The 139,339-nt window shown below is 50.3% G+C and overlaps 4 protein-coding genes across 4 annotated transcripts; 3 read left to right on the top strand and 1 right to left on the bottom strand.

Annotated features, from left to right (window-relative positions):
* The first annotated feature begins 7,774 nt into the window (after positions 1-7,774).
* On the top strand, positions 7,775-24,506 carry RASGEF1B (RasGEF domain family member 1B). The gene is made up of 13 exons (XM_009896750.2): positions 7,775-7,954; positions 9,359-9,481; positions 10,324-10,461; positions 12,665-12,877; positions 12,978-13,052; positions 15,217-15,312; positions 15,886-15,988; positions 16,416-16,495; positions 17,841-17,936; positions 19,032-19,127; positions 21,379-21,502; positions 22,194-22,266; positions 24,137-24,506. The coding sequence occupies exons 1-13, from the start codon at positions 7,778-7,780 to the stop codon at positions 24,159-24,161; spliced, it is 1,419 nt and encodes a 472-aa protein (XP_009895052.1). The 5' UTR covers positions 7,775-7,777; the 3' UTR covers positions 24,162-24,506.
* Positions 24,507-30,831: 6,325 nt separating this feature from the next.
* Positions 30,832-67,340, top strand: PRKG2 (protein kinase cGMP-dependent 2). Its single transcript, XM_009896748.2, has 19 exons — positions 30,832-30,858; positions 35,472-35,996; positions 40,473-40,639; positions 41,357-41,470; positions 46,153-46,258; positions 48,584-48,647; positions 50,659-50,736; positions 51,228-51,322; positions 52,299-52,367; positions 53,255-53,353; positions 54,204-54,354; positions 57,108-57,244; positions 57,819-57,908; positions 59,123-59,264; positions 61,060-61,223; positions 61,842-61,964; positions 62,711-62,773; positions 65,834-65,900; positions 67,214-67,340. The coding sequence occupies exons 2-19, from the start codon at positions 35,485-35,487 to the stop codon at positions 67,307-67,309; spliced, it is 2,337 nt and encodes a 778-aa protein (XP_009895050.2). The 5' UTR covers positions 30,832-30,858; positions 35,472-35,484; the 3' UTR covers positions 67,310-67,340.
* An 8,080-nt stretch (positions 67,341-75,420) lies between these two features.
* PRMT9 (protein arginine methyltransferase 9) lies at positions 75,421-102,708 on the top strand. Its single transcript, XM_054172575.1, has 13 exons — positions 75,421-75,437; positions 76,083-76,283; positions 76,746-76,894; positions 79,867-80,103; positions 81,242-81,409; positions 82,177-82,279; positions 85,360-85,466; positions 86,510-86,702; positions 94,922-95,105; positions 97,756-98,467; positions 99,920-100,073; positions 100,775-100,897; positions 101,801-102,708. Exons 2-13 carry the CDS (start codon positions 76,098-76,100, stop codon positions 102,014-102,016), a joined length of 2,532 nt encoding a protein of 843 aa, XP_054028550.1. The 5' UTR covers positions 75,421-75,437; positions 76,083-76,097; the 3' UTR covers positions 102,017-102,708.
* A 495-nt stretch (positions 102,709-103,203) lies between these two features.
* On the bottom strand, positions 103,204-119,209 carry TMEM184C (transmembrane protein 184C). The gene is made up of 10 exons (XM_009896768.2): positions 118,876-119,209; positions 116,763-116,893; positions 116,629-116,665; positions 114,364-114,569; positions 112,626-112,700; positions 110,855-110,948; positions 108,289-108,401; positions 106,351-106,450; positions 105,699-105,870; positions 103,204-104,224 (listed from the first exon to the last, which is right to left on the bottom strand). The coding sequence occupies exons 1-10, from the start codon at positions 118,990-118,992 to the stop codon at positions 103,932-103,934; spliced, it is 1,338 nt and encodes a 445-aa protein (XP_009895070.2). The 5' UTR covers positions 118,993-119,209; the 3' UTR covers positions 103,204-103,931.
* Positions 119,210-139,339: the final 20,130 nt, after the last annotated feature.

Genomic DNA, 139,339 nt, shown 5'->3' with positions numbered 1-139,339 from the left:
GCTCATGGATGCTGGTAGGCAAGAGTAGCTCTGTGGGTTGGCTCTTGTTCAAGACGGGACAGGGCTTCAGTGCATGCTTTGGCAGGCCTCAGACCTCTCTACATCCTTTCCCATTCCACTCTGCACATGACTCCAGCTTTACAGGAGGTGCTGTGGAGCATGCAACTGAGATTTGTACCATGATAGAGGTTGTCTGTGTGTGCTTCTCTGGCCCTGCAGCAACGCTGTGGCAGCCCCACCCTCAGCATCTGTGCACTTGTGATGCTCTTCCTGCCCCACAGAAGAAGAGCATGGGGAAAGGGTAGAACTGGGGCTGGGGGCTTCAGCAGGGTTCTGAGAGTGGGGCTGGGGGCTTTCAGCAGGGTTCTGAGAGTGGGGCTGGGGGCTTCAGCAGGGTTCTGAGAGTGGGGCTGGGGGCTTCAGCAGGCTTCTGAGAGTGGGGCTGGGGGCTTCAGCAGGGTTCTGAGAGTGGGGCTGGGGGCTTCAGCAGGCTTCTGAGAGTGGGGCTGGGGGCTTGGGTCTTTATCAGGGGACATCAATTTGCAGCACATCAGCACCAAGAGGAACAAGTTTATTTTCTTCCCTTTTCTCACCCTTGCCTATTCTGAGATTTTTCCAAGTGATTCTCAGCCCTCTTCCCCTCCTCCTGATGCTCCCAAGCATGCACAAAGATTCATTCCTGTCCCAGCACATTTCTGCAGCTTGGTATCCAAGGACTTCAGTTTCAAGTAATTTCAGGATCCACCTAATTACTGTGCCCCAAGTCTCATAGGTGAGTGATCAGTCAGCAGTGCTGCATCTGACCTTCTCTCATCAGCAGCTGAGTCTATTTATAGATCCAAGGAAGTGCTCTTTGGCACATTCAGGAGGAAAATGCCTTCCATTGAGATCCAGTTCTTGGTCTGGTCACTGCATACTGGAGATACTCATTTTCCTTTGCAGCCTGTTGTTGCCTGGGTAATTTTGGGAGCCCTTTCCAAAATTGCTCATCCCCTACTGGTTCAGTGAAAATGCAGAAGTCCCCCGAGGCTCAGTCATGTTCATTCTGTCTGCCTCAGGTCTTTGCTTTGCTCTGCCAGAGGCTGCAATTCAGTGGACTCTGCTGTGTGCAAGATTTCCCCTGCTATGTCAGTGTCCAACAGTATCACCTGTAGTTGTGATAGCTGTGGTCCTCCTGTTACTCTGGTGGATTCCTTCTGGGCTACTCTTGATTCCAGCCAGGAAAAGCAAATCCCATGTCACCTTTCTCCTGTGTGACTCTGAAGTACCACTCTTGCCAAACACAGCCAGTAAGAAGTATTTCTTGGGAGGACAATGTATAAGGAAGGAGCTGTTAAGTTCAGGTTGGTGTTGGAGTCACACTGCCAGAATGGTGTGGCAAATTCTTCATGGAAGAAGGGAAGCAAGAGCACTTGAGCTCTGAGGATGGTTCTGTGATGCTGGAAGGTGTCCAGAGAAGGGCCACGAGGATGATCAGAGGGCTGGAGCTCCTCTCCTATGGAGACAGACTTGAGAGAGTTGGGGTTGTGCAGTCTGGAGAAGAGAAGGCTTCGAGGAGACCTTCTTGTGGCCTTCCAGTGTCTGAAGGAGGCTCCAAGAAAGCTGGGGAGGGACTTTTGAGGGTGTCAGGGAGGGATAGGACTGGGGGGAATGAGAAAAAAAAATAGAAGTGGGTAGATTCAGTTTGGAAGTTAGGAAGAAGTTGTTCCCCATGAGGGTGGTGAGACACTGAAAGAGGTTGCCCAGGGAGGTGGCAGAAGCTTCATCCCTGGAGGTTTTTGCAGCCAGGCTGGAGGTGGCTGTGAGCAACCTGCTGTGGTGTGAGGTGTCCCTGCCCATGGCAGGGGGCTTGGAACTGGCTGAGCCTTGGGGTCCCTTCCAACCCTGACAATTCTGTGGTTCTGTGAGCTCAGCCTCCACAGGTGAGGCACATGAAACACCAACCTGGGGAGGTTTTCATGTTCCTTCTTTTGTCAGTAGCTTGAGCTGTAGAGATTCACTTTACCTTTCAGTGCCAAATGCCCCAAACAACTGCATTGTAATCAGAGCAAAGCACCCAGCTGTGTGGAATGCAACCAGTCACCTCTGTGTCTGGTATGCTGTTGTTTTGGGTGGCCTAGGTCATTGTCTAAAACACCCCACCCTTTCCAGAAACTCTTGCCAGCAACACCCAGGTTCTCTTAAGCTCCTGTTAAAGCCCAGGCTCCTTCTGACTCACTGGAACTGTTGCAGAGGGTTAAGATGGGCAGCCCTTGCCCCACAAGGCTTTTGCTGTGCCATGCCTCAACAGACTCCTTAAAAGAACTCTAGGGATGGGGATTACCTGCTAAATGTGGCTTCTGGCTGGTGGTGCAGCAGCTCTGAGGGGATGTAACTGCACACCTGAGCTTGGCATCTTCTATGAGGAGGGACTTGGGACTCATACATTGCCTTGGGACTCATACACTCACCATTCCTCTGGTTGAGGGATGTAGTGTGGGAGGTATCTGCACATTAGCAGAGGAGCTGAAGTGTTGGGCCTGGTCTTTAAAGGCACATTTCATGGCTGCTACTGAAGCCCTCAGTGGGGGCTTCTGTGAAGGGTAGGGGCTGCCCATGCTGTTGGGTTTGGTTTGTACACCTGGCACGCAGGTTGAGACCTTTAATGTGAGTGAAAAGACACCAAACCAATGCAAGCTTCTGCTGTTGGTAGTAGAAAACAGATTTCTTTATTTCTTCTTGCTGAACACAGAGGTTTGGAGAAGCACTTTGGCAGCCTGATTCCTTTAGTTTAGCCCAGCTGTAACTCGGGTCCTACAGAAAATGGTGAGGTTTGCTTCTGCCTTTCTGTTTGCACTGCTCTTGCTGGGAAGCTTGAGACCTCTGTCTTGGCAGAGGCTATTTAAAGCCAGAGTTCTGCCCTTGGTGCCCAAAATCTCACGGTGAGCTCATAATGCTACTAAATGAAGGAACAAAAGTTTATTCCTCTTTCCACAATGCAGATGTATCAACATCTCTCTGTCACAGGAGAAGATTGCTGCCAGAGACAGGAAATTATTTCTTTGCCCTTTCCATCAAGTCAGATCCTTAAGCCAAAACCAAACCTACTCTTTTCCTTCTTAAAAAGGGGAAAAGGGAGGATAAAGTTTTCCATGTTAGTGATAACCAAATGTTTCCAAAGCCCAGTTAAAAAGTCCCAGTTTTAACTCTCAGATGGTTTTGACTAGAATATTCTTTCCTGTCTTATTCTTTTTCCTTCTTGTTTCTCTCAACTTCTGCTTCTCAGCCATTATATTCATAGCATGGTCTGGGTTGGAAGGGACCTCTAAAGGTCATCCAGGCCAACCCCACCCCTGCAGTGAACAGGGACATCCTCTACTAGATCAGGCTGCCCAGAGCCCTGTCAAGCCTCACCTTGAACCTCTCCAGGGATGGGGCCCCAACTACCTCTCTGGGCAACCTGTTCCAGTGTTCCAATACCCTCCAGCTTCTGCCAGTCATGGTGTAGGAGTCTAGTTTTACTTCTTCCTCTTTGAATTCAGTTATACTTCTATACTTTCTACTGTCTGTACAGTTTAGAATCATAGAATCAGAATAGTCTGGGTTGGAAGGGACCTCTGAAGCTCATCCAGTCCAACCCTGCCCTGCAGTGAACAGGGACATCCTCAACTAGATCAGGTTGCCCAGAGCCCTGTCCAGCCTCACCTTGAATATCTCCAGGATGAGATATTCAATCTTTAGGTCCTAAGATACCACTGCTCTATATGCTAAGGCCTGGTGGAGAGGATTCTGCTGTGTGACCAAATTTGAACTCTACTCAAGTTATTCTGAGGGCAGAGTTTGCTGCTTGGTGTTTAGCTCCCAAGCTCATTAGACCTAAGCATGCTGCTTTGTGTCCACCTCCATGTAAAACACAGCAGAAGAGTCAAGCTCAGGGTAATAAAGGAGCCCTGCTGGAGAAGCACATGTGTTGGATGAATCATCCTGTTGGCCATGCTATATTTAGCTCTGTCACACTTTGATATCATCTCTTTTCACTGCGTGGAGAATGTGTCCTGTGGCTTGTTTGCCTGCAAGGGAACTCCTCAGTGTCTGAGCACAGAGCCATAAGGAACATCTCTCAGTTAGCACAACTTGGTGCCTCACTGAACCAGCATGAAACCATCTCTGTCAAGCAGCTTCCAGAAATAGCCAGCAGACAAGTGAGCCAATATGGCCCCAGAGAAGGCCCATGAGGATGAGCAGAGGGCTGGAGCACCTCTTCTATGGAGAAAGACTGAGAGAGTTGGGGTTGTTTAGTCTGGAGATGAGCAGGCTCCGAGGAGACCTTCTTGTGGCCTTCCAGGATCTGAAGGGGGCTACAGGAAAGCTGGGGAGGGACTTTTGAGGGTGTCAGGGAGTGATGGGACCAGGGGGAATGGAAAGAAACTAGAAATGGGTAGATTCAGGTCGGATGTTAGGAAGAATTTGTTGCCCATGAGGATGGTGAGAGCCTGGCACAGGCTGCCCAGGGAGGTGGTGGAAGCCTCATCCCTGGAGGTTTTGAAGGCCAGACTGGATGTGGCTGTGAGCAACCTGCTGTAGTGTGAGGTGTCCCTGCCCATGGCAGGGGGCTTGGGACTGGCTGAGCCTTGGGGTCCCTTCCAAGCCTGACAATGCTGTGATTCTATGTTAGAATAGAAGTGGTCCCAACGCTGAGCCCTGAGGAGCACCACTTGTGACTGGCCACCAGCTGGATTTAACTCCATTGAGCACCATTTTGTTTCTTACACTTTCCTAGCCTTGCAAAGAACCTGGAAGGCTAAGAGCCCTTCTGCACCAGAACACTTTCTCTGTGGCAGAACGTGGCCATGGTTGAACTCTCCTGTGCAGGAACCTTGTTGTCTTCAGCCCCTGCTCTGTGGCACACAGGGGCACTCTCCTCTCTTTCCAATTCATTGGGCTGGACAGAATGGAATCCTTGTTTGAAGGGCTGTCAGAGTGACTAAAGTCACTTTGCAGATATGGAAGCTCCTCACTCTCTCCCATTTTGATGAAGATGCCTTTTGGCACCTCACAGGAAGGATTTGCACAGGTCCTGCAGGCCAGGAGTTTCTCTCTGGCTTTGCAACCATATTTTGCCTTCTCTTTCTGGTTACTTACTCAGTCTTGTGCTGGTTTGAATGCCCCCTTTGTCCAGACATGCTGCCAGCAGAAGCAGGTCTCTGCATGTCTCTGTGGGGCTTCAGGTCCCTAGGAATCTAGCCACTAACTTAACAGTTTCTCATATCCACTGGGCTCCCTCAGAGGAGTGCTTTGTTTGTGAGCTGGGGAGTGCACAGATGGCAGCAAGCTATTTATCTCCAGGCTGTCACATCACTGCTTGCTCTCAAAATAGGAGAGACTGTTTCACAGGCTGGGCTGTGTGGCTTTAAAAAGCCTTTTCCCAAATAGGATTTGCTATAATGGAGAGAAAAGCAGCAGCATCTGCACTTACCATGATGGCTCAGAAGCATTAATGCTTTTCTCAGCCACACACACACTCACTCCATTAATGTACAAGCACAGCAGCCTGTGGATAATATCTTCCCAGTTCTATGTCCCTTGCCTCCTGATTGTGGGTAGGATAGGGAGTACTGTGCAATAGCTTTCTGCAGTTGATCTGCCTGCTCTCCAAATCATAGAATTCTCAGGGTTGGAAGGGACCTCAAGCATCAGCTGGTTCCAACCCTCCTGCCATGGGCAGGGACACCTCACACTACAGCAGGTTGCTCACAGCCACATCCAGCCTGGCTGCAAAAACCTCCAGGGATGAAGCTTCCACCACCTGGGCAACCTCTTCCAGTGTCTCACCACCCTCATGAGGAAGAACTTGTTCCTAACATCCAATCTGAATCTACCCATTCCTGGTTTTGTTCCATTCCACCCAGTCCTATCCCTCCCTGACACCCTCAAAAGTCCCTCCCCAGCTTTTATTTTCCCCTTCAGATACTGGAAGGCCACAAGAAGGTCCCCTGGGAGCCTTCTCCTCTGCGGACTGTACAACCCCAACTCCCTCAGTCTGCCTCCATGGCAGAGGTGCTCCAGCCCTCTGCTCATCCTAGTGGCCCTTCTCTGGACACCTTCCAGCACCTCCAGATCCTTCCTGTACTAGGGGCTGCAGAGTTGGATGCAGTAGTCTAGGTGGGGGTCTCAGCAGAGTGAGCTGTCTCATGAGCACTCGCAGCCCAGCAACTGCTGTAGCAGAGTTAAAGCCAGCCCCTATTTGTGGTTAAAACCGGGCACAAACTGGGCTGACAAGTCAGGGATATAAACCCCAGGTTCCATCAGCTGACAAGGGCTGCTGCTCCCAAAAGGCAGGGGAGGAGGTGGAAGGAGGCTGTAACTCCAACTCTGAAGTGATCAGAGAGATTTTATCTTCTGTCCTTTTCACGTGCCCCCTCACCACCCACCCCCTTCTCTAGCCTGCAGCTCTGGCTCATCTTTTCCTTGGTAAGACCTTTATGTTCCACAGGCACTGAGATGCCAACTGATGAGTAATTGCTTTATTTTTCCTAAAGTATTCAGCAAACCTGAAGCTGGAAAACACAGGGCTGGATTTTTTTTTCCCCACATTGTCACAGAATTTGGAGAGAGAGTTTTGGAGAGACCTCTGATTCTGTCAACATCTTTGATGTCATTGGTGATTCAGAGAGTCATAGAATTGTCAGGGTTGGAAGGGACCTCAAGGATCATCCAGTTCCAACCCCTCTACCATGGGCAGGGACACCTCATACTACAGCAGGTAGCTCAGAGCCACATCCAGCCTGGCCTTCAAATCCTCCAGGGATGAGGCTTCCCCCACCTTTCTGAGCAACCTGTGCCAGGCTCTCACCACCCTCCTGGGGAACAACTTCTTCCTCACAGCCAATCTCCATCTCCCCACTTCTAGTTGTGCTCCATCCCCCCCAGTGCTATCTCTCCCTCACACCCTCAAAAGTCCCTCCCCAGCTTTCTTGGAGCCCCCTTCAGATCCTGGAAGGCCACCAGAAGGTCTCCATGGAGCCTTCCCTTCTCCAGACTGAACAGCCCCAACTCTCTCAGTCTGTATTCATAGCAGAGCAGCTCCAGCCCTCTGCTCATCCTCATGGCCCTCCTCTGGACTTGGACAGCATTGGTAAGCAGCAGTACCCAGGCATATTCTTCCCAGTTGCTGGAGCCACCCAGAGAGTGTGTGGAGGTAGATGTACTGCAGCATCAGCCTTCAGCCTGGCTCACAATGGTCACAGTAAGAGCTGGTAAAGCCCACTACTGATTTACCAAGGTGGAGCTGGGAGATTGAAGCTTCTGACTGCAGTTACACAGCTTTCACGCCATGCAGGGAGGCTGTCCCTCACACACAACCTCTCCAGGGCTTCCCTTCAGCTTCTGTCCCTCTGCACCCATGGGGGCTGTGCCAGCCCGCAGCAGGCTGAACACCAGCTTAGGGTTTCCCCTGAGCTGCCAGCCAGCATTATGCCACATCCTCAAAAGCTTTACAGAAACTTTGAGCTCCCCAAATCTGTCTGGATTCCTGCATGCTCCTCTTAACCCTTCACTGGGACTTGTCTGTTACTTGGTGAAGAACCAAAAGGATGCAGAAGGGCAGTGGGGAGAGCCTGTGTGGGCCCTTCTCTGAGACATCTGCCTGGGCTGGGAGGCAGCAGCACAACCTTCTCTGCTCTTTGCAAGCAGCCCAGGCTGTGCTGCTGCCTTTTCTCCTCTAGAGTGTAAAAAGCCTTTTGTGCTCCACCTTCTGCTAATTATCCACTATCTCTTGTGTGATTCTCAGCAGGAAAGGATGCCACAAACCCCTCCCTTTGCAGCTATGTTTGACAGCAGTGGCTACAACAGGAACCTCTATCAGTCAAAAGAGGACAGCTGTGGAGGGCTCTATTACCATGACAACAACCTTCTCTCAGGGTCCCTGGAAGCTCTGATCCAGCACTTGGTACCCAGTGTGGATTACTACCCTGATGTAAGTATCTACACCCAGCTCACTGTATGGCTGCATCCCCTAAAGGGGAACTCTCAGGTGTGCAGCAAAGGCAAAATGTGTCACAGCAATGGCTGTGGAAGGGGTTCAGGGGACTAATTAGCAATGGGGAGGGGGATAAACTCATGTGCTTGGTAAGTGCAGCTGCAATTGCTTACCTAACCTAACCAGTCTCATTCTTCACCCCTGTTATGAGGGGCACAACCCTGGTGATTAGTTGATGAAGCAAGTATCACAGAATCACAGAACATCAGGAGTTGGAGGGGACCTTGAAAGATCATCCAGTCCAACCCCCCTGCCAGGGCAGGATCACCTAGAGTAGGTCACACAGGAACATATCAAGGCAGGTTTTGAATGTCTTCAAAGAAGGAGACTCCACAACCTCTCTGGCCAGCCCAGTTCAGTGTTTAGTCACCTCTACAGTGGAAAAAGTTCTTCCTTATGTTCATGTGGAACCTCCTGTGCTGCAGCTTGCACCCACTGCCCCTTGTCCTCTCATTGGGCATCACTGAGCAGAGCCTGGCTCTGTCTTCCTGACACTCACACTTCTCTTCTTTATAAACATGAATGAGGCCACCCCTCAGCCTCCTCTTCTCCAAGCTAAAGAGCCTTCAGCTCCCTCAGCCTTTCCTCATACGTGCCTGTTGTGGCTTACTGTTTGATGGATTCTATGTACCACTGACCCATTAAAAACTTGTCAGGCAAGCTGAAGAGTAATTTAAAACCTTTATCAGTGGGGTCAAAGCCTCTCAGGTTTTAATGCATATTTGCCACTGCTCATCTAAGGCCCCACATGTATCTTGCCATGACCAGGTGGACTGTTTGGAGTCAGCAGAGAGGTTGGGCACGAGCACAGGAAGCTTGTCACCTGAGGATTTTTGACTTGTTTGGATGTGTTTGTGCACTGAGACGTGTTATAGAAATCTTAGTAAAGAAGAGGGATATCCAAAGGCTGAGGAGGCAGCTGGGGGTGATGAAAGTGCATCTCTGCCTGTAGAAACACCTTCAGCAGGAGCCTAACTCCGCTTCCATTCAGCTGCTCTTATTGTCATAGACCTCTTTGTGCGCTTCCAAGACAAGGATCCTCTGAAATTCGTGTTAGAAAGAACACAAGCAGCACAGGACTGTGCTTAAGCTGCTGCTTCCTTGGGCACACTGCATCTTGCATAGCATGGCTCAGCCACAAAGGTAAAATGCTACTTCTGGAGCAATGCCAAGTGTACATGAAATGCTTACTGCTGTACTAATAGCTCCTGGCACAGCCACAGCCAAGAGGTTTTTCTTCTGCAGACGGTGAAGTGTTAGGGACTGGTTTGTCAGGGACATGTTGTGAGCAAGCATACAACTGGCAGTAATTGATCCCTTTCTCTGTCTTCTTGTTTGCAGAGGACATACATCTTTACCTTCCTTCTCAGCTCACGCCTCTTCATGCACCCCTACGAGCTGATGGCCAAAGTCTGCCACCTGTGTACGGAGCAGCGGAGTCTGAGTGAGCCTGGCCTGGACAAGGTACACAATGCCTTGCTCAGGGCCTCCTGGTAGCTCCTAGGGACCTGGGGATGCTGGTTGACAGTAGGCTGAACATGAGCCAGCAGTGTGCCCAGCTGGCCAAGAAGTCCAGTGACCTCCTGGCCTGCATCAGGAGCAGTGTGGCCAGCAGGAGCAGGGAAGTTATTCTGCCCTGTGCTCAGCACTGGTTAGGCCACAGCTTGAGTCCTATGTCCAGTTCTGGGCCCCTCAGTTGAGGAAAGCTGTTGAGATGCTGGAAGGTGTCCAGAGAAGGGCAACAAAGCTGGGGAGGGGTCTGGGGCACAGCCCTGTGAGGAGAGGCTGAGGGAGCTGGGGTTGCTTAGCCTGGAGAGGAGGCGGCTCAGGGGAGACCTTCTTGCTCTCTACAGTTACCTGAAGGGAGGTTGTAGCCAGGTGGGGGTTGGTCTCTTCTCCCAGGCAAGCAGTGACAGAACAAGAGGACACAGTCTCAAGCTGTGCCACGGAAGGTTTAGGCTGGATGTTAGGAAGAAGTTCTTCATAGAAAGAGTGATTTGCCATTGGAGTGAGCTGCCCAGGGAGGTGGTGAAGTCACCATCACTGGAAGTGTTTAAGAAGAGCCTGGATGAGGCACTTGGTGCCATGGTTTAGTAGATGAGATGGTGTTGGGTGATAGGTTGGACTTGATCTCTGAGGTCTTCTCCAACCTGGTTAATTCTGTGTTGGGTTCACAGACTCAATCAACCAGGTTGTGGACCCTTAGGCTCCACAGCATCCCTCAGAAGGGAATTCCCTTCCCTTTGGGTTATTCATGTGCTGTATTGCTATTCCATGTTAACATTCCTCCTCCTGTTCTCAAGCAGAACTGGCTGAGAAAAACTGCACCCAAAATCCTGCAGCTGTTGACTGAGTGGACAGAGACCTTCCCTTATGATTTCCGAGATGAAAGAATGATGAGGAACCTGAAGGAGTTAGCACAAAGGATAGCCAGTGGGGATGAGGTAAGTTGTCTGTGCACAAAGTCCTTGGACTTAAAAGGTGTTCCTTTTAGTGCTCTGAGAGTGCAGGTTTGTTGTTAATAACAATTAATGAGGCTCTGAGTGAACTTAGTATGAAGGTGCTGGTGGGCTGGTAGCTGTCTAGTAGCTAGACCTAGAAAGAAACTTCACACAATAAGCAGATCCTTTTCAAAGGGTTCACTCCATCCCCAAACCTGTAATACAGTAGTGCAGAATGTCTTTTAAACAACTCCAGGGATGGTGTCTCCCACCAACAGCCTCCCAGAAACCACTTCATACTGCTCCACCACCTTGTTTCCCCCAGCTCTATAGCTGTGGCTGCCCCACATGAGCATGGGACGGGCAGGACAGAAGCTCTGAGGCTTCAGCTGTGTGCTTCGTGGAGGGGAGGACAATCCCAGGGGGATTATCTGTTAGTTCTTCTGGATTTTTTGGGGTTGCTGTTGGCAGTTGAGAGATGCTCTGTGCGTGTTTGCATGGTGTGACCTGCTCTAGCTGGGGGTGGCCCTGCTCACTGCAGTGGGGTTGGACAAGATGACCTTTGAGGGTCCCATCCAACCTGCTGCAATCTGTGTGTGACAAGACACAGCTTTGTGGGTGTTAATGTTTTTTCATTTCAGTGATTGTGCTTGGAAGTAGCTAGTTAGTCACTGGGAAGCCCTGCATGTCTGAGAAATCCCTGCAGATGTTGGTAATGCCTTTGGTTTGTGTGAGCAAGCTGTGTTGGATTCAGGCCTCTGAGCTGTAGCAGGTTTGGGGAAAAGTCTCACAAGCAAAACTGGAGCAGGAAGAGTTGTCTTGAGCTTAAAGTATCAGATATGGACTCAGAGAAAGTCCCAAGTGCCAGGCCCTCTACCTGGGTCCCAACAACCCCATGGTAAGCTACAGACTTGGGGCTGTCTGGTTGGAAAGCTGTAACTTGGAGAGGGACCTGGGGGTTCTGGCTGACAGTCAAATAGGAGTCAGCAGTGCCCAGGTGGCCAAGAAAGCCAATGGCATCCTGGCTTAGACTAGAAATACTGTGGCCAGCAGGGACAGGGAGGTGACCATCCCCCTGTGCTCAGCACTGGGGAGGCCACCCCTTAAGTGTTGTATTCAGTTCTGGGCCCCTCACTACAAGAGGTACATTGACCTCATTGCTCTCTGCAGCTCCCTGAAGGGAGGTTGGAGTGAAGAGGGGGCAGCCTCTTTTCCCTGGTGGCAAGAGACAGGACAGGACCAGAGGAAATGGTCTCAAGCTGCACCAAGGGAGGCTCAGGCTGGATGCTAGGAAATACTTCTTCACCATGTAACATATTGCTCCATCAGAAAAAGTGCTTTGGAAAGACCTTAATGGGTTAATTTTTCCCCATCTCTTCAGTTTCATTCCAGTCCTTCTCTTTTTTCCCCCCACTGTGTTCTACAAGACACCATCATGTCATAGAAATACAAATAACCAGGGTGGAAGAGACCTTTGAGATCATCAAGTCCAACCTATCACCCAACACCATCTAATCAACTAAACCATGGTACCAAGCACCCCATCCAGTCTCTCCCTAAACACCTCCAGGGATGGTGACTCCACCACCTCCCCAGGCAGCCTATTCCAATGGCCAATCACTCTTTCTATGAAGAACTTCTTCCTAACATCCAGTGTACAAGGGCTTGTAGTGATGGGATGAGGGGCAATGGCTTTAAGATAGAAGAGTGGAGATTTAGACTGCATCTCAGGGAGAAATTCTTCACAGTGAGGGTGCTGAGATACTGGAACAGGTTGCCCAGGGAGGTGGTTGAAGCCCTGGCCCTGGAGAGATTCAAGGTGAGGCTCAATAGGGCTCTGGGCTCAAGGTGAGGAGAAAGTTCTTCATGGGGAGAGTTGTTAGCTGTTGGAATGTGCTGCCCAGGGAGGTGGTGGAGTCACCATCCCTGGAGGTGTTCAACAGGGGATTGGTCATGGCACTTGGTGCCATGGTTTAGTAGTCATGAGGACTTGGGTGACAGGTTGGACTTGATGATCTTTGAGGTCTTTTCCAACCTTATTTATTCTATGATCTAGTTGGGGATGTCCCTGCTGAGTGCAGAGGGGGTTGGACTGGATGACCTTTGGGGGTCCCTCCCATCCCATTCTATGAAAGGATCAATCTGTTTTGGTGTCATGCAGACTTTAATGCTGTCTTCTCCCATTGTTGAAACCATCTGCTGGCAGATGTACAGGAAGAATGTCCAGCAGCTCCTCCAGAACCTGATCCGGAAGCTCGCCACCGTTGGGCAGTATGAGGAAGTGCTTGCAAAGATTAATGCCACATCCAAAGATCACCTCACACTTCTAAAGGCCAGGCCCCAGACCATCCAGAGGGACATCATCACTGTCTGCAACGATCCCTACGTGCTGGCTCAGCAGCTGACACACATAGAGCTGGTGAGTTGTTGTGCTTCGAGTCTGATTTCGTTTCCCCCCCATCTTTTTGACGTGGAGGTTAAGAAAGGCTATGACTTGTCTGCTCCTGTGCTTTATTTAGGAGAGGCTCAATTATATTGGACCAGAAGAATTTGTCCAGGCATTTGTACAGAAGGATCCTTTGGATAATGCCAAGGTAACTAAACACCTTTCCTGCCATCTGAATCATAGAATCAACCCGGTTGGAAACGACCTCAGAGATCCATCAAGTCCAACCAAGTCCATTGAGTGTAGGGGGTGAGTCCCACATTAGGTTCAAGACCAAAGGATGGAGGGCAAAGGTTGGATGAAAAGAAGTGATGTTACAGTAAGCTATTAGGTCAGCTCAGTCATAAAAGGATGGAGAAATGTCTGGATCCTGCTCTGGCAGGGGGGCTGGATTAGGTGATCTTTCGAGGTCTCTTCCAACCCCTAACATTCTGTGATTCTGCAACTGGCACAGATCTGGAGCACCTCTGAAATGAGGCATTTAACATCCTGGAGCTCAGATGTCTCATGAGCTGGAAGCAAGAAATGAGGAGTAGCAAGAAAGAGCTTCATAGTGAAAATGCTTTAGGACTTATATTAAAAATGCTGTTGGTGGTTTTTCTTCCTGAAGGACAACTTCTGAGGGGGACCTCACTGCTCTCTGCAGCTCCCTGAAGGGAGGCTGGAGTGAGGAGGGGGCAGCCTTTGCTCCTTGGTGGCAAGTGACAGGACCAGGGGAAATTGTTTCAAGCTGCCCCAGGGGAGGTTCAGGCTGGATGCTAGGAGATACTTCCTCAGAGAGAGGGTTCTCAAACTTTGGAATGCTCTGCCCAGGGCAGTGCTGGAGTCACCATCCCTGGGGGTGTTCAAGCAGCCCGTGGAGCTGGTGCTTAGGGACATGGTTTAGTGCTGACCCTTCAGGGCTGGGTTGAGGGTGGGACTGGATGAGCTTGGAGGCCTTTTCCAACCAGATGTTTTCTGTGATTCTGGAGCTCCAAAACTCAGCTGACAAATTGAATAAATGAACACATTTGCAGGTTTATTTTGTTTGGCTTTTTCCCCCCCCCCGATTTAAGCTAAGGGAGAACTTAATCCTTTGAATTTGTTTTTTTTCCCCAGGCCACCTATGTGATCTGCAGCTGGAAAAGGCTGAGTTTGGCTTTTGTGTTTTCAGCATCTGTTTTTCCTTTTAGCAAAGTGAACTCTTGATAGCAAACTGGGAACTGGGGCAACTTGTAGCTAGAGCACAGATGACAAAAAGGGGACAGTGAGCTCTAGATCCATGTGAGATGAAGGGCAAAGGCTCAGTGTTTTTCACTAACTGCACTGCAGTTATCTCCTTGAGTGCTGCTTTTGAGCTGATCTGTGCTCTATAAATAAACTGACAAACTCAGGCAGTTGGAACTTGAATCCCTGTCCTCCCTACTGCTGACAAACAGAATGGAATGGCTCAGGTTTACAATTTGATGGTCATTCAGGCAGTCTGTGGAAATGGTTGTATAGGTAGATACCACCACCTGTCTACCCTTTTTTAGGCAAGCCTGAGATGTGTGGTGGAAGATGTTCCACACAACAAGCAGCACTGGTTAGGAACAGGAGAATCCAATCCAAAGAGAAGAGCTGAACTCCCAAACTGAGGAAGCAGAGTGTTAATTTGAATTGTAGAACCATAGAATGGTTTCATTTGGAAGAGGCCTCTAAGATCATCCAACCATCAACCCAACACTACCATGGCCACTAAACCATGTCCCCAAGTGCCATGGCCACAAGTTTCTTGAACACTCCCAGGGATGGTGACTCCACCACCTCCCTGGGCAGCCTGTGCCAATCTCTGGCCATGCTTGTAGCAAAGAAATTTTACCTAATATGACCTCAGCATTGTTCCTGAGACTGCCATCACCAACTGAACACAATGTGCCAGTGGAGTGGGCTGGCCTCTGCTTGCCTTCTGCACTCACAGAGGGCAAACTGCTTCCTCTGCTGTCAGTGGGACAGGAGTGAGCAATGAACCAGAGCTCATATTCAAGGAAGCTTTAAGCAGATATTTAGCTTTGACTGTCTGCATAAGTCTGTCTTGAGTCCTTCCTTACAGCATCCTAGAAGGACTTCCAGCAGGGATGGATTCTGTATTCCTGCTTGAGTGCTTTACCAAGCCAGCAGCTCAGCAGGAAATGATAGTTGCTCAAATACCATCCTTGCTGCTCTCCTTCCAAGCTTTATGTCCCTGGTTCCTTGAAGGTGTTTGGGGATGGCAATGCAGGAAGTCAAAAGGTCTCTTTCAGGGAAAAGAGGGAGGATTACACTGAAAGTTGCCAATTTTCCTCTGTCTGCAGGGATGCTACAGAGACCAAAAGAAGACCCAGAATTTGGAAGCCTATGTGGAATGGTTTAACAGGCTCAGTTACTTGGTTGCAACAGAAATCTGTATGGTGAGCAAGGACTTATTGTGACAGAAGGTCTTGTTTGGTCTAGTATGCTGTGACTGTGAAGCCTTTCCAGGTTTGGTGCCCCTTCAGTGTGCCCTTTGCCATCTCCTTCTCTCAGCTTTGTGCTTTTGCATGTGTGGATGAAGTCAGCAGAGGGCTGAACTGGCAAGTTCCAGGTTTTCAGCATCCTCCTCAGGCCACAGCCTTGTTTCTGTGGCACAGTGGCAATGTTCTGCTGGGTTAGCCCTTCCTGCCATCTGGCCTGCCCTTCTCACCTGTAAATGCCCCTTCTGAGGGGGACATTTTTTGTCTCCTCTGTGCTGTCCCCCTTCTCTGCTCTGCTGTTCTCCAGCCCCTTCCTCTTGGTAGAGCTTCTTTACCTGTTGTATTTGCTCTCTAGCTGCCCTGTATCTGGCTTGTCTTTACTGTCCTGAGGGCTTTTAAGCACACCAAGGATGGCTTCCTCTGCACGAGTGGTGGTAGAGGTGGAAAAGACTTTTAAGAGGGGGGGTTGTTTCTTTTGGGGATGGGTCAGAGTGCTCCTGAGGAGTGTGACATTGGTGGCATCTCTTGCAGCCTGTGAAGAAGAAGCACAGAGCAAGAGTGATAGAATATTTCATCGATGTGGCCAGGGAATGTTTTAACATTGGCAACTTCAACTCCTTAATGGCCATTGTCTGTAAGTATGAGCCCTGGCACCTTTTGGCTCTGCTTGAGTCTGGGTATAGGAAAAGGAAAGCTTCATCCAAAAGCCTGCTGCTTAGCATGCTGAGGGGGGAAGCTGGGAGGGGGAAGTGCTGGAGGCTGTTTAGTCTGGAGAAGAGAAGGCTGAGAGGGAATCTTAATCGATGTCTATAATTACCTGAGGGCTGGGTGTCAGGGTGAAGGTGGTGGTCTCTCTTTGGTGGTGCCCAGTGACAGGACAAAGAACAATGGGTACAAGCAGGAACACAGGAGGTTCCACCTCAACACATGGAGACACTTCTCTACTGTGAGGGTGACAGGGCCTTGGAGCAGGTTGTGGAGTTTCCTTCTCTGGAGACTTTCCAAACCCACCTGGATGTTTAGAATCACTCACTCCAACAATTCCCCTCTCTTGTATCAAGCTGGCATGAACATGAGTCCTGTGTCTCGGTTAAAGAAGACTTGGGCCAAAGTGAAGACGGACAAATTTGACATTCTTGAGGTATGTTTGGGGCTGTGAAGGTATTTTAACTGCTCTAACTGCCTGGAGAAGAGGAGGCTCAGGGGAGACCTTCTTGCTGTCTGCAACTACCTGAAGGGAGGTTGTAGCCAGGTGGGGGTTGGTCTCTTCTCCCAAACAGAACAAGAGGACACAGTCTCAAGCTGCACCAGGGGAGGTTTAGGCTGGAGGTGAGGAAGAAATTCTTCCCAGACATAGAGATTGGCCACTGGAATGTGCTGCCCAGGGAGGTGGTGGAGTCCCCATCCCTGGAGGTGTTTAAGAAGAGCCTGGATGAGGCACTTGGTGCCATGGTTGAGTTGATCAGATGGTGCTGGGGGATAGGTTGGACTGGATGATCTCAAAGGTCTCTTCCAACCTGGTTAACTCTATTCTACCCTAAAATTTGAGTTTGGCTTCATTAGGAAGTGCTTCATTTAGTATCTTTGTGCACTCAATGGAAACTCTGGAAGATGTAAGGGAAATTGTTCAGCCAAGTTGTATTCTTTGGATGAAGAAGGAGGAAATGGAAGGGTTTTTTAAATATGATGGTGGGGCTTTGGAGAAGAGGAGACTGAGGGGAGACCTCATTGCTCTCTACAACCCTTTGAAAGGAGGCTGGTGGGGGTTGGTCTCTTCTCCCTAGTCTCAGGTGGTAGAAGGAGAGAAAATGGCCTGAAATTGTGCCAAGGGAGGGTTAGGTTGGAGAGGAGGAAAAATTTCTTTGCTGCAAGAGTGGTCAGTGGTAATGATAGGACAGGGAGGAATGAAAAAAAAAACAACTAGAAATGGGTAGATTCAGATTGGGTGTTAGGAAGAAATTCTTCCCCAGGAAGGTGGTGAGACACTGGCAGAGGTTGCCCAGGGAGGTGGTGGCAGCCTCATCCCAGGAGGTTTTGAAGGCCAGACTGGATGTGGCTGTGAGCAACCTGCTGCAGTGTGAGGAGTCCCTGCCCATGGCAGAGGGGTTGGGGCTGGCTGAGCCTTGAGGTCCCTTCCAACCCTGACAATTCTATGATCTAAGAGGCTGCCCAGGGAGGTGGTGGAGTCCCCATCCCTGGAGGTGTTCAGGAAACATGTGGCCATGGTCTAATGGTGATCTTGGATTGGTGATTGGACTTGATGGTCTTGGAGGTCTCTTCCAATCCAAACAATTCTACAGCTCTATGAAAATGAGTTTATCTTCAGATCAAATGGACAGGTGAAGAGATACTGCAGGCCACTAGAAGGCCATATTTGTGCTGCTATTCAGCAGACTCCCTGCTCTTTTAAAGAGCTGCTGAAGTGAAAAGAAGTGTGTGTGGTGTTGGCACTGGCTTGTTTCTGACAGGACCTTCATGCCTTGCAGCATCAGATGGACCCTTCCAGCAATTTCTATAACTACCGAACTGCTCTGCGCGGCGCCGCTCAGAGGTCCCTGACAGCTCACAGCAGCAGAGAGAAGGTATTGTCTGCACAGGGCCTGGCAGTGGGCAAAACCCAAAGGTGCTTCCTAAGCTTTTGAGCTGGTTTGACACCAGACAGAATATGGAATTTGCCCCAAAAGGGAAACTGTGCTCGAAGAAGGACATTGAGACACTTGAACGTGTCCAGAGAAGGGCAACGAGGCTGGGGAGAGGTCTCAAGCACAAGCCCTACAAGGAGAGGCTGAGGGAGCTGGAGTTGCTTAGCCTGGAGAAGAGGAGGCTCAGGGGAGACCTTCTTGCTCTCTCCAACTCCCTGCAGGGAGGTTGTAGCCAGGTGGGGGGTTGGTCTCTTCTCCCAGGCAAGCAGCAGCAGAACAAGAGGACACATTCTCAAGCTGTGCCAGGGGAAGTTTAGGCTTGAGGTGAGAAGAAAGTTCTTCACTGAGAGAGTTGTTAGCCATTGGAATGTACTGCCCAGGGAGGTGGTAGAGTCACCATCCCTGGAGATGTTCAAGAGGGGATTGGATGTGGCACTTGGTGCCATGGTTTAGTAATCATGAGGTTTTGGGTGACAGGTTGGACTTGATGATCTTTGAGGTCTCTTCCAACCTTACTGATTTTATGATTCTAAGGTGTCCAGAGAAGGACCACAAGGATGAGCAGAGGGCTGGAGCTCCTCTGCTGTGGAGGCAAACTGAGAGGGTTGGGGTTGTTCAGTCTGGAAAAGAGAAGGCTCCAAGGAGACCTAATTGTGGCATTCCAGGATCTGAAGGGAGCTACAAGAAAGCTGGGGAGGGACTTTTGAGGGTGTCAGGGAGTGGTAGGACTAGGGAGAATGAAGCAAAACTAGAAATGGGTAGATCCAGACTGGATGTTAGGAAGAAGCTCTTCCCCAGGAGGGTGGTGAGAGACTGGCAGAGGTTGCCCAGGGAGGTGGTGGAAGCCTCATCCCTGGGAGTTTGGAAGGCCAGGCTGGAGGTGGCTGTGAGCAACCTGCTGTAGTGTGAAGTGTCCCTGCCCATGGCAGTGGGGGTTAGAACCAGAGAGACTAGAGACTTCCTTTGATTTTTCTCTGTAGAGCATTGTGGTTTTGATTTGAGATCAGACTGAGAATACTGTTGTTCTCCCCTCAGATTGTGATACCTTTCTTCAGCCTCCTGATCAAAGATATTTACTTCCTCAATGAGGGCTGTGCCAATCATCTTCCCAATGGCCATATCAATTTTGAGGTAAGTGGAGCACCGAGTGTGGTATTGATCTGGGGCAGCCCAGCTTGTGGCTCAGCTTCCACTGAGTAGAGGGAGAGGAAAATTAGACTGGAATTGGAGTGTATCTGCTACTTCCCACAGAAGCTAGGAGGTGCTCAGGAAAAAAACAGTTTTATTGAGGATGGAATGTTCACAGGAGCCCTTTTGGTATTCAAAATGTTTTGTAGGTAAAGTCAGAACTTTTTACCAGTGCCCAAATCCATCTCCACTTTCCCCTCCCAGATTCATTGTGCTCCATAACAAATTCAGTCAAATTCGACTTTCAGAGCTGCTTGTTCAGTTCCACAGGTAAAAGTTGAATTCATCCTTTTGTCAAGATGCAGGCAGTGATTTTGTGCAATTAAGTCTCAGACTGTCTCTGAAGAAATGTGCCAGAGCAGCAGTGAGGGAGTTTTGAGTCTCTCATCTTGCAGTAGTTCTTCTGCCTCCCATTTCCCACTCATTACCTGGCAGTGGAGATTACCCAGTGATTTGTTTGCTGCTGCTTGCAGCTTTAAAGAAGCCTGAGTCAGACACACAACACTGCAGGACATTTCACTTGTAGTCATCAGCCTGAACCAGCTTGTTCTAAAGCTGCACTGCTCTGGTGAGACCTCACCTGGAGTACTGTGTCCAGGTCTGGAGCCCTCAACACAGGAAGGACATGGACCTGATGGAGTGCATCCAGAGGAGGCCATGAAAATGATCAGGGGCTTGGAGCAGCTCTGCTATGAGGACAGGCTGAGGGAGCTGGGGGTGTTCAGCCTGGAGAAGAGAAGGCTCTGGGGAGACCTAATAGTAAGCTTCCAGTACCTGAAGGGGCTACAGGAAGGATGGAAAGAGACTGTTTGCAAAGGCCTGCAGTGACAGGACCAAGGGCAATGGTTTCAAACTAGAAAAGAGGTTTAGATTGGCTATTAGGCACAAGTTCTGCACCATGAGGGTGGTGAAACACTGGAACAGGTTGCTCAGGGAGGTGGTTGGAGCCCTGTCCCTGGAGATATTCAAAGTGGGGCTCAACAGGGCTTTGGGCAGCCTGATCTAGTGGAGGATGTCCATGCTGAACTTTGAAGGTCCCTTCCAACCCAGACCATTCTATGCCTCTGTGATTCAGAGCTGGAATGCTCTTTTACTCAAGGAAGCCATGTGCACTTGAGGCACATTAAACTTTATTTGAAAGAATTTGTCAATGAGTGTTTATCAACACACTGCAGGAGGAGGAACGTTTATTTTTGGAATCAGTTCCCAGCAAGAAAATGGGAGCACTTCAGAGCAGCCTAACTAAACTGGAACATCTGAATTTCAAAAGGTCAGCAGTAAGCACAGAGAGGCTTTTCATGTGGAAATTACTCAACGTGTCACAGTGATACAAACAAGCCTGAGCCACCATCAAAGTGAAGATCTGGGCATAAGGAGTCTGACCAGCTCCTTGAAAAGAAATGAAGTGCAGGCTGTGATCCACTATGTATATTCATTAATAGCAGCCATTTTGTCCTGGTGCAGGAGTGGGAATTCATCTCAGTTTGAGGCAGAAATGCAAAGCTGAGTTGTTGAAGCAGAGCACTTTCCATTCTAACTTGAAAGCTGGGGAGAATCCAAGCTTGGACCTGAGACTAAGGTCTCTCTCTCTTAAAAACCTGTTCAGGGTAAATAGTGATGTTCAGTGTGTGGCATCTCTTAGAATCATACAATTGTTAGGGTTGGAAGGGACCTCAAGGCTCAGCCAGTTCCAACCCCCACTGCCTTGGGCAGGGACACCTCACACTACAGCAGGTTGCTCACAGCCACCTCCAGCCTGGCTGCAAACACCTCCAGGCAGGAGGCTTCCACCACCTCCCTGGGCAACCTGTGCCAGGCTCTCACCACCCTCATGGGCAACAACTTCTTCCTAACATCCAATCTGAATCTACCCACTTCTAGTTGTGCTTCATTCCCCCCCAGTCCTATCACTCCCTGACACCCTCCAAAGTCCCTCCCCAGCTTTCTTGTAGCCCCCTTCAGATCCTGGAAGGCCACCAGAAGGTCTCCTTGGAGCCTTCTCCTCTCCAGCCTGCACAACCCCAACTCTCAGTCTGTATTCAGAGCAGATCAGCTCCAGCCCTCTTCACCTCCTCCTGGCCCTGCTCTGGACACCTTCCAGCACCTCCAGATCCTTCCTGTAATAGGGGCTCCAGAACTGGACCCAGAACTCCAGGTGGGCTCTCACCAGGTGTTTTCTCTCCTGTTCTGACAGAAATTTTGGGAGTTGGCAAAACAAGTCAGTGAGTTCATGACGTGGAAGCAAGTGGAGTGTCCTTTTGAAAGGGATCTGAAGGTTCTGCAGTACTTGCTCACTGTCCCAGTCTTCAGTGATGATGGTAAGGAGCTCTGGGCTCTTGCAGGTCTGCTGACACTGGCTACTGCTTAGCCTCTATGTGAGGTTGTGGTTTCCTCACAGTAAAGAAAGAAGCTTTTTTATGGTTCTGAGACAAGTCTCTTTGGAAAGTGGGGGAAAAAAAAAAGCTTCTCCTTTACAAATGAGAAAGAAACTAAGATGTAGGTTTTTCTGATCTGTGAGAGTTGATGTTTTGCTTTTCTCTGAAATGGAGTGGTGGAGGGAAAGGATTGGATATGTGGTCCCTGTAGATATCCTCTGAAGGATTTGCAGGGACTTCCAGGCTGCTTTACACTAAAAGAGAGCAAAAAAAAAAACACCCACCAACCAAACAAAAAACAACAGGGACTTCAGTAGCTGCTTACAAAGCACCATGTCCCTGGGCTCTGCTTTTTTTTCCCCTTTTGACTCTTTTCTTCCACTCTTGTGCTTTTCAGTTTTCACTGCTTGGGTTTGATTCCCCCTCAGGACAGCCTTTGTTCTCGGGCGCTGTTTGTTAGCGCTGTCTGGACGCAATTCTTCAGCAAGTCTCTGCTTCTAATGGGATTCTGGAGCCCTCATCTGAGGGATGGCTTATAGAAGCCTGCCTCATTTTTGCTTCAGTCCATTTCCCAGGGAGAGCCAGTTTGAAAATGGCAGTAGGCTTAACCTCTTGTGTTTGCTTCTGCTTGCAGCGCTTTACTTGGCTTCCTACGAGAGCGAAAGCCCCGAGAACCACATTGAAAAGGACAGATGGAAGACACTGAGGTTTGTGTCAGAGGCTCCCCTCCATCAATACACAAAGAGAAAGGGACACCAAAAGAGTTCCAGCCAAATGGCACTCTGCATCTTCCAACAGATGGGGCACAGCATCACTGTAAATCCCCCTTCCATCTGGGACTCGTGGAAGAAAGAGAACAGTCAGTCTTTATCTTAAACCCTCTGAAGCCTTCTCTCCCTTAGGGGGTGGGAATTAGACTAAGTCATTTTGTATCTTAATTTCTTGTGCTCTTCAGTGTAGGAAAAAAAGACTTGGTAAACTTCAAAGGCATGCCTGCTTCCTGCCAAGCACTGGAAACAGAGCATTTGGGTTTCCAAGCAGATGTTTCTGCAGCTGCTGCATCCCTTTATACACCCAGCCTTGCAGACAGGGATGAGGTTTGCAGGAAGATCACTCTGGGGCAAATGGGGAGGGGACAGGCTCTGCTCACTTGCACCCTGGCATAGGACAAGGGGCAATGAATATGAACTACAGCACAGGAGGTTCCACCTCAACATGAGGAGGAACTTCTTCACTGTGGGGCTCACAGAGCACTGGAACAGGCTGCCCAGAGAGGTTGTGGAGTCTCCTGCTCTGGAGGCTTTCAAGAGCCATCTGGATGTGTTCCTGTGTGACCTGTGCTGGATTCTATGGTCCTGCTCTGGCAGGAGGGTAGGACTCAATGATCTCTGGAGGTCCCTTCCAACCCCTAACATCCTGTGAGCCTGTGAAATGCATTCATGAAACTAGGTAACAATTCAGAATCCAGGCTAGGACAAGCAAGTCTAAGCTGGGCTTGGCTTCTGTGGGTTGAACATAGCTTCATCAAGGAAAGAAGGAAGAAAAAATGAACCAGGGTTTTGCCTCTTGCCAATCAACTTCTTATTCTTTTAAATGTCAAGTTCATAGCAGCAGAGAAAATGAATCAGGTGCATAGATGGAGACACAGAAGCAGGTGTATGGACCACAGAATCAGAGAAGGTTAGGGGTTGGAAGGGACCTCCAGAGATCATCCAGTCCCACCCCCGCTGTCAGGGCAGGTCACACAGGAGCACATCCAGGTTGGTTTTGAATGTCTTCAGAGAAGGAGACTCCACAACCTCTCTGAGCAGCTTGCTCCAGTGGTTCACCACCCTCACAGTGGCAAAGTTTTCCCTTCTGTTCCTGTGGCACCTCCTCTGCTCCAGCTTACCCCCAGTGCCCTTTGTCCTGTCCTTGGACATCCCTGAGCAGAGCCTGGCTCCATCTTCACCACGCTGCCCTGCACATCATCAACAGGAATGAGGTCACCCTCGGGCTCCTCTGCTCCAAGTCCCAGCTCCCTCAGCCTGGCCTCACAGGGAGATGTTCCATTGACTTCATCATCTTTGTGGCTCTGTGCTGGACTCTCTCAAGCAGTTCCCTGAGGTCCTTCTTGAACTGAGGGGCCCAGAACTGGATGCAATATTCCAGATGTGGCCTCACCATGGCAGAGCAGAGGGGCAGGAGAACCTCTCTCAACCTACAAACCACACCCATTCTAATTCACCCCAGGATACCATTAGCCTTCTTGGGCACAAGGGCACATTGCTGGCTCATGGTCATCCTTTTGTCCACCAGGACCCCCAGGTCCCTCTCCTCTGTGCTGCTCTCCACAGCCAAGGGGATGTAGCAGTTGCACCTTTTGAGGAGAGGACAGAAAGGCAGAGTTACTCTCATCAGTGCACAGACACTCCACATTATACAGGGGGCCAGATAGATGAAGGCTGAGCTTGAAAATCTGTAACAGCACAAAACTCAGTTTCACAGGATCCTTATCTGAGGCACTCTGAAGCTGTCTGAGAGCTGCATCATTCCAGTGATTGTCTTGACTGACTTCCTTACCTTTCTCCCTTTTAGGTCAGTGCTGCTGGGCAGAGTCTAGTGCACAAGCTGGCTGCTGTTTCTGCTCCTGGTGGATTCCCAAGGGGCATGGCTTGCTTTATTTTCCTCCACACCCAGTGGCAAAGGGATGAAAAACCTGCAGTCAGTTGTGCTATTGTGTCAGCAAAGATGAAACAACTCAACTCAGGAGAAAGCAAGCAGCTGCTCAGAGCTGACAGATGAGCTAAAATCACAGCCTGCTCTGCTGGAGTATTGCTTGTGGACAGCGCTGACAATCACTTGCAGAGCTCACCTGCTGCCCAGGCATCACTTCACTCCTGGATGGAATATTTTCCCCCTTTGTTGTCCTGCAGCTTGCAGAGTTGGTGGTAGATTACAGAGGAGAAAGGAGGAAAAAAAAATAATCACCATTCCTTGCAGTGAAACCTAAACCTACACTGAAGAACTTCCATTCCCAATACACCAAGAACTTTGCCTGACTGGGATTGCTAAGAAGGGAAAGGAGTGGGCAGAAAAAAGGCTGACTGCTGGGGAGGTTTTTCCCCTCACCACTGTAATGTTGGCTGTGGAGTTTGTTTGTTTGTTTTCCCTTTTTTTTCTTTCCCCATTATGTTTTTGAGTTGGCTGCTGGGAGGCAAACTCATTGTGATCCTAAGTTATTGTTGAAATGTCAAATGTTAAATGAAAATCAAAGCTGTGGTAGAACTCAACACCTGCTACAGAAATATTGTGGCTGTCTAGCTTGGATTGTTCTGCAATTTCTAGGAAGCTCCCCTGCCCCTTCCCTCCCCTGCCCCTTCCCTCCCCTGCCCCTTCCCTCCCCTGCCCCTTCCCTCCCCTGCCCCTTCCCTCCCCTGCCCCTTCCCTCCCCTGCCCCTTCCCTCCCCTGCCCCTTCCCTCCCCTGCCCCTTCCCTCCCCTGCCCCCTCTGAATCCTTTCCTTCCCACTACATGCTACAGACAGTCTTCTTTTTACTATGCAGATTTCTTACTCTACTCTTCCATCCTTGACCTCCTCCTTCTTCTATCCAGTTGAACAACCTGACTTTTCTAGAAGAGCCCTTGAGGAAGTGGGGTCCCAAGTGTGTTGCAACAGGGGAGTATGGTTTTTAGGCAGTCATTTTTATAACTGTCCTTTTTTTTGTTGGGAAGGGTAGCCATGGAGAACACAACCCACTTTGGCTGAAACAGCAATGGGGAACACAACCCACTTTGGCTGAAACAGCAATGGGGAACACAACCCACTTTGGCTGAAACAGCAATGGGGAACACAACCCACTTTGGCTGAAACAGCAAGAGGCCAACACCAACAAAAAAACCCAACAACACAGGAGGCTTCTCCTCATCTCCAGCTGTGGACAAATCAGTCTCCCTAGCTGCTTGCTCCATGGGTTGTGTTGATGACTGAAGTAGTTCACTGTGTCACACTCCTAGTAACTCTCCAATAGCTCTGAACATGTAGTCACTCCATTTATCCTAGGAAGAACCTGATGGGGGGGGGGGGGGGGGGGGGGAAGTAGTCCTGTAACTGTAGATCACCCTGGGCACAAAATCACTAAGCAAAAGCAACAACTTGGAACAACATTAGGGGGGGGTGGGATTTGCAATGATCCTGCCAGTGGTATTTAAAAAGGAACTAAGAATAAATATCTCTATTTGTTGCACTGCATCTCTTGAGTTTTCAGCTAGTCTGGGTTTGATGTCCTCTCCATGCCTGTTTGGGCATGTATTTAATGTTTCAGCTCTGTAGGAACCTGCTGAAGTAGCCTTCATCAGTGGGGATGCTGTCCTTAAACACAGCCTGTTTGCTGGGACAAGGTGCTGGCACTTAATGAGTTACATATTCCAGGAGCACCAGGTGGAGAAGGACTTCTCTGCTCCTCTGCCGTTCTCCAGTTAGGGTGAAGGAGGAAGAAGAGGCTAACTCTTTGTAAGGGGGAACACTGCTGCTGCTCCCAGCTTTCATCAGGTGAGGTCTTCCCCACCTTCCTCTCTGCTGAAGGGTTGCAGGCAGGAGTTACTTCATGGAAAAAGCTTGGGGAAATTGTGCAGTCCTCTTTCACATCTCCTGGAAGTAGGATGGCAGGATGCTAAGGTACATAAATGAGCTTCTATGATTTGGCAGCCTCATTGTCATGGTGGTTGTTGCATTTTCAGTTCTGAAGAAAGCCAGAGGGTTGAACAGAGGCTTAGCTTACCTGTAAAGAAGAGCTGGCCTCCTCCAGTGCAACACTGCTGGGACTGCTCTCCGGGTTTGGAGATGGGTTTGTTAGCTGTGCACTTGGAACTGTGCACTTTGTAACTAAAACCACAAACAGCATTGCACAGCTTCCCTCCAGAGCACAGAAGCAACGTGTTGTCTCGTGGGCCAGCTCTGTGCCGAGAAAAGGCAGCACATGGCAGGGTGATTGCTGTGGCAGAGGCACTGCTGCAGGTGCAGGCGCCTGTGGATGCAAATTCCCTTGCTCTGGGCAAGCCAGAGGCTACTCCTGTGGCCATTAGCTTAATATTTGATGTTAGAATGATAGGAGTTGTCATCAATCACTGAACCCTTTGCAGTGTGCTAAGCTTCAGTTTTGAACATCCTGAGCTGTTGTCAGACCGCTGGGCTGCTGGCTGGCAGAGAGCCATTGGCACACCTGCAGCAAGTGAGAGAGAAGATGCCTGATTCTTGTATGGCTCACCAGCCCCTAAAGGAAGCATCACAAACTCTCTGTAATGAGGAGCTGCAAGAACTCAATACTTCCACAAGTTGAGTGCTCAGCCAGGACTGAAAATCCCAGCTCAGTGCTGACAGATGCTTGGAGGTTAATGGGGACACAAGCAACATCAGTGTCTCCTGGAGAAAGGCTCCAACATTTCTCTGTGGTGCAAGGCAAACTGTGATTCCTATGAAGCCATCTGAATCAGTTAGCTCAAAAGAGCCTAGGTGTCTGGCAAAGCCAACAGGAATAATGCCAGTCCTTATAATCCAAGTATTTCCCTTTTCTCCTGCTTGGATACACTTTATTGGCATCATCCTGATGGCTTTGACCAACCTGATCTAGTGGAAGGTGCCCCGTAGCAAGGGGGCTGGAATGAGATTAAGGTCCTTTCCAACCCAACCCATTCTATGAACTATGCAAATGATAATCAGTTACCTGCAATCATGTGCAAAACCCTTTCACAACTGGCATGGCTCAGAGAGCAAGCAAGAACCTGCAGCTCCACCTGGGGTTTTACAGAGGTTGGGCTTTTTTTTCTGCCTTCCTAGACAGCCTGTTCTCGACTGTGCTGACATTAGTACTTGAGCTAGCACTCAAAATCACCTTTGTGGATAGCAGGCAGAATGTCACACGTTCCCCACCACTTCTGTTCTCCTGGGGAATGTTCCCTGTCACTTGGTGTGGCTTTCCGCGTCGCAGTATTGTGCAGCAGGACCTCTTGTGGGCTTCCTGCAGCATTTCTGCTGGAAACGAGGAGCAATCCTTTGGCAAGGTCCCAGTATGTGCTTTTTCTCTCAGCTCTGCTCTGTCACCTCGTGGTGAGGATGAGCAGATTTTTTTTCCCACATAAAGTGAGAGGCTAATTCCTAGGGATGTGCTCCCTTACAGCTGCCCTGCTGCTGGCAGTCAGATCCAGAGAGCTTGCTCCTGCCAAGCTGTGCTTTGTGGTCACCAGGTGGATGTTATTTTGTTGTATCTTGTTCCTAACCTGTGTTTTGTGGTCATGGGCTCCTGTGTCACCAGCTGGTTTTTATCTTCTTGTATCTTGTTCCTAACCTGTGTTTTGTGGTCATGGGCTCCTGTGTCACCAGCTGGTTTTTATCTTCTTGTATCTTGTTCCTAGCCTGTGCTTTTTGGTCATGGGGTCCTGTGTCACCAGCTGGGAGTTTACCTTGTTTCTTGTTCCTAACTTATGCTTTAAGGTCATGGGATCCTGTGTCACCAGCTGGTTGTTATCCCATTTAATGTCATTACCAGATTAGGTTTCAAGGAAAAAGTTTAAATACATGAGAACACTTCATAGAATTGTCAGGGTTGGAAGGGACCTCAAGGATCAGCCAGTTCCAACCCCCTGCCATGGGCAGGGACACCTCACACTACAGCAGGTTGCTCAGCCACATCCAGCCTGGCTGCAAAAACCTCCAGGGATGAGTCTTCCACCACCTCCCTAGGCAACCTGTGCCAGTCTCTCACCACCCTCATGGGCAACAACTTCTTTATCACGGTGTTCATTTTTTAGTAGGCAAAATTTTCCTTAAAGTTCATATAAATTCAAGTATTTTCACCCCAGAGGGCTGCTTTTATAATTGAGATTTTTAGGGCACCATGCACCTTCTGCTGATGTTCTATTAGATACTTGTTAGGGTTACAAAGCAATTGGTCGCCTCAGAAGCAAAGCATGCATTTACAGCTAGACAGCATTGCTGTTCAGACAGTATAAGCAATAATGGATTGAAGCTCGAGGAGGCCAAGTTGAGACTGGAAATTAGGAGGAAAGTCTTGATAGTGAGAGTGGTGAGACACTGGCACAGGTTGCCCAGGGAGGCTGTGGATGCCCTCTCCCTGGAGGTGTCCAAGGCCAGCCGGGGCTGGTGGGAGGTATCCCTGCCCCTGGCAGGGAGTTGGAACTGGATGGTCTTCAAGGTCCCTTCCACCACAAACCATTCCATGAATCCATGAATTTCTTTATATTGTTTAAATGCTGCTTTTCTCCCCAAAGGATAGACCACTTTTTTATTAACAGCCTTGCAAACTAATACCAGTTGCATAATGTCCTGGAAAGTGTAGCAGTTGCCTTTTCACCTAGTTTTCAGTAATTAAGTAACGATTGTCCCAGAGGAAGTCCCCTCAGCCTAGGGTGCTAAGAGGGGAGCTACAGAGCAAGCAGAAAACCCCCTGACATACAAGTGTATTCCTGCCAGGAAGGAAGGGAAAGTGAATGACACAGCATCAAAAGATAGATTGTCATTCCCAGCTTTACAGCAGGATTTGGACAGGTGAGACCCATGGGCTAAGGGCAAAGGTATGAAGTTCAACAAGGCTAAGAGCCTGCACCCAGGTCACTACAGCCCCATGGTAAGCTGCAGACCAGGGGATGTGTGGTGGGAAAGCTGTGACTCTGAGAGGGACCTGGGGTGCTGGTTGACAGCTGACTGACCATGAGCCAGCAGTGCCCAGGGGGGCAAGAAAGCCAATGGCATCCTGGCTTGGATTAGAAACAGCATGGGCAGCAGGGAAAGGAGGTGACCATCCCCCTGTGCTCAGCACTGGGGAGGCCACACCTCGAGTGCTGTGTTCAGCTCCGGGCCCCTCACTCCGGGAAGGACATTGAAGTTCTGGAGCATGTTCAGAGAAAGGCCTGCAGCACCTGGGCTAGAGCAGGGGTGGAGGGAGCTGGGGGTGTTCAGGCTGGAGAAGAAAAGGCTGAGAGGAGACCACATTGCTCTCTACAGCTGCCTGAAGGCAGGTTGGAGTGAGGAGGGGGCAGCCTCTTCTCCTTGGTGTCAAATGACAGGACTGGAGGAAATGGTTCCAAGCTGCCCCAGGGGATGCTCAGGCTGGATCTCAGGAAGTATTTCTTCACTGAAAGGGTTCTCAAACGTTGGAATGGTATGCCCAGGGTAGTGGCAGAGTCACTGTTCCTGGAGGTGTTCAAGCAGAGAGTAGGGCTCAGAGACATGGTTGAGTATTGACCCTGCAGTGTTGGGTCGAGGGTTGGGCTGGGTGAGCTGGAGGTCTCTTCCAACAGGATGTTTTCTGTGGTTTTGCGAACGTGTTCTACCTGCACCCTCATGGCTGCTGCAGCACCGCTGTGTGACATACAGGCATACAAGGGCCTCTCCCCCGAGAAGGACAAACGCTTGTCCGCATAGCCCGGCACTCATTTTTCTCCGAAGGGGAAAGGGGCTGAGGAGCCCGGGCGGCCCCTGTGCCTCCAGACCCCGCCCGCCTGGGTCGGGGCACCCCTGCCTGGCCCGGCCGCGCACCACAGGTTTCCCTCTTCCCGCCAAGCCCCGGGGCGGGGACAGCCCCGCGTCCCCCCGGCTCCCGCAGCGCCCAGGGAAGGCTGAGCTGGGCTGGGCGGGCCCGGCCGCGCCCTCTGCCCCTCCTGCCCCTGCCGCATACCCCAGCCGAGCGTGACAGGCGGAGGCGCTGCCGCCCGATCCGGCTCGCCGGCAGCCTGTGCCTGCCGCTGCTCGCCCCGGCTCTGCGGCTCCGGGAGCACCGTCCCATCCCTGCCGCTGCTCGCCCCGGCTCTGCGGCTCCGGGAGCACCGTCCCATCCCTGCCGCTGTCCGTCTCCGCCGCTGCTCGTCTGGCTACTGCTCGCCCCGGCTCTAGCAGCGGGAGCGCCGGCTCGACCCTGTCGCTGCCCGCCCTGGCTCTCCGGCTCCGGGAGCACCGGCCCGTGCCTGCCGCTGCCCGCCTGGAGGCGCCGGGCCCAGCCGAGCCGCAGGTGAGGGCAGCCCCCGGGAGCAGCTCCGAGAGGCACCGGCGGCTGCCTGCGGCGCCCTGGGGAGGCTGAGCCCGCGGCGCGGCGGCCGGGGAGCGTCGGAGGGGCCGCGGCCTCTACGGCGTGTGCCGGGCTCCGGTGGGGGAGGATGGTCCCGGCCGCCCCGGTGACTGAGGGGCACAGCCTGGGCTTGTGCTGAGCCCCTTGGGCAGCATCTCCTGATGTGTGTGAGAGGGGGAGTTGAGCCTACCTGATGCCTCTGCCAGGGGCAGAGCCTTCGGAGGAGCATGTGAGATGCCCTGTAAGTGAATGCAGAGCGTGCTCTGGTTTAGTCTCATTTCCTACGGGTACAGGTTGGCCAGACCTTGGAGGCATAAGGTTTGAAATTTTCTGTGAGAATTAGCTGCTTTAACGCTGAACTGCTTGCCAGTCACTGCTTGATCCCTGCTTATGCCCTTGGCCAGGAGTCTCCCGTGCTAGGGGCCAGAGAGAAACATGTGGAAACAAGGAGCTGTCAGGTCCCACTGCTTGTTCTGTCGATTAATTGTGTGTGTCTGATAGGCAGACAGCAGTTCCTAATGCTTTCACTCTAGTGCAGTGCTTACGAGCTCTAGTCATCCTCTCTTATGTGTATATATCCTTTAGACTCTTCTCTTTCTGTCAGTTTTTCTGTGGGGCAGTCACTCTCCATTCCAAAGGCCATCTCCAACCCTCTGTGATGCAATTTGTTCAAATGATGTGATGGATCCCACTGTGTTTAGCAGCAGAATCACAGAGGATTTGGGAAGGGACCTCTGGAGGTCATCTCATCCAACCCCCCCTGCTAATGTGGCTGTGCCTAGGTCAGCTCGCACAGCAATACGTTCAGGTGGGGTTTGAACATCTCCCAGAGTAGAAGTATGGTTATACCAGCCAGGAAGGGCAAATTGCTGACTGTTTTATTGTGCTGAGGGAACTGGAGCATCAATGCCTGAGAGGCCTTGGGCTGTTTAGCCTGGAGAGGAGCAGCCTGAGAGGGGATCTGATCAATGCTTATCAATAAGGGCAGCGAACAAGAGGATGGAGCCAGCCCCTCTTCAGTGGTCCCCAGTGACAGGAGAAGGGGCAGTGGGCACGAACTTGAACACAGGAAGTTTCTACCTAAACATAAGGAGAAAAAATCTTTACTTTTGAGGGTGGCAGAGTCGTGGAGCAGGCTGCCCAGAGGGGTTGTGGAGTCTCCTTCTCTGGAGGCTTTCAAAACCCACCTGGACATTGTGATCCTGGTCTAGGTGAACCTGCTTTAGCAGAGGGCTTGGACTCAGTGATCCCTAGAGGTCCAACCCCCATGAGTGTGTGTTTCTGTGAAGCCACAGAAGGATCTTGCCAGGGGCCTGTTCCTGCCCAGTCCCCATGGAAGAGATGAGCTTAAGCCCCAGCACTTGGGTTTCAACCTGGAGAAGTTGTGCTTTGTCCTCCAACAACTGCTTTGGGCCTGCTGATGACTGGTCCCACAAGCAGCACCATTGCCTGGTTATTGCACCAGTATTTTTATGAAGCTTATTAAAACACTTTGATGAGGGAAAAAGCAGTGTCCAGGGAAATTTTCTGTTTCATCTAAGGCAGATATTTCCTGTGCTGTGGTCTTCTGCAACAGCAGGATACGCTCTAACAGGGCTCCTCAAGAGTCTGAGCAGGTCTTTTAGGGAAAGCTCTGTGTGGTGCTAAGGCCCAGGCAATAGAGCCTTGGGATCATCTATCTCTTCTCTCCTGGTGGAAGTCTCCTTAGGCTCAGACTGAACCAAACTGTAACCTTGCACTGCTGTGGCCCACAGATGGACTTTCTAAGCAGGCAGTGCTCCCCAAGACTAGTTCTGGGGTACAAGGGGCTGGTGATTGTTGAACATTAGACTCCCCAAAGCAAGGTGTTAGGTTTTCTAACCCCTCCTCTCAGGCTGTGCATTAACACAGGCTGACCCAAGCAGCAGGTACTTCTTCCTTGCTCCTCTTAAAATGATATGCCAAGTGGGCCACTGAAGGGTACTCATGGTAGTAAGTGCTTGTTCTGATAGGATTCTAAGCTCTTCTTTTTTGTGGCTAGACAATGGAAAAGGGCAATTCCTCATAGAAGGTAATTGTTCCTTGAGAGCAGTAGCTGCTGTTACACTGACAAATGTGAGCCAGTTTGAAACTGGGAGCTGCAGAAACAGTGCAAGCTGTCTGCTCTTGGTAGGAGTAATTTAGGTGTTCCTCTGTGTTGTCCTGAAATGGTCATCAGCAAGATGTTGGTTGAATTGGAGTGATGTGTGCATGAGGAAGGACTGAGTAAGACAGGACTTGTTTCAGGAGAGAGGTTGGGCAGAAATGTATAGAATAGTAGAGAAGATGTTCTTAGAGAGAAGCCTTTCTGAAGGCTTTCCTATCTTTCAGATCACTGGCTTGGTACTGGAAGGAACAAGTAAAAGGAGATAGTTTTTTGTGGCAGAAGCAGACCTCTGCAACAGTTCACTAGGATCCTCCCAGGGTCTGCAGATATGGAGTTTACAGGGATTGGAAGGGAAATGGGATGAGGACTAGGATTTGAGGTCCATTAAGGATTAGGTAAAGCATTTAAGGCTCAGGAGATCTGAAATTTCAGACAGTATTTCAGTCAAGCAGCTTCTATGCTCATCCTGTTCATACCCTTTCCTGGGCACCTACTGATAGCTATACCAGCACCAGAACAAGAGGACACAGTCTCAAGCTGCACCAGGAGAGGTTTAGGCTGGATGTTAGGAAGAAATTCTTCATAGAGAGAGTGATTGCCCATTGGAATGGGCTGCCCAGGGAGGTGGTGGAGTTGCCATCACTGGAGGTGTTTAGGAGGAGACTGGATGGGGTGCTTGGTGCCATGGTTTAGTTGATGAGATGGTGTTGGGTGATAGGTTGGACGTGGTGATCTCAAAGGTCTCCTCCAACCTGGTCTGGTCTGGTCTATTCTATTCTATTCTATTCTATTCTAATACAGAATCATAGAATTGTCAGGGTTGGAAGGGACCTCAAGGCTCATCCAGTTCCAACCCCCCTGCCATGGGTAGGGACACCTCACACTACATAAGGTTGCTCAGAGCCACATCCAACCTGGCCTTAAAACCCTCCAGGGATGAGGCTTCCACCACCTCCCTGGGCAACCTGTGCCAGTGTCTCACCACCCTCATGGGGAAGATCTTCCTCCTAACATCCAGTCTGAATCTCCCCACTTCTAGTTATGCTCCATTCTCCCTGTTCCTGTCACTGCCTGACACCCTAAAGAAATTCCCTTGTGACTGGTTCCTTATGGTCATAACCTTTTAAAGAGTTAAATGAATAAGTACCTAATACACGTGGTTAATAACCACCTATCCTTTATGCCAGGCAGATATGCACCCACTGGTTAAATTAGTCTGTGTATTCAGTAATTATTCCTTAATGGGGAAGTGACTCAACTTTATTTTGTTTTTCCTTCTGAGGTTTCTCCTGCTCCAGCAGCAGAACACAAAGGTTTGCTTTCCCCCACCACCTTCCTGCTGGTTGTTTTGTCTTCACTAGGCTGATGGGAGCTTGCATATCACTTCAGTGGTAACCATCAGGTCTTTTGTTATGTATCCATTAACCTCCCTCCCTCTTCTGTTTGCCTTTTTTTCTCCTGTGACCTTCAGGACTGGAAGAGATGAAAACAATTGACAATAGTTACCATAGTTGTATATCTCAAGTTCATCTGCCCATTGGATGCTAAATTAATTGCTTACCATGCCATGATTTCTCTGGAGATATTCAAGGTGAGGCTAGACAGAGCTGTGGGCACATTAAATAATGTTGTAGCATGTTTTGGATTTCTTTTCTTCTTTGTTTGACTTTTCATGGTGGTTTTCAGTTAGAGAAGAGCAGATTTAGATTGGATGTCAAGCCCAAGCCCTACAAGGAGAGGCTGAGGGAGCTGGGGTTGCTTAGCCTAGAGAAGAGGAGGCTCAGGGGAGACCTTCTTGCTGTCTACAACTACCTGAAGGGTGGTTGTAGCCAGGAAGGGGTTGGTCTCTTCTCCCAGGCACCCAGCACCAGAACAAGAGGACACAGTCTCAAGCTGTGCCAGGGGAAGTTTAGGCTGGAGGTGAGGAGAAAGTTCTTCTCAGAGAGAGTTGTTAGCCACTGGAATGAGCTGCCCAGGGAGGTGGTGGAGTCCCCATCCCTGGAGGTGTTCAGGAGGGGATTGAATGTGGCACTTGGTGCCATGGTTTGGTCATGAGGTCTGTGGTGACAGGTTGGACTCGATGATCTTTGAGGTCTCTTCCAACTTTGGTGATTCTGTGATGCTGTGAAAAAGTTCTTTACAGTGAGGGTGGTTGAGCACTGGAACAGGTTGCCCAGAGAGGTGATTGAGGACTGAAAGGAGGTTGCTGCTGAATTGTTCTTATGGCTATGACTTGTGCTCAGGGTTAAGTGGTTTATGGTTTTGGGGTGTAAAAGATTTGAAATGCAGACAGAAAAGCTACTTGTTAACTTAATATATTGAAACCAGATGACCTAACAACAACCTTCCAGTACCTGAAGGGGCTACAGGAAGGATAGAGAGAGACTGTTTCCAAAGGCCTGCAGTGGTAGGACAAGGGGCAATGGCTTCACACTAGAGAAGAGCAGATTTAGATTGGATGTTAGGAACAAATTCTGCACCATGAGGGTAGTGGAACACTGCAACAGGTTGCCCAGGGAGGTGGTTGAGGCACCATCCCTGGAGATACTCAAGGTGAGGCTGGACAGGGCTCTGGGCAACCTGATCTAGTGGAGGGTGTCCCTGCTGACTGCCGAGGGGGTCGGACTGGATGACCTTTGGAGGTGCCTCCAGATCCAGACCATTCTAGAATTCTCTTGACTTCTTTCTTTTAATTATTCTCATTGTTGCAAATTTATTTCCTCACCTAGGTCTCTGGACAAGATGGGGAATGGATCAGTGAAACCCAAGCACCTGAGGCGGCCAGACAGACACATAGGAAACCTCTCTCTGGGCTGTGCTGGCAGCCGTAAGTTTTTGAAGTACCAAGATCTAGGCATCAACATGGTTAGTGGGCAAGCTGATGTTCTTTGCAGCAGGCTGCTTGAGCTGGAAAAGGAGCTGAAGAGAAAAGATGAAGAGCTGCAAGAGAGTCAGAGCTGTGTTGCTGAGCTTCAGAAACAGCTGGCAGTGCAGACTAAGGTCATAGCAGAGCTCACCAAGGAACTTCAGAGCAAGTGCATCCAGCTGAACAAGCTGCAGGATGTTGTTAGCACTCAGGGAGAGCACCCTCTTCAGCCTTCTCCATCTAAAGTGGCTTCGAGGCTTCAGGTCTCTGCTGACAGGAGGAGAGGAGCCAAAGAAGGGGTTTCTGCAGAACCCACAACACAGCTGTATGATGGGAACAGGCAAGCTGCATTTTCCTTTGAAAAGGCAAGAGTCCGAAAGGATTCCAGGTGAGCTCATTTTGGGGGGGTGGGGTGGGTGTCCTATGCTTACAGGCATATTACTTTTATCACAATGAGATGCTCCCCTCATGATAAATCAAGATTAAAGGATAAAAAAAGATCTTTTAAGTATAAGCTTTATCACAGTGGCAGCTAGATGCTGGTTGAGTTTGTAGTGAGCTTTATCCAAGCATCATCTTTGTCCCACAGGCTTCAGCTGGGTAGTCTCTGTCTATCAGCTGAGGAGACTCTTGCAGTCTCTTTGGGATTTATCTTCACTGCAAGCTAAGCAGAACCTGCTTGGTCTGCATTGAGTGCAGAGTGTTACTAGTCCCCAGCTGCATTTGTGAAAGGTACAAATGGCACAGTTCAATGCTATTTATTTGGCAGAGTTTTGAGTGCCCATACCTCTGTTTGGATTGTCTCAGCATGAATGACTGTAATAGAAGCTCTCAGTGGCTCTCAATCTATCCCATATGAGTGGATGTTTTCTCATGCTGTCTTTCAAGCTGGCAGGATAAATCCATCTCAGTTGCCAAAAAAAAGATTAGTTTTTTCTTTAACAGGAGTTTGAGCATCTGAAAATGTACCTCTAGGCTGAAGATTTTAGAGTCTTAACGTGGTATGGAGAGTCATAGAATTGTCAGGGTTGGAAGGGACCTCAAGGCTCAGCCAGCTCCAACTCCCCTGCCATGGGCACCTCCCACTAGATTAGGTTTCTCAGAGCCACCTCCAGCCTGGCCTTCAAAACCTCCAGGGATGAGGCTTCCACCACCTCTCTGGGCAACCTGTGCCAGTCTCTCACCACCCACATGGTGAGGAACTTCCTAACATCCAATCTGAATCTTCCCACTTCCTAGTTTTGCTCCATTCCCCCCAGTCCTGTTACTATAATACTGTAGTAAGGCTGGCCCCAGACAGTGAAGAAAAGTCCTACTAGCAGTGAGAACAGGCAGTACAATACCAGAAGAGTTGTGTGGAGCTGTGCAAAAAAGGCTATAAAGGTCTTTTAGTAGTATTCATCAGTACAGTGACTGGCACGAGTAGAGGATTAAATGTCACAGAATGACAGAACATTAGGGGCTGGAAGTGACCTCAAAAGCTCTTCCAGTCCAACCCCACCTTGCCAGAGCAGGATCACCTAGAGCAGGTCACACAGGAACACATCTGGGTGGCTTTTGAATGTCTCCAGAGAAGGAAACTCCCCATCTTCTCTCCTTTCAGGGCATCTAGTTACTTCCAGCACCAGTTCTTAAAAGTGGGGTGGGTCTGGGAGAAGCTGAAGAGAACGACACAGAGAGGAAAAGTTCTTAGATACTGTGCTGGCTGCCCATGGAATGAGCAAGCAACTGATCCAAGAGCCTGAGCCATGGTTATGCTACTTCTGTTTCTTTTACTTGGGCCCCTCAATTTAGGAAAGTTGTTGAGTTGCTGGAAAGTGTCCAGAGAAGGGCAACAAAGTTGGTGAGGGGTTTGGAGCACAGCCCTGGGAGGAGAGGCTGAGGGAGCTGGGGAAGCTTAGCCTGGAGCTTAGCCTGGAGAAGAGGAGGCTCAGAGGAGACCTTCTTCCTGTCTACAACTCCCTGCAGGGAGGTTGTAGCCAGATGGGGGTTGGTCTCTTCTCCCAGGCACCCAGCACCAGAACAAGAGGACACAGTCTCAAGCTGTGCCAAGGGAGGTTTAGGCTGGAGGTGAGGAAGAAGTTCTTCATAGAAAGAGAGACTGACCATTGGAATGTGCTGCCCAGGAGGGTGATGGAGTCCCCATCACTGAAGGTGTTTAGGAAGAGACTGGATGGCTTGGTGCCATGGTTTAGTTGATGAGATGGTGTTGGGTGATAGGTTGGACTGGATGATCTCAAAGGTCTCTTCCAACCTGGTTAATTCTGTTCTGTTCTGTTCTATTCTATTCTGTTCTGTTCTGTTCCGTTCTGTTCTATTCCATTCTGTTCTATTCTAAAATGATAAAGAGGGAGAGGGGAAGAGAAGGAAGATAAGTAAGAACTATGAGAAGGAAAATCATCTTTCATGATGGCTTCTGCTAAGTATTGCACTGATAATTCCTCATTATTACCAGTTAGAAACCTAGGGTTGGATTTATCTAACCAAGTGCAGATGCACTCTCTGAAAGCAGCACGGCCTCCAGCTCCATAGCTCTGAAAGCCTTACTGCCCATTTTAAGCACCAGTTTACCAGCTGTTACTGTGTTTCATTGCAGTAGTTTATGCATGGTGCAGGCCAGGGTGAATTAAATCAGCAAGCTGCTTCTTAACAAAACCCCCCCACAAAGTCAGAGCTGCTCTTCGAACAGCTCCTGCTGAAAGCAGCAGGGCTAAGCTTTGATCTCTCTTTCTAAGCACAGGGCCTCACCATAGCTACATGATTTGATTTTTTTTCTTGCCTCATCTCATTACCTTTACTTATCTCCAGTCATTATATGGTTACTAACATTGTAAATCTGCTTACTTGCCTTAACTGGATTTTCCTCAGGAGATTTTCCCCATGGCATGTTTTGCTGCTTGCCTTGCATTGTTGGATGAATACAAGCAAGAGTGGGCTGCAAAGGCCTCAGAAAGCTGTTGGGGTGTTTATTTTCTTGTGCAGCTCCCTTCTCTGTGCACATTAGGAATATGAGGACTTAAATGCAGAATTGTCTTTTCATTTTCAGCAGTGAAAGGGAACTAACCCAGTAGAGCCATAAAAGCTGCATAAAATGCAGCAGTTGGTTAATTACCATCATTTCTGGCAGGGTTTCAAGGCACTGTTTGGCTCATCACATACAGAAGTCAATCAGAACCCATTTAGGTGTCCTAATAGCAGCCTTCCAATACCTTAAGTGAGCCCTCAGGAACGATGGGGAGAGACTGTTTACAAAGGCCTGCAGGGACAGGGCGAGGGGCAATGGCTTCAAAGTAGAGAAGAGCATAGATTGGTTGTTAGGAACAAGTTCCTTACTATGAGGGTAGTGGAACACTGGAACAGGTTGCCCAGGGAGGTGATTTGGGCTCCAGAACTGGATGCAGTACTCCAGGTGGGGTCTCACCAGAGTGGAGGAGAGGAGGAAAATCACCTCCCTCGACCTGCTGGCTTGAACACCAACAGGGATGGTAACTTCACCACTGCCCTGGGCAGACCATTCCAACGTTTGAGAACCCTTTCAGTGAAGAAATACTTCCTGAGATCCAGCCTGAGCATCCCCTGGGGCAGCTTGGAACCATTTCCTCCAGTCCTGTCATTTGACACCAAGGAGAAGAGGCTGCCCCCTCCTCACTCCAACCTGCCTTCAGGCAGCTGTAGAGAGCAATGTGGTCTCCTCTCAGCCTTCTCTTCTCCAGCCTGAACACCCCCAGCTCCTTCCACCCCTGCTCTAGCCCAGGTGCTGCAGGCCTTTCTCTGAACATGCTCCAGAACTTCAATGTCCTTCCCGGAGTGAGGGGCCCAGAGCTGAACACAGCACTCGAGGTGTGGCCTCCCCAGTGCTGAGCACAGGGGGATGGTCACCTCCTTTCCCTGCTGCCCATGCTGTTTCTAATCCAAGCCAGGATGCCATTGGCTTTCTTGCCCCCCTGGGCACTGCTGGCTCATGGTCAGTCAGCTGTCAGCCAGCACCCCCAGGTCCCTCTCAGAGTCACAGCTTTCCCACCACACATCCCCTGGTCTGCAGCTTACCATGGGGCTGTAGTGACCTGGGTGCAGGCTCTTAGCCTTGTTGAACTTCATACCTTTGCCCTTAGCCCACGGGTCTCACCTGTCCAGATCCTGTTTTCAAGCTTCCCTACCCTCTAGCAGATCTATACAGCCACCCAGCCTTGTTGTCATCTGCAGGGATTGTTACATCTGTCAGTGGTACTGGCCATGAATCCAGTTCTAGAGCCCTTGTTACAGGAAGGATCTGGAGGTGCTGGAGTGTGTCCAGAGAAGGGCCACAAGGAGGAGCAGAGGGCTGGAGCTGCTCTGCTGTGAGGACAGAATAAGAGAGTTGGGGTTGCTCAGTCTGGAGAAGAGAAGGCTCTGAGGAGACCTCCTTGTGGCCTTGCAGTGTCTGAAAGGGACATACAGGAGAGCTGGGGAGGGACTTTGGAGGGTGTGAGGGAGTGATAGGACTGGGGGGTATGGAGCAAAACTACACATGAGTAGATTCAGACTGGATGTTAGGAAGAAGTTGTTGCCCATGAGGGTGGTGAGAGCCTGGCACAGGTTGCCCAGGGAGGTGGTGGCAGCCTCATCCTGGAGGTTTTGAAGGCCAGGCTGGATGTGGCTGTGAGCAACCTGCTGTAGTGTGAGGTGTCCCTGCCCATGGCAGAGGGGTTGGGGCTGGCTGAGCCTCGAGGTCCCTTCCAAGCCTGACAATTCTGTGATTCTATGTGAGTTTTAAATGAGGAAACATCTCCAGAGGAATGAATACCTTGTGACTATTACACCCCAGCCAGGCTGCATTTGTAAAGCTTTGTTTGTTGTGGGTTTTTTTACTGTTATTTAAAACCAGTGAGAAGAAGCTTATCACAGATGCCCTGAACAAAAACCAGTTCTTGAAGAGACTGGAGCCTCACCAGATCAGAGACATGGTGGAATGCATGTATGAAAGGACTTTCCAGCAAGGGAGCTATGTCATCAGGCAGGGAGAGCCAGGCAACCACATTTTTGTGCTCAAAGGTAAGTGTTGTTTACTCCCCCATCAAGAAACAGGTGCAAGAAGCAGGGAAAGCAATGCAGAAATCCTTGCAGGAAACCACAGTGGTGAGGTTTGGTGCTCTGAAGGCATTTGTGCTGGCACTGCTTGAGCAGTGCAAGCATTCCCTGTGACCTCTAGCAGAGGGAAAGCAACAAAAACCACCTTGGAAACTGCAGCCTTGATTTGATGCTCTTTCATTTCTGAAAGCCTCAAGGCCAGCAGAACCTTCCTGTTGCACATTCTGCCAACCCTTTTTTTCCACCCCCCTCCAGAGGAAGAGCAGGTGGAGTTTGAAATACAGAAAACTACTCCCTGGTGAAGTCTCTTCTGAAATAAACTTGCTTTCCCACATTCATGAGGGATTGGAACAGTTTCCTCTGCTTGGGAGAGATTGGAGTTTATTGTTCTCACATCTTAGAGGGTTTAAAAAAAACCCCATCCAACATCTGCTTGTTTTTTCTGGGGAGGGGGGTGGTGTAAAAAAAAAAACCTCAACCACCCAACCAAAAAACCCAAACCACAGCACAGAGGCAACAAAATGAACTCCAAGCAGCACCCTTAAGATACTGGAAGGCCACAAGAAGGTTTTATATATATTATAATATCTATAAGTATATAATATTGAGGGTTTTTTTTTCCCTTCCCTCTGTGCAGTTGAGCTCAGTATTAATGCCTGTTATCCTGATGGCTTTTGACAGAGGGCAGCCTGGAAGTCTTTCAGCAGAACAAGCTCCTCTCCTCCATCCCTGTGTGGACAGCATTTGGGGAGTTAGCCATTTTATACAACTGCACACGGACAGCTTCTGTGAAAGGTACCTAAGGTTTGTTACCACAGCAGTGCTAAAAGTGGAGCTCTGTATGTTTGTGAGGTCCCTCACAGATCCAGATTTTCCTTGAAGCTTTTGTTTCATTTGTGGCCAAGAAGGCCAAGGGCATCCTGGCCTGCGTCGGGAAGAGTGTGGCCAGCAGGAGCAGGGAAGTCCTTGTGCCCTGTGCTCAGCACTGCTGAGGCCACAGCTTGAGTCCTGTGTCCAGTTCTGGGCTCCTCAGGTTAGGAAAGATGTTGAGATGCTGGAGGGTGTCCAGAGAAGGGCAACAAAGCTGGGAAGGGGGCTGGGGTACAAGGCTGGGGGGGGGTCTGGAGCACAAGGCTGAGGAGGGGTCTGGAGCACAGCCCTGTGAGGACAGGCTGAGGGAGCTGGGGTTGCTTAGCCTGGAGAAGAGGAGGCTCAGGGGAGACCTTCTTGCTCTCTCCAACTCCCTGCAGGGAGGTTGTAGCCAGGTAGGGGTTGGTCTCTTCTCCCAGGCAAGCAGTGACAAAACAGGAGGACACAGTCTCAAGCTGTGCCAGGGAAGGTTTATGCTGGAGGTGAGGAGGAAGCTCTTCCCAGCAAGAGAGATTGGCCATTGGAATGAGCTGCCCAGGGAGGTGGTGGAGTCACCATCACTGGAAGTTTTTAAGGCAAGCCTGGATGGGGTGCTTGGTGCCATGGTTTAGTTGATGAGATGGTGCTGGGTGATAGGTTGGACTTGATCTCTGAGGTCTTTTCCAACCTGGTTAATTCTGTATTTAGTGGAAATCTGCTTGTTCTGATTGTCTGTAGTAAGCACATTTCCTTCCTTGAGTCCTTTCTGCTTGACAGAGTCATAGAATCACCAAAGTTGGAAAGGCCATCTAGTCCAAGCCCTCTTCACTGAGCAGGGACATCCTCAACTAGGTCAGGTCACCCAGAGCCCTGTCGAGCCCCACCTTGAGTATCTCCAGGGATGTGGCCTCAACCACTCCTCTGGGCAACTCTTCCAATGGAATGGAATTCCATCTCTACCATGAGCTTTGATAAACAATTAGGCATCTTCAGAGCATGCTGGTTAGCCAAGGGTGTACCAAACTGGGGAAGGATTACCTTTTAATCATAGAATCAGAGAATTGTCAGGGTTGGAAGGGAACTCAAGGATCATCTAGTTCCAACCCCATGGGCAGGGACACCTCACACTAGAGCAGGTTGCTCAGAGCCACATCCAGCCTGGCCTTCAACACCTCCAGGGATGAGGCTTCTACCACCTCCCTGGGCAACCTGTGCCAGTCTCTCACCACCCTCATGGGGAAGAACTTCTTCCTTAATATCTAATCTAAATCTCCCCTCTTCTAGCTTGGATCCATCCCCCCCAGTTGAATGCTGCAGTAGTAGTAATGGAGTTTGGCTGTTATGTTCTTGTATCCAAACCAACCCACCCTGAGGCTGAAATCACAATGACTTGGAAAATCTATTAAATCCCTGGCATTGTTCATAGAGCAGATACAAGCCTGATTCAAGGGGAAACACATAGAAATTAATTGGCTCTGCATCTCTTTGAGTTCTGTATTGTGAAGTTACTGAACCTTGCCAAGATCCATTTGCACCTGGCCTTTGCAATTGGCACTCAGCAGGTTTGAGTTTGATCTCAAAGGCAGTAGTGGGAGAGATGAAACTTGTGGGTGAGATGTGCTGCTTCTCTGAGGCAAGTGCTGGCTCTTCCTTTGTGTTGAGAAGCTGACCAGGATGGAGTTGTTAAGTGTTGCTCTGATGCAAATACCTCTGTTCCTGTAGGAGTTTGAGCAATGTGCTTCTCTGGCCAGGAAGGCCAATGTCATTCTGGGGTGCATTAGAAGGGCTGTGGTTAGTAGGTTGATAGAGCTTCTCCTCCTGCTCTGCTCTGCTCTGCCCTGCTGAGGCCACAGCTGGAGTATTGTGTCCAGTTCTGGGTGCCTCAGTTCAAGAAGGACCTCAGGGAGCTGCTTGAGAGAGTCCAGCACAGCGCCACAAAGATGAGTAAGGGAGTGGAACATCTTCCTTAGGAGGAGAGCCTGAGGGAGCTGAGGGCTCTGGAGCTTGGAGAGGAGACTGAGAGGTGACCTCATTCATGTTCATAAAGATGCACAGGGTGAGTGCCCAGAGGCTGGAGCCAGGCTCTGCCCAATGCCAGCCCAAGGGGCAATGGTGGAAGTTGAGGCATAGAAAGTTCCATGGAAACAGGAGGAACATTTTTTTTCACTGTGAGAGTGACAGAACACTGAAACAGGCTGCCCAGGGGGCTTGTGGAGTGTCCCTCTCTGGAGATATTCAAGACCCACCTGGATGTGTTCCTGTGTGACCTGCTCTAGGTGATCCTGCTCTGGCAGGGGGGTTGGACTGGATGATCTCTGAAGGTCCCTTCCAGCCCCTAACATTCTGTGATTCTGTGATTAATCCATGACTTCATTCCTTTTCTAACCTGACTTAATTTTTCTGTGGCAGACCAGGGAGTGACCAAATATGATTAAATTCATATTTTTTTGCCCCCCTCTCCACCATTCCATAAATCTTACTTGGGTCTGAAGGCAAATTCCTCTTCCAGTCTAAACCTGGAGGACTGTGTAACCACCACTGAGTAGGAAGAGTTCATGTTGACTTAAAAAGGGGCAAGTGGAATAAAGCCAGTGGTTCACTTCAAAAGCTTCTGGTCTTTCTTCCTGCACCCAGTTTAAGCACTTAATCATTGCTGGCTGTGCAGATGGAAGTTATTATGTGTAATCTGTTTTTGGTGCTGCCTGATAAACAGAACAGCATCAATAATGTAATTATTTTCCTTACTCCCAGGCTGTTCTCCTCCAATATGTGCCCTATTTTTTTCTTGCTGTATAGTATTAGCATTTCAAAGTAGTGTTTCTGCATAGTAGAATGTCATGCTGCTTCAGACCTTTGTTAAGGTTAATTGGTTATGAGGTAGGACAAGAATTGTCCCATTATGGCCAGGAAAGAGTGTTTGAATACTTGCAATCACTGCAGAAACCCAGCCCTCCCCAGTAGCTTCCCTGTGTTTCTTGTAGTGGAGGAGGGGATGCACAATAGCAGAACTCAGCATGATTCATAATTGATGCTGGGCCTGGAGACAGCATTTGCTTGCAGCTTTTGAAACCTGACCAGGGAAGGACTTCAGCCAGACATTCAGCATTTCAGTGGCTCCTGCTACCCAGCAGCAGCTGTATTGGAAACTGAGAACAAGATTTGCTCCTTTGTTTCTGAATTTCTCTAGCTCAGCTTTGAGCTTTTCTTCCTGGCTATAGAACTGCTTTATTGAGTGAAGGAGCTGGGCAGCCTGATCTAGTGTCAGGTGTCCCTGCTCATGAGAGGGGGGGGTTGGAACTGAGTAAGCCTTGAGGTCCCTTCCAACCCAGACAATTCTGTAAGGTGCATTCCTCATAGCATGGATGCTGGACATATTTTATCCATGCAAATGAAGCCAAGAGGTATTCTTTAGGAGGGAAAACAAAGCCAAAACAATACCTCTGTTCTCCCTGCTCCCAGGTATAGAGCTGGAGCTATTTTGGTAGCTGTTTTGATAACTGACAGTTAAAGAGTGTATGTGCATAGTGGGGGGTGGTTGAGTACAAAGAAAGCTAACTGGGCATCATTTAAACCTGGCCATTTTCTTTCCTGTGGAAAGGATTCATCATCAGCTGAGGAAGTAAATTGCTCTGGTTTATTTTTTTCAGGAGCTTTCCTTTATACCAGAGAAGACATTTCCCTCCCCCCCCTCCCCCCCCCCCTTTCTTCTCACAGAAAGAGAACTGCTCAAAATGGTGCAGCATCTTCTGAAGAAAAGAGATCCAGTTCAATAGGATCACCTTAGTTTGCAGTGTGCAGTCATTGCACAGAGACCTCTTGGTGGTTTACATCATTGATGCAGGATTGTGTGTCTGCTTATTGCATTAATATTGTGAATAGCTTTTAAAAGAGAATAATTCATGTTTGGATTATGCTTTGTTCCCTTCCTAAGTGTCTTCTGTATGGAAATCACAGAATGAAACCCCAGGCTTACAGGATGTTAGAGGGGGGAAGGGACCTCTGGAGGTCTTCTAGTCCAACCCCCCCCCCTACAAGAGCAGGAGCATAGAATCCAGCACAGATCACACAGGAGCACATCCAGACAGGGCTGGAAAGGCTCCACAGGAAGAGGCTCCACAATCTCTCTGGGCAGCATGTTCCAGGGCTCTGTCACCCTTACAGTCAAGAAGTTCTTCCTCATGTTGAGGTGGAACCTCCTGTGCTGTAGTTTCCATCCATCGCCCCTTGTCCTATCCCAGGGCACAAGTGAGCAGAGCCTGTCCCTGTCCCTGTCCCTTCCTTCCTGCACCCCAGCCTTCAGATATTTATAGGCATTGATCAGATCCCCTCTCAGCCTTCTCCTCTCTGCTCACTGTAGAGGGCTGGCTTTTCAAGGTTGCTCCCCCTGTGGAGTTACATGACAAGTGCTGTGTGGATGAAGCACTGCCTCACTTGAGTGAGCATTGTTAAACACGGGAGCTGAATTTCTTAAGATGTCTGCTTGCAGTAGGTGCTGGGCACTTTGAAGCTTGGCCTTGGGCATTTGGAAAGAGCTCATCTGCCTTGCAGCATGGCCTGGCACTGTAAGAGCTGCCATCAAAGCATTTGGAAAATGCTGACTTTTGTTGTTGCTTTTGGCTTTCTTGAAGCAATCACCGACGTTAAGACGTGGGCACTGGACAGAGAAGTGTTCCAAAACATCATGAGGGTGACAGCACAGACAAAACAAGAGCAATACAGAAATTTCCTCAGAAGGTAAATGTCATCCACTTCTGTTTCTAACACTGCTTTGGGCTCTGCTTCCTAACTGTAGGCAGTACTGTGCCTGCCTTAGACAGACAGAAAGAGGCACTCTCCGTGCAGAGGGTCTCCAAAACTTGTCTGCTTACCTCTCCTGGTGGTGTTTGTAGGCTTCACAAAAATAAGTTTTCTCACTTTGGTTGGTTTTTATGCTGCCTTACATTAGGAAACAGCAGTGGCTGCTTGAATGTTTTTAAGTAATGGAAGAAATGTATAGAATCATAGAATAGAAACATAGAAGAGTCTGGGCTGGAAGGGACCTCCAGAGCTCATCCAGTCTGACCTCCCCACGGTCAGCAGGGACATCCTCAACTAGATCAGGTTGCCCAGAGCCCTGCTGAGCCTCACCTTGAATCTCTCCAGGGATGGGGCATCAACCACCTCCCTGGGCAACCTCTTGCAGTGTTCCAGCATCCTGATGGTGCAGAACTTATTCCTGATATCCAATGTAAATCTGCTTTTCTCCAGCTGAAAGCCATTGCCCCTTGTCCTGTCACTGTAGGCCTTTGCAGACAGCCTCTCTCCATCCTTCCTGTAGCCCCCTTCAAGTACTGGCAGGCTGCTATTAGATCTCCCTGGAGCCTTCTCTTCTTCAGGCTGAACATCCCCAGCTGCCTCAGCCTATCCTCATATCAGAGGTGCTCCAAAGGCCCAGCTTGACAGGGTGCTGGGCCACCTCATTTATCTTCTTACCCTGAAAGGTTGGACTTAGATGATCCTTGAGGTCCCTTCCAACCTGGTATTGTATGAATCTATGAAGTTTACATGTCTGGAAGTTAATGGATTAAAAATCCTAGACTGAACTACATGTGGCAGAACAAGAGGACACAGTCTCAAGCTGCACCAGGGGAGCTTTAGGCTGGATGTTAGGAAGACACTCTTCCCAGAAAGAGAGATTGGCCTTTGGAATGTGCTGCCCAGGGAGGTGGTGGAGTCACCACCACTGGAAGTGTTTAAGAAGAGCCTGGCTGAGGCACTTGGTGCCATGGTTTAGTTGGTGAGATGGTGTTGGATGATAGGTTGGACTTTGATGATCTTGAAGGTCTTTTCCTGTGCATCCTGCAACTGGAAGGAGGAGTTGCTGCTTGGAGATTTAAATGAGAGAACTGCACATCTCTCTTAATTTATGAACTAATTCCCACATGTGCAGAGAACAGAATTATTGTCTGTCCTGCAGGGGACACTGAGAGTTGTGGGGACTGAGTATTTGCTTTCTTTAACAGAGAATGACCATTCTGTCATGGCTTTATGTCTCAAGCTTTGCCATCCCTGGGCAGTCTTGTGTATTTTTGCATCCATCTCCACCTTTGTTTTCTACAGATACTTCTTTGCTGAGCTTGAGTAGCTGGAGAGCTCTGTGCTTTAGAACAGAATAGAACAGAACAGAATACAACAGAATAGAATAGAATAGACCAGACCAGATTGGAAGAGACCTTCAATATCATCGTGTCCAACCTATCACCCAATCCAACCCACCTAAACAACTAAACCATGGCATCAAGCACCCCATCAAGTCTCCTCCTGAACACCTCCAATGATGGTGACTCCACCATTTCCTCACAGTCTTGAGTTCTGATAATGGGAAGTGGTTTTTTTTCCTCATTCTTACCAGCCAGTCCACTAAGTCATCACTCCAGTTGCATTCTCTTGATAGTTGTCCAGGTAGTACTGAAGTTGTAACCTTTGGTGAGAGCCTGGCACAGGTTACCCAGGAAGGTGGTGGAAGCCTCCTGCCTGGAGGTTTTTGCAGCCAGGCTGGATGTGGCTGTGAGCAACCTGTTCCAGTGTGAGGTGTCCCTGGCCATGGCAGGGGGCTTGGAACTAGATGATCCTTGAGGTCCCTTCCAACCCTGACAGTTCTGTGGTTCTGTTTGTCTGGTTTTACACTCTCTGCAGTACATTTGAAAACACATTATTGGATTACTGCAATGTCTTGGGTTTGCAATCAATGGGTTGTGTGTGAGTTAGTTTTGAAGTCAGTCCTTGTGCCCTAGAGTAGTTTTCCCCTCCTGAAGTGCCACCTTGATTTACCATTGAAGTTACAAGCTGTGAGAGTTCTGTTTATCCACAGTAAACCTAAATGAGAATACTTAGCCCTTCCACATTCACATTCTGTTGTGCCTTCTGTGTTTTGGATGGCATTAAGGTTTAGCTAGGTATAAAATGTGGCTGTACCAGATGGCATGGATGAGAAGAGGCCATGGAAAAAAAAAGTGTTAATGATAACTGCTCTGCTTCTGGGGTTTTGTTTTTTTCTTTTGCATTTCTGTGCTCTGGAAGTGTATCCCTGCTGAAAAACTTACCTGAAGATAAACTAACCAAGATCATGGACTGTCTGGAGGTGGTAAGAGGCTGTTAAGTTTGTCTAAATAGTGTTCAGTAAGCTTTTGAAAAGAACAATATGGCTCAAGAGCAGCCTGGAGGAGAAGGCCTTGGGGGTGTCAGGTGGTGACAAACTCCCCAGGAGCCAGCACTGGTCACTGGCAGCCCAGCAGGCAGCTGTGTGCTGAGCTGCAGCCAGGGCAGGGAGAGCAGGGTTCTGCCCCTCTGCTCTGCTGGGACCTCACCTGCAGCACTGCCTCCACTTCTGGTGCCTCTCTGCCTGGAGAAGTTGTGGAGTCTCCTTCTAAGGTGAATTTCAATACCCAGCTGGACACATTCCTGTACAACCTGGTCTAGGTAAGCCTGTGTTAGCAGAGGGCTTGGATTAGATCTCCAGAGGTCCCTTCTAACCCCTGCCATTCTGTTATTATATGATTAGGTGATGAAGGCAGGGTTCCTTAGCAGGAGAGAGAAGCTTGTGCCATGGTAGCTTGCAGTGGGTGATTCAGGCATTCCCACCAAGGGCTCAAGCCCAAAGCTGCTTTGGGAAATCAGGTTTTTAGAATCATGGAATCACAGAATTGTCAGGGCTGGAAGGGACCTCAAGGATCAGCCAGCTCCAACCCCCCTGCCATGGGCAGGGACACCTCACACTAGATCAGGTTACTCAGAGCCACATCCAGCCTTGCCTTAAAAACCTCCAGGGATGGGGCCTCTAGCACCTACCTGGGCAACCTGTGCCAGTGTCTCACCAGTCTCATGGGGAACAACTTTTTCCTAACATCCAATCTGAATCTCCCCATTTCTAGTTCTGTTCTATTTCTCCAAGTTCTATCCCTCCCTGACACCCTGAAAAGTCCCTCTTCAGCTTTCTTGTAGCCCCCTTCAGATCCTGGAAGGCCACAAGAAGGTCTCCTGGGAGCCTTCACTTCTCCAGACTGAACAACCCCAACTCCCTCAGTCCGTCCTCAGAGCAGAGCAGCTCCAGCCCTCTGCTCATCCTCATGGCCCTTCTCTGGACACCTTCCAGCACCTCCAGATCCATCTTGTAATAGGGGCTCCAGAACTGGACACAGAGCTCCAGGTGGGATCTCACCAGAGCAGAGCAGAGGGAGAGAATTGCCTCCCTCCACCTGCTGGCTGTGCTTCTCTTGCTGCAGCCCAGGATGTGATTTGCTCTCTGGGCAGCAAGTGCTCACTGCCGGCTCCTGTTGAGCTTCTCCTCCACCAGCACCCCCAAGGCCTTTTCTTAGGGCTGCTCTCAAGCCAGTCCCTGCCCAGTCTGTATCCCTGCTTGGGATTGCCCTGACCCACATGAGGGACCTTGCATTTGGTCTTGTTGAACCTCCTGAGGCTGTCATGGGCCCAGCTCTCCAACCTGTCCAGGTCCCTCTGGATGGATCCCTTCCCTCCATCCTGTCTGCTGCCCCACACAGCTTGGTGTCATCAGCAAACCTGCTGAGGCTGCACTCAATGCCACTGTCCATGGCACCAGCAAAGATGTTAAACAAGACTGGTCCCAGGACTGATCCCTGAGGGACTCCACTTGTCACTGGCCTCCACTTGGACACGGACTCATTGACAACCACCCTTTGGGGTGCAGCCATCAAGCCAGTTCTGTGTCCACTGAATGGTCCATCCATGGAACCCATCCTGCACCAGCTTGGATGTGGTGCGGGACAGTGGCGAAGGCTTTGCTCAGGTCCAGGTGAATGATGTCAGTTGCTCAGCCTTCATCTATTAGTGTTTTGATTTAGAACTCTTAAGAGTTTTCAGCACTTTCCCCTCCTTTTCCCCTGCTTCATCAGGATGACAGCAGTGTTAGTATTTTTTGTCTCAAAACCAGCTGCATTAGGACATGGTGCAGGTTGGCCAAGTGGAATGCTTGCATATTATCATGGGGTGCAACATATGCAGGAGATGGGAAGTTGAACATCAGTGGAACTTGCAGATTCCTTTAGAACTCTGCATGGAAATCAGAATTTTCCAATACATTGGGCAACATTTCTGTCTCTTCCTTCCCCCCCCAACAGGAATACTATGACAAGGGAGATTATGTTATCCGGGAAGGAGAAGAAGGAAACACCTTCTTTATAATAGCTAAAGGCAAGGTAAGGTTTGATAACCCTCCCTTAGAGAGGACCAGATGCCAGCACCTGGATTTCAGAAGCTGCCTTGAGGGGTGTGGGTTTTCAGTAAAATCTGTCCAGGGGGTTTCTGAGGATGCTCTTAAGTTTCCCAGTGCTGTGATGAAAGCCTGAAGCAGCACTTCAAACACTGAGGTAATTCTCATTCTCATTCTAATTCTCATTCTAATTCTCATTCACAATGAGCCTGTTGTTATGCTGTTCAAATTATAATGTAATTAAAGTATGTCTTGAAGCTGTAGCAGAGGTATAAAGCCTTCTTTTCATCACAAATGAGGTTTGCTCCTGTGTGTTTCAATATCTGCCAGGCTTGTGAAATGTTTAAGAAGGTGTTGCAGAAGTGCAGTGTGGCCCCCTCCCAATTTCCCCAAGCAGAGTCTCAGGCACTGAACCTCATCAAAATACAACAAGGCACTGGGGTGGTACAGCTCAATTTTTGTTCCTGTCCTTTCCAGGTGATAGTTACCCAGAGTACTGCAGATCATTCACAGCCTCAGCTGATTAAAAGCCTACAGAAAGGAGATTACTTTGGAGAAAAGGCTCTCATTAGGTTGGTTTACATTGTCTGCTTCATGATGCATGTAGTGTTTCAGCTGACCTACCTGTCCCTATGTGTGCTGGGCCGTACAGCTGATGACTGTTTTGAGTGTGGTCTTTGTTTTGGTTGCAAAGTCAGGAGATTTTAAGTTCAGGGTTGAATTGGCCTTATTTACTTAGGAAAAAAGAAGTTTGAAAGCACAAAATGTGATCAGCTTTTGGTTTTCCTGAGCAAATCCAATGCTTGCCCTCTGCTGTGTTGCTTGTTTCATGTTTCTTTTTTTATGTATTTCAGTAAAAGCTGTGATGAAAACTTGTGCCAGACTCCTTAGCATGGATGAGTTCCATCATTACTGGACTGAGCAGCTGTTTCTGTGCCAGGGCTCATTGTAGTAAGGAACAGAGATGCACAAGCATAGGAAATACATCACCCAGCAGCCAAATAGCTCACACAGCACTTATGTATGTGGGTGACTGCCTGGGGATCATTTGGTCTCTGGAATGTTTTATATCTGAGGATCAGAATGTGCTGCCCAGGGAGGTGGTGGAGTCACCATCACTGGAAGTGTTCAGGAAGAGCCTGGATGAGGCACTCGGTGCCATGGTTTAGGTGGTGTTGGGTGCTAGGTTGGCCTCAATGATCTCAAAGGTCTTTTCCAACCTGGTTAATTCTATTCTATTCTATTCTACCACTTCAGAAGTGAGCAGTGAACCCAATTACATCTCATCCTGATTTCTTGGAGGGTGACTCTAGGAAGCCATGATCCACACCTTATGGAAGGTGGCAAAAATGCTGTGCTAGACAATGACAGTGATTAGCAACATGCTGTCGTTGTGCATTCAACTCACCTATATTCATCCAGACACAGGCTGCAAAGACCTTTGAGAAGTTTCACCTGTAGCAGCTGTGGCCCTCCAGGAGCTGAGTGTGAGGTACTTGGAGGGTTTTTGATGTGCACTGAATGCTTCTAATCTGTTTCCATTCTTAGTGATGATGTCAGATCAGCAAATGTTATTGCAGACGAGTACAACGTGGAGTGCCTTGTGATAGACAGAGAGTGAGTAGCATGCTGCAGCTTCCTGCAAGCCTTGCATCCTCTTTCAGATGGGACATCACTGCAGGCACAATCAGAGTGGTCCTTCTTAAGCTGAAGGAGTGGTAATGCTTTTGGAATGCTGAGCTGTGGCTGTGCTCTAGACAAAAGCCTGATGAAGGGATCTGGGGGTTCTAATCAATGAGCAACTGAGTAGGAGCCAGCAGTGTGCCCAGGTGGCCAAGAAGGCCAATGGCATCCTGGCTGGGATTAGAAATGCTGTGTCCAGCAGGAGCAGGGAGGTGACTGGCCCCTTGTACATAGCTCTGGTGAGGCCACACCTGGAATATTGTGTCTGGTTTGGGCAACTCAGTGCAGGAAGATACTTGCCTGGTCACTGCTTCTCATTGTGGCCTTACAGTACCTGAAGGGGGCCTACAAGAAAGCTGGGGAAGGACATTTTAGGGTGTTGGGTAGTGGTAGGACTAGGGGGAATGAAGCAAAACTAGAAGTGGGTAGATCCAGATTGGATGTTAGGAAGAAGCTCTTCCCCAGGAGGGTGGTGAGAGACTGGCAGAGGTTGCCCAGGTTGGTGGTGGAAGCCTCATCCCTGGAGGTTTTTGCAGCCAGGCTGGAGGTGGCTGTGAGCAACCTGCTGTGGTGTGAGGTGTCCCTGCCCATGGCAGGGGGGTTGGAACTGGCTGATCCTTGACTTCACTTCCAACCCTGATGATTCTATGATTCTTCCAAGCTCTTAGCATTTGTACTGTGGAAGTGAGCTTTAGTTTTGGCTCAGTCTGGACAATGACTTGGAGACAACGTAAAGCCTCGGTGCAGCAGCCCTCAGCCTGGTTTCTTTCTCTTTCCACAGCATATTCAGTAGTTTTCTATTGTTTCATTTGTGGTTTTAGGACATTTAATCAAACTGTGGGAACTTATGAGGAGCTCCAAACTTACCTGGAAGGTTATGTGGCTAACCTGGCCCAGGCTGATGAGAAGCGACACGCAAAGTAAGTCAGAGCCTTTGGCAGCTGATGGGAGTCAGGCCTCTAGGAATGGCAGCAGTCACTGCAATAAAAATGCCTGGGGATGCTTATGGAATTCAAGACATTATTTTTTCTGAAACAAAAGCATTTTGAATCTCAGTGTATTGGCTTTCAACCATGAAGTCACTCTGTCCCAGTTTTGCGGGTTTAAGACTGGGGTGTCTTAACCATAGAGACAGAAGCCCTCCAAGGGGCTTAGGCAGTCTGGAAGGTGGACCCAGGGAAGTGTAATCTTGAGTCACCATCACTGGAGCTGTTTAGGAAGAGACTTGATGGGGTGCTTGGTGCCATGATTTAGTTGATTAGATAGTGTTGGATGATAGGTTGGACTCGATGATCTTGAAGGTCCTTTCCCCCTTTCCCCCTTTCCCCCTTTCCCCCTTTCCCCCTTTCCCCCTTTCCCCCTTTCCCCCTTTCCCCCTTTCCCCCTTTCCCCCTTTCCCCCTTTCCCCCTTTCCCCCTTTCCCCCTTTCCCCCTTTCCCCCTTTCCCCCTTTCCCCCTTTCCCCTCCATCTTCTCTCTATAGGGGGTTCACAGTTTGTTCTGCCCTTTTCTCCCTCTCCTTGCTCCCAGCACAGATCTTTACCTCCTGTGTAGGAGGTCTGAGGATGTCTGAGGACTTGGCACAGCTAATTTTAAGCTATGCAACTCAGGGAGGCCTGGGGAGGGAGGGGGGGAAGCAGAGAGGCATGAAATGAGGAAAGGAACAAGAAGGCTTTGTAAATGTCTGTGTTTTCCCGTGGGAGCGTTCAAGTCCTGTGATACAGATTGCTGATGGGGAAAGCACTGACCTGTCTTCATTTTCTTAATGCAGAGGAAGATCCTTCTGTGAGCAGCTGACCAAAGAAGTGTCTTTGGAGCTGATAGAGCTGCAGGAGAAAGTAGCCCACTTCCCTCCTTCCCCATTCCAGAACTTGGAAGTTGTCACCACTCTGGGTGTCGGTGGGTTCGGAAGGGTGGAGCTTGTAAGACTTCCTTTTAACCACAGTATATTGCTGTCCTAGCTGATTGGTTTGACTGCTGAGAGATGTGGAGGATGTTCTGCATGCTTAGAGTCATTGTGGTTGGAGAAGACCTTTAAGATCATCGAGTCCAACCCAAGATTCTCGGGTCACTGCTGAACCACATCCCTCAGCACCGCATCAATGTGGCTTTTAAATCCCTCCAGGGGTGATGACTCCCCTGCTTCCCTGGGCAGCCTGTTCAAGGGCTTGACAACCACTTTGGTGAAGAAATTTTTCCTGCTATCCAAGCTGAACCTCCCTTGGTGCAGCTTGAGGCTCTTTCCTCTTTTCCTGTCACTTGTTACCTGAGAGAAGAGACCTACCTTCACCTCAGCCCCCACCTTTCAGGGAGTTGTGCTTGTGCTTCTCAGGCAGAGGTAATTCCCTATAAAGCAATGCATAGGTAAAAAATATTTTCAGGACTTCTTAGAGGTCTTTTCCAACCTTAATGAGCATGGGTTGGGGCAATCCCAAGCACTGATACAGGCTGGGAAGGGACTGGCTGGAGAGCAGCCCTGAAGAAAAGGCCTTGGGGGTGCTGGGGGAGGAGAAGCTCCACAGGAGCCAGCAGGGAGCACTTGCAACCCAGAGAGCCAAGCAGAGCCTGGGCTGCAGCAGGAGAAGTGTGGCCAGCAGGGCTAGGGAGGGGATTCTGCCGCTCTGCTCCACTCTGCTGAGACCACAGCTGGAGCTCTGGGGCCAGCTCTGCAGCCTCTGTGCCAGGAAGGATCTGGAGGTGCTGGAAGGTGTCCAGAGCAGGGCCAGGAGGAGGAGCAGAAGGCTGGAGCTGCTCTGCTGTGAGTTGGGGCTGTTTCATCTGGAGAAGAGCAGGCTCTGTGGAGACCTTCTCGTGGCCTTCCAGTATCTTAAGGGGGCCTACAAAAAGCTGGGGAGGGACTTTTGAGGGTGTCAGGGAGTGATAGGACTGGGGGGAATGGAAAAAAATAGAAATGGGTAGATTCAGATTGGATGTTAGGAAGAAGTTGTTGCCCATGAGAGTGGTGAGAGCCTGGCACAGGTTGCCCAGGGAGGTGGTGGAAGCCTCATGCCTGGAGGTGTTTGCAGCCAGGCTGGAGGTGGCTGTGAGCCCATGGCAGGGGGGTTGGAGCTGGCTGAGCCTTGAGGTCCCTTCCAACCCTGACAGTTCTGTGATTCTATGGTTCCATGGTGTTTAAAGAAACAAATCCATGCTTGTGTGCCTTCATCTCCTGCTGCTGGAAATACCTTCCTGGTCACTAGACACACATTCATCAGTTTGTGCAGGTGGAGTCTGCAGATGTGCCTGCCTGCATTGCAGGCCATTTCCCAGGCATCTGCCTGGAGCTGCAGTCATCTCTTGGTCATGCCCCACAGCAACTCTAACCAGCAGGACCCAGCTCTGAGCTGTGCTGGCTTTGAAATTGCCAGCCATTTGTAGTGGCTCTTTGGAGTCCTATTCAGCAGCAAGAACAGCTGTGTTTCTGGGATGCAGGGAGCCTCATTAGACTCAAGGTTTAAATTTCACTCTGACTGAGTAGCAAACACTTGGAGTGTTGAGTGTAATGAGGGAACACTTCTGGTGCAGGCTCCTGCAAGGAGTGGGAAGCTACAGGAGCCTGTGTCAGACCAGCAGTTGTTTTACTCTGCCTCATGCTTCATGACACAAATCCCACACTGCTTGGCAGCCAGCTTGCAAATTCTGCACCATCACCTGAACAAGCTAAAAGTTGAATTATCAGCCAGCTGTAGAACACAGAGAGCTGCTTCCAGGGTTTCTTGGAAGCCTTAACTCCCATCTTGTTCTTTTTTTTGCATATTGGATAATATTTCACAGAATCCGAGAATCAAGAAGGTTGGAAAAGACCTCAGAGCTCATCAAGTCCAACCTATCAACCAACACCTCCTGACAGCTAAACCATGGCTCCAAGTGCCACATCCAAGCCCCTCTTGAACACCTCCAGGGATGGGGACTCCACCACCTCCCTGGGCAGCTTATTCCAGTGGCCAATTCCTCTTGCTGGGAAGAACTTTCTCCTCCCCTCCAGCCTAAACCTCCCCTGGTGCAGCTTGAGACTGTGTCCTCTTGTTCTGCTGCTGGGTGTCTGGGAGAAGAGACCAACCCCCACCTGGCTACAACCTCCCTTCAGGGAGTTGTAGACAGCAATAAGGTCTGCCCTGAGCCTCCTCTTCTCCAGGCTAAGCAACCCCAGCTCCCTCAGCCTCTCCTCACAGGGCTGTGCTCCAGACTCCTCCCCAGCCTTGTGCTCCAGACCCCTCCCCAGCCTCATTGCCCTTCTCTGGTCACCTTCAATTGTCTCCATGTCCTTCTTAAATTGAGGGGCCCAGAACTGGACAGTGTCATGCAAAATGATTTGTAACTATTCCTCATGAACTGCCTCTGCTTTGTGTTCCTTTGTGTTGTGCTACTGGGTAGAAATCTTACCTTGGAGTTAGGCCCTGTTGTGTTTATAAACTCGCTGTAAAACACCTACCCAAACTGCTGCTACCTAAAATGAGCATGGGGAACATTTCTTTATCTTGCATGTGAGGGCTGGGACACCAAAAAGATCTGGTGCTGGATCTGAAGTCAGATTTAAAGTCACTCTGTACAAATCAGGCATTTGTTCCTCCTTACAGTCACCTCTTTCAGCCCTGTGCTGATGGACATCAGGACCTCTTGAGAGCAGGTTGGTAGCCCCCTCACCTTTGCCTCACTCATCATCTTTAATTCCCAGGTTAAAGTGAAAAATGAGAATGTGGCTTTTGCTATGAAGTGCATAAAGAAGCAGCACATAGTGGACACCAAACAACAAGAGCACATCTACTCTGAGAAGAAAATCCTCGAGCAGATACGTTCTCCTTTCATTGTAAAGTAAGTTGGCCATAAGGTTCCCTTAAAAGTTGCCCCCCCCCCCCCCCCCCCCCCCCAAGTTGTGACTCACTGGCCTGCATTATTAAGAATGAGGTTCAATATATATCAGTGGAGACAGCCTGAGAGAGTTGGGGCTGTTCAGTCTGGAGAAGAGAAGGCTCCAAGGAGACCTTCTGGTGGCCTTCCAGGATCTGCAGGGGGCTCCAAGAAAGCTGGGGAGGGACTTTGGAGGGTGTCAGGGAGGGATAGGACTCAGGGGGGGATGAAGCAAAACTAGAAGTGGGGAGATTGAGATTGGATGTTAGGAAGAAGTTTTTCTCTATGAGGGTGGTGAGAGACTGGCAGAGGCTGCCCAGGGAGGTGGTGGAAGCTTCATCCCTGGAGGTGTTTGCAGCCAGGCTGGAGGTGGCTGTGAGCAACCTGCTGTAGTGTGAGGTGTCCCTGCCCATGGCAGAAGGGCTGGAACTGGCTGATCCCTTCCAACCCTGACAATTGTATGATTCTGTGAGCTCTGGAGAAAAAAAAACCCCACTGCAAGCCTTGCACTCTCTTTGTCTGCTGTTTGTCTGCACAGGCTGTATCGCACCTTCAAAGACAGCAAGTACGTGTACATGCTGCTGGAGGCCTGCCTTGGAGGTGAGCTGTGGAGCTTGCTGAGAGACAGGTAAAAGCAAACACAGAGGAACCTTGTCTTTTAAAATCACCAGTCAGCTCCATATGCCTCTTGCTGCCTGTTGGGAAGATGCTTGGTTCAGTTTTCAGTTGCATGAGTGATGTACTGAATGTCAGCACAGAGGACTCCCCCCTGACTACTCTGGGTGTTACATGGCTCAGAGTCCAGATAGAGAACAGTGGCAGTGGTGTCCCTCAGGGGTCCACACTGGGACCTGTGCTGTTCAATATTTTTATCAGTGCTATAGACAGTGGGATCCAGGCACCACCAGCAAGTGTGCAGATGGCACCAAGCTGAGTGGTGCTGCCCATATGCCAGAGGGACAGGAAGGCATCCAGAGGGACCTGGGCAAGCTGGAGAGATGGCAACAGGGGAGCCTCATGAAGTTCAACAAGGCCAAATGAAGGGTCCTGCACCTGGGTTGGAACAACCCTCACTATCAATAAAGGCTGGAGGAGGGATTGATACAAGGCATCCCTGAGGAAAAGGACTTGGGGGAGCATGAGGAGGCAGTGTGAACTTGCAGCACGGAAGGCCTGGGGTGCATCAAAAGTAGCATGGCCAGCAAATGGAGAGAGGGGATTCTGCCCCTCTGATCTGCTCTGGGGAGACCTCACCTGCAGTGCTGTGTCCAGCTCTGGAGCCCTCAACACAGGAAGGACATAGACCTGATGGAGCAGATCTGGAGGAGGGCCATGAAAATTGGAGCTGGAGCAGCTCTGCTACGAGGATAGACAAAGGGAGCTGGGGGTGTTCAGCCTGGAGAAGAGAAGGCTTCAGGAAGACCTAATAGCAGCCTCCCAGTACCTGAAGGGGCTACAAGAAGGCTGCAGAGTAACTGTTTGCAAAGGCTTACAGTGACAGGATGAGGGGCAATGGTTTGAAATTGGAGAAGAGCAGACTTAGGTTGGATGTTAGGGAAAAGATCTTTACAGTGAGGGTGGTGGAGCACTAGAACAGGTTGCCCAGAGTGGTGGTTGAGGCCCCATCCCTGCAGATATTCAAGTTGAGGCTTGATGGGGCTTAGGGTGACCTGATCTAGTTGAGGATGTCCCTGCTCACTGCCAGGGGGTTGGACTGGAAGACCTTTAGAGGTGTGTTCCAACCCAGGTGGTTCTTTGGGTCTATTATATGTTATCTGACTAAGGAATGAGGCCTTTTTAGAGCTTAATTATCTGCAAGGATAGTGATTGTTTTTGTTCCAGAGGCAGCTTTGATGAAGTCACTACCAAGTTCTGTGTTGGGTGTGTGACAGAAGCTTTTGACTATTTACATCACATAGGAATTATCTACAGAGACTTAAAGCCAGAAAATTTGATTTTGGATGCTGAAGGATATCTCAAACTGGTAAGATGTAATCTTTTTTTTGGGGGGGGGGGTGTGATATTATCCTTTGGTGCCTGTACCCTGTTTCCTTGCAGGGGGATAAAAATAGAGAGCATGTCAGTGCAGTGCCAGGATCCCAGAGTTGAATGACCCTTGGGCTTCAGTAGAACTGAGGGCAGGCTACTCATTGCATGGTGAGGAACAAAGGCATTGCAAAGCTACAGACAAAGTGGGGAATGGAATGGAATGGAATTGAATTGAATTGAATTGACCAGGTTGGAAAAGACCTTCAAGATCATCAAGTCCAACCTATCACCCAGCACCATCTGATCAACTAAACCATGGCACTTCTTAAATACCTCCAGAGATGGGGACTCCACCACCTCCCTGGGCAGCTCATTCCAATGGCCAATTTCTCTTGCTGGGAAGAATTTCTTCCTAACATCCAGCCCAAACCTCCCCTGCTGCAGCTTGAGACTGTGTCCTCTTGTTCTGGTGCTGGGTGCCTGGGAGAAGAGCCCAACCCCTACCTGGCTACAACCTCCCTTCAGGTAGCTGTAGACAGCAAGAAGGTCTCCCCTGAGCCTCCTCTTCTCCAGGCTAAGCAACCCCAGCTCCCTCAGCCTCTCCTCATAGGGTTTGTGCTCCAAACCCCTCCCCAGCTTTGTTGCCCACTTGCCACAGCAAAAATCATTTCTCCCAACAGCCAATCTTAATGTAAAGGCAGGAACCACATTTGTCAGGTGCAAAATCCTCCTTGTTCAGTCTCAAGTAATCACAGGTTTCAGTACCTGAAGGGGGGGGGTCTACATGAAGGGTGAAGGGAGACTGTTTACAAAGGTCTGTAATAATAGGATGAGGGGCAATGGTTTCAAACTAGAGAAGGGCAGATTTAGATTGGATGTTAGGAACAAATTCTGCACCATGAGGGTAGTGGAACACTGGAACAGCTTGCCCAGGGAGGGAGTTGAAGCCTCATCCCTGCAGATAGTCAAGGTGAGGCTCAACAAGGCTCTGAGCAACCTGATCAAGTTGAGGATGCACCTGCTTGCTGCAGAGGGGTTTGGACTGGATGATTCCTAGAGGTCCCTTCCAACCCAGACCATTCTGTGGTGGGTTCTGCAGTATCTCTGTAGCGAGACCACAGTGAAGAGCTCCTGCCATACTTAACTGTGACCACACATGGCATGAAGAACACACCCTCCAAAGAGCTTGACATATCCACTCTGAAGACAGTGAGCAGCCCCCCTTCTCCTATGGGCTGAAAAATCTCATGTCCTCAGGGAAGCCAGGTGGGGGTTGGGCTCTTCTCCCAGGCAAGCAGTGGCAGAACACAGTCTCAAGCTGCACCAGGGGAAGTTTAGGCTTGAGATGAGGAGGAAGTTCTTCCCAGAAAGAGGGATTGGCCACTGGAATGAGCTGCCCAGGGAGGTGGTGTAGTCCCCATCCCTGGAGGTGTTCAAGAGGGGCTTGGATGTGGCACTTGGAGCCGTGGTTTAGTTGTCAGGAGGTGTTGGGTCATAGGTTGGACTTGATGATCTCTGAGGTCTTTTCCAAGCTGGTTGATTCAGTGGTTCTGTGAAGTCATAGCTTGTTCTATCCACAAGGGGAATGATTCAAGCAATGACTGGATCTGTTCTACACCATCCAGTAACCCAGTGGAATTACTTCCTCCTCCATGCCAACACGGTGCCGTTGTTCCAGCCGTAGGCTGCGGCTCTGAGATCTTTGCAGGAGATGAGGAAGTAATTAAGACCTTAAGGCTTCCTAGCCCCAAACACCTCTGCATTATGCAGCATATGTTGGTTTTGATCAGGTTGATTTTGGATTTGCAAAGAAGATTGGATCAGGGCAGAAAACCTGGACATTTTGTGGAACCCCTGAGTACGTTGCCCCTGAAGTCATTCTGAGTAAAGGCCATGACTTCAGTGTGGATTTTTGGTCCCTTGGGATTCTGGTGTATGAACTCCTTACTGGCAGGTAAGTGGCTCCTGCTCCCAGTTTGGTTGGGTTTCAGAAATGTTGTCAAGGTGATGTTTTTAATTAGCCTGGGGGATTTCCCTTCACAGAACAAGGTGCAGCACTGATGCTTTCCTTTGCCTCTTCATGCATGTCTTGCCTTCCATCCTTTCAGAAACACCACAGACATACTCTCAGTTCTGCTTCATCCCAAGGAAAGAGCCAGACACCAGCTCTAAGTGGCTGGTGTGGAGCTCCTTTGGTTGATGATGCTGCTTCCTGTGATGAGCAGCTGACAGCAGACTGTTCTGCTCCACTTTAGTGCCGGGGGTGGAGCGGGATGGGACACAGCAGGGTGGGTGAACCATAAGCAGGGCTTGTTCTTTGCTTCTCTGCACACTGTGGCAGCTCCCTGTGAATGCTCAATGGCAGTGCAGCCTAGGAGCTTCTCTGAGCTGGCTTGGAGACAGGTGGTCATGCATTTTCCCTGGTGCCCACAGGCAGCTTCAAACCTTTCCAATGTCCCAGACTGAAAGGCTGAAGGTTGTAAAAGCAGGGAGAGGAGGACCTTCGATGAGAGATGGCCCCATCTGCTCTTGCCAGCCATGCCATTTATCAGTGTTGCTTTCCTCCTTCTAGCCCACCATTCTCTGGGGCTGATCAGATGGTGACATACAATCTGATTCTCAAAGGCATTGAGAAGCTGGACTTCCCTAAAACAATCACCAGGCGGCCCGAGGATTTGATCCGCAGGCTCTGCAGGTAGGAGGAGGGGCGGCCTGGGGCAGAGCCTGGGGTAGGCAGCCTGAGCTATTTCACATCCAGACTCCAGTGATGGATTCCTGGGCAAGTTTGGGTGCAGGCAAACCTCCTGAAGTTCAGTAAGGATAAATGCAGGGTCCTCCATCTGGGGAGGAATAACAGCAGACACCAGGACAGGTTAGGAGCTGCCCTGATGGAAAGCAGCTCCACAGAGAAAGATCTTGGAGTGCTGGTGGGCAGCAAGTTCTGCATGGGACAGCAAAGTGCTGTTGTGGCCAAGAGAGCCTAATGGGATCCTGGGATGCAGCAAGAAAAATGTGGCCAGCAGGGCTGGAGAGGTTCTTCTCCCCCTCTACTCTGCCCTGCTGAGACCACACCTGCAATACTGTGTCCAGTCTTGGGCTCCCCAGTTCAAGAGAGACAGAGACCTGCTGGAGAGAGTCCAAGGGAGAGCCACAAGGATGATTAGGGTCTTGAGCATCTCCCCTGTGAAGAGAGACTGAGAGCCCTGAGGCTGTTTAGTCTGGAGAAGAGAATACTGAGAGGGGATCTGATCAATGTCTATCAGTATCTGGGGAGTGGGGGGCAAGGGGAGGAGGCCAAGCTCTTTTGGGTGGTGTGCAGTGATAAGACAATGGATACAAGCTTGAACATAGAAGGTTTCACCTTTATAGTGAGGGTGACAGAGCCCTGGAGCAAAAAGATATTGTTATTATAACTCTCCTTCATTTTTTTTCCCTCTCCAGGCAAAACCCTACAGAAAGATTAGGCAATTTGAGGAATGGAATTAATGACATCAAGAAGCACAGGTGAGTGGAAGAGGCTGGCAAGAAGAAAATTGTCTTTATAATGAAAGGGGGAAAAAAAGAGGTTACCTTTAATATTTTTGAACCCAGCTCAGTAAAACCACAAAGCTCCAGGCACTTGCAGGCAGGCTGCAGAGGAGAGATCTCTGTGGCTGTGTAATTGCAGCTTCAGAATAGAATAGAATAGAATAGAATAGAATAAACCAGGTTGGAAGAGACCTTCAAGATCACCATGCCCAACCCATCATCCAACACCACCTAATCAACTAACCCATGGCACCAAGCACCCCATCAAGTCTCCTCCTGAATACCTCCCCAGGTGGTGACTCCACCACCTCCCCAGGCAGCCCATTCCAATGGGCAGTCACTCTCTTTCTGTGTAAAACTTCCTCCTAACCTCCAGCCTAAACCTCCCCTGGCGCAGCCTGAGACTGTGTCCTCTTGTTCTGGTGCTGGTTGCCTGGGAGAAGAGACCAACCTCTGCCTGTCTACAACCTCCCTTAAGGTAGTTGTAGAGAGCAATAAGGTCACTCCTGAGTCTCCTTCTCTCCAGGCTAAGCAACCCCAGCTCGCTCAGCCTCTCCTCACAGGCTCCCCAGCCTTGTGCCCCAGACCCCTCCCCAGCTTTGTTGCCCTTCTCTGGACTCCTTCCAGCAAGTCAACCTCCTTCCTAAACTGAGGGGCCCAGAACTGGACACAGGACTCAAGGTGTGGCCTAACCAGTGCAGGGTACAGGGGCACAATGACCTCCCTGCTCCTGCTGGCCACACTGTTCCTGATGCAGGCCAGGATGCCATTGGCCTTTTTTGCTGCCTGGGCACACTGCAGGCTCATGTTCAGCCTACCATCAACCAGCACCCCCAGGTCCCTCTCTGCCTGGCTGCTCTCAGCCACTCTGCCCCCAGCCTGTGGCACTGCCTGGAGTTGCTGTGGCCAATGTGCAGCCCCTGGCACTTGGATGTGTTCAATCTCCTGCCCTTGGCCTCTGCCCATCTGTCCAGCCTGGCAAGGTCCCTCTGCAGAGCCTCTCTACCCTCCAGCAGATCAACTCCTGCCCCCAGCTTGCTTTCATCAGCAAATTTACTGCTGATGGACTCAATGCCCTCATCCAGATCATCAATAAAGATGTTAAAGAGCATGGGGCCCAGCACTGATCCTTGGGGCACACCACTGGTGCCTGGCTGCCAGCTGGATGTGGCACCATTCACCACCACTCTGGGCTCAGCCTCCAGCCAGTTCCTAACCCAATGCAGTGTGCTCCCATCCAAGCCAGGGGCTGACAGCATGGTCTGGAGTTTGCTGTGGGGGATGGTGTCAAAGGCCTTGCTGAAGTCCAGGTAGACCACATCCACAGCCTGCCCCACATCCACCAGGCAGTCACCTGATCATAGAAGATCAGATTGAAGCAGAAATCCCCAGCAGGATTAGCTGGAAACATCCTTGTCCTTTCCTGGGTTTGGTGCAGGTTGCTGATGTAGGAGTTTAATGTGATGGAGTTATTGCTGCCAGTTCAGCCCCTGCCTTTCAGACACCACAGCCCTGAGTGGTAGTTAAGAGCTCCAGAGCAGAGTTAGGCTCTTCTCCTCTTCCTTCTGCTGCAGCCAGTGCTTCAGTCTTCTACTGAATTAAGTCCTCCCTGGATGAACCATTTCCTGCCTTTATTTCCTCTTTATCTGAGTTGTTTCTAATCCCTGCCCTTTGTGCTTGGGGGAAAAAAGTGGTGGTTTGACTTTTCTGCTTGTCTCCCTGTATGGTTTCAGCTGGGGTAGAGTGAATTTTCTTCCCAAGAACAACATTGAGAGCAACACTGACAGCACACCAGTGGTTTAGTTGGTGCTGAGGAGTGCTCATCTAAAGGACTTTCCAGTTTCTCATTTGGTTTGCATCTCAACCCCTGAGTCTGACCTGCTTCTCTCCCCCCCCTCCCCATCCCCACTCTTGTGAGGGGACTTGAGTGAGCAGCTGTGTGGTGCTTAGCTACCAGCTGGGGTTAAAGCAGAGCTCCAAGGGGGCACAGAGGGCTTTGGCTGTGCTTATGCAGGTGTGGGAGGTGTTAATCACAGATACAGGGCAATCAGAGTATCACCAAGGTTGGAAGAGACCTCAAAGACCATCAAGTCCAAGCTGTAACCACAGACCTCATGACTAAACCATGGCACCAAGTGCCACATCCAAGCCCCTCTTGAACACCTCCAGGGATGGGGACTCCACCACCTCCCTGGGCAGCACATTCCAGTGGCAAATGACTCTCTCAGTGCAGAACTTCACCTCGAGCAGTGTGTGGACCTGGTGCTTAGGTGAAGTGACAGGACCAGAAGAAATGGTTTCAGGCTGGCTGCTAAGACATACTTCTTCACAGAGAAGAATTTTCTCAAACATTGGAATGGTCTGCCCAGGGCAGTGCTGGAGTCACCATCCCTGGAGGTCCTTAAGCAGTGTGTGGACCTGCGGCTTAGGGACATGGTTCAGTCGTAGAATCAACAAGGTTGGGAAAGACCTCAGAGATCATCAAGCCCAACCTATCACCCAGCACCTCCTGATTAACTAAACCATGGCTTCAAGTGCCTCATCCAATCCCCCTTTGAACACCTCCAGGGACAGTGACTCCACCACCTCCCTGGGCAGCTCATTCCAGTGGCCACTAACTCTTTCTGGGAAGAACTTTCTCCTCACCTCCAGCCTAAACTTCCCCTGGCGCAGCTTGAGACTGTGTCCTCTTGTTCTGGTGCTGGTTGACCTTTCAGTGCTGGACTGGATGAGCTTTGAAGTCTCTCCCAGCTGGGTGTTGCCTGTGATTCTGTATTAACCTGCCTGTCACTTGGGCGCTTCGAGGCAGACGAGGAGAGATGTGGTGGGCCTGAAGCTCCCCCTGCTAGCACTGCCTCGTATTGCAATGCCGCTGCTCGCGTTTCCTCCTAGCTCTGCTGCCACACGGACAGAAGGTGCCGGGGAAAAGCTTCTTAGAGCTCTTGAACACCTGGTTTGGAGCTGTTGATACTCTATAATGTCTCGTCTCTGTCTCTTGGTCTCTCCCTGCCTTGTCTCTCATTTCTTTTTCACCAGGTGGTTGTGTGGTTTTAACTGGGATGGGCTGAAAGCCAGGAAACTAACGTCGCCTTTGAAAAGAGAGGTATTGGCTTTGGCTTTCAGTGTCCTGAACGCTTTGGTGCTTGGCTGCAGCTGACAACGAGAGGGAAACCTCCCAGAGATGCACCTCAATGGTGGTAGCTCAAGATTTTAGTGAGAATCCAATGAAAGGAGGAGGGGCAGCAAGAGAGGCAAACCTGAAAGTCAGTGAAGTGGTGGAAATGTTCTTCTGACTGTGCCCTCGGCATTAGCTTTTCAGCAGTGCTGGAATAAAAAGGGTCTGGGCAGGAGTGAGTGCTGAAAAACCATCTTTTCCTTGGTAAATGGGCACAGTATGGAGACAGACTGAGGGAGATGGGGCTGCTCAGTCTGGAGAGGAGAAGGCTCCCAGGAGACCTTCTTGTGGCCTTCTAGGGTCTGCAGGGGGCTCCAAGAAAGCTGGGGAGGGACTTTGGAGGGTGTCAGGGAGGGATAGGACTGGGGGGAATGGAGGGAAACTAGAAGTGAGGTGGACAGTGGGATGTTAGGAAGAAGCTGTTCCCCAGGAGGGTGGTGAGACACTGGCACAGGTTGCACAGGAAGGTGCCTCATCCCTGGAGGTTTTTCAGGCCAGGCTGGATGTGGCTGTGAGCAACCTGCTCTGGTGTGAGGTGTCCCTGCCCATGGCAGGGGTGTTGGAACTGGCTGAGCCTTGGGGTCCCTTCCAACCCTAACAATTGATTCTATGATTGCCTGGCTAACCTCTGCTTCTGTGGTTATTAAGATGCACCACTCACATCACTGTGCAGAATACAACTTCCAGCCTTCTGTTACTCTTGACTTACTGCACCTCCTTGAATAAGCTTCCTGTTTTCAATGGCCAGTTTCTCTTTGCCCTAAAATGAAAGAGGGGGGGGGGAAAGGACAGAAAAAGAAGGATTGAAGGGAAAGAATTTGAAACTCACTTGGAACTCAGTTTGGAACCAAAAGTAAATCTGAGATCTGCTTTGAGTATTTAGCCCAAGAGTGGAGATTTGACATAAAGACATCTGCCTCTAAATTGCTTGCACCATGGCCCAGTTTTCTTAGTGGCTTTGTTGGGCTTTGGGTCACAGTTAGCATCTGGCAGTGTTTGGGGGGTGGTTTTGTGGAAGGGAGGATCATGCTGTGCTTCTGGTACACTTGGAATTACTGGAGGGAGAGCTTTTAAAGAACAAGGAGTTGCACCCATGGAGCAGGTCCTCCATATCACACTTAGCCTTTCATGCTTAGCCTTTCATTCCTCCACTGGCAGCAACCCAATCAATGCATAATCAATGGAGGGTGTTTCCCAAAGTCACCTTCTGAAACAGCTGTTTGTGTTTTTCATGCCCTTAGCTGTCTGGACCAACTGATTACAGCTACTTTGACAGCTATCCACCTGAAGAGGGAACTCCTCCAGATGAACTTTCAGGCTGGGACAAGGATTTCTGAGCGCTGTTTACTTTTTTCCCCCCTCCCAGGACATTTATAGAGGCTCACAGGCATCAGTTCTAAACCTGCTGTCTTGTTCATTGCTTTAAAATATCAGCTTGCTCAAGGTTTGTGACAAACACAACGGTGCCCTGAAGGACAGAAGACACTACAGCAACCAGAGCTGGTTGGGATACTGCCCCAAATCTGTGTCCACCTCCTGGCAACAAGGGCATGCATTCAGTCAGCAGATGGAACCTGAAGGATGTTCGTACTCAGTGTCTCTATGAACCTTTGCAGACACTCTGGAGCAGAGGAATTGTTTTGCCATTGAATGGAATAGAATTAACCAGGTTGGAAGAGACCTTCAAGATCATCAAGTCCAACCTATCACCCAGCACCACCTGATCAACTCAACCATGGCACCAAGCACCCCATCAAGTCTCCTCCTAAACACCTCCAGTGATGGTGACTCCACCACCTCCCTGGGCAGCACATTCCAATCTCTCTCTCTGTGAAGAATCTCTTCCTAACATCCAGTATGAACCTCCCCTGGTGCAGCTTGAGACTGTGTCCTCTTGTTGTGGTGCTGCTTGCCTGATAGAAGATACCAGCCCCCACCTGGCTACAACCTCCTGACTCAAGGTGTGGCCTAACCAATGCTGTGTACAGGGCAGAATGACCTCCCTGCTCCTGCTGGCCACACTCTTCCTGATGCAGGCCAGGATGCCATTGGCCTTCTTGGCCGCCTGGGCACACTGCAGGCTCATGTTCAGCCTACTGTCAACCAGTACCCCCAGGTCTCTCTGTGTCCAGTTCTGGGCTCCTCAGGTTAGGAAAGATGTTGAGATGCTGGAAGGTGTCCAGAGAAGGGCAACAAAGCTGGGGAGGGGTTTGGAGCACAGCCCTGTGAGGAGAGGCTGAGGGAGCTGGGGTTGCTTAGCCTGCAGAAGAGGAGGCTCAGGGGAGACCTTCTTGCTCTCTCCAACTCCCTGAAGGGAGGCTGTAGCCAGGTGGGGGTTGGTCTCTTCTCCCAGTCACCCAGCACCAGAACAAGAGGACACAGTCTCAAGCTGTGCCAGGGGAGGTTTAGGCTGGATGTTAGAAAGAAATTCTTCACGGAGAGAGTGATTGCACATTGGAATGTGCTGCCCAGGGAGGTGGTGGAGTCCCCATCACTGGAGGTGTTTAGGAGACTTAATGGGGTGCTTGGTGCCATGGTTTAGTTGATTAGGTGGTGTTGGATGATAGGTTGGACTCAATGATCTTGAAGGTCTCTTCCAACCTGGTCTGGTCTATTCTTATTCCTATTCCTATTCCTATTCCTATTCCTATTCCTATTCCTATTCCTATTCCTATTCCTATTCCTATTCCTATTCTGTTCTGCTCTGCTCTGTTCTGCTCTGCTCTACTCCTACTCTACTCTACTCCTACTCTACTCTAACCCAGTGAAGCTGCCACAGCATGCTGCCTTTCCCATGCTGCTTGGAAAAACCTCCCAGGTGACTTGAGCTGCATGCTGAGGGTTCAGCTGCCCAAGCCTGCTGCCTGGGCTTTCTAGCTGCTGCTCCTGAACTGTCCCAGGAGGAGAGGGAGGGGCTGCCCCAGAGGCAGGTCCAGGCTTTGTTCCCTGCTCACAATTGCTCTGTACTGCTGGGTGGCCAGCACTTGGACAGCAAATCAATTGAGTCCCATTCAGTCCCAACCAAGGCAGTAGAATGTTTTCCACTGAATTTCGTGAAGGTTGGACTGAGCCCCTGGGGGGAGACCCTGCGTGGCTTTTAGGTGGCTTTGTTTCCCTGCCTGCTTGTAACCTAGTGTGAAACTTGGCAGGCAGCAAAGCCTGTGCAAAATGGTGATGAGCAAACCAGTCAGAATCAGAGAATCATGGAATTGTCAGGGTTGGAAGGCACCTCAAGGACCATCCTGTTCCAACCCCTCTGCCACGGGCAGGGACACCTCACACTACAGCAGGTTGCTCACAGCCACCTCCAGCCTGGCTGCAAACACCTCCAGGGATGAGGGTGGAGCAGAGGCTGTGAGTGGGGGGCCACAGATGCTTCAGACACTGGCAACCAACTCTCTTGAGCAGTACCAAAGACCAGGTTTGCTTTTCAGGATGTAGAGAAGCACTGGACATTGTGTATGTAGGTATGTTTGTGTCTGTCTGTCCTTCCCTCAGCAGCATTCTTACCACAGTGCAACTAATGTTGTGCCAGGGTTGATGGAAAGCTTTTGGATGCATTTTTTGTTGTATTTCCAGATGGTTTCATATATATAAATGTGTATATATGGGGTTTTTAAGTGAGGAAATAGCTGTATCCCAGGCTTAGTGTGGCCAACATGAAGTCTGTGCAGCAGCAGGATGTGTATCCCTCACAGAGGCTGCTGCTTCATTTCAGGGTGTGCAAATAAAGTAAGCTAAGAGAGCAATGGGCAGGGCATTCAGGTTTTCACAGTCACATTGCACACTACAGGTTCATAGCCCTGCATTAGCCTTCCCTACCTGGTTCAGAAGAGACTGAGGCACACAAGCCTACCCTGGAGAGGCAGCCACTGATGGAACAGAACAGAATAGAACAGAGCAGAACAGAATAGAACAGAGCAGAACAGAATGGAATAGAGTAGAATAGAGTAGAGTAGAATAGAGTAGAGTAGAATAGAGTAGAGTAGAATAGAGTAGAGTAGAATAGAGTAGAGTAGAGTAGAATAGAGTAGAGTAGAATAGAGTAGAGTAGAATAGAGTAGAGTAGAGTAGAATAGAGTAGAATAGAGTAGGATAGAATAGAGTAGGATAGAATAGAATAGAATTAACTAGGTTGGAAGAGACCTTTGAGATCATCGAGTCCAACCTATCATCCAACACCATCTGATCAACTAAACCATGCAACCAAGACCCCATTAAGTCTCCTTCTAAACACCTCCAATGATGGTGACTCCACCACCTCCCTGGGCAGCACATCCCAATGGCCAATCTCTCTTTCTATGAAGAACAACTTCCTAACATCCAGGCTAAACCTCCCCTGGTGCAGCCTGAGACTGTGTCCTCTTGTTCTGGTGCTGGTTGCCTGATAGAAGAGACCAACCCCCACCTGGCTACAACCTCCCTTCAGGTAGTTGTAGAGAGCAATAAGGTCTTCCCTGAGCCTCCTCTTCTGCAGGCTAAGCAACCCCAGCTCCCTCAGCCTCTCCTCACAGAGCTGTGCTCCAGACCCCTCCCCAGCTTTGTTGCCCTTCTCTGGACACCTTCCAGCATCTCAACATCTTTCCTAACCTGAGGAGCCCAGAACTGGACACAGGACTCAAGGTGTGGCCTAAGCAGTGCTGAGCACAGGGGCAGAATGACCTCCCTGCTTGTAATCCCTAGGGCTGAATGCAGAAGATGATGTCACCAACTGTTTTGTATTCATGGAGAGCTCCCACTTAGGTTTGCTGCATTTCATTTCTGGCATCTGTGCAGCTGACAGAGCTGAAGTTTTCCAGGAGCAGAAGGAGAAGCAGCAGCACAGGCTGAACATCTCTTCAGCTAACCCAGACTGTCTTTAGCAGGCAGATGCACTTCTGCTGCTGTAAAGCAAGAGGGTAAATAAAGCCATCTGGGCTGGAGGGGTTTCACAGTGCAGGAGGTGAGAGGAGAATGCAGTGGACACTTATGGTAATGACCACATGCTGCCCATTGCTGCATTTTCTGCTTTGTCAGTGAAAAGCAGGTTTGGAGAGCCCAGGTTTTGGGCAAGCTGTGGATGTGTCACTAACTGTCTTGAGTTCTGTCCTCGGTGTTCTTAACCTGCCTCTCGCCTTTCTGTGTTGTCAGATGTGCTTTGTTGTGTGAATAAATGCAGCTGTGCTTTTCTCCCTGTATTCTGCCACAAGTGAAGAAGCCTCAGGAGGCAGGAGGGATGCCAGCTCCTCCTGAGCTGAGGACAGAGATGAGGAGTGCTTAGCCTGGGCTGGGTAGGTGGTGACTTAGCAACAGCTGAGCTGAGTTTTAGGAAGAGCATAAGCAATGCCTGCACAGTGTGCAGTTACAGAATTGTCAGGGTTGGAAGGGACCTCAAGGCTCAGCCAGTTCCAACCCCCCTGCCATGGGCAGGGACACCTCACACTACAGCACATTGCTCAGAGCCACATCCAGCCTGGTCTTCAACACCTCCAGGGATGAGGCTTCTACCATCTCCCTGGGTAACCTGTGCCAGTCTCTCACCACCCTCCTGGGGAACAACCTTCTTCCTCACAGCCAATCTCAATCTACCCATTTCTAGTTTTGTTCCATCCCCCCCAGTCCTATCACTGCCTGACACCCTCAAAAGTCCCTCCCCAGCTTTCTTGGAGCCCCCCTCAGATACTGGAAGGCCACCAGAAGGTCTCCTGGGAGCCTTCTCTCCAGCCTGCACAACCCCAACTCTCTCAGGCTGTGCTCAGAGCAGCTCCAGCCCTCTGCTCACCCTCGTGGCCCTTCTCTGGACACCTTCCAGCACCTCCAGATCCTTCCAGTTCTTACACTACACTCTGGGAAACACTTAAGAGTTCTTACCTGTAGAGCAGATCTGAACAGAGCAGTAAAGGGTAAGGGAGTGTCTTTAGCTTTGCTGTGGCACACTTCTAGTTCCTGTGTTTCTCTGAGCTGAATTACTACCTTGGAAGGATTGGATGAGGATGGAGAAAAGAGCATGGGCTGAGAGGAAGCCTCTCTTCCACATGTATATACAGACAGGAAGAAGTGGTAAATCATTTTCTAGTCCATTCACCATGCTTCAGCTGGAGGTAACGAACCAAACCACTCTCCAGAGTTCACCTTTTACTGACCACTGAAGCTAGGAGTTTTCTTTCAGCCTCCTCCTTGTCACCTTCCACAGCCTCAGCTTTCCTGTAGTACTGGTTTATGGCATTCCATGGCGTTTGTTCCTTGCTTCTTGAGCATGTGCACTTCCTCTGACCCTTTAAACAAACAATGGAACTGGATGGCCACACGTTGAAGAAGAATACAGAATTAACCGGGTTGGAAAAGACCTCAGGGATCATCAAGTCCAACCTATCACCCAGCACCATCTAATCAACTGAACCATGGCACTGAGTGCCTCATCCAGGCTCTTTGTAAACACTTCCAGTGGTGGTGACTCAGCTCCTTGCTCCAGCCTGTCCAGATCCCCTCTGCAGAGCCCTCCAGCTGACCAGCACTCCCTCCCAGCTGAGTGTCATCTGAAAACGGACTGAGGGTGCCCTTGATACCCTCATCCACATCTCTGATAGAGATACTAAAGAGAACTGGACCTGGGGAACGCCACTTGTCAAGTGGATTTAACTCCATTCCGCACCACGCTGAGCCCAGAGCGGTGAGGGATTAGTGCTGCCACCCTGTGGTTATTTGTCAGCACTGCAGTCCCCGCGGGACGTGTGCCGCCCTCTCATTGCTCAGCGCTGCCACCCTGTGGTTATTTGTCTGCACTGCAGTGCCCTCGGGACGTGTGCCGTCCTCTCATTGCTCAGCGCTGCCACCCTGTGGTTATTTGTCTGCACTGCAGTGCCCTCGGGACGTGTGCCGTCCTCTCATTGCTCAGCGCTGCCACCCTGTGGTTCTTTGTCAGCACTGCAGTACCCTAGGGACGTGTGCCGTCCTCTCATTGCTCAGCGCTGCCACCCTGTGGTTCTTTGTCAGCACTGCAGTGCCCTCGGGACGTGTGCCGTCCTCTCATTGCTCAGCGCTGCCACCCTGTGGTTCTTTGTCAACACTACAGTGCCCTCGGGACGTGTGCCGCCCTCTCATTGCTCAGCGCTGCCACCCTGTGGTTCTTTGTCAGCACTGCAGTGCCCTCGGGACGTGTGCCGCCCTCTAATTGCTCAGCGCTGCCACCCTGTGGTTCTTTGTCAGCACTGCAGTGCCCTAGGGACGTGTGCTGTCCCCCTCATTGCTCAGCGCTGCCACCCTGTGGTTGTTTGTCAGCACTGCAGTGCCCTAGGGACGTGTGCCGTCCTCTCATTGCTCAGCGCTGCCACCCTGTGGTTGTTTGTCAGCACTGCAGTGCCCTAGGGACGTGTGCCGTCCTCTCATTGCTCAGCGCTGCCACCCTGTGGTTGTTTGTCAGCACTGCAGTGCCCTCGGGACGTGTGCCGTCCTCTCATTGCTCAGCGCTGCCACCCTGTGGTTCTTTGTCAGCACTGCAGTGCCCTCGGGACGTGTGCCGTCCTCTCATTGCTCAGCGCTGCCACCCTGTGGTTGTTTGTCAGCACTGCAGTGCCCTAGGGACGTGTGCCGTCCTCTCATTGCTCAGCGCTGCCACCCTGTGGTTCTTTGTCAGCACTGCAGTGCCCTCGGGACGTGTGCCGTCCTCTCATTGCTCAGCGCTGCCACCCTGTGGTTGTTTGTCAGCACTGCAGTGCCCTCGGGACGTGTGCCGTCCTCTCATTGCTCAGCGCTGCCACCCTGTGGTTGTTTGTCAGCACTGCAGTGCCCTAGGGACGTGTGCCGTCCTCTCATTGCTCAGCGCTGCCACCCTGTGTTTCTTTGTCAGCACTGCAGTGCTCTGGAGACGCGCGCCGACCCCTCACTGCTCGTCCAGCCAGGTTTTCAAGTCAAGAGAATGCTACAACCTCCAGAACCGTTTCATCACATATAACTGGAACATAAACACAACCTACATTTTCAGTTGTCTCCCCGCGGGCGGGCGGCCGAACACCCCTACCCCGAGAGGCCGAGCCCAGCCACCCGGAGCGGTCGAGCCCCGCCCCGAGGGGCCGAGCTCCACCCCCCAGCCCCCAGGGGCGGCTGAGCTCCGCCCCGAGGGGCCGAGCTCCACCCCCCAGCCCCCAGGAGCGGCTGAGCCCCGCCCCGAGGGGCCGAGCTCCACCCTCCAGCCCCCAGGGGCAGCTGAGCCCCGCCCCGAGGGGCCGAGCTCCACCCCCCAGCCCCCAGGGGCGGCTGAGCCCCGCCCCGAGTGGCCGAGCTCCACCCCCCAGCCCCCAGGAGCGGCTGAGCCCCGCCCCGAGTGGCCGAGCTCCACCCCCCAGCCCCCAGGAGCGGCTGAGCCCCGCCCCGAGTGGCCGAGCTCCACCCCCCAGCCCCCAGGGGCGGCTGAGCCCCGCCCCGAGGGGCCGAGCACCCCCAGAGCGGCCGAGTCCCCATGGAGCGGCCGAGCCCCCCCGCGCCCGGAGCGGCGGAGCTCCGAGCGGCCGAGCCCCGCCCCAGAGCGCCCCAGCCCCGCCCCCGGAGCGGCCGAGCCCCTTCCCGCCGCCGCGCGCGTGCGCCGTGACCCCCGCGCGTCAGCAGCATGGCCGCGGCCTGGGCCGTGCGCGGCGCTTCCCTGCGGGTCCCGTTTCGTACCGAGCAGGTGATGGCTCCGGGCTTGCCCGGCGCTCTGGCCTGGCCTCAAGCGAAGCTCCGCAACCCCTTCCCGCCCTGCGCGGCGGCTCCGGGGCTGTCCTCGCGAGCGGGGCAGCGCCCGGGGGTCGTGCGGCCTTTGGGGGCTCCGCGCCGCTCCTCGCTGGCTCCCTTGCCCCAGGGCCGCCCCACGCCTCGGGCAGGCGGCTTCGCAGGGGCCTCGCTGCTTGTGCATGCTTCCCAGTGGCTTGCTGGCGCTCACCTGAGGCCTGGCCGACGTTTGCTTCGTGTGTTGGGTTTTTGTTTGTTTGTTTTAGGCAAGGAAAATAAGCTTCCAGCCTGGCTGTGACGGTGCTGTGTTTTTTCCAGGCCAGCCCCATGTAACTTCCACTTTCTTCAGCTCTGGGATACATCTAAAAACCCTGAAGGCCACGTTAGGTTCTCTGATGTAAGTAACCATTGAAAGGTAAAGTAGTAATGAAAAATGTGCATGTCACATATTGTTTCTGGTAATGGTTTGATGTTTTCTTGAGTGGTTTACTGTGTCCAGTTCTGGGCCTCTCAATTTAAGAAGGACATTGAGGCTCTTGAGCGTGTCCAGAGAAGGGCAGAGAGGCTGGGGAGGGGTCTGGGGCACAGCCCTGTGAGGAGAGGCTGAGGGAGCTGGGGGTGTTCAGCCTGGAGAAGAGGAGGCTCAGGAGAGACTTTCTTGCTGTCTACAGCTTCCTGAAAGGAGGTAGTAGCCAGGTGGGGGTTGGGCTTTTCTCCCAGGCAAGCAGCACCAGAACAAGAGGACACAGTCTGAAGCTGCACCAGGGGAGGTTGAGGCTCAAGGTGGGGAGAAAGTTCTTCACAGGAAGAATAAATGGCCACTGGGATGTGCTGCCCAGGGAGGTGGTGGAGTCCCCATCCCTGGAGGTGTTCAAAAAGGGATTGGATGTGACACTCGCAACCATGGTTTAGTAGTCATAAGGTCAACATTGGTTGGACTTCATGGTCTCTGAAGTCTTTTCCAACCTTATTTCTTCTATGATTCTGTGTTGCTTGGTGTGAAATAAGCTGGGAGCACATTAGGTCTTTTTATGGGAGTCCTTGCTTTGTGAAGATACTGTTGTAAAAGTGGAGGAGTTCTGACCTGCAGATCTTGTGGTTGCTGTAGGAGTGCACAGTGCCACCTGGCCAGAGGCATGCTGAAGTGTGGATTAAAATGAATCAGTTGTGAACATAGGGAGAAGTGCAACCACTTGCCAAGACCTGCCCCAGCATAAACCTGATGCATGCTTGGCCTTTGAGTGGTGGAGCACTTCACTTGCAAGGTGGTGGAGTTGTTGGTGGCATGAAGGTGAGCAGGTGTTTGCGTGGTGGTGATTTGGGATGTTTTTACTCATGCCACTGGAAATGAAAACCACCTTTGATCTGTCAGCTTTGAGTGCAGCCTTTGTGACCCACAGTGTACATTCTCTTTCTCTCCTCAAGCAGCACACATCCTCCAGAATGCCCAACTCCAACTCTAAACTTCATCGCAGCCCTCGGGGTGGCCGGGAAGCTGGCAGGAGGGAGTTGGTTACCAGGTCACTGCAGAGCGCTCAGCATTGCCTGGAGGACCAGGATTTTGGCACTGCATATGCCCACTATCTTCTGGTGCTAAACCTAGCTCCTGAGTTAAAAACTAGTGTCAAAGTAAGTGCTCTCTGAGTTGGGTGAAAACATCTCCTTCGCTGTTGAGGCTTAGTGATGTGTTTTGTGCTCATTGTGCGAGTCAGATTTTGCTACCTGGTCTTCAAAGTCAAAGCAGTAAACAGCAATGGAGACAACCAGTAACTTGTTTGATAAGCTCTGTGTGCCTGGGGGGGAAGGGACCTGATACATTGTTAGTCTGTGTGCCAAATGAGTTAAGTCAGAAATCAGAGCCCTGTTACACCTGGCTCTACTCTGGCAGGTGAGTGCTGCTGGGTGGGGATACTCTGGGAGCTTGTTTCTGCTGCTTCAAGTGAGCTACCTGATTTAGCAAACAATTACAGGCTGCTGCCTTGGGGGGTGAGAGTGTTCAGGTGCCCATCAGGGTTCCTCTGGCTGTTTTCAAGGCTTAGTTCCCTGCTCCTGGTAACTGCCTTTAACTGAGTTGTGTGGTTTATTTCCTAGGAAACCTTTCAGTTCACTCTCTTTAAATGGGCAGAGGAGCTGGATTCCCTGGCACGCATTCCAGATCTGTTCAACTGCTATGAACAAGCACTTGAACTCTATCCAAATGATGAAGTGATCTGTAACAGCATGGGAGAACATCTTTTCAGGTTTGTGGCAGTGTACATTCAGCTCTTGCAAGGTTCCCATTCAGTAGTGTGAGTTAACAAACCAGGCCCAGTTCAGCACAGCATGTACAGTGCACTTAAAAGAAGTGACTGTCAGCACATGCTTGGTGTGTTTGCTGTAGTGTTGAACTGCAGACCTGTTTGCTGGCTTAAAACAGAGTGGACAATGCTGGGATAAGTGTTGGTAGTCAGCAGAGTAAAACAAAAGAATCACAGGGTGTTAGGGGTTGGCAAGGATCTCTGGAGATCATCGAGTCCAAAACCTCCTGCCAGAGCAGGACCACAGAATCCAGGGCAGGTCACACAGGAATGCATCCAGACAGGGCTGGAAAGTCTCCAGAGAAGGAGACTCCTCAACCTCCCTGGGCAGTCTGTGACCAATGCTCTGTAACCCTCACAGTGACCAAGTTCCTCTTCATGTTGAGGTGGAACATCCTGTGCTGGAGTTGATATCCATTGCCCTTGGTCTTATCCCAGGGTGCAGGTGAGCAGAGCCTGTCCCCTCCCTCTTGACCCCCAGCCCTCAGATAATTACAAACATCTATTAAATCCCTTCTCAGTCTTCTCCAGACTAACCAGCCCCAGGTCTATCAGCCTCTCCTCACAGGGCAGTGCTGCAGTCCCTTCATCATCCTCATAGCCCTCCCTTGGACTCCCTCCAGCAGATCCCTGTCCCTCTTGAACTGGGGAGCCCATAACTGGGTGTAATTGCCCAGGGAGGTGGTGGAGTCCCCATCCCTGGAGGTGTTCAAGAGGGGATTGGATGTGGCACTTGGTGCCATGGTTTAGTAGTCATGAGGTCTGTGGTGACAGGTTGGACTTGATGATCTTTGAGGTCTTTTCCAACCTTATTGATTCTATGAAAACCCAGGGTTCTTGCAGGTGAGGTCTCAGCAGGGCAGAGTAGAGGGGGAGGAGAGCCTCCCTCAATCTGCTGGACAAACTCTAGGATTAAGAAGTAAAAGCACTCTGTTGAGAGGGAAAACTGCAAAGCACTGCCTTGAAATGCATGTTAACATTTTATTAAGGGATTACTGAAGCAAAAAAGAGACCAAAATTGTTCAGTTCCTGTGTTGGTTGTTGTGCTGATGAACCTACAGTGATTCACAGCTTGCACTGGGTTGGAAGGGACCTTCAAAGGCCATCTTGTCCACCCCCCTCCCTGCAGTGAGCAGAGGCACCTCCAGCTAGATCAGGCTGCCCAGGGCCACAGCAAGTCTGATGTTGAAAGTCTCCAGGGATGGGGCCAGGTGAAGGTTGGCCTCTTCTCTGCAGTAACAAGCGATGGGATGAGAGGGAATGGCCTCAGGCTGCAGCAGGGAAGGTTCAGGTTGGATAAGAGAAGAAACATTCTTCACTGAAGGAGTAACACAGGCTCCCCAGGGAGGGGCTGGAGTCCCCATCCCTGGGGTGTTTCCAAAGAGGCAGAGATGTGGTGCTGAGGGACAGCTGCAGCCTTGGTAGAGTTAGGGAAGGGTTGGGCTGGATGACCTTGAAGGTCTTTTCCAGCCAAAACAATTCTGTGATCAGTGAGCCTTGGACTGTGTGGCTGCTGCCATCATGCAGCAGCAAGCTCTTGTAAAACCTCGTGTAGTTTAAGGGATGCAGTGCTAGGTGAGGACTAGTTAGTGCATGCAGTGGTGTTTTTTTGCCTGCCTTTTCATTTCCAAGTGTTTTGTGTGCAGCTGTAGCCACTTCTTTTCCATGCAGTTCTAGCAGTGTTTCTCAAGCCAGCAAAACACTTCCCTGTTAATTGCTGTAAGACCTTAACAGACCCCCAGGCATCTGCAGGTACTTGGCAGCTGACCACCTGCTTTGTTTCTTAGAATCACAGAGTTGTCAGGGTTGGAAGAGACCTCAAGGCTCAGCCAGTTCCAGCCCCCCCTGCCGTGTCCAGGGACACCTCACACTAGAGCAGGTTGCTCACAGCCACATCCAGCCTTGGCCTTAAAAACCTCCAGGGATGGGGCCTCTACCTGGGCAACCTGTTTCAGTGTCTCACCACTCTCATGGGGAACAACTTCTTCCTCACAGCCAATCTGAATCTCCCTCCCAGTCCTATCCCTCCCTGACACCCTGAAAAGTCCCTCTCCAGCTTTCTTGTAGCCCCCTTCAGATCCTGGAAGGCCACCAGAAGGTCTCCTGGGAGCCTTCTCCTCTCCAGACTGAACAGCCCCAACTCCTTCAGTCTGTCCTCAGAGCAGCTCCAGCCCTCTGCTCATCCTCATGGCCCTTCTCTGGACACCTTCCAGCACCTCCAGATCCCTCTTGTAATAGGGGCTCCAGAACTGGACACAGAGCTCCAGGTGTGGTCTCACCAGAGCAGAGCAGAGGGAGAGAGTTGCCTCCCTCCACCTGCTGGCTGTGCTTCTCTTGCTGCAGCCCAGGATGTGATTGGCTCTCTGGGCAGCAAGTGCTCACTGCCGGCTCCTGTTGAGCTTCTCCTCCACCAGCACCAGGTTGGAAGGGACCTCAAGGCTCAGCCAGTCCCAACCCCCCTGCCATGGGCAGGGACACCTCACACTAGAGCAGGTTGCTCACAGCCATATCCAACCTGGTCTTCAACACCTCCAGGGATGAGGCTTCCACCACCTCCCTGGGCAACCTGTGCCGGTCTCTCATCAAGCCTCCTGGGGAACAACTTCTTCCTCACATCCAATCTCAATCTACCCATTTCTAGTTTTGTTCCATTCCCCCCAGTCCTATCACTCCCTGACACCCTCAAAAGTCCCTCCCCTCATCCTGGAAGGCCACCAGAAGGTCTCCTGGGAGCCTTCTCCTCTCCAGCCTGCACAACCCCAACTCTCTCAGGCTGCGCTCAGAGCAGAGCAGCTCCCCGCTTCTAGTTTTGAATCCAAGCTGAACCTACCCATTGAAGGTCTCTTCCAACCTGCTCTATTCCATGCTATTCCATTCCTGTTTTTGCCCCATTCCACTGTGTTTGTGACCCTCAGGATGGGCTTCAGAGATGAAGCAGCTGGGTACTTCCACAAAGCCGTGAAGCTCAACCCTGACTTTGCCGACGCGAGGGAGAATTTCTACCGCGTTGCGAACTGGCTGGTGGAGCGCTGGCATTTCATCATGCTCAACGACTCCAAGAGGAACCTGACCTACCTGAGAGCCATCCAGAACGCTGTCCACTCAGGCTGCACCTCTGTCCTTGATATTGGGACAGGGACAGGCATTCTGAGGTGGGTCCTAATTGCGTGTTTAAGCTGAACTTCACGGAGTCACAGAGGGTTAGGCGTTGGAAGGGAGCTTGAATGATCAGCCAGAGCAGGGTCACCCAGAGCAGATCACCCAGGAACACATCCAGGCAGGTTTTGAATATCTCCAGAGAGGGAGACTCCACAACCCCCTGGGGCAGCTTGTTCTGTCACCTCCCAGGGAAAAAACTTTTCCTCCTGTTTGCATGGAAGTTCTTCTGCCTCAGCTTCCACCACTGCCCCTTGTGCTGGCATTGGGCATCACCCAGCAGAGCCTGGCTCCAGCCTCTGGGCACTCACTCTGCACATCTTTACCAACATGAATGAGATCACCCTCAGGCTCCTCCTCTCCAAGCTACAGAGCTCTCAGCTCCCTCAGTCTCTCCTTATAATGAAGATGTTCCACACACTTCATTTTTGTGTCTCTGTGCTGGACTGCCTCAAGCACTTCCCTGAGGTTCTTCTTGAACTCAAGGGCCCAGAACTGGACACAGCACTCCAGATGAGGCCTCACCAGGGCCAGAGTAGAGGGGAAGGAGAACCTCTATCAACCTCCCAGCCACACCTGTTCTAATGCACCCCAGAATGCCATTGGCCTTCTTGGCCCCAAGAGCACATTGCATGGCTTCATGGAAACGTGGTTGGTGTCTAACAACATTTGGTTGCTAGTGAAAATACTTAACTGGCATTTACTGGGACAAAACCTAAGGACAGGAGACACAGCTTTCAGAGGTCTGTGAGTTGGGATGTTGGTGTCTAAGTGGTAGCTTTGAATGCTTTGTTGCAGCTGCTTTTTGTGCCAGTAGCTGCTGTGGAGCTGAGTTACTCAATGTTAGTTTTGGAGCTGTAATGTTGTGTGTCCTCCCTTCAATCATTGAGTCTAACACAGAGTGGATGTAGCATAGCTGGGGGGAGTATCCTCATGCTGTCTGCATGGTAACATATCAAGAGGACATCAATTTGTGCACAGTGTCCACATGGTAGATACTACTTCACAATGACTTCTAGACTTAAAATATGGAACAGATGAAGGAAGAAGAGCTTGAGAGAAGTTGGTATCTTGTCATGCTTTACCTACAGTGGTTTTAACTGGAGGGGAAAAGCCATGATTCCTGTTTTTCAGCATGTTTGCCAAAAAGGCAGGAGCATCTTCTGTCTATGCCTGTGAGCTCTCAAAAACCATGTATGAGCTTGCCCGGGATGTGGTGGCAGCAAATAACATGGAGAGGGAGATCAACCTTCTGCATCTGAAGTCCCTTGATCTGGAAATTCCAAGGCACATGCCTGAAAGGTAGGTTGTTGCATGCTGTTGGGATGTCATCTTTAAGTAGCTCATAGAATCAGCAAGGTTGGAAAAGACCTCAAAGATCCTGAGGTCCAACCTGTCACCCAACACCTCATGGCTACTAGACCATGGCACCAAGTGCTCTTCATTTCAACAAAATGCTCTCTGGGCTAAACAGGAAGTAAATTAGAATCACAGTTGGTTGGAAGGGACCTCAAGGATCAGCCAGTCCCAAGCCCCCTGCCATGGGCAGGGACACCTCACACCACAGCAGGTTGCTCACAGCCACATCCAGCCTGGCCTTCAACACCTCTAGGCAGGAGGCTTCCACCACCTCCCTGGGCAACCTGTGCCAGGCTCTCACCACCCTCATGGGGAAGAACTTCTTCCTAACATCCAATCTGAATCTCCCCTCTAGCTTGGATCTATCCCCCAGTCCTATCACTCCCTGACACCCTCCAAAGTCCCTCCCCAGCTTTCTTGCAGCCCCCTTCAGATATTGAAGGGCCACAATAAGGTCTTCACTAGGGATGGGGCAAAGCTTTGTGGTAAACTCTTGCTCAGTGTTTATTCTTTTGCCTGCATCTTGTGTCACTTGTAACAGGAGTTCAAAACACTTCATTTGTTGGAATGAAGCTGCCCACCTGTACTGAAACTTCAGAGCAGTGGCAGCAGTTTTGCTTTGAGCTCACACTGGTGTGGTGCTTGTGTTCTTTAAGTGGCTTGTGTGTGTGTCACACATTGTATTTCATGGTGGTCTTTTTCATGTCTAGAGTGTCCTTGGTCGTCACAGAAACAGTGGATGCTGGTTTGTTTGGGGAAGGCATTGTGGAGAGCTTGATACATGCTTGGGAGCATCTCCTTCTCCAGCCAAAGGTGGGTGCTGTGGATGTCTATGTGTACATGAGATTGGTTCTGTACCAAGCAAAGCAGCACACAGTCAGTCAGGTTGAAAGAGACCTCCAAGATCATTCAGTCCAACTGATCACCCAACCCTAACTAAGGAACTAGACCATGGCACTAAGTGCCTCATCCAGGCTTTTCTTGAACACCTCCAGGGATATCCACCCCACTACCTCCCTGGGCAGCCCATTCCAAGGGCAATCTCTCTCTCTCTCTGTGTGAAGAACTTCATTTTAAGATCAAGCCTAAACTTCCCCCTGCACAGCTTGAGACTGTGTCCTCTTGTTGTGTTGCTGCTTGCCTGGGAGAAGCAGCACGTTTGCACACATTCCCAGGCTGCCTGAGGAACAACTGACTGTGAATAGTACCTATTGGTGTTGCTCCAGTAGGGTATCTGGATTGGTGTTTCTATCAGTTTGACTTTGCTGAAGGGCAGGGAGGCAGCTGCATGTGGTGGTGTAGTTTAAAGCAGGGCAGATTGCCCTCTTGGCCCAAAAAAAGGGGCAAAAGAGTAATGGTCACACAAATGGATTGGATAGTCATGGAAAGGTTTAAGTGGCAAAGCAATTCATGTACTACAGAAACTCCAAAGCAGAGTGGTGAGCACAGCCAAGCATATAAAGTTCAAAGGAATCCCCAATCTAATCTTAATACACAAGCTCCTTTACACCAGACCAAAACCCACCCAATACTCTCCTCCTCCCCATGTGGAGTTCACTAGAAACCCCAGGGCTCTTTCTTCCCCTCATGCTTCCATGGAACTTCCTATGCCTCAACTTCCACCATTCCCCTTGTGCTGTCATTGGGCATCACCCAGCAGAGCCTGGCTCCATCCCCTGGGCGCTCACCCTGCACAGCTTTATCAACATGAATGAGGTCACCCTCAGGCTCTGCTTCTCTGAGCTACAGAGCCCTCGGCTCCCTCAGGCTCTCATAAGGAAGATGTTCCACTTCATCTTTGTGGCTGTGTGCTGAACACTTTCAAGCTGAACTGAGGGGCCCAGAACTGCACACAATATTCCAGATGTGGCCTCCCCAGGGCAGAGTAGAGGGACAGGAGAACCTCTCTCAGCCTGCTAACCACACTCCTTCTGATCCACCCCAGAATGGCCTTAGCCACCAGAGCACATTGCTGGCTCATGGTCAACCTCCCATCCACCAGGCCCTTCAGGTCCTTCTGCCCTTCACTGCTCTCCATCAGGTCAGTCCCCAACCTGTACTGCTCCATGGGGTGGTTCTTTCCCAGGTGCAAGACTCTACACTTGCTCTTCTTGAACTGCATTCAATTTCTCCTTGCCCAGCTCTCCAGCCTAAGTCTGGCTGCCTGGCAGCACAACCCTCCTGTGCCAGCCACTCCACCCAGATTTGTGTCATCAGCAAACTTGCTGGATGTGCACTCTGTGCCCTCATCCAGGTCACTGATGAATGTATTTGAATAGTCCTGGGCCCAGTACTGACCCCTGAGGGTCCTCTAGATACAGGCCTCCAACTAGACTCCATCCCATTGACCACAACTCTGAGACTTCTCTCTTTCAGCCACCTCACTCCTTGATCATTCAGACCACACTGCCTCCCTTTAGTTGTGAGGATTGCTGTGGGAGACAAAAGAAGTCTTACCTGCCTGGAAGCTTTTGTCTTCAATTGATTGAAACTGATGACCTCAGGTGTAGGAGTGATGCATAAAGGATCATTGAGTCCAACCTTCAACCTAAGACCACCATGGCTCTAATAGAATTAGCTAGGTTGGAAAAGACCTTTGAGATCATTGAGTCCAACCCAACACCCTCTCATCAACTAAACCATGGCACTGAGTAAAGGAAAAGATCCTGGAGTGTTTCAGTGTGTTCTAACAGAATACCAGCTTAAAAAGCCACTTTCAGAATTACACAGAGGAAGTAGGAGACAGAAGATCAGTGCTGGGCCCCATCCTGTTCAATATCTTTATTGATCTGGATGAGGGGATGGAGTCCATCAGCAGGGAATGTGCAGCTGACAGCAAGCTGGGGGCAGGAGCTGAGCTGTTAGAGGGCAGCAGAACTCTGCAGAGGGACCTGGCCAGGCTGGGCAGAGGGGCAGAGGCCAAGGGCAGGAGATTGAACACAGCCAAGTGCCAGGGGCTGCACTTTGGCCACAGCAACCCCAGGCAGTGCCACAGGCTGGGGTCAGAGTGGCTGAGAGCAGCCAAGCAGAGAGGGACCTGGGGGTACTGGTTGAACAAGAGCCTGCAGTGTGCCCAGGTGGTCAAGAAGGCCAATGGCATCCTAGCCTGGATCAGCAATAGTGTGGCCAGCAGGAGCAGGGAAGTCCTTGTGCCCTGTGCTCAGCACTGGTTAGGGCACAGCTTGAGTCCTGTGTCCAGTTCTGGGCTCCTCAGTTTAGGAAAGAGGTTGAGCTGCTGGAAGGTGTCCAGAGAAGGGCAATGAGGCTGGGGAGGGGTCTGGGGCACAGCCCTGTGAGGAGAGGCTGAGGGAGCTGGGGTTGCTTAGCCTGGAGAAGAGGAGGCTCAGGGGAGACCTTCTTGCTCTCTCCAACTCCCTGAAGGGAGGCTGTAGCCAGGTGGGGGTTGGTCTCCTCTCCCAGTCACCCAGCACCAGAACAAGAGGACACAATCTTAAGCTGTGCCAGGGGAGATTTAGGCTGGATGTGAGGAAGAAATTCTTCCCAGCAAGAGAGACTGGCCATGGGAATGAGCTGCCCAGGGAGGTGGTGGAGTCCCCATCCCTGGAGGTGTTTAAGAAGAGCCTGGATGGGGTGCTTGGTGCCATGGTTGAGTTGATTTAGATGGTGTTGGGTGACAGGTTGGACTTGATGATCTCAGAGGTCTTACTCTACTCTACTCTAGCTGATGTGTGGATATATTGAAACACAGTGCCTCAGAAACTCCTTTGATGGTTAGCTGGAATGCCAAAGACCTCACCCTTCACCAGCCCTGAAGAACTGATTGCTGTTTTGGCTTTGATCCTGAGTGCTCCCGGACGCCTACCCCGGGGCTTTCCAGTGATGGTAGAAGCAGGTCACTGTCTCATGGCATGTCCTTGTTCATGTTTTCCCAGCCTAAAAATCAAGATGCCAGTGCTGGAGACTATGGCAGAGTTATTCCTGCAAGTGCTACAGTGTTTGGGATGGCAGTAGAGTGCAAAGAGATACGGAAGCATCACAGGTATGTTCCAACCCTCGCACACTTTGAACCTGTCCTTGTTATCCAGGAAAGGGAGGCTGATGACCTGTTTCACCAAGCAAGTGCTGCTCTCACCCTCCCCACACATTTTTCCAGGTTCTCTCTTGTGGTTTTATTTATTTTTTTTTTTCTTCCCTTTTGTGTTTTATTTTCCCCTCTTTGTGGTTCAGGCTTTCTGGATCGCTTCATCAGAGGCTGTTGATGATCAGCTCTGCTGAACAGAGGCCTTTACCCATGCTGAAGGCATTGAGTAAAGACTCACACTTCAGGGGGAAAACAAGATCCTTAGTAGTAGAATTGCTTATTTCTGTGTTGGAGGCTCTGGGGTTAACACTTGGCTCTTATTCTCATTTTGCCCTCTTTATGGTTGGCTCCATACCTCCCCCTTTCAGAAGGTGAGGGTGTCCAGCTCTGGACTCTTCAATTTAAGGAGGACATTGAGAGACTTGAAGGTGTCCAGAGAAGGGCAATGAGGCTGGGGAGAGGTCTGGAGCACAGCCCTGTGAGGAAAGGCTGAGGGAGCTGGGGTTGCTTAGCCTGGAGAAGAGGAAGCTCAGGGAAGACCTTGCTCTCTCCAACTCCCTGAAGGGAGGTTGTAGCTAGGAGGGGGTTGGTCTCTTCTCCCAGGCACCCAGCACCAGAACAAGAGGACACAGTCTCAGGCTGCACCAGGGGAAGTTCAGGCTGGAGGTGAGGAGAAAGTTCTTCCCAGAAAGAGGAATTGACCACTGGGATGAGCTGCCCAGGGAGGTGGTGGAGTCCCCATCCCTAGAGGTGTTCAAAAAAGGCTTGGATGTGGCACTTGGGAGCCATGGTTTAGTTGTCAGGAGGTGTTAGGTATTGGGTAATGGGTTGGACTTGCTGATCTCTGAGGTCTTTTCCATCCTGCTTGATTCAGTGATTCTATTCCTGGGAGGAAACTCCTTTTGGCCTCCTTGGTTGTTCCACCCCCCACCCCCCCCACCCCCCTTTCTTTTTTGGTCAATTTACATGAATTGTTATTTTTATTTCCCTTTTGTTCCCAGAGTGGAAACCCAAGAAGTTGCTGGTGTGTGCTTGTCAAATGCAGTGCAGTTCTTCAGTGCAACTTATGCTTGTGCTGGCTCAGAGGAAACTGTTGAACCTTACACCACTGAGAAGCTCAGCCGTGTTCCTGGAGGCTACATCCCCCTGACAGAACCCTGCCAAGTCATGACAGTAGATTTCAATGATCTACAGGTAGTGATGATTTCTTTCACATCTTTTATAAGGTGTTGATCACTTAGAGGGCAGAAGGGCTCTGCAGAGGGACCTTGCCAGGCTGGACAGTTGGGCAGGGTCCAACAGGATGGCATTCAACAAGTCCAAGTGCTGCACTTTGGCCACAGCAACCCCATGCAGTGCTACAGGCTGGGGTCAGAGTGGCTGAGAGCAGTCAGACAGAAAGGGACCTGGGGGTGCTGATTGATGGTAGGCTGAACATGAGCCTGCAGTGTGCCCAGGTGGCCAAGAGGGCCAAGGGCATCCTGGCCTGCATCAGGAAGAGTGTGGCCAGCAGGAGCAGGGAAGTCCTTGTGCCCCTGTACTCAGCACTGGTTAGGCCACACCTTGAGTCCTGTGTCCAGTTCTGGGCCCCTCAGTTTAGGAAGGACAGTGAGAGACTTGAAGGTGTCCAGAGAAGGGCAATGAGGCTGGGGAGGGGTCTGGGGCACAGCCCTGTGAGGAGAGGCTGAGGGAGCTGGGGTTGCTTAGCCTGCAGAAGAGGAGGCTCAGGGGAGACCTCATTGCTCTCTCCAGCTCCCTGCAGGGAGGTTGTAGCCAGGTGGGGGTTGGGCTCTTCTCCCAGGCCCCCAGCACCAGAACAAGAGGACACAGTCTCAAGCTGCACCAGGGGAGGATTAGGCTGGAGGTGAGGAGAAAGTTCTTCCCAGAGAGAGTTGTTAGCCATTGGAATGTGCTGCCCAGGGAGGTGGTGGAGTCCCCATCCCTGGAGGTGTTCAAGAGGGGATTGGATGTGGCACTTGGAGCCATGGTTTAGTCATGAGGTCTGTGGTGACAGGTTGGACTTGCTGATCTTTGAGGTCTTTTCCAACCTTGTTGATTCTATGATTTTATGATTCTAAGTAACCCATTTGCTGATCCAGAGAGCTCCATATCTTCTTTGCTGTCTGGGTTGAATTTCAGAACACCTCCCAAGTGCAGGGCTGCATTGAAGTCCTCTGCTGGTTTTGCTAGCTGTCTGGTTGTGTGGTGAAGTGATTCATCAGGTGACAGTCTGTGAGGTTTAGAAGCTGGAGTTTCTTGTTCGTTTGGCAGAGTTTAGGGGACTAAACTGACTCAGCATGGGGCCAAACAGCTGCCAGCCTCAGTACAGGGAGAGAGAGAGAAAATGTAACCAACTCAAATCATGTATGCAGTTGTAGAGCTGACTGAAGCTCACAGGATGTTAGGGCTTGAAAGAGACCCCCAGAGATCCTCAAGTCCAACCCCCCTGCCAGAGCAGGACCATAAAATCCAGTGCAGGTCACACAGGAATGCATCCAGATGAGTCTTGAAAGTCTCCAGAGAAGGAGACTCCACAACCTCTCTGGGCAGCCTGTGACCAGTGCTCTGTGAGCCTCACAGTAAAGAAGCTCCTCCTCATGTTGAGGTGGCACCTCTTGTGCTGCAGTTCATATCCATTGCCCCTTGTCCCATCACAGGGTGCAACTGAGCAGAGCCTGCCCCCTCCCTCTTCACCACTAGCCCTCAGATATGTATAGACTTTGATCAGATCCCCTCTCAGTCTTCTCCAGACTAAACAGCCCCAGGGCACTCAGCCTCTCCTCCCCAGGCAGTGCTCCAGTCTCTTCAGCATCCTTGTAGCCCTCTGCTGGACTCTCTTCAGCAGATCTGGGGAGCCCAGAACTGGATGCAATATTCCAGGTGAGGTCTCACCAGAGCAGAGTAGAGGGGGAGGAGAAGCTCCCTGGATCTGCTGGACACACTCCTACTGCTACACCCCAGTCTTTCAGAACCTCTTGAAGACAAGAGAGAGAGGATGTCTTAAACAAAACCTCTGTCAGTGTAAAAGAAAGGAGATGAAGGAATGATTTTATCCTCTGCGGTCAGTTTGAGTCCAGGCTTCAGCTCCTGGGGTCTCTTGCAGTGTTTGTGCCTTGGCACACTGCAGTGTGCAGCATTATTTCCTGTGTTTTGCACAGGAGACTTCTCTGTGCTGAGACTGAATAAGGCAGGGACCTCAGTAACTCACAGCTGAGCTTGCTAAAAGGATGATCCATCTGATCTCTGGTGTGTTTCTTGCTCACTGACCCGTGGTAAGGAGTCAGCACTGAGTCAGAGCTCAAAATAGATTCTTGTTATATAAATGAAATTATTCTTGGCTCCTGCTTGACCAGGATTTGAATCAATAGCTGCTCCCAGCTGGCTTGTCTGGCATCCTGAGATCACAAGTGAAATAAGACAAGGCTCTTCAGTGTGCTGCTGGGAGCCATCTCTCTGTTGACCTGATGTTGCTTCTGCTTCCAGCATCAGTAAGAAGCTCTTACTCATCTGGGGGATGGCTGCTCTTGGGCATCTGCCTGCTGGCAGACCTGTCAAGTTAACTCTAAAGAAAGGACTGTGTAACCCTTTAAACCATGATGCACAGCTCCTGCTTGGAAGCTTCAGTTGGACTAATAGAGTGTTCCTGACCTTAGGAAGGCTTTTGACACTGTTACATAGAACCTTGTTACATAGAATAGACCAGGTTGGAAGAGACCTTCAAGATCATCGAGTCCAACCCATCAACCAATCCAACACCACCTAAACAACTAACCCATGGCACCAAGCACCCCATCAAGTCTCCTCCTGAACACCTCCAGTGATGGTGACTCCACCACCTCCCCAGGCAGCACATTCCAATGGGCAATCACTCTCTCTGTGTAGAACTTCTTCCTAACATCCAACCTAAACCTCCCCTGGCGCAGCCTGAGACTGTGTCCTCTTGTTCTGGTGCTGGGTGCCTGGGAGAAGAGACCAACATCTGTCTGTCTACAACCTCCCTTCAGGTAGTTACAGAGAGTAATAAGGTCACCCCTGAGTCTCCTCTTCTCCAGGCTAAGCAACCCCAGCTCCCTCAGCCTCTCCTCACAGGGCTGTGTTCCAAACCCCTCACCAACTTTGTTGCCCTTCTCTAGACACATTCCAGCAAGTCAACCTCCTTCCTAAACTGAGGAGCCCAGAACTGGACACAGGACTCAAGGTGTGGCCTAACCAGTGCAGTGTACAGGGCACAATGACCTCCCTGCTCCTGCTGGCCACACTGTTCCTGATGCAGGCCAGGATGCCATTGGCCCTCTTGGCTGCCTGGGCACACTGCAGGCTCATGTTCAGCCTACCATCGACCAGTACCCCCAGGTCCCTCTCAGCCTGGCTGCTCTCAGCCACTCTGCCCCCAGCCTGTGGCACTGCCTGGGGTTGCTGTGGCCAATGTGCAGCCCCTGGCACTTGGATGTGTTCAATCTCCTGCCCTTGGCCTCTGCCCCTCTGCCCAGCCTGTTGAGGTCCCTCTGCAGAGCCTCTCTACCCTCCAGCAGATCAACTCCTGCCCCCAGCTTGGTGTCATCAGCAAATTTACTGCTGATGGACTCAATGCCTTCATCCAGATCATCAATGAAGATGTTAAAGAGCATGGGGCCCAGCACTGCTCCCTGGGGCACAGCACTGGTGCCTGGCTGCCAGCTGGCTGTGGCACCATTCACCACCACTCTCTGGGCTCAGCCTCCAGCCAGTTCCTCACCCAGCTCAGAGCTGCTGTCCCAGCCAGGGGCTGACAGCTTGGCCAGGAGCTTGCTATGGGGAACGGTGTCAAAGGCCTTGCTGAGGTCCAGGCAGACCACATCCACAGCCTGCCCCACATCCACCAGGCAGTCACCTGATCATAGAAGGAGATCAGGTTGGTCAGGCAGGACCTGCCCTTCCTAAACCCATGCTGGCTGGGCCTGATCCCTTGGCCATCCTCTCCCATAACATCCTTGTAAGCAAGCTCAGGAAATGTGGGATGGGAGAGCAGACAGTGAAATGGATTAGGAGCTGCTTGCAGCACAGGGTCCAAAGAGTGGTGGTTAATAGTGCCAAGTCCAGCTGGAGAGCTGTGGCTAGTGGAGTCCCCCAGGGATCAGTGTGGGGTCCAGCCTGTTCAGCATCTTCATCAATGACTTGATGACAGAGTCTGCTCATCGAGTGTGCTGCAAACACTGAGCTAGGAGGCTTGGCTGATTTGCCTGAAGGCTGTGAGGCCATTCAGGGACATGGACAGACTGAGAGCTGGGCAGAGAGGAACCTGATGAGGTTCAACAAGGAGAAGTGCAGAATCCTGCACCTGGGCAGGAAGAATAAACTGCAGCAGTGCAGGTTAGGAGGGGATCTGCTGGAGAGCAGCCCTGTGGAGAAGGACCTGGGAGTGCTGGTGGAGAGCAAGTTCTGCATGGCACAGCAATGTGTCCTGGGGGCCAAGAAGGCCAATGGGATCCTGGGGGGCATTAAGAGGAGTGTGTCCAGCAGATCCAGGGAGGTTCTCCTCCTCCTCTTCTAGTCTGCCCTGCTGAGACCTCACCTGGAATACTGCATCCAGCTCTGGGCTCTCCAGTTCAGGAGGGACAGGGATCTGCTGGAGAGAGTCCAAGGGAGGGCTACCAGGATGCTGAAGGGACTGCAGAACTGCCTGGTGAGGAGAGGCTGAGAGCCCTGGGGGTGGTTAGTCTGGAGAAGACTGAGAGGTGATCTGATCAAAGTCTATAAATCTCTGAGGGCTGGGGGTCAAGAGGGAGGGGACAGGCTCTGCTCAGTTGTACCCTGGGACAGGACAAGGGGCAATGGATATGAACTCCAGCCCAGGAGGTTCCACCTCAGCATGAGGAGGAACTTCTTTCTTGTGGGCTCACAGAGCCCTGGAGCAGGCTGCCCAGAGAGGTTGTGGAGCCTCCTTCTTTGGAGCCTTTCAAGCCCCATCTGGATGTATTCCTGTGTGACCTGTGCTGGATTCTATGGCCCTGCTCTGGCAGGGGGTTTGAACTCTATGATCTCCAGAGGTCCCTTCCAACATCCTGTGATCCTGTGATGAAATGATAAGATATTGTAAGTAAAAGGGGGAGGAAAAACCAGTGGGTAGATTAAGTTCAGCCTGTGGGTTGGGGTTTTTTGGCTTTGTTTTTGTCATGGCCACTGGTGCCTGGATGCTCAGAGCAGTGATCTGTGTTCCTTTGTTTGGAATGAACCCCCCCCTGCTGTACTTACAAACAACAGCAGGATTACCTGCTGAAGGTTGAAATGCAGATCAGAGATCCCTTGGCCTTAGTGAAGCCATTTCAGAGACCTGCCTTCCAAACTTGGATCTCAAAGGCTGAGGAAGTTGGTGTATTCATTCTGTGTGTGTGCTGTCAACACCTAACATTGGCAGAACTGAGCAAAAGACTTCCAAGAGGGTACAGCAGTTTCACAGAGTTGCAGGGGGGTTCAAAGACATCAGCCCAGGTCAGAGAAATAAGAAGTCACAAAGGAAAGGAGCATCTGAGTTATGCTGATGACTTTATGACTGCTAATACTATCAGCAGCAGCAGCTCAGTTTCTCCTGTAATTACAGGCTACAGAGACTTGCACCTTGCCAAGTGCTGCCTGTGTGCCTGTTTGCTTGGCAGCAGCTCAGTGCCACTGGGAGTGGAAGTGAGTGTTTACCTCAGCAGCCAGTAATTAAAGCTCAGTCTCCCCTTTCAGGCCCTAAAGGAATTGTGCTCTTGCCAACAATTAGAGATATTTGCTCTGCTTTGCCTGAGAAGATCCTGTGGGGGGTGGGGGGAGTAGTTGAGAAGTTCTGGAGGATTTAGATCAAATATGTATGTGTCAAATATACCAAAGGATGTATGAAGCACACTTCTAACCAGCTGTGACTTCCCAGAAGCTGACAGTTGCATGCTTGTGCTCTTGCTGGCATTCTTCCTGCAAAGCTTCAACCTGCTGCTCTTTGCCACCCCACTGGAAGGTGTGCAGGAAAAATGACCAGCAGCAAAGCACTTGTATGGAAGAGCAGTGAGATCAGAGTCATAGAACTGTTAGGGTTGGAAGGGACCTCATCTAGTTCCAGCCCCCCCTGCCATGGGCAGGGACACCTCATGCTACAGCAGGTTGCTCACAGCCACCTCCAGCCTGGCTGCAAACACCTCCAGGGATGAGGCTTCCCCCACCTCCCTGGGCAGCCTGTGCCAGGCTCTCACCACCCTCATGGTGGAGAATTTCTTCCTAACATCCAATCTAAATTTACCCATTTCTAGTTTTGCTCCATCCCCCCAGTCCTGTCACTCCCTGACACCCTCAAAAGTCCCTTCCCAGCTTTCTTGGAGCTCCCCTTCAGATACTGGAAGGCCACCAGAAGGTCTCCTTGGAGCCTTCTCTTCTCCAGACTGAGTAGGACTTCATTAAACAGAACTTTAGTAAGCCACACAGTAATTTCAACATGTGCAGTGTTGAGCCATGAGAGGCAGATCAGAGGAGCGCACAGAAAGAGAGTAAGGAGGGAAGAAGGCAAAATGCAGCTGCTCATGTTCCTGGAGCTGAACTTCTCTTTTGTCCTGTGCATTTTAGGATTGAGCCTGAGGAGAGATGTGGACAGAAGCAGATCAGGAAGCTCATGAGTGCATAGAAGAGGCTGTTACTAAGCAGCATGGCTGTGACTAGGAGAGTCTCCTGTCCTTTGTGCTTGGCCTCCTGTTAATTGGTTTGTGTCAGAACCAAGATGTTGGAGCTGGCTGTTTTAGTTTGTCCATGTTGGTAGCAGAAAGTAATTAGAATAGAGTAAACCAGGTTGGAAGAGACCTTCAAGATCAGCAAGTCCAACCTATCACCCAACACCACCTAATCAACTAAACCATGGCACCAAGCACCCCATCAAGTCTCCTCCTAAACACCTCCAGGGATGGGGACTCCACCACCTCCCTGGGCAGCACATTCCCATGGCCAATCTCTCTTGCTGGGAAGAATTTCTTCCTCACCTCCAGCCTGAACCTCCCCTTGAGCAGGGGACATGCTGCACCCAAAACCTACATTCTGGAAATACTGCCCTGAAGCACTGAAATTGGTCAAAGGGAGGTTGGGCAAAATCATCACAAAAACCCCTGAGTCAAACACCTTGGAGAGTGATTTCTCTGCTACCTTAGACTAGAGGCTTTGTGCAAGAGCTCAGGCATGCAGCATTTCACTACTGGGCAGACCTAAGGTCTCCCCTAAGGGCATCAGGTTGTAAGTTCTCCTAAAAAGCTTGGAGTACAGAACAGAAATTAAGTCACCTTGAGAATGCAATTTGGTTTTCTCAATAAGCAGGGAGCCCACTCTGCCCCTGTACCCTGCACTGCTTAGGCCACACCTTGAGTCCTGTTGTCCAGTTCTGGGTCCCTCAGTTTAGGAAAGAGGTTGAGATGCTGGAAGGTGTCCAGAGAAGGGCAACAAAGCTGGGGAGGGGTCTGGGGCACAGCCCTGTGAGGAGAGGCTGAGGGAGCTGGGGTTGCTTAGCCTGCAGAAGAGGAGGCTCAGGGGAGACCTTCTTGCTGTCTACAACTCCCTGAAGGGAGGTTGTAGCCAGCTGGGGGTTGGTCTCTTCTCCCAGGCAAGCAACACCAGAACAAGAGGACACAGTCTCAAGCTGTGCCAGGGGAGGTTTAGGCTGGAGGTGAGGAAGAAGCTCTTCACAGAAAGAGAGATTGCCCATTGGAATGTGCTGCCCAGGGAGGTGGTGGAGTCGCCATCATTGGAGGTGTTTAGGAGGAGACTTAATGGGGTGCTTGGTGCCATGGTTGAGTTGATTAGAATCATAGAATCAATAAGGTTAGAAAAGACCTCAAAGATCATCAAGTCCAACCTGCCACACAAGACCTCATGACTACTAGACCATGGCTCCAAGTGCCACATCCAATCCCCTCTTGGAACACCTCCAGGGATGATGACTCCACCACCTCCCTGGGTAGCACATTCCAGTGGTGTTGGATGATAGGTTGGACTCAATGATCTCAAAGGTCTCTTCCAGCCTGGTCTGGTCTGTTCTGGTCTATTCTGTTCATGATAATTGGTATTGTAGCAGCTTCTTCACTTTAGGTTTACTGGACATGAGGAAAATTTCCCCAGCAAGAGTGGTCAGGCAGTGGAATGTGCTGCCCAGGGAGGTGGTGGAGTCCCCAAGTCTGGAGGTGTTTAAAGGTGGTTTGGATGTGGTGCTTGGGGATGTGGTTTAGGGGTGAACTTTGTGGAGTAGGGTTAATGGTTGGACTTGGTGATCCTGAGGGGCTTTTCCAGCCTGGATGTTTCTGTGATTGTGCTGGTGCCATGATGGATCAGTGCAGAAATATGGATGGGTTAGGGTAACAAAAGCTGCTTTTTTGTCCTTCTTATGGAGCAAAACTCTCACACTTTTTATCCCTTTCCATTTTGGTCAGGAGCTGAAAAGCCTTGCAGCCAGAAAGCCATGGAAGCTCAGCCTGCCAGTCATTGAAGGAGGAATACTAGATGCTGTTGTGGTGTGGTTTGTGCTACAGCTTGATGATGAGCATGCTCTGTCTACAAGTCCTAGTGAGGAAACTTGCTGGGAGCAGGCAGTCTACCCTGTGCAGGGCCGCCTTGGTATGTCCTCTGCATTTTCTTCTTGTCATTATCTTGCTTTCCTTTTGTGTTTGAGCTACTTGAGTTATAACCTCAGCCTCTGTACTCAGCACTGGTTAGGCCACACCTTGTGTCCTGTGTCCTGTTCTGGGCTCCTCCATTTAAGAAGGACATTGAGACACTTGAATGTGTCCAGAAAAGGGCAACGAGGCTGAGGAGGGGTCTGGAACACAAGGCTGGGGAGGGGTCTGGGGCACAGCCCTGTGAGGAGAGGCTGAGGGAGCTGGGGTTGCTTAGCCTGCAGAAGAGGAGGCTCAGGGGAGACCTTCTTGCTCTCTGCAACTCCCTGCAGGGAGGTTGTAGCCAGCTGGGGGTTGGTCTCTTCTCCCAGGCCCCCAGCACCAGAACAAGAGGACACAGTCTCAAGCTGCACTAGGGGAGGTTTAGGCTTGGAGGTGAGGAGAAAGTTCTGCACAGAAGGAGTAATTGGCCACTTGAATGAGCTGCCCAGGGAGGTGGTAGAGTCCCTGTCTCTGCAGGTGTTCAAAAAAGGCTTGGATGTGGCACTTGGAGCCATGGTTTAGTTGTCAGGAGGTGTTAGGTATTAGGTCAAAGGTTGGACTTGATGATCTCTGAGGTCTTTTCCAACCTGGTTGATTCTATTCTCCTATTCCTGATCATGTTTCTGGGCTGCAGTGCACAGTCCCTGCATCTGGGGTTGTCCATGGAGCTCTGCTCTGCAGCAGGCAAGGGACCTGCTGAAGGGCTGGGGGAACACTTTGCATTCAGAGTTCCCTTTCCATTTTTCTCCCCTGAACTAAAGGGATTGTGGAGCAGATCCAAAAAGTGGGACTGCTGACTGGCCTGACTTAGCCAAAATGTGACTGAGGAGGGGTGGGGGAGGCAGGCAAAGTAGGAACTGCTGACTGCTACTGCCACAGAAACCAAACTAAATGTTCCTGCCTGCCCTCACCCCCAGCTTGGGCTTGGCTTAAACACTGTTCCCTGCTGACACATGGTGGCAGTGTCCCTTCCCTCTACTCCCCATTCACCAGTTTTCTCCTCTTCCATAGAATCTTGGGAGTATCTTGAGTTGGAAAGGATCCATAAGGGGTCTGACTCCCTGCTCCTCACAGGACTGCCTCAAACTGCTCATGAGACTCAGAGCATTGTCCAGATGCTCCTTGAACTCTGGCAGGCTTGGTGCTGTCACCACTTCCCTGGGGAGCCTGGGCCTGTGACTGACCACTCTCTCAGTGAAGAACCTTTTCCTGATGTCCAGTCTGACCTTCCCCTGATGCAGCTTCATTCCATTTCCCTGTGTTGCTGTTGCTGGTCACCAGAGAGATCAGCACCTGCCTCTCTGCTGCCCACCTTGAGGAAGGTGTAGACTGCAATGATGTCTCCCCTCAGGCTTGTCATCTGCAGGCTGAACAAGCCCAGTGACCACAGCTGCTCCTCATCAATGTTCTCCTTGATATCTCTTACTGTCTTAGTCACTCTCCTCTGAACACTCTAATACTCTGCTCTGGTGAGACCTCAGCTGGAGTACTGCATCCAGGTCTGGAGCCCTCAGTGTAGGAAGGACATGGACCTGATGGAGCAGGTTCAGAGAAGGGCCATGAGAATCATCAAGGCCTTGGAAGACCTGTGCTATGAGGACAGGCTGAGGGAGCTGGGGTGGTTCAGCCTGGAGAAGAGAAGGCTCCAGAGAGACCTTAGAGGACCCTCCCGGTAGCTGAAGGGGCTACAAGAAGGATGGAGAAAGACTGTTTGCAAAGGCCTGCAGGGACAGGATGAGGGGAAATGGCTTCAGAATGGAGAAGGGCAAACTTAGACTGGATATCAGGAAGAAGCTCTTTACTGTGAGGGTGGTGGAACACTGGAGCAGCTTGCCTGGGGAGGTGATTGAGGCCTCTTCCCTGGAGATACTCAAGGTGAGGCTTGATAAGGCTCTGAGCAGCCTGATCTAGTTGGGGATGTTCCTGCTGACTGTGGGGAGCTTGGACTGGATGACCTTTGGAGGTCCTTTCCAGCCCAGCCCATTCTAGTTTGATACCCTTCTCATATTGTGGTGCCCAGCAGGGGCAGCTGTGCCCTAGGCTGGCTCAACTGAAGAGCACAGGGGAGGGAAGAGACTCTTGTAGCCTGTGTGGCCATTGAAAGCTGTGCTTGTCAAACCCCACAGCACTTCTGTTCTGCAATTCTGGTCTGGGTCAGTGGGTTCACCTCCACAGAACATACACAGAGAGCATCCAAAGACTGGCACATGAATTGGAGCTGTTGTTTTCCATGCAGCTGCAAAGCTGTCTCTAGGAGGTCCTGAAAATCTCAGTCTTGAGTGTTCAGCATTTTAAAGCTGAACCCAGTTTCTTTCCCACCGTGGTTTTGTCCACTCTGCTGTTGAGGGAACACTGGAAGCACTACCTCTTCATCCCAGAAAGGCATAGTTGGAGGAGAAATGGATTTCCCTGGGTGTGGGGCAGCAAATGTTAATGTGCAATCACCAGGTTTCAGCTTCTGGGTTCCAGGCTAGCAGAACTCTTCCATCCACAGCAGCGAAAACGCAGGAAGTGAGGCAGTGTTGGGGTGTCTGGAAGCACCCTGTGGCTGCTCCTCTGAGCTTCTCTGTCAACTAACTGATGTGACTTGTTTGTGCTGTTTGGCCCAGATTATTCTGTGAAGGCTGGAGATACTGTGGTGATGGAGGTGTGCTGCCAAGACTGCTACCTGAAGATCCAGAAGGTTTCTTCTTTGCCCCCCGAGTGTGGGATGGACTTCGGTGACAGAGACGACCCGCTGAGTTTGGGCAACGAGGCTGAGCTGTGTCACGCTCTGGCTGGGCTACAGACAACCAGCAAACAGGATGGCAGCAGTCAAGTGTGTGTGTTGGAATCCACAGAAATAGCCCTGCTGAATGATGTCCCCTACCATGAATGCTTTAAAGCTGCCATGGGCCAAGTGCTGCTCTCGCTGAATCCAGGTAAGGACTTGCAGTCCATGGACGTCGATGGGCATGGCGGCGAGGCGAACGTCCCAGCGAGTCAAAGCAAGGGCTCTCCAGATGAGGTTCCTGATCCTCTGTACATTTTGGATGTGTCTGAAGGCTTCTCCATCCTGCCCATTATAGCTGGCAAACTGGGACCAGTTAGAGCCTACAGTTCTGTGGAGAAGGAGCAGCATCAGGCAGCACTTAATGTCATTGCAGAAGCTAACCACTTCCCTAAGGAAACCTTGGAGTTTTGGCTCAGCCACTTAGAAGATGAAAGTGTTGTGCTCCAGAGACCCAAATCAGACAAACTGTGGAGTATCATCATCTTGGATGTGATAGAGACATCAGGCTTGATCCAGCAGGAGGTGATGGAAAAAGCTGCAATATCCAGGTGCAGTATAAATGGACAGAAAGCATTCCTAGGAACCTGTAATTAACCTGAAAGCTTTGGAAAGCTGCCCAGGGAGGTGGTGGAAGCCTCATGCCTGGAGGCTTTCAAGTCCAGGCTGGATGTGGCTCTGAACAACCTGATCTTGTGTGAGGTGTCCCTGTCTATGGCAGGGGAGTTGGAACTGGATGATCCTCGAAGTCCTTTCCAACCCTTACCAATTCTATGATTCCACAACGTTTTTCCTTCCAGCTCCCCAGATCCTGCCCTGTTGGTTCTGGAGAGCAGCAAGAGCTCATGTTCTGAGGGGGTGGAACCCCACAGAGTGCTTGTGGTGTCACCACTGTGTATGTGTGTATATACATGTATCTTGCTGCCAAGACTTCCCTTTTGTAGGCTTGCTTGTATTTTGTAGGTGAGGATATTGCTTGGGGTTGAGCAGGGTTAGGAAAGCCCAGATCCAAACTGTTGTTGGAACTAACTGCTTCTACAGGACAAACACAAGGTGTTGGAACAGCTAAGGAGGCAGCAACAGAGCTCCCACTTACCCCTGGCAGGGTGGGGGGGAAGGAATGCAAAGCAGGAGCAGTAAAGTAAGGGAAAGAGGTAACAAAGTAAATGTGAAAGGGATTTGTGCCCTCCTGTGGTGCTGGGGAACCTTCTCTGTTGGTCCTCATGCTTAGTGATGGCAGAGTGTTGGAGGTGATGTCTGTTCCTTGCCTTTCTTAAGTTCTGAGTAAATCCTTGGATGACTTCAGAGATTTTTTTCTTTGCTGTAAGAACAAATGGGAGATGACTCTTTGTCATAAGCAGACTCAAATCTGTTGGCACAAAAGTGCACCCAGTAATGCACCACTCAGCTGCCCCCCTCCAGTGAGAAGAGGCCTGCTGTGGGAAAAGGAAACCTAAAGCAGTCTGTGGTGAAGGGGAGGTGTTTGTGCCAAGTGCAAGCTTCTCTGCTGTTGCTGCTCTCAGCAGTGAGATGTTCTGTAGCAAGAGACCAAGCAAAGCTCAGCTGTTTATTCAGGACAAATGCTGCCTCCTGGATTGCATCAGCTTCAGGTAAACACTTTAAGAAGGGTGACTTAACCCCAGCAGGTTTTGTTTCCCTGTGGCTGTGCTGCCCCCTTAAGCAGTGCCCCTCACAGCATGACCTTCCTGACTTCCACTCTGGTTGGGCATTTCTGCCAGTCCTTCAGCATTACATGCTGGTGCTAGGGATAAATCCCACTGTCTTCACCTTGAACTAGCTCTGTTTCCAGAGTAAAGAGGAGTTGGTTCCATAGCTCTGGTATCATCTGATGAGTTTTGCTGGTTTGCCTGGCAGATAGGATCCAACCCAAACCCTTGTGGGCTTCAGAGGGTGGGGGGTTTTGTCTTCCTCACATGGACTCCATGTCCCTTCCCTACTCTTGAAGGGCTTTCTCCAGAGGTGAACTCTCTCTCCCTTTACAGATGTCTGCTTCACAGTGGAGGGAAGATTTTCCCACAGTATGTCTTGGTCTATGGGATGCTTGTGGAGTCTGAGTCTCTGCTACTGGAGAGTGCTGTCCAAGGATCAGAACCAACTCTGGGCTTTAATGTAGCCCCTTTCATCAACCAGTTCAAGGTAGGAGGGCACTGGGTGTCTGCCAGGCACTCTGCAGCTCTCTAGATGTTTCACAGTACCACAACAAAAACCTGAAGAGGTGAAACTTCCTCATATTGATAAAGTATCTTAAGAAAGCTGGGGAGGGACTTTTTAGGGTGTCAGGGAGTGACAGGACTTGGGGGGATGGCAAAAAAACCAAGAAAGGGGTAGATTCAGATTGGATGTTAGGAAGAAGCTCTTCCCCATGAGGCTGGTGAGATACTGGCAGAGGTTGCCCAGGGAGGTGGTGGAAGCCTCGTCCCTGGAGGTTTTGAAGGCCAGGCTGCATGTGGCTGTGAGTAACCTGATCTAGTGTGAGGTATCCCTGCCCATGGCAGGAGGGGTTGGAACTAGGGGTCCCATCCAACCCTGACAATTCTGTGATTCTATTGAGAGGTTGATGTGACCAGAGAGGAAACTGAAGCTAAGCTAAAAGGGGTTCCATTTATTAGAGAAGTGGTGTGGCAGTTTTGTCTGAGCGATGGAAGATAGCTGCAGTGGTCCTGTGCTGTCCTTCATCACCTTGTATCCCAACAGCCACCCTTCTGAAGGCTGGGTTTTGCATTTGGGCTGCCTCTGGCAGGCACTGCAGTTGTTCCTCAAAACTTTTGCATTATGCTGAAGCCTATTTTGACTTTGCTCTGGCTGCTGCTGCCTGAAGTTGTGGTTTATACCCTCAGGTACCTGTTCGTGTGTATTTGGATCTCTCCACCTTACCCTGTCTACCCTTGAGTGAGCCAGCAGAGCTTTTAAGGCTGGATCTCATGAACCCTCTGCTGCACAGCTCCAGCAGGGAAGTGAAGGTGAGTTGGTCATACATGAAGTTGCAAGTGAGCTCAGCTACTGCTCTGCAGAGCTGCTCCATAACTGCTTACCTTGGCTGGAAACTTCCATGCAGAATTCACTTGTCTGTATCTGACATAGACAGGAGATTGAATGCTGGATCAGGCCCTTGAATCCCAACCCTGTGAGCACTCCAGGCTTGGGGCAGGGTGGCTGGAAAGCTGCCCAGCAGGGGAGAGACCTGGGGGTGGTGGCAGCAGCCGGCTGAACACGAGCCAGTGTGTGCTCAGGTGACCAAGAAGGCCACCAGCATCCTGGCCTGGATCAGGGATGGTAGTCCCAGCAGGGCCAGGGCAGTTCTCCTGTACTTGGCACTGGTGAGGCCACACCTTGAGTACTGGAGTCAGTTTTGGGGCCTTCACTAGAAGAGCAGCAGGTCCAGAGAATGACAGTGAAGCTGGTGAAAGGTCTGGAGGAGCAGCTGAGGGAACTAGAGTTGGAGGAGGCTGCTGGGAGACCTCCTTGCTCCCTACAACTACCTAATAGGAGATCAAAGCCATTCTCCCTAGTATCAAATGACAGGAGGAGGAGAGGAAATGGCCTCAAGTTGCCCCAAAGTTGGACATTGAGAACCCTTTCAGTCAAGGAGTTTCTCCTAAAGCCTGGCAGAGGTGGACCAGGGAGGTGGTTGAATGCCCGTCCCTGGAGGTGATTCCAAGAGGCAGAGATGTGCTGAGAGCCATGGTTTAGTGCCAGCCTTGGTAGAGTTAGAGAAGGGTTGGACTGGGTGATCTTGAAGGCCTTTGACTTGCAAAATGCCTCCAGGATTCTGTGTTGCTAGGGAGTGGGTTGCACTGTCTTGAACTCTTTTGGTATGCTCCTTTGCAAAGGGTGGCACTGATCACGCTTTTAAATGGTTTTAGGTACAAATCTGTAAGTCTGGCAGAGTCACTGCCATTCCCTTCTGGTATCACATCCACCTCGATGAAGAGCACAGCTTGAATACATCTGAGGAGTCATCCCACTGGAAGCAAGCTGCAGTTGTTCTGGATGAGCCCATCCCCGTGGAGGCTGGAGAGGAGCTGCTGCTGGAGGTTCAGCACCACAAAAGCAATCTCAGCATCACAGTCAAGCGGTGACCCCTGAGGTGGTGCAGCACCTGTGCAGCACCTGACTCTTCCTACCAGCACTGCTGCTCATCTGCATTAAAAGCCTACATTTTATCTATGGCTCCAAGAGGCTTGTTTTGTGGCTTTGAGAGGAGAGGCTGGGGTTCCACTGCTGGACTGCCACTTGTCAGGGGAGCAAGGAGGTGATTGGTAGCTATTGGAGTGACCACAGCAGAGAGACAGACTTCTGCTCCTCTCACAAGGCCATTTTCAGTACAAGCCTTAAAACACTGCAAGGCCAAGCTCTGGTACCAGTTCCACTTAAGCTCCCTCTCTCCCACCAAGAGGGCAGTGGTGGTCCCCAGGGCGCCTGCCCTCCACTTCCTGCAGCAGTAAAAATCAAACCAAGAGAAGGTGAACAGTTTAAATAAAATCTTTAATGGCTTATTTACAACAAAGGCAATGAGTTGGCAAATTGAAAAATCTCTTGTTTTGTTTTGTTTCCACTTTCCCACTAACTTCAGGTACAGCAAGGCCAGAGTCAGCTCTCACCTCTGCAGCCTAGTGAGTAAGGCGCCGTATTTACATCACACTAGTACTGCCAAAGAAGCACTTCAGATGAATTCACTGGTGACAGCCAGAGGGTTAAAACAGTGATCCTGCCCATGCTGACAATGCTGCAGCTTCAAATGTCACTTGAAAGTCAGTGCTCTACAGGCTGGGGTGGGGGTCTGCTGCTGCCAGATTGCACACATGCAAGAGGAGCTCAAAAAAGTTAATCAGGTACTGGGCTAAACCAACGTCCCTCTGAGTCTTGTCAGGCTTTGCAAAGTAACATTGACACAAGTTTCCTCCTCCTTGGAATGAAGTCTAAATGATTAACTCCAGGATTAGACTAGCTCCTTGGTTTTACCTTTGCAAAGGTCTGCTCTGGGGTTGGGGGGTGGGGGGGGGGGTCGGGAGAGTAATCATCAACCATCACATCTGCCTCCAGCCTCTACTAGAAGCGTACCACACTAACCACACAAACACAGCTGTATGAAGACAAAAGTACTACAGACAAGATGTTAAGATCTTCTGCTTTAACAGCTTAAAAATAATTTAAGTGTTAAAGAATTTACTTGCAGCCCAAAATAAAGAAATCCAGTTTGTTTCTCACTTCCTCTCTGTCCTCCTTCAGTCTCCTCCTCTACCTCTTTGAAGGCAGTAAATGTTGCTCCTCTTCTGGAAGGATAGGAAAAGAGTCAAGTGTAGTGTATCAATCCAAAACTTACTGTCCTGGCTGTCTTCTCAGAGAGTAAAAGACTTAAAAGATGATGAGCTGCAAGGACAAGAGATACACCAGCTGTTTGCTCTGGGCATGGAATTGTACAGCAAGGCCTGCAGGGAATGCTTTCATTGTAGGGATTCTTTGCTGAGGCTCTGTAAGAATTAGCTTGGTCAAGGGAGCTTGTTTAGCTGTGCAGGGAAGGGTAGAAGATGGCATCTGTACAGAAGTTAACCATTTCAGCACTACATTAGGGAAGTCACCACCATAAAGAGGACAGCTGAAGCTGGTACAAACACCTTTTGCTCCTGCCCTCCTTGAATTACATTCTTCAAATGAAGTGTTCCCATTGCCAGCAGTACTTACACTTCAGCTTCTGGAGAGCAGAGCACTTCTTCTGTGTTCATACAAGCCAGTGTAACTCTGAGGTGATGTCCAAGTGGTGAGCAGTTGGAGTTGACTCCCCTGTCAGCAGAACCCTTTACAGTGTGCGTGGTTTATACTCCTGGGGTACTGAGACACATCCCTTAGAGAGTCAGAACGCAGCTGCTGGGCACAGCCACGGCCTCTTCCTGTCTCTGCCTTCCCAAGCTTTCCAACTTCCATCACCAGCAGTTAACAGAACACCTGTAGCAAGGAAAAACCAGACTGCTGGCCACATCCAAAGGCCAGATGAGTCTAGCTCTGGTCCAGAGCTTTCCCTGATGACTTGTGCTCCAGTTTGGGTGACTCCTCAGCATCCCCACCAGCAGAGGTGTTATAGATGCCATCGACCGCAGGGGCTGTCGTCGGTGTTGTCAGAGGTGTTACAGTGTGTCCAAACCCCTGATAGTGACCCATGGGTGAAGATGGCATTGAAGCAGCATCAGAAATTGGGTCTTGGGTAGATGAGGACAGTAAACTTGTATGCTCATTTTGTTCATGATCCTCTGCAAAAAACATTTTCCTTGGCTGGCCCAGGACTGTCCTTCCTAGAAGGATGTCAAAGGAAAAGACTTCTTAATACTTCCAGCACTACACCAAGGTCTTTGAAACACAGCAACTCAAACAGTCATGGCCCTGATGAGAAGTTTTGCTTGTTTTAATAAGTAAAAGGAGATCTTTCCATTAAAAAACCCAACCAAACATCCAACCCAACAACAAACCCAACCCAAAAAGGACATCACTCTCTTGATCTGAAACCTACCCTGAGATTAGAATAGAATAGACCAGACCAGACCAGGTTGGAAGAGACCTTCAAGATCGAGTCCAACCTATCATCCAACACCACCTAATCAACTAAACCATGCAACCAAGCACCCTGTCAAGTCTCCTCCTGAACACCTCCAGTGATGGCGACTCCACCACCTCCTCAGGCAGCCCATTCCAGTGGGCAATCACTCTCTCTGTGTAGAACTTCCTCCTAACCTCCAGCCTAAACCACCCCTGGCACAGCCTGAGACTGTGTGCTCTTGTTCTGGTGCTGGTTGCCTGGGAGAAGAGACCAACCTCTGCCTGTCTACAACCTCCCTTCAGGTAGTTGTAGACAGCAATAAGGTCACCCCTGAGTCTCCTCTTCTCCAGGCTAAGCAACCCCAGCTCCCTCAGCCTCTCCTCACAGGGCTGTGTTCCAAGCCCCTCACCAACTTTGTTGCCCTTATCTGGACATGCTCCAGCAAGTCAACCTCCTTCCTAAACTGAGGAGCCCAGAACTGGTGTGGCCTAACCAGTGCAGTGTACAGGGGCAGAAAGATCTCCCTGTTCCTGCTGGCCACACTGTTCCTGATGCAGGCCAGGATGCCATTGGCCCTCCTGGCTGCCTGGGCACACTGCAGGCTCATGTTCAGCCTACCATCAACCAGGTCCCTCTCTGCCTGGCTGCTCTCAGCCACTCTGACCCCAGCCTGTAGCACTGCCTGGGGTTGTTGCGGCTGATGTGCAGAACCTGGCACTTGGATGTGTTCAGTCTCCTGCCGCTGGCCTCTGCCCAGCCTGTCCAGGTCCCTCTGCAGAGCCTCTCTACCCTCCAGCAGATCAACTCCTGCCCCCAGCTTGCTGTCATCAGCAAATTTACTGATGATGGACTCGATGCCTTCATCCAGATCATCAATAAAGATGTTAAAGAGCACAGGGCCCAGCACTGATCCCTGGGGGACTCCACTGGTGCCTGGCTGCCAGCTGGCTGTGGCACCATTCACCACCACTCTCTGGGCTCGGGCAGTTCCTAACCCAACGCAGTGTGCTCCCATCCAAGCCACGAGATGTAGCTGTTTAAAACAAGTGTAAAACAGAGTCTGATAAATCAGTCAGGAAAGAGAGCAAAGTGCCAGATAAACCATGAAAGCCTCCAGGGATGCAGCAGCCAATAATTTGGTCTGGAATGCTCTTGAGAGGGGGCTAACTGCGAAATGAAGCTGGAAATGCAAGAGGCTGTTGGAAGATGCCACAAATCTGTCTGCTCCTTACCCACGTTCCGAACCTGCTCGGATATGTCTGCCCTTAGATCAGAGACGTCCCACATGGCAAGGAAGGAGTCAAAGCAGGACCCTTCTTCAGCTTCCTGAACATAAGGTTTGTAGGAAAAGCTGTAGTGATGTGCAATAGCAGCCAGGAACATCTCAACACAAATAATGAAATCCTGCAAGGAGAGAGAGAGACTCTGACTCAGTACTTAACCCTTCTTGACTGGAGAAAATTTAGCTTCTGGGTTTCTCCTACAGCTGACAGACTGTGCCTTGGCATGCTGCCATCAGCTGCTTTTTCCACCAGAGGCAGGATATTCTTGGCAGGCTTCAGAGAGCACAAACACATGGGAATCAGTCCTTCCCTGATGGGCTGGCATGCTGGAAGCAGATACTCAACCAGCAGTAACTGTGCAAGAAGGAAGGTGAGGACACCCAACTGCTGTGTTTACCTCAGGCACCTTCTGCCTCAGATGCAGAAGCCTTGAGCAGGAAACTCATTTGGGGCTACTGGCTGAAACTTAGCCCAACTTACAATAAACTCAGTGCTAATCAGCCTGTCTTAATTCAAGAGACTATGACAGCATTTGCTTTGAGATCAGCTACATCACCTTACGTAGAGCCACTGCTCCTAGGAAGTGATTATCTGCTCCTACCTGTAGGCCTGTAGCCACGGCTTCCACACTCTGCCATTCCCAGGTGTGCTTCTCAGAAATGACACCAACTTTCACCAGCAATGCAATGAGCACAGCTTGCCTGGAAAGATTGTTAGTGGTATTACTAGAGCAGCAGTGCCAAAACCCCTGCAAGCAAACCTGGTACACAAGAGCTGTTCCTCTGTGTGTACAGATGTACACAGCAGAGTTGCACAGGGACAAAGGCAGGGAGTGACAAGATGAGGGGTGATGGCTTCCAGCTGGAAGAAGCTGGATTTAGGTTAGACATCAGGAGGAAATTCTTGCCTGTGAGTGTGGTGGGGCACTGGAACCCAGAGAAGCTGCAAGCCTGGAAGTGTTGAAAGCCAGGCTGGATGGGGCCTTGAGCAGCCTGGGCTAGTAGAAGGTTTCCCTGCCCACAACAGGGTGGTTGGAAGTGGATGATCTTTAAGGTCCCTTCCAACCCAAACCATTCTGAGCCTCTTACCAAGAATTCTAAGAATCTTATCAAAACCTTACTGTTTATATATTCACATTTGAAAAGGAGGAACCCAGACTTCAAGAGAGATGTAATTGATTCATGGACCTAAGAGAGCAGCTTGTTGTTCCAGTTACTAGAACAAGTTGCTTCTCTCTCAGGGCATCCAGGCAGCCCACAGTGATGTGCAGCCAGTCAAATGCCCTTGCTCACAAGCAGCCAAGTGTGAGCAATGCATTTAGGCAGCTCTTTATAGATAAACAGAGCAAGTTACTTTGAAAGATAAAGTGGTTTGTCTTTTTTAACTTCAAAAATCTAAGTATTTTTGATTGTAAAGTAACTGCAAGTGAAGACAGCAACCTCACCTTACAAAAACAGCAAGTCTAAAAGCACAGAATCAACCAGGTTGGAAAAGACCTCAGAGATCATCAAGTCCAACCTATTACCCAGTACCTAACAACTCCTGACAACTAAACCATGGCTCCAAGTGCCACATCCAAGCCTGTTTTCAACACCTCCAAGGACAGGGAGTCCACTACCTCCCTGGGCAGCTCATTCCCATGGCAAATTGCTCTTTCTGCACCTTGAGCCTAAACTTCCCCTGGTGCAGCTTGAGATTTGTGTCCTCTTGTTCTGCCACTGGTTGCCTGGGAGAAGAGACCAACCCCCACCTGGCTACAGCCTCCTTTTAGGTAGTTGTAGAGAGCAATAAGGTCTCACCCCGAGTGTCCTCTTCTCCAGGCTGTTAAACACCCCCAGCTCCCTCAGCCTCTCCTCACAGGGCTTGTGCTCAAGACCCCTCCCCAGCCTCACTGCCCTTCTCTGCACATGGTTAAGTATTTCAATGTCTTTAGATCGAGGGGCCCAGAACTGGACACAGGACTCAAGGTGTGGCCTAACCAGCGCTGACTACAGGGCAGAATGACCTCCCTGCTCCTGCTGGCCACACTATTCCTGCCATTGGCCTTCTTGGTCACCTGGGCACACTGCTGGCTCATGTTCAGCTTCTGTCAACCAGTACCCCCAGGTCCCTCTCTGCCTGGCTGCTCTCCAGCCACTCTGACCCCAGCCTGTAGCACTGCCTGGGGTTGTTGTGGCCGAAGTGCAGCCCCTGGCACTGGGACTTGTTGAATGCCATCCTGTTGGCCTCTGCCCATCTGTGCAGCCTGTCCAGGTCCCTCTGCAGAGCCTCTAACAGATCAGCACCTGCCCCCAGCCTGGTGTCATCTGCAAACTTACCAATGGTGGACTCTATCTCCCCATCCAGATCCTCAATCTCAACCCATCTCAAGGGAAGATGCCTGCTGTGTCCTACCCATCAGTGCCCTCTTCCTCTCCCAGCGCTTCGCTAAGCTCATGGGGTCAGCATTTTGAGGCTTCTCCTGAACAAATCTAGCCTTTTTAGTTCCTTTTATGATCTCCCCTGAGAACAAGAAGCAGGGAGGAAATCATTAACTTACCAGAAAGAAACAAAAACAACCATCTTCACACACAGGAACTTGCCAACAGGTTGGATGGGGTTCAGCTCCTCACGCAGCACTTTGTAAAACAGCACCAGGCAATACATGGCAAACTAAAAGGGAAGGGGAAAAGAAAGAAGGAAGACAAGCTTTCAAAGCCTTGGCTGTGAGGGAGCTGTTCTGCAGCATCTCTTCAGTTAAAAGAATGTGTTACAGCACCACAGAAGCATTCAGGTTGGAAAAGATCCCCTCGGGATCACCAAGTCCAACCATTAACCCTGCTCTACATGGCTTAGCCCTAAACTGTATCCCCAAGCACCACATCCAAACTACCCTTAAATACATCCAAGGTTGGTGAATCCACCACCTCCCTGGGCAGCACATTCCAATTCCTGACCACTCTTTCCCTAAAAATATGTTTCCTTATGCCCAGTCTAAACCTGCCTATGGTTTGAGGCCACTGCCTCTTGTTCTGTCACTAATTAGCTGTGAGAAGAGACCAGCACCAGCCTCTCCACAATGTCAGGTAGTTGTGGATAGCAATGAGGTCTCCCCTCAGCCTCCTCTTTTTCAAACTAGCCATCCCCAGCTCCTTCAGTTGTTCTCCATCAGGTTTATTCTCCAGGCACTTCCTCAGCTTCTTTGCCTTCCTCTGCACTGGCTCCAGCACCTCCACATCTCTCTGGTATTGAGGTGCCCAAACCTGGACACAATACTCCAGGTGTGGCCTCCCCAGAGCTGAGTACAAAAGGACAATCACCTTCCCTGCTCCTGCTGGACACAGCATTTCTTATCCCAACCAGGATGCCATTGGCTTTCTTGGCTACCAGGGCACACTGCTGGCTCTTATTGAGCTGCTTGTTGATTACAGTATCAGACAAAAAGGCTCTGCATTTATGGAACCTTTGCCTTACTGGTTTTATTTTTGCCTGAAACTGTGCTTCTGAAATGCATGGCATCAGCAGACATTTGCTGAGGTCATCTGGACACACTAAAAGCAAAGCACAGGGAGGTCCCATAAAAATCCTATCATTGCCAGGCACATCTCCAGAGAAAATAGCATCAAAAGCACTTTGTGTTCTTTCAGGCTTCTATTAAGAACACCTCAGATGTTCCCTCTGTATGAGATGAAGCAATGAATGCAATCTTCACTGCAAATCTGAACCACCTCCCTGTGAAGGACAACTGCCAGCAGCTGAACTAATGTGCAGTCAAGCCTAAGGAATTCTCTCCCCTTTCCTGACATTCTCCTAGCTTCTTACCAAGTTTCTTTAATCAATCACCAACCAGGACATGCAGAAGTATGTGCTGCTGCTGCTAGGACTGGTGCTCCAGCTCCTTCCCCAGCAGTTACCCTTTCCAAATCTGTTCTGACTCCTGCTGTTACCATGAGAAGGAAGAAGCTTGGATGCTGCAAGGCTAAGCAGCAAGGAGCTGCTGCTTTCTCCCCTTCCAGTAGCTTCTGTGTAATGTGGGTGAAGCAGAAAATGCTTCCCCTGCCTTCCCTGCAAGCCACTAAATGCAATCCCTGACCTCCAAAGTGGAATTTTCAGGTGTGGGTGCTGACATCATCTGCCTGCTGAACCAACACCACAAGGTGTTGGGCACTCCAAACTGTAACACAGGAGAAAATGGAAGTGGTGCACACAGTGAAGGGAGAACTTCAGCCTAGTCCCTGACTGCAAAGACTGAAAGTCTTTGCATTGGATGCAAAAGGAGAACAGTGATAAGGTCAATAGAATTCATTGCCTTGCTAATGGGGATGTAGAGGAGGCATAAACAGTTCTTGCTCTCTTTTCTTCTTCTGTCACTTTCTGCTAGCAGCTTCACTCTCTCCCCCACAGCCTTGCCAGGGAATCTCTGCTTTGACTACTGTGTGAGGTAGCAGGAAGAAGGGAGGGAGTGGAGGAGGAGGTGAAGAGGTCCCCTGGATCCATCCAGAAGGGTCTGAGGAGTTTCTGTGTTTAGAAACTGTAAATCTCTCTCTGTTGTACACATACTGTGTATCTTCTCCATATTCATTGCATTCCATATTTTCTAGGGTTTAGTTTGCTTGTAGGCAGAGCTTCATTTGCTTCCATCCCAAACTGAGCTAAGTCTGGCAGTTTTTATTTTGGGGCTAGTTTTCTCCAAATGAGCTGGGGGATAACTTCAACCCACCACATCCTGTCAATGCTGTTACCACCAGCTTTCTACCAGCATTTTTAAGACAGCCACTGTTGGAAGGAAGCTGCCAGGGTGGGTGAAATCATCTTTTCCACAGAGGGGCACAGCTGAGGGTCTTAAAATGCCTGGGCCATGCCACCTCCCCCATCAAACAGTTTGGGATAGAGAGGGGAGGCACTCCACTGCTCTGTGGAGCTTTGGAGTAAAAATACTGAAGTTTTAGAGGATCATTTTGCAAGTACTTAACAGCTACCAACTCTGGCTTACAGTGGGAACTATTCTACCCATAAGAGTGACCAGACATCAAGACAATTATTGCCTGAAGTTCACACAGAAGATGCACAAAAGACAAAGTGAGATGACTTAACAAAAGGCAGCCAGAAGTGCTCTGGATACTCACCAGCTGTGACATGTTGTTAAGGATAACCAAGTAAGTCCAAGCATTGTTGAAGCTGAAGTTGCCTTCATCATACACTCCCACCAGCTCACAGATTCTGGAAGAATGGAGAGTTAGGTCACCATGGAGTAAAAAAAAAGATGGCTACTCAGAGTGCTCAATCATCTCTACATCAACCAACTGTTAGAATCCAAAAATCACTTCAGTTACTCCCAGATGGGCACTGGGAGGCCTTGCACCAAGAATCCAGCTTCCCAACTGCACGTGGCACAGGAGGTTTGCCTTGTATTCCCCACAGCAGAAAGCAGTTGGAATGCAGGGTTGCTCAATTCCATTCAATCCAACATCAATTACACAAGCTGTTCAGCTTTGAACTGTTAGAACCCACACAGCCAACACAGATCTTTAGATGGATATTACTGGTGAGCAGCAACATTTTTCCCCAGTTCCCACAGAATTAAGAGCAATGGGCCATCAGCACAAAGCTCAGGGAATGAAGCTCTCAGCATGCTGCTGCTTTCCAACAGGTTATATTGTACACATGAAGACACAGGGGCAGGTTTGTCATATGCAGAGTGTAAGAACACTTGAAGAGTCAAATGAAAGGTGGCTTTAAAAATACCTAATTGTGGAAAGCCATGAGAAGAGGGAAAAGGAGAGGTGGGGGGAGAAAATGACTCTAAAAACTAGAGAGATGATAAAAATGTCTTTCCCACATAGGAGTGCTTTATGTTCTCTCACACTGCTTGCAGTGCAAGATTTCATCTACTCTGCTCTGGTGAGACCACAGCTGCAACACTGTCTCCAGTGCTGGGTTCCCCAGTTCAAGGGAGACAGGGATCTGCTGGAGACAGTCTGAGGGAGAGCCAGGAGGATGATTAGGGGACTTGAGCATCTCCCCTGTGAAGAGAGACTGAGAGCCCTGGGGCTGTTTAGTCTGGAGAAGACAGAGGGGATCTCATCATCCTGTGTGGACTACCTTGGGTGCTCCTGCTTTGGCAGGGGGCTTGGACCCAATGACCTCTGTGATCATTTCAATTCTGCAAAGAGTCACTGGCTACAGAAGTCACATAACTCAGCACTGGGGAGGCCACACCTGGAGTACTGGGGTCAGTTTTGGGATCACTAAGAAAGACATTGAGATGCTGAGGCTGGTCCAGAGAAGGACAACAAAGCTGGCAGAGGGGCTGGAGAACAGGTCTGGTGAAGAGCACCTGAGAGAATAACTGAGGTTGTTTACTCTGGAGGAAAGGAGGCTGAGAGGAGACCATCTCACACTCTGCAGCTCCCTGAAAAGAAGTTGAAGCCAGGTGGGTGTTTGGCTCTTCTCCCTAGTAGCAAGTCACAAGATGAGAGGAAATGGCCTCAAATTGCCACAGGGGAGGTTTAGGTTAGACATCAGAAGAAACTTCTTGACTGAAAGGGTTCTCAAACACTGGCACAAGCTGCCCAGGGAGGTGGTTGAAACTCCATCCCTGAAGATGCTTAAAGGAGGCAGAGCTGTGGTGCTGAGAGCCACAGTTTAGCCCCAGCCTTGGCAGAGTTAGAGAAGGGTCGGGCCTTGATCTTGAAGGTCTTTTCCAAGCAGAACAAATCCAGGTTTCTCTACAGAGATCAGTGGTTGATTCAACTTGCTGGCACCCATTTAGCATGCACCACGATCAGCCTGCTCACACACTGCCTCCATTCAATACAAAGAGCATGAAAAGTCTTTCCAGTGTAACTCAAACATCCACCCTGAAGATCACTGTTGATCACTTCTGAGTGTACTTACAGAGCAATAATGGTGGTGAAGGGTCTGACCACGGTGTACTGCAGAACACCCAGCTTACATCTAAACAATAAAACTCTGCAAGAGAAACACAAAACTCATTGTCTAAGGATGTAAAGACAGCTCCTTTATGGAAGATTCCTCTGCTCAGTAAGTCATAGAATTGTTAGGGCTGGAAGGGATCAACTCCCCCTGCCATGGGCAGGGACACCTCACACTACAGCAGGTTGCTCAGAGCTACATCCAGCCTGGCCTTAAAAGCCTCCAGGGATGAGGCTTCCACCACCAACTTGTTGCAGGGTCTCACCACCATCATGGGGAAGAACTTCCTCCTAACATCCAATCTGAATCTACCCATTTTGAATCCCACCTGTTAACTAAACTGAGTTTCTACTTCATGGCAGATTCAACTTTGTGCCCAGGACTCTTTTCAAACACAAAGAATGCAGTTTCCACTGTGTTTGGGTATGTTCAGGAATGACTTACACAGTTTGTCTTTAACACTGTAAACAGCTTTGTCAAGATCTCTTAAATCTCTTAAGAGATGCTTATCAGATTAAGTTCTGGGTCCAGAGGTGAGCCACAAAGATATCCAAGGGTTGGAACACTTCTGCTGTGAGGACAGGCTGAGAGAGTTGGGGTTGTTCAGCCTGGGGAGGAGAAGGCTCCAGGGAGACCTTAGAGCAGCCTTCCATGATTTGAAAGGGGACCCCAGGAAAGCTGGAGAGAGACTTTTTACCAAGGCATGGAATGACAGGGCAAGGGGTAGTGGCTTCAAACTGGAAGCTGCTGGATCAGACATTAGGAGGAAATTTTTGCCTATGAAGGTGGTGAGGCACTAGAACAGGTGGACCAGAGAAGCTGTGGAGGCTCCAAGCCTGCAAGTGGTGAAAGCCAGGTTGGGTGGGGCCTTGAGCAAGCTGGCCTAGTAGGACATGTCCCTGCCCACAGCAGGAGGTTGGAACCAGACAATCTTTAAGATCCCTTCCAACCCTAAGCATTCTGGATTCAAGGCCTTTTGTCCTTCACCAATGCAAGTAAAGACAACAGGCTACATGGTCTGTCACTGATTCTCCCATGAGCTTGGGCAAACAGCATATGAGAGCAAAAGGAAACCAAGTCAAGGGAACTTTTTTCCAGTATTTTTGAACAATAAGGAAGGCCTGAGAGCAGCCTGCCAGTGCCTGAAGGGGGTCTGCAGGAAGGATGGGCAAAGACTGCTTACAAAGGCCTGCAGGGACAGGACAAGGGGCAATGGCTTCAGGCTAGAGAAGGGCAGATTTAGATTGGATATCAGAAAGAAGCTCTTTACTGGGAGGGTGGTGGAACACTGGAACAGGTTGCCCAGGGAGGTGGTTGAGGCCCCATCCCTGGAGATACTCAAAGTGAGGCTCGACAAGGCCCTGGGCAAACCGATCTAGTTGGGGATGTCCCTGCTGACTGCAGGGAGGTTGGACTGGAGGACCTTTGGAGGTCCTTTCCAGCCTGGACCATTCTATCCTTCTAAATTGCATTCAACACCACCTGAGGCACTGCAGGTCAGTTACTCCCCCTAGAGCAAGCTCAGGGCAAACACACTGACAGCTGTGTTCGGCAAAGGTCCGGAGCTGATGAACAAGAGGAGCACAAACCATAAACCCACTCTGCCAGGCAGCAACAACCCTACTGCTAAATGCCCAAACAGACTGCTTGCCTCTGATGAGACAGCTTCAAAGTGTGGAAGACCTCGAGGTATACTCACTCTCCCATAGCCCATGATGGACAACAGCACAGAGGAGGCAGATGTCTCTGCTGATCTTTCGCTTCTATTATTAATACGAGGTTTGGATACCGGTTGGTCAGGTAGTTTGAAAGAAAAACCATAAAGTTATAGATGACATAAGCTTCATAGCATTCTCGACATGTATCCACATATATTGCAATGTTGGGGTATTTCAAAGCTATCCACTGTAAGGAGAGAGGCACACAAAAAGGTTACGTGCAAGAAAGGCAAAGCGACCGCAATGACAACGCTGCTGGCTCGGTTCAGCCACCAACACTGCCCCAGCCAGCAGGCACCGCTTTCAACGGGGCTTGAAGCACTTGGCTGAGCAGTGGGATGCTACAGCTACAAACCAAGGATCTGCAGAAATACAAACACAACTTCTGGCTGCATCTCTGTTGCTTCAAATGACCTGAGCAGGCAGGATCGAAGGGCTGAGGCCACTGCCATCAGGGCCTGCGCTTTGGTCACGACCGCCCCACAAATGCTCTGGGCTTGGGGCAGAGTGGCTGCAAACTACCCAGTGTTGGAATCTGGGAAGAGGGTCATAGAATCAGTAAGGTTGGAAAAGACCTCAAAGATCATCAAGTCCAACCTGCCACCCAACACCTCATGACTACTAAACCATGGCACCAAGTGCCACATCCAATCCCCTCTTGAACACCGCCAGGGATGGGGACTCCACCACCTCCCTGGGCAGCACATCCCAACGGCTAACAATTCTCTCTGTGAAGAACTTTCTCCTCACCTCCAGCCTAAACCTCCCCTGGCACAGCTTGAGACTGTGTCCTCTTGTTCTGGTGCTGGGGGCCTGGGAGAAGAGACCAATCCCCTCCTGGCTACAATCCCACTTTAAGTAGTTGTAAACAGCAATGAGGTCTCCCTTGAGCCTCCTCTTCTCCAGGCTAAACAATCCCAGCTCCCTCAGCCTCTCCCTCACAGGGCTGTGCTCGAGGCCTCTCCCAAGCCTCGTTGTCCTTCTCTGGACACCTTCAAGTGTCTCAATGTCCTCCTTAAATTGAGGGGCCCAGACCTGGACACAGTACTCAAGGCATGGCCTGACCAGTGCTGAGTAGAGGGGCACAATAACTTCCCTGCTCCTGCTGGCCACACTGTTCTTGATGCAGGCCAGGATGCCATTGGACTTTCTATTCAGCTCAGATTAAGCATGCCAGGAGGACACAGGAACCAGGAGCCTGGGCAAAGCTTTTAGTATGTCAGAAATGCTTCTCAACGTCTGGCTAGAGCTCATTTCATCAGCAGGTTCATTTTCTTCCAAAGGAGAATTCTGTACTTGAAATTAATATCAACCTGAGGCAGTTGATATTCCTCTTTCAGACACTCTAAATCCCAGCCTTTACACAACAACAAAAGCCCACCACAAACCCAAATGAAACAAACGAAACCCAACCAACCAACAAAAAGCCAAGAGGAAAACAAGAACCTGCATAAGGGTGACACTAAAGACTCAAGAGGAAAAAAAAATCCATGGAAAAGTTCTTGGAAATCATCTTTTTCCATGAGGGAAACAGAACTATCTGCAAGGCCAGCAGCTGCTGACAACATGTCAAAGACACATCCTGCACAGCCCACAGACTTAGCAGTGCTGCTTAGGTCTGGCCAAAATCATCTCCACAGGTGATGCCATTTACATGCACCACATCTGGCTGGTGGCCAGGAGAATCTTGTCACATGAAAGTATTCAGAGCTGGAGGGTTGGGGTTTTTTTTTGCAGGATCCTACCCCTTGCTCCCTGAAGCAAAAAAAAAAAATAAGAGGAAGAATTTTAGCACTAAACAGAACTCAGGAATGAATTTTAGCACTAATCCTAACTCAGAAAAGTAAGGTAAGGGCTAAAGCACCCAGTTGGGAGACAGTGCTTGGTTCAGACCGGTTTCCAGTTCAGCTGTTACTGAAGGTGGAAGCACCAGGTGCAGGCTTGTGTAGTACCCCTTTGCACATGTCATAAGGGGCATTCAAGGACAGGATTAAGAAGGGTTAAGAAAAGCAATCCCACAAGCTCCACAGGAAGAACGCACTACCACTGCAACTATGCTTCTGACATCCCTGGGTCGAGGGTTGGACTGGATGATCTTTGAGGTCTCTTCCAGGCAGCTATGTTCTGTGATTCTGTGAATGGCCAAAAGTTCCTGGGACTGTGACTCTCCATTCTGTGACACTGTTTTCCCTCACTCCCACAGCAAACAGAGTTTATTGAGCTGTTACCAGGAAGAAAATACTCACACTGTCTAAACTGTAAATTGGCACCATCCACAGAATCCTGTTGCAAGAACAAAAGAACAGTTAACATTGCTGGAAGTATTTTCAGCTTCAGTTGAAGTCAGCACTCATAGCACAGGCAAAATGTGAACTGTTACCTTATTATTGGTTTCTGTAACTCAGGTTGAGTGTAATGGACTAAGTGTTGTAGTATTCCCCAGAGAGAGATGGGAATAGTCATTAGGAGGAATATCCCAGCGATAAACCATGCTTTGGTGTGGATGCCAACCTTGCAAAGGAAAAAGAGCCAAGTTTTAGTATTAACACTAACTAGTAACTAGGGGAGTCCCCCAGGGATCAGTGCTGGCTCCAGTCCTGTTCAACATCATCAATTATGCTGACGAGGCAACAGAGTCTGCCCAGCAAGTTTGCTGACGATACCGGACTGGGAGGCTTGGCTGAGACACCTGAAGGCTGTGAGGCTGTTTAGAGACTTGGACAGACTGAGAGCTGGGCAGAGAGGAACCTGATGAGGTTCACCAAGGAGAGGTGCAGAGTCCTGCACCTGGACAGGAAGAATAAACTGCAGCAGTACAGGCTGGGAGGTAATCTGCTGGAGAGCAGCCCTGTGGAGAAAGAGCTGGGAGTCCTGGTGGACAACACGTTCTGCAAGGGACAGCAATGTGCCCTTGTGGCCAAGAAAGCCAGGGGGTCCTGGGATGCATTAAGAGGAGTGTGTCCAGAAGATCCAGGGAGGTTCTCCTGCCCCTCTACTCTGCCCTGGTGAGACCTCACCTGGAATATTGCATCCAGTTCTGGGCTCACCCCACCACATTCCCCAGAGAGGATTGTTCCTGCTGTACATCAACATCCTTCATCTTCCGTTGCCTTCCAGCTCAAAGATCACTTCTGAGTAGTTCCTCTACCGGCACCAGAGGTAAGGAGTTTGAGATTTCAACCACCACTATGACACAAACACCAATTACACTGAATGTGTGAAAGGCAGCAGAACAAAGCTTCAAACCCAGAAATTTGGAGCACAGCCAGGATTGATTTTACCACAACAGCTTAAACTTAAGCCATGAAAAAGCTTACTTCCAACTGAATACAAGCTTGTGTTAGATACCATGGACAATACATATTTTAAGGTTAAATTTTCACTTCATGCTAGAAAAAAAAATGCTGGTACACGTGTGCAATTCACATGCTGCTTTAACAGCATACCAGGGTGCCAGCAGAAGGAAAGAGAAGCTTCTCCAGCTTGATTGTCCCTGACCTGACAGAGTTACCTGAAATAGAATCATAGAATCAACAAGGTTGGAAAAGCCAACCTATTACCTAACATATAACATCTATTACCCAATACCTAACAACCTATGACCTAATACCTAACACCTCCTGACAACTAAACCATGGCTCCAAGTGCCACATCCAAGCCTTTTTTGAACACCTCCAGGGATGGTGACTCCACCACCTCCCTGGGCAGCACATTCCAATGGCCAATAACTCTTTCTGGGAAGAACTTCCTCCTCACCTCCAGCCTAAACCTCCCCTGGTGCAGCTTGAGACTGTGTCCTCTTGTGCTGGTGCTGGTTGCCTGGGAGAAGAGACCAAGCCCCACCTGGCTACAACCTCCTTTCAGGAAGCTGTGGACAGCAAGAAGGTCTCCCCTGAGTCTCCTCCAGGCTAAGCAACCCCAGCTCCCTCAGCCTCTCCTTACAGGGCTGTGCTCCAGACCTCTCCCCATCCTCACTGTCCTTCTCTAGACACCTTGAAGTCCTTCTTAATGTCCTTCTTAAATTGAACCCAGAACTAGACACAGTACTCAAGGTGTGGCCTAACCAGTGCTGAGCACAGGGCAGGATGACTTCCCTGCTCCTGCTGGCCACACTATTACCGACCGATGCAGGCCAGGATGCCACTGTTACTGCTGGCAGTGTCAGCGTCCCCGGGCAGGGCAGAACTCCAGCCATGGCCCTGGGGAGACTGACTTCAATATTCCTTCAACATCGCCCTACTGTTTAAACATCAACTACTACTCAACCGGAAGGAGGAAAAAATTCTGCCCTGTTCCATTGCCTTCGTCTGCGCTTTCACAGCACCACAAACGCACACAGCTGCGCGGTGGAACCTCTCCGGCTCCTCTTCTCGCTGGGTCTCCACCTGGGGCTGGAGTGCGCTGCCAACCATACCTTAGGGGTCGAAGCCGCGGCTAGGCCCAGGCACACAGGTACCCCACCCCCACCCCCAGCCCAGGGCCCCGTCCCTCACCTCCAGTTTCTGCAGCTCCCACACGCACAGCGGCACCACTACCAGCAGCCCCACGATGTACAGCAGCACCACCAACGGCCGGATCCACCGCCGCCAGTTCCCGCAGGTGCACGGCATGGCCGCGGCCAGGACCCCGCCTCGCCACGCTGGCCACACGGACCCGGGGCCCGCAGCACCTCAGCGAGCCGGCGCCGGGCCCGGCACCCCCCGCGGGGCGCGCATTACCGGCGGAGCCGTCCGAACATCAGCGTCCAGCTCAGCTCCTCACTGCCAGAGCATCAGCGCCCAGCTCGGCTCCTCACCGCCCGGCCCTGCCCCGACCCAGCGCGGCACCGCCCCGCGCACCCGCCCCGGCCGCACTTCCTCCCAGCAGCGCCCCCGGCTGGCCCGCCCCGGTCCCAGCGGCCGCGCCGATTGGCTCTTCGCCCTGCTCATCACCGCCCACCGGCACCCGTGGACAATGGCAGGGCCGGCGGGACCGGGGTCGGCACCGCCCCGGAAGGGAGTTCCACGATTGGAGCGCCGAGGTTGCAGTCCCGCGATTGGAGGCTCGCGATTGGAGGCTCGCGGTTGCAGCCCCGCGATTGGAGCCCCGCGGTTGCAGCCCCGCGATTGGAGCCCCGCGGTTGCAGCCCCGCGATTGGAGGCCCGCGATTGGAGCCCCGCGGTTGCAGCCCCGCGGTTGCAGCCCCGCGATTGGAGGCCCGCGCCTCGAGCCGCGCGCCTCGCGCAGTTCTGTCAGTGTGCTGCCGTTCCCGCGCCGCCCCTGCTGGTGCTGGAGGCAGTGTGTGTGTCGCCCGCTGCAGGCGGCTTCTCTGGGGCACCACGGCGGCCGTGCCACCTGTGAGGGGAATCACACAGTCGTTTTGTGGCAAAAGACCTTTAAGGTCGTCGAGTCCGAACGTTCTCTAGTTCTGCCAAGCCTGGTGCTAAGCCTGGTGCTAAGATCTCTGCCCGTTTTAAACACCACCTTACAGGAGGTTGAAAGGCTTGGGGCTCTTCAGTCTGGAGTAGAGAAGGCTCCAGGGAGGCCTTAAAGCTGCGTTTCAATATCCGAAGAGAACATGCAGGAAGGACTGTTTAGAAAGGCTTGTAGTGATAAAGCAAGGAGCAATGGCTTTAAACAGAAGGAGGGTTGGACATCAGGAGGAAGCTCTTTACTGTGAGACTGGTATAACACTGGAACAGGTTGCCCAGGGATGTGGCAGCCTGATCTAGTTGGAGGTGTCCTTGCTTGCTGTGATGACCTTTGAGAGTCCCTTCCAACCCAATGCAATCTGTGAACCTTCAGGGCTGGGCATTCACTCTTCTGCCTGGAGGCTGTTGCTGGTCTGGACAACAGAGCAGGGAAATGCAGGCCAGGCCAGGCCTGTGGACACGCAGGAGAGCTGGGCTGTCGAGGTGGATGCCAGGAGGTGCGCAGGCAGGCAGCAGTTGCAGGAGCTGAAGGTCACAAAGACAGCTGCTGGCACTTCCCAGCCAGATGAAGCCTCTGCAAACAGGAGCCCCTATGGCCACTCCCCTGCGGGCAGGACAGAGCAACCTGGTGCAGGGAGCCCTGAAAAGCTCCGAGACTGGATGACAGGTTCCAACATCAAGACTCCAGCAGCTGTATGAATAGCATGAGATGTGTTGTGTTTCATGTACTTGTTGGACATTCCCTTTTCTTTTGCTTTGAAAGTACCTTGTGAGGACAGCCAAAATGCCAGTGAGCTCCACAGTGATCACTGACAAAACACAGGACCTTGGGTCAGGGTACTGGTGATACCCTGCCAAATACCTGAGGAACTGCAGCTGTGAATGCCTGGAGGAAGGTGAATGCAGTTTGAAGTGTGACTGAGAAGTAGAAACCATATGGAGTAAAAGGTACTAAAGAACAGTGACTGGGGTCTCCCTCTTTCTTTTTTCTCTCTCTCTCTAGCTTCTCTAGCTGAAGTCCTCAGTTGAGTCTTCCTTCCTTCCTTCGTTCCTTCCTTCGTTCCGTCCTTCGTGCCTTCCTGCCCTCCTTCCTGCCCTCCTGCCTTCCTGCCTTCCTGCCCTCCTGCCCTCCTTCCTGCCTTCCTGCCTGCCTTCCTCCCTTCCTGCCTGCCTGCCTCCCTCCCTGCCTCACTCCCTCCCTTCCTCCCTCCCTTCCTCTCTAGAGGATCCACAGGGCTACCTAGGTCTCTACAGAAGCTCCACAGGGCTCTCCAGAGGTTCTATAGAGGCTTCTTTGGGATCTATAGAGGCTCCACAGTGCTCTGTAGTGGCTCTATAGAACCTCCTTAGGGCTTCATAGGGCTTTATAGAGGCTCCATATGTCTTCATAGGGCTCTGTTGAGACACCATAGAACTCTACAGAGGCTGCTTTGGGCTCTACTGAGGCTCTATAGAGGCTGCATTTGGCTCTACAGAGGCTTCATAGGGCTCTTTAGAGGCTCCATAAAACTCCATAGGGCTCTATAGAGGGTGCATTGGGCATTATAGAGGCTTTATAGAGGCTCCATAGGGCTTCACAGGGTGCTATCAGGCTCTATAGAGGGTGCATTGGGCTCCATAGTGGCTGCATTAGGCTCTATAGAGGCTGTATAGAGTCTCCATAGGGCACTCGAGAGGCTGTGTTGTGCTCTCTACAGGCTCTATGCAGGCTATGTAGGGCTCTATAGAGGCTGCAAGGGGCTCTATAGAGGCTCAATAGATGCTCCATAGGGCATCTTAGGGCTCTTTAAGGCTTCATAGGGCACTATAGAGGCTGCATTGGGCTCTACAGAGGCTCTATGGAGGCACCACAGGGTATGATAGGGCTTCATAGTGCTCTATTGAGTCTCATTAGGGCTCCATAGAGGCTGTTTTGGGCTCTATACAGCATCTATAGAGGCTCCTTTGGGCTCTATAGCAGGTCCATAGGACTTTTTAGAGGCTCATAGTGCTCCACATGGGTCTATTGAGGCTCCCTAGGGCTAGGCTCAGGTAGGCAAGGCGAGGCTAGGGTGGGGTAGGCAAGGATAGGGCTGGGTGGGGTAGGTTCTACATGGCTATGTAGACATCTATAGAGGATCCACAGGGCTCCATAGGGCTCTACAGAGGCTCCATTGGGCTCTACAGAGCTGGGGGCAGGAGTTGATCTGCTGGAGGGTAGAGAGGCTCTGCAGAGGGACCTCGACAGGCTGGACAGATGGGCAGAGGCCAAGGGCAGGAGACTGAACACATCCAAGTGCTGGGTTCTGCACATTGGCCACAACAACCCCAGGCAGTGCTACAGGCTGGGGTGAGAGTAGCTGGAGAGCAGCCAGGTAGAGAGGGACCTGGGGGTACTGGTCACTGGTAGGCTGAACATGAGCCTGCAGTGTGCCCAGGTGGCCAAGAGGGTGGTGGAGTTTCTTTCTCTAGAGACATTCAAAACCCACCTGGATGTGTTCCTGTGTGACCTGCCCTAGGTGATCCTGCTCTGGCAGGGGGGTTTGGACTCAATGATCTTTCACAGTCCCTTCCAGTCCCTCCCATTCTGTGATTCTGTGTGTGATTTTGTGCTTTTCTGTTGAGAAGTTGAGGATGCCCCTGCTGACTGCAGGGAGGTCAGACTGGATGACCTCTGGAGGTCACTTCCAGCCCAGCCCAGCCCAGCCCATTCTTATCATTTCCACTGAAACTTCCCTTTGTTACCACTGAAGTTTTGTTTCCAGTGGGAATTCCCAAACTCTGGTATGTAAGTTATTCCAGGACAGGATCTCTGGCCTGATGGAGATGCAGGCAGTACTGTTGCTTAGGTTGTACCTGCTGTCAGAGTTCCTTCAGTAAATAGTTCTGAACTGTGATAAAGAACAAAGGAAGCCAAAACAACTCTCTGCCCTCTCTTGCCGTGCAGCTGCAGCTTTTAAACACAGGATCCACACCCACCTGGGATTGCTGTCAGAGTTTCCACTGCTGAAACCTCTCTTTTCTTTCACTCCCCACCCTAGTAGATGCTTTCTGTGGAGTGATCGCTAAGGATGGCCTTGCCTGTAGGTGGGACACAAGGGCTATTTCTGGGCAAGTTGTCATCTCAGCCAATAACCTGGAAAAGGATCTCCAGGATTTTCCATGCAGCCATCCTGCATTTCACAGCCATCTCTATGAGAGGCCCTGCAAAAATCTCTGAGTGGGGGCTGATGCAAAATGTTGTTTTAACACAATATGAGCCTGCAGTGTGCCCAGGCAGCCAAGAGGGCCAATGGCATCCTGGCCTGCATCAGGAACAGTGTGGCCAGCAGGAGCAGGGAGGTCATTCTCCCCCTGTACACTGCACTGGTTAGGCCACATCTTGAGTACTGTGTCCACTTCTGGGCCCCTCAGTTTAGGAAGGAGGTTGACTTGCTGGAGTGTGTCCAGAGAAGGGCAACAAAGTTGGTGAGGGGCTTGGAACACAGCCCTGTGAGGAGAGTCTGAGGGAGCTGGGGCTGCTTAGCCTGGAGAAGAGGAGACTCAGGGGTGACCTTATTGCTGTCTACAACTACCTGAAGGGAGGTTGTAGAGAGGCAGATGTTGGGCTCTTCTCCCAGACAGCCAGCACCAGAACAAGACACAGTCTCAAGCTGTGCCAGGGGAGGTTTAGGCTGGATGTTAGGAAGAAGTTCTATACAGAGAGAGTGACTGCCCATTGGAATGTGCTGCCCAGGGAGGTGGTGGAGTCACCATCATTGGAGGTGTTCAGGAGGAGACTTGATGGGGTGCTTAGTGCCATGGGTTAGTTGTTTAGGTGGGTTGGATTGGTTGATAGTTTGGACGTGATGATCATGAAGGTCTCTTCCAACCTGGTCTATTCTATTCTATTCTATTCTATTCTATTCTATTCTATTCTATTCTATTCTATTCTATTCTATTTCCACTTTCTCTTGATTGCTGCCTCTTTCCAACAGCTGCCTGATGGTGCTGAATCCTTGACTGGCAGCAAACCAACCACATTAAAGTGCTGTAACAGATGCCTTTTTGGTGACTAAATTAATAGTTTTGTTAACTAAGTACTTAGTAATGGCTATAGCCCTGTCCTTGTGTTCCCCAGGTAAAGCTGCTCAGATGAAACAGAAGAGAAAACAGAGCTGTTTGTTTGTTTGTTTGGTGTTTTTCCCTCTTGGAAAATGAAAGCAAACAAACTGCACCTAGTGTTTGTTGTATGTTGTGCCTGAAAATAGCTACATTGATACAGACTCAGAAGCATGGTTTTGCTTAAATGATCATAGAATCATAGAGTCATAGGATGGCCCTGGCTGGATGGGACCTCCGAAACTCATCCAGTCCAATCCCCTCTGCAGTCAGCAGGGACACCCCCAACTACATCAGACTGCCCAGGGCCTTGTCAAGCCTCACCTTGAATATCTCCAGGGAAAGAGATTTAATCATAGAATCACAGCATGGCTTAGGTTGGAAGTGACCTTAGAGATCATCTGCTCCAACCTCCCTGCTATGGGGCAGGGATGCTTCTCAACTAGACTTGGCTGCTCAAGGCCTCATCCAATCTGTCCTTGAACACCTCCAGGGAGGAGGCATCCACAGCCTGGATGATCCACACCCTGGGCAACCTGTGCCAGAGTCTTGCCACCCTCATACTGAAGAACTTCTTCCTAAGATCCAGTCCAAACCTACTCTCCCTCAGCTTAAAACCATTCCCCCTTGTTAGTTAAAGAATAAATTTTACCTTACCTTACCTTACCTTACCTTACCTTACCTTACCTTACCTTACCTTGTCTTACCTTGTCTTACCTTGTCTTACCTTGTCTTGTCTTGTCTTGTCTTGTCTTGTCTTGTCTTGTCTTGTCATAGAATAGAATAGAATAGAATTAACCAGGCTGGAGTGTCAACCACCTCCCTGGGCAATCTGTTCCAGTGATCCACCACCCTCATAGTAAAGAACTTCTCCCTGATATCCAATCTAAATCTGCCCTTCTCTAGTTTGAAGCCATTTCCCCTCATCCTGTCCCTGCAGGCTTCTGCAAGAGTCTCTCTCCATCCTTCTTGTTGCCTCTTCAGGTACTGGCAGGCTGCTATTAGGTCTCCCTGGAGCCTTCTCTTCTCAAGGCTGAACACCCCCAGGTCCCTCAACCTATCCTTGTAGCAGAGGTGCTCCAACCCCCTGATCACTTTTGTGGCCTCATCTGGACCCTCTCCATCAGGTCCATGTCCTTCCTATATTGAAGGCTCTGGACTTGTACACAGTACTCCAGGTGAGGTCTCCCCAGAGCAGAGTAAAGTGGTAGAATTACCTCTCTGGATCTGCTGGCCACACATCTTTTGTGCTGCCATTGGCCTTCCATGCTGCAAGTTCACACTGCCTGATCATGTCCAGCTTCTTGTCCATCAGCACCCCCAAGTCCTTTTCCTCAGGGCTGCTCACATATGTAGAACCAATTTCCAACGCTTCCATGTTGCTGAATCAGCTCACTGTTGCTCTTTGACATTTCCTTCCAATATCACAACTTCAGTCTTAGTTTTAAAAGAAAGTGATAGATGAAGGACGCCAGAGGAGTTTTTGTGCAGCCATGACAGAGCTGTTGTGGAAATGAAGTCCCATACAACAGTGTCAGTAACCACTAGGATGTGCTGTTGGCCTAAAATTGAAGCCCTGGCATTTGGGAGGCTGAAGTTTCAAAAGTCTCAAATGTGATTTCAACTTAACCCCCTAATAACTCTAATTTTTGAGATTCCAGAGGTAAAGTACAAATTGCATATATATTTGGTAAAGAAAATAATGGGATGCTTGATTGATAGGAAAAGTTTTCCCATCATACAGTTATCCTTAGCAGGCATCCTTGGAGTGATAGGCAAATGTAGGAATGGAAGGGAAAGGGAAAAAGAAAGAGAAGGAGAAAGAGAAAAAGAAGAAAGAAAACCAGAGAAAGAAGAAAGGAGAGGGATAGAATAGAATAGAATTAATCAGGTTGGAAGAGACCTTTGAGATCATTGTGTCCAACCTATCATCCTACACCATCCAATCAACTAAACCATGGCACCAAGAGAATATGACTTTCAACTGGAGAGAAGGAGAGTAGGGCTGTTTCAGTTGGAAAGAAGTTACCACAACTCTCTCCAGTAGTTCCCTGTCCCTCTTGAACTGGGGAGCCCAGAACTGGAGGCAGTAGGCCAGATGTGGCTTCCCCAGGGCGAAGCAGAGGGGCAGGAGTATTTCCCCCAACCTGCTGGCCACACACTTAGAATCACAGAATTGTCAGGGTTGGAAGGGACCTCAAGGATCAGCCAGTTCCAACCCCCCTGCCATGGGCAGGGACACCTCACACCAGAGCAGGTTGCTCACAGCCACATCCAGCCTGGCCTTCAAAACACCCAGGGATGAGGCTTCCACCACCTCCCTGGGCAACCTGTGCCAGTCTCTCACCAGCCTCATGGGGAAGAATTTCTTCCTGACATCCAGTCTCAATCTCTCCACTTCAAGTTTTGCTTCATGCCCCCAGTCCTATCACTCCCTGACAGCCTCAAAAGTCCCTTCCCAGCTTTCTTGTAGCCCCCTTTAGAACCTGGAAGGCCACCAGAAGGTCTCCTTGGAGCCTTCTCTTCTCCAGACTGAACAGCCCCAACTTTATCAGTCTGTCTCCATAGCAGAGGAGCTCCAGCCCTCTGCTGAACCTCGTGGCCCTTCTCTGGATACCTTCCAGCACTTCTTAATATTCATTTAGTATGGGCAATGCTGTTCCTGGTAGTGGCTAAGTGATCCTATAAGCCTTAGCTGTAATTTGAGCATTTGCCTTACCTGCTGCTTCAAGCTTGCCTAATAATTAAATGCAGGTTTCCCAATCATTTGTTCTAACACTCTTCCCAAACTGAGGTTTACTAAACAGAAGTTTTGGTTATGCTTTCTCAGTTATTTATCTTCAAGTGTTGCTTAGAGTCTGCCAGACTTGAAAGGCAGCCCTGCAAAGTGTGTCTGATCTCCCTGTACACTGCATTGGTTAGGCTGCACCTCGAGTACTGTGTCCAGTTCTGGGCCCCTCAGTTTAGGAAGGGTGTTGACTTGCTGGGTGTGTCCAGAGAAGGGCAACAAGGTTGGTGAGGGGCTTGGAGCACAAGCCCTAAGAGGAGAGACTGGGGGAGCTGGGGCTGCTGATTGAGAGCTGCCTAAACATGAGCCAGCAGTGTGCCCAGGTGGCCAAGAGGGCCAATGGCATCCTGGCCTGTATTAGGAGTAGTGTGGCCAGCAGGAGCAGGGAGGTCATTGTGCCCTGTACTCTGCATTGGTTAGGCCACACCTTGAGTACTGTGTCCAGTTCTGGGCCCCTCAGTTTAGGAAGGACATTGAGAGACTTGAAGGTGTCCAGAGAAGGGCAACGAGGCTGGGGAGGGGTCTGGGGCACAGCCCTATGAGGAGAGGCTGAGGGAGCTGGGATTGTTTAGCCTGGAGAAGAGAAGGATCAGGGGTGACCTCATTGCTCTCTACAACTACCTGAAAGGTGATTGTAGACAGGAGGGTCTCTTCTCCCAGGCAACCAGCACCAGAACAAGAGGACACATTCTCAAGCTGTGCCAGGGGAGGTTTAGACTCAAGGTGAGGAGAAAGTTCTTCACTGAGCGAGTCGTTCGGCATTGGAATGTGCTGCCCAGGGAGGTGGTGGAGTCACCGTCCCTGGAAGTGTTCAAGAGGAGATTGGATGTGGCACTTGGTGCCATGGTCTAGTTGTGAGGTCTGTCGAGACAGGTTGGACTTGATGATCCTTGGGGTCTCTTCCAACCTTAGTTATACTGTGAGACTGTGAGACTGCGATACTGTGATACTGCTTAGCCTGGAGAGGAGGAGACTCAGGAGTGACCTTATTGCTCTCTACAACTACCTGAAGGGAGGTTGTAGTCAGGCAGAGGTTGGTCTCTTCTCCCAGGCAACCAGTACCAGAACAAGAGGACACAGTCTCAGGCTGTGCTAGGGGAGGTTCAGGCTGGAGGTTAGGAGGAAGTTTCACACAGAGAGAGCAATTGCCCACTGGAATGGGCTGCCTGGGGAGGTGGTGGAGTCGCCATCGCTGGGGGTGTTCAGGACGAGGCTTGACAGGATGCTTGGTTCCATGGTTTAGTTGATTGGGTAGTGTTGGATGATAGGTTGGACACGATGATCTTGAAGCTCTCTTCCAACCTGGTCTGGTCTATTCTATTCTATTCTATTCTATTCTATTCTATTCTATTCTATTCTATTCTATTCTATTCTATTCCACATAAACCCCCACACAACATGAACCACTTGAAAAACCAAAGGTCAGTTAAAATGTGTCAGCATCACAACTCCTGCTCCTGAAGGGGGGAGATTTGTCTCTCTTTTCTTTCTTCTGAGAGGCACCAAATGAGTCCTGAGTTGAAGCTGAGAGCCAGGAATTCCTCCATTCTAATTCTGATGCTCAGCCAGTCGTAGCCTATGGCAATTTCTCACATTTTTCTTTTAATAGATGTGAGATGGAAATATTTGTCCAGGGGCAATGTGAGGATTAATTAGTTAATATTTATAAATCATGCTGAAAAGCAGCACGATGCAGATACAATGATTATTTCTGAGCAGCTGATTCTAATCTAGAATGAGGCCCAGCAAAGGACATAAACACCTAATGCTCCAGTCAGGTGGAATGTAGATGCCCTGGGTCAAAATTGCAGTCCTAAAACTGTTTACACATCTGTCACATAACCCTGGAGGTACCTGAGTTTGATTGAGAGCTCAGACATCCTGTGTTATGAGGTGCATAAAATACTCCAGCAGCGCTCGTTCGTGTTCTCAAAGGTAATTAAGCCTTAGTGTGACTGAGCAGCCTTGTAATTAGCTCAAGCTAATGCCTAGTGTGTGTCCAGAAGTGAGGCATTCCTCTGCCTGTCAGCCTGGAGAGCTCAGTCCAGGAGGTGAGCTCTGAAAATGAGCAGTAAGCCAGGACCCTGCAGCCACAGCTGGCCTCACAGTGGAAAAAATCTGTTTCCCTTCAGACTGGAGCTCAGTGCTCAGAACAGACAGAAACATGGACGAGAGCCAGGTTTAATTCCCTTGTCTGTCTGACAGGGCTCCACCCCTCCTTTGGACCATGCTTTAGGCAGCAGACTTTATAGACTGCAGGAAGGATTCTTCCATCTTCCATTTCACATTCCAGAGAATGTGGAGAAGATATTCACCATCCACAGTCAGCATTCAGGCCTTGCAGCTGTGGCACGTTGGTGAGAAAGAGGAACTGTTGTCAGATTTTACACAAAACAGAGAAATCACAGAATGTTAGGGGATGGAAGGGACCTCTGGAGATCATAGAGTCCAACCCCCCCTGCCAGAGCAGGTTCACCTAAAGGTGGTCACACAGGAACACATCCAGGCAGGTGCTGAATGTCTCCAGAGATGGAGAATCCACCACCTCTCTGGGCAGCCTGCTCTAGGACTCCATCACCCTTAAATTACAGAAGTTCCTCCTTGTGTAAGTGGAGCTGCTTCTGTTCAAGTTTGTGCCTGTTGCCCCTTCTCCTGTCACTGGGCACCACTGTAAAAGCCTGGGCCCATCCTCCTGACACCCAGCCTTATAAGCATTGATGAGATCCCCCCTCAGTCTTCTGTTTTCCAAACTCAAAAGCCCCAATTCTCTCAGTCTTTCCTCACAAGAGTGATGTTCTAGTCCACTCATCAGGGTCATCTCTGCTTCTTTATCTACAACGTCAGGGCAGCCAGGCAGCTGCCTTTTAGAAAGCATCCCACAGCTTTGAATTTACAAGCATAACATCTTCTTTCTTACCTGCCTGATCTCTTAAAGGGGACTTAGATCCTGCTGGTCCAATTCCCACAAGATCATAGAATCATAGAATCAATAAGGTTGGAAAAGACCTCAAAGATCATCAAGTCCAACCTGTCACCCAACACCTCATGACTACTAAACCATGGCACCAAGTGCCACATCCAAGCCCCTCTTGAACACCTCCAGGGATGGTGACTCCACCACCTCCCTGGGCAGCACATTCCAGTGGCTAACAACTCTCTCTGTGAAGAACTTCTCACCTCGAGCCTAAACTCCCCCTGGCACAGCTTGAGCTTCCCCTCTCAGTCTTCTCTTTTCCAAACTCAAAAGTTCCAATTCTCTGTCTTTCCTCACCAGAGTGATGTTCTAGTCTTTGTTGCCCTTTTCTGTAAGCTCTCCAGCAAGTCCCTGTCCTTCTTGAACTGGGGAACCCAGAACTGGACCCAGTATTGCACTTGAGGCTGTACCAGGGCAGAGCAGAGAGGAGGAGAACCTCCCTCAACCTGCTAAGTATTCAGTCCTGGATAAGCACAAAAGTAGTTGTAGGAGGTGGGACTAGAACATGGGGTGGAGTGCTGCTCAGTGAGTGCCTGCTCATATTAGCCTGCTCCCTACACAACACCGTGACTTCTGTGGGTGCACCAGCTGCAAAAGCTTTCTTTCACACACTGTATAAAGACTCTAAGCTCTGGATGCAATTACAGAGGCCAGGATGCAAAATGAAAATCAGATGGTGTGATACTTAGGAGTGCAGTGCTTTGTCTTCTTCTAGGTCTGCCCTAGGTTCAGCAATAGGGACCTGTCAGATTCACAGAATCTTGGGATGGTTTGGGTTGGAAGGGACCTTAAAGGTCATCCAGTTCTATCCCCCTTTCATGGGCAGGGACACCTCCTACTGGACCAGTCTGTTCCAATGCTCTGAGGGCTTCACAGTGAAGAAGTTCCTCCTCATGTGGAGGTCCAACCTCCTGTGCTGTGGTTTATATCCATTGCCCCTTGTCCTATCCCAGGGTGCAGGTGAGCAGAGCCTGTCCCCTCCCTCTTGATACCCAACCCTCAGATAATTACAAACATTTATCTAATCCCCTCTAAGTCTTCTTCAAACTAATCAGCCCCAGGGCTCCCAGCTTCTCCTCACCAGGCAGTGCTCCACTCCCTTCATCATCCTTGTAGCCCTCCCTTGGGCTCTCTCCAGCAGATCCCTGTCCCTCTTGAACTTGGGAGCCCAAAAGTGGATGCAATATTCCAGGTGAGAGCAGAGGGGGAGAAGAACTTCCTGGGATCTACTGGCCACACTCCTCTTAGCATTAGGACTGGAAGATGATCATCTCACCAAGTGCATTCTACAAAGGGATAGCTATTAATGGGGGAAAAAAAAAGAATGAAGACTTTTTCAGTAACCATGAACCTCCCCCCCCCCAACCTTTCCTTCTAAAGCAAAACAGCTCTTTAAACATGATAATATTAGAGGGATTAGAGGTTCTTTTGGGTGCCTGCAACAAATTCCTTGCTTTTGTGCTACAGTCTAGAGGAATCCATGAAACAGACTGAAGCTCCCTGAACTGGGCCTCTGAAAAAAAAAAAACCCAACCCAACAAATAACTAAAAGAAAAGTTTTCCCTAATTTAAAGTGGATTTTAAGGCCTCCCAAGTCTTTCTGGCACATCATTCTCAGCCCCTTATGGACTGGGAGGCTGCCAAACAGCTTTTTTTCCCACAAAACCCCACTAAACTTTTGAGTGCTGGACAGAAGAGTAGTGCAATTCCCAAAGAGAGGTTTTCACTCCAGGATGCCAAAATACCTCCTCTCTGGAAACCCAGCCAGGTTTTTCCCTTGCTTTTCTTACCAAACACCAGAAATCCGGCTCTGTGGTTTAGGCTGGTTTAGCACTTTGCTTTTTCTCTGTTGAAGAAATTGTCTTTTAGCAGTGATGTCTTTCCTAATCCAGTTTGAAGATCAGATGTTCTTACTCTGATGCAAGCAGGCTTTGATTTTGCCAGATGTTAGACAATACTTACATGGACTTGCTCCACACCCTAATGGTTTTCTAGCTGCAAAGTATTTAGACACACAATGCCCAGAAGAAGAATCATTGAATCAACCAGGTTGGAAAAGACCTCAGAGATCAGCAAGTCCAACCTATGACCTAACACCTCCTGACAACTAAACCATGGCTCCAAGTGCCACATCTAATCCTTTTTTGAACACCTCCAGGGACTGTGACTCCACCACTTCGCTGGGCAGCACATTCCAGTGGCCAATTACTCTTTCTGGGAAGAACTTTCTCCTCCCCTCCAGCCTAAACTTCCCCTGATGCAGCTTGAGACTGTGTCCTCTTGTTCTGGTGCTGGTTGCCTGGAAGAAGAGATCAACCCCCTCCTGGCTACAACCTCCCTTCAGGGAGTTGCAGACAGCAATAAGGTCTCCCCTGAGCCTCCTCTTCTACAGACTAAACAATCCCAGCTCCTTCAGCCTCTCCTCACAGGGCTGTGCTCCAGACCCCTCCCCAGCCTCATTGCCCTTCTCTGGACACCTTCAAGTCTCTCAATGTCCTTCTTAAATTGAGGAGCCCAGAACTAGACACAGGACTCAAGGTGTGGCCTAACCAGTGCTGAGAATAGGGCAGAATGACTTCCCTGCTCCTGCTGGCCACACTATTGCTGATCCAGGCCAGAATGCCATTGGCCTTCTTGGCCCCCTGGACATATTGCTGGCTCATGTTCAGCTTCTGTCAACCAGTACCCCCAGGTCCCTTTCTGCCTGGCTGCTCTCAGCCACTCTGACCCCAGCCTGTAATGTAAGAAATGTACTGGAGGAGTGTGGTGGGTTGAAATTACCTCCTGACCCCCCCAACTAATTTGAGAGCATTACCCCCCAAAATAAAAACTGCCAGACTTAGCTCAGTTTGGGATGGAAGCAAATGAAGCTCTGCTTGCAAGCAAACTAAATCTAGAAATATGGAATGCAATGAATATGTACAAGACATGTACAATATATACATGTGCAATACATACAATATATGTACAAAATATACAATATAGAGATATTTACAATTCATAAACCACACAGAAACTCCTCAGACCCCTCTGGATGGATCCAGGGGACTGTTCACCTCCTCTTCCACTCCCTCCCTCCTTCCTGCTACCTCACACAGTAGTCAAAGCAGAGATCCCTTAGCAAGGCCATGAGAGAGAGAGAGGAAAGTTGCAAGCAGAAGCAACAGAAGAAGGAAAAAGAGCACAACTGTTTATGCCTCTTTTCTATATCCCCATTAGCAAGGCAATGAATTCTATTGAACTTATCATTGTTTTCCTTTTGCATCCAGTGGTCATTTAGTTTACTTTCAGTCTTTGCAGTCAGGATCTAGGCTAAAGTTCTCCCTTCAAACGGTAACAAGGAGTCATGGGCCAAATCCAGCTCTTAGTGAGCATGGTTGGAGGAAGTGAATCCAAGTGGGTCTACAGCATTTCTTTGGACTATTACACACTTCTGGACCTTGTCAACCTTCAGTGTTCTCTAACTTCCACTTTAAACAAGGAGATCAGCTGCTGTTGGAAATGGAACTTTCCTACATAATTCCTTTTTAATCATTCTTTTCTCTCCTCCACTTGCCCCTAAGCCCTGTGCTACTTGGAGTCTGCTTAGCTTCATTTCATATTCCAGCTAGGAATATGGGTTTTGTTCTGTGTGCAGTAGTTCACTGAAGCAGCAGGAAGTTTCTTCCACTGTGTTTTGAAGGGAGTCCATGGGAGGTGGCAAAAAGAGGACAATTCAAGGCTGGAAGTTCTGGTCTAGGGCAATAACCACAGAATCACAGAAACATTCAGGTTGGGAAAAGACCCTCAGGTTAACCAAGTCCAACCATTAACCCTACTCTGCAAGGTTCACCCCTAAACCATATCCCCAAGCACCATATCCAAATGACCTTTAAACGCCTCCAGGGTTGGCAACTCCACCACCTCCATATACATAAGGCCAGCTTTAGGCCTGGAGGACATTCACATTTGAAGCAGTGGAAGCAGTCAAAAGTTCAGCTGACTACATCCTGCTTAGTAGCTGTGATAAGCCAAAGATAAGAAAGGATGTCAGAGACAAGGACAAGATAGGAAGAGACATGCCAAGGACAAACTGTAGGCACCAAGTCAACAAACTGGAATTCAACACAGAGCTTCCAACTGTTCTCAGCTGTGTGTTAGGCTGTTTAGTGGGAGCTCCTGCAGCCCTTGGAATCTGCAGAGTTCTCAGGGTAATGGATAATGAAAAATAGCTAAGACTGAAAATCATAGAATTGTCAGGGTTGGAAGGGACCTCAAGGATCAGCCAGTTCCAAGCCCCCTGCCATGGGCAGGGACACCTCACACCACAGCAGGTTGCTCACAGCCACATCCAGCCTGGCCTTCAAAACTTCCGGGGATGAGGCTTCCACCACCTCTCTGGGCAACCTGTTGCAGGGTCTCACCACCCTCATGGGGAAGAATTTCTTCCTAACATCCAATCTGAATCTACCCACTTCTAGTTTTGCTCCATTCCCCCTAGCCCTACCACTCCTTGACACCCTCAAAAGTCCCTCCCCAGCTTTCTTGGAGCCCCCTTCAAACACTGCAAGGCCACAAGAAGGCCTCCTGGGAGCCTTTTCCTCTCCAGACTGCACAACCCCAACTCCCTCAGTCTGTCTCCATAGCAGCTCCAGCCCTTTGCTCCTCCTCGTGGCCCTTCTCTGGACCCCTTCCAGCACCTCCACATCCTTCTTGTAGTAGGGGCTCCAGAACTGGACGCAGTGCTCCAGGTGGGGTCTCACCAGAGTCCTGCAGATCACTGCTCATCATCAAACTTGTAGTACTGAACATTAAGAAGTCTCATTTGTGATGTTTTATGCAGTTGTTGTGCAGCCTACGTTGCCATGGGCTTGGAGAGCAGAGGTTTGGAAAAAAAAAATCAGAGTATTTATACAACATGTAGTTGAAGCAGCATTTGGAATAGATTTTTCAGCTCCCTGGTGGGCTCAAAGTTCTTCTGGAGCTGCATTGTTTGTTTATTTGGGTTGGTCAATCCTTTTCCAGTTTCCATCCTGGCACCACTGTAGCAAAGTGCTGCTAACACGTCTGGAACTGTTAACCAGCTCTGGGCGTAGCGTGGCACTTCGGGTTACAAAGGAGCGGGGAAGGAATCTTCCTTGGGCTGAGACATACACAGTATGTTCAATTAGTTATCTGTGATCAATTTTGAGAGTCAACAGGGGCAAAAAAAATAACCAATTGTCTAATAAATTAAGCATCATGAGGCATTCTGAGACATTGGATTAAACATTCTTAGATATTAGATTAGACATGAGGAAGAAATTCTTCTCCCACGAGGCTGGAAACTGAGCTCTCTCTCCTCTTGAAGACAGACTGAAAGAGTTGGGGCTGTTCAGTCTGGAGAAGAGAAGGCTCCAAGGAGACCTAATTGTGGCCTTCCAATATCTTAAGAGGGCTACAAGAAAGCTGGGGAGCTACTTCTTAGGATTGCAGGGAGTGATGGGACTCGGGGGGAATGGAGCAAAACAAGAAGTGGGTAGATTCAGACTGGATGTTAGGAAGAAGTTCTTCCCCATGAGGGTGAAGAGACACTGGAACAGGTTGCCCAGAGAAGCTGTGGAGGCTCCAAGCCTGGAAATGTTCAAAGCCAGGCTGAATGGACTCTTGAGCAAACTGGTCTAGGAGGAGGTGTCCCTGCCCATGGCAGGGGTTTGGAACTGGATGGTCTTTAGGGTTCCTTCCAACCTAAACCATTCTATGATTCTTATTTTGAATTCAAGGGAAGAATTACTGAAATTTCCTTGGAGATTAACCTAAAAAGTAACCTACTGGCACCAAGTGGACCTTAATAAGAAGTGTGAAAGGAGGTTGTAGCCAGGTGGGGGTTGGCCTCTTCTCGCAGGCAACCACCCCCAGAACAAGAGGACGCAGTCTCAAGCTGCACCAAGGGAAGTTTAGGCTGGAGGTGAGGAGAAAGTTCTTCCCAGAAAGAGAGATTGGCCATTGGAATGTGCTGCCCAGAGAGGTGGTGGAGTCTCCATCCCTGGAGGTGTTCAAGAAAGGCTTAGATGTGGTGCTTGGAACCACGGTTTAGTAGTCATGAGGTGCTGGGTGTCAGGTTGGACTTGCTGATCTCTGAGGTCTTTTCCAACCTTATTGATTCTATGATTCTGTGATTCCATGTGTCAGGTTAGCTTAGTTGTAGACAGCTCCTTTTCTTGTAACATTTAACTCTTTCTCAGGTAACACATTTCCCATTTCATTTTACTGGGTGATTTTGTTTGCATCCAGAAGCACATTTCTGAAGTCACATAGCCCTGGCAAAAACTGCAGTGTGGGGGTGACTGTACATGGCAGCTCTCATGCAGTGTTTAGTTAGGGCAAGCTGTGTTTTCCCAAAGCCTAGAAAGTACATCCTTAGAGCCCCTAAGATATGTAATCATGTTATAGAAGGTGAAATTTCCTGCCAGAAGGCAGGTCCTAGAGGTATCTCAGCAGAACTGCAAGGGTTTTCCATCTGTCTCAGCAGGGTAAACCCTTACAGAGGTGCTTCTGTCTCATATGCATCATTCTGTTTAACATCTTTATTGATGAAGACACAGAGTGTGTCAGCAGAAAGTTGGCAGATGGCACCAAGTTAGGTGGAGTGTTGGTCTTCATGAGGGTAGGGAGGCCCTACAGAGGGACTGGGGTAGATTGGAACCATGGCCAACATTAAAAGGAGGAGCTTCAGCAAGGCCAAATGCCAGGTCCTGCACTTGGGTCACAATAACCCCAAGCAATGTTCCAGGCTTGGGGCAGTGTGGCTGGGGAGCTGCTGGCAGAAAGGGACCTGGGGGTTCTAATGGACAAGCAACTGAATCAGTAGCCTCTGAATATGAATCTACTCACTTCTAATTTTGCTCCCTGTCCCCAGTCCTACCACTACCTGTCACCCCAGGAAGTCCCTCACCAGCTTTCATGTAGGCCCCCTTAAGAGAGGAGAGGATATTGAAATAAGTACCTCACAGAACCACAGCATCAGTCAGGGTTGGAAGGGACCACTTAGTAAGTTCTACAGAGGCTCTTCCCCCCTCACTCTCATCACCACATTGCCACCCTCTGTCCTCATGTTTGGTCTGTGAATGGGAGCTGCAGCCTCCAGTGGGGAGCATGAGTGGCAAAAAAGAGGCCGAGATCTCCTGAGACCTCCCTGGTCACTGTTGCTTAGGCTCTGCCTGGCCTTCTGCTGGCTGGAGATGGAATGAGGACCACCAATTAGTTTTGGCAGGCTTTGATTCCTATGCAAGCATCCAAAAACCAGTCTAAAGCACTCTGAAAAACACAGCATCTCACATCTGCTGGATACTTTATTCTTTTTCCCCCCTTTAGTTAGAAAGTTTTGTACTTTATCATGCTGCTGCTAAGGTCAGTCAGCTCTTTGGGGAGGAGGAAGGTGATTTTTCCATCTAGGCTGAACTAGCTGAAAGTATGATTTGTGTGTGCCTGTGCATATATCCTTGCCACACAGCAGAGGCAGCTCTTGCTTTGGAAGCAGTGGATGTTTGAAGTGTTGATGCTGGAAGGGGAAACTGTTAGCTTTTCATGACTTGTGGTTGGGATCAGTGCTGGTAAAGCCTTAAAATCATCTGTTCCAGGGGCTGCTTTTGCAGGGAGATGATCTTGTTTGTAGAAGTTTGTCTTTACTGCTCACTATCTTATGTAGACAGAAAAGGTTCTCTGAACAATGGGATTGTTGATTTGCTGGGGTAGTGTGAGGTTTGGGGTTCATCTAACCATCAGGTAAGTAACAGAACAGAGGAATGCACACACAGCTTTTTTCTCTGCCTTAAGAGAAAAAAGGGGCAGCATACCTTGGTCATCTGCTCACTGCATGTGTCAGGGTGTAAAGAGACGCCTCTGCTCCACTCTGGTGAGACCCCACCTGGAGTACTGCATCCAGTTCTGGAGCCCCTATTACAAGAAGGATCTGGAGGTGCTGGAAGGTGTCCAGAGAAGGGCCAGGAGGATGAGCAGAGGCTGGAGCTCCTCTGCTATGGAGACAGACTGAGGGAGTTGGGGCTGTTCAGTCTGGAGAAGAGAAGGCTCCCAGGAGGCCTTCTTGTGGCCTTGCAGTGTCTGAAGGGGGCTCCAAGAAAGCTGGGGAGGGACTTTTGAGGGTGTCAGGGAGTGATAGGACTGGGGGGGATGGAAAAAACCAAGAAATGGGTAGATTCAGATTGGCTGTGAGGAAGAAGTTCTTCCCCATGAGGGTGGTGAAACACTGGCACAGATTGCCCAGGGAGGTGGTGGAAACCTCATCCCTGGGTGTTTTGAAAGCCAGGCTGGATGTGGCTGTGAGCAACCTGCTGTAGTGTGAGGTGTCCCTGCCCATGGCAGGGGGGTCTGAACTGGCTGATCCTTGAGGTCCCTTCCAACCCTGACAATCGATTCTATGAATTCCACCTGCTCAAGGGGAAGCATTGCAACTCAGTTACTGTGACTTGTGAGACAGCTTGAGGATGAAGTGTTCTGGATAAAATTCAGCCAAGGCCCAATTCAATACCATGCTCTTGAGCACTCCTGCAGAGCCCTGTCAGAGGACTGTACTGAGGTTTGTGTAGAGGTGAGCACAAGGCTGCAGGTATTTACACCACGCATGTGTGTCACGGGGGAGGAAAGCACACACACACACACACACAAAAACCACATCCACCCATTTCAAGGACTTCTTTTTTTGGTTTTAATATGCTTTAGAAGGTTTGTGTGAATGTAAACATTTGGGGCACTTGTGCAGCAGAAGTCACTGTAGGCACTAGCATTTTGACCTGGGGAAGGCAAACATGCAGGATGATGTCTTTCCCTGGAACGTTCACGGATGTTTATAAAGGGGTGGAATTTTAATTGCTGCTCCTTAGCCCAGCAGCAGAGATGCTCCAGCTTCCCTAGCAGATTTGTGCATGAGGCATATTATATATGACACCACACTGCTAGTTTTCCACTGCTCAGTGAAAGGCTTATTGAAAGTTTTTGGAGCCAAACAAGGAATCATAGAATCACCTGGTTGGAAAAGACCTTTTGAACATCAAGTCTAACTGTGACTGAACATAACATTATGAGCTTCAACAAGGCCAAATGCCTGCACTTGGGTCACAACAACCCCAAGCAATGCTCCAGGCTTGGGGCAGTGTGGCTGGAAAGCTGCTGGCAGAAAGGGACCTGGGGGTTCTAATGGATAAGCAGCTGAATAGGAGCCAGTGGTGTGCCCAGCTGGCCAAGAAAGCCAATGGCATCCTGGCTGGGATTAGAAATGCTGTGTCCAGCAGGAGCAGGGAGGTGACTGGCCCCTGGTACTTGGCTCTGGTGAGGCCACACCTTGAGTATTGTGTCCAGTTTTGGGCACCTCAATACCAGAGAGATGTGGAGGTGCTGGAGCCACTGCAGAGGAGGGCAAGGAAGCTGTGAAGGGCCTGGAGAATAAATCTGATGAGTAGAGACTGAAGGAGCTGGGGATGGTTAGGTTGAAAAAGAGGATGCTGAGGGGAGACCTCATTGCTGTCTACGAGTACCTGAAAGGATGTTGCAGAGGGGCTGATACTGGTCTCTCCTCACAGGAAGTTAGTGATAGAACAAGAAGGAGCAGCCTCAAGCTGCCATTGGGGAGGTTTAGACTGGACATTAGGAAACATTTTTCCCAGCAAGAGTGGTCAGGCATTGGAATGTGCTGCCCAGGGAGGTGGTGGAGTCACCAACTCTGGATGTGT

Source organism: Dryobates pubescens, chromosome 24 (assembly GCF_014839835.1).
Source record: "Dryobates pubescens isolate bDryPub1 chromosome 24, bDryPub1.pri, whole genome shotgun sequence".
NCBI classification, from domain to species: domain Eukaryota; kingdom Metazoa; phylum Chordata; class Aves; order Piciformes; family Picidae; genus Dryobates; species Dryobates pubescens.
Note: the sequence above shows the minus strand (reverse complement) of the source record. Positions and strands in the feature narration are given on the sequence as shown.

Bases quoted from the DNA above. Each gene is read 5' to 3' on its own strand.
- PRKG2 (XM_009896748.2), top strand. From the start codon at position 35,485: ATGGGGAATGGATCAGTGAAACCCAAGCACCTGAGGCGGCCAGACAGA. The intron at 46,259-48,583 runs GTAAATGTCATC...GTGCTCTGGAAG, and splicing joins TACAGAAATTTCCTCAGAAG to TGTATCCCTGCTGAAAAACT. The intron at 57,245-57,818 runs GTAAGTTGGCCA...TTGTCTGCACAG, and splicing joins CGTTCTCCTTTCATTGTAAA to GCTGTATCGCACCTTCAAAG.
- TMEM184C (XM_009896768.2), bottom strand. From the start codon at position 118,992: ATGCCGTGCACCTGCGGGAACTGGCGGCGGTGGATCCGGCCGTTGGTG. The intron at 116,894-118,875 runs GTGAGGGACGGG...TTCCTTTGCAAG, and splicing joins GGGAGCTGCAGAAACTGGAG to GTTGGCATCCACACCAAAGC. The intron at 108,402-110,854 runs GTGAGTATCCAG...CTTCCCTTTTAG, and splicing joins TTAACAACATGTCACAGCTG to TTTGCCATGTATTGCCTGGT.
- PRMT9 (XM_054172575.1), top strand. From the start codon at position 76,098: ATGCCCAACTCCAACTCTAAACTTCATCGCAGCCCTCGGGGTGGCCGG. The intron at 76,284-76,745 runs GTAAGTGCTCTC...TTTATTTCCTAG, and splicing joins AGTTAAAAACTAGTGTCAAA to GAAACCTTTCAGTTCACTCT. The intron at 80,104-81,241 runs GTGGGTCCTAAT...CCTGTTTTTCAG, and splicing joins ACAGGGACAGGCATTCTGAG to CATGTTTGCCAAAAAGGCAG.
- RASGEF1B (XM_009896750.2), top strand. From the start codon at position 7,778: ATGCCACAAACCCCTCCCTTTGCAGCTATGTTTGACAGCAGTGGCTAC. The intron at 21,503-22,193 runs GTAAGGAGCTCT...TTCTGCTTGCAG, and splicing joins CCCAGTCTTCAGTGATGATG to CGCTTTACTTGGCTTCCTAC. The intron at 22,267-24,136 runs GTTTGTGTCAGA...TCTCCCTTTTAG, and splicing joins GACAGATGGAAGACACTGAG to GTCAGTGCTGCTGGGCAGAG.